This window comes from Salmo salar, chromosome ssa13, assembly GCF_905237065.1.
Source record: "Salmo salar chromosome ssa13, Ssal_v3.1, whole genome shotgun sequence".
NCBI lineage: Eukaryota > Metazoa > Chordata > Actinopteri > Salmoniformes > Salmonidae > Salmo > Salmo salar.
In genome coordinates this window covers 39,986,938-40,131,116 of record NC_059454.1, presented here as the reverse complement: position 1 = coordinate 40,131,116, position 144,179 = coordinate 39,986,938, and the positions used below count along the sequence as shown (strand labels likewise).

Here is a 144,179-nt window from a genome sequence, read left to right as displayed (position 1 = left end):
CCGATAAGCATAGAAAAGGTACTATTGATGGCCATTGACAATCATATAAATGTCTGTTTCACATTAGTTATCTTAATTACTTAAATTTAAACTAGATTTACTTTACACCACAAAAAATGAAGGTTCTTAAATGGTTGTTTCTTAGCTCTTAAGGTTACTTGGAAAACTCATACCCGATAAAGAACCTTTGAGTTTACTGTGGGGTTCATGGTGTGGCATTTATGGTTCTTCAGAATACTAAAAGGTTCTTGAAATGTATGAAAGTCTCCAGATGTGTCCCTTTCATAGCACACAGCAAATCGGCCAGTGTTAACTAGTGTTGATTTTTCAGTTTAACATTTCTAGTGTTGATTCAAGAGTTAAATTAACACTGTAAAGAGTGGTGTAAAATAACCAAAGTGTTGGTGTTAATATTCAGAGTTTAACCAAAACCATGCCCATTATTATCAGATTTCCTAGCATGCTCTCTATTGCAGGTCGATTTTTTAAATTGTTTCAATATGGGGTGACAGGTAGCCTAGTGGTTTGAGCATTGGGCTGGTAACAGAAGTTGCTAGATCGAGTCCCAGAGCTGACAAGGTAAAAATCTGTCATTCTGCCCCTGAACAAGGCAGTTAACCCACTGTTCCTAGGCCGTCATTATAAATAAGAATTTTTTCTTAACTGACTTGCCTGGTTAAATCAAAATATCTATGTTTTTGCATGTACATTGATTGATTAATTCATCTTATGCTACTCTAATATAAATTACATACATTTTTCTAAACTATTCCAATCTGTTACTTGGACTTATGGCATCCATTACTGAAATGGTTGTTCGAGTTTAGATGTTTAATGTAGTCTCATTGTCACACCCTGACCTTAGAGAGCCTTTTTAATTCTCTATTTTGGTTAGGTCAGGGTGTGACTAGGGTGGGTACTCTAGTTTTTTGTATTTCTATGTTGGCCTGGTATGGTTCCCAATCAGAGGCAACAACAGGTGGGAAAAGGCTGCCTAAATATGATCCCCAATCAGAGACATAGCCCGGTATGTCCTGTGCCAGCTCCACGCACCAGGCCTCCAGCGACGGTCTGCAGTCCAGAGCCTCCAGCGACGGTCTGCGGTCCAGAGCCTCCAGTGACAGTCTGCAGTCCAGAGCCTCCAGCGACAGTCTGCAGTCCAGAGCCTCCTGCGAGGGTTCCCAGTCCAGAGCATCCTGCGAGGGTTTCTAGTCCAGAGCCTCCTGCGAGGCTTCCCAGTCCAGAGCCTTCAGCGAGGGTTCCCTGTCCAGAGCCTCCAGCGACGGTCTGCAGTCCAGAGCCTCCAGCGACAGTCTGCGGTCCAGAGCCTCCATTGATGATCCATGGCCCGAAGCCTTCAGTGATGATCCATGGCCCGAAGCCTCCAGTGATGATCCATGGCCCGGAGCCTCCAGTGACGATCCATGGCCTGGAGCCTCCAGTGACGATCCATAGCCCGGAGCCTCCAGTGACGATCCATGGCCCGGAGCCTCCAGTGATGATCCATGGCCCGGAGCCTGCAGTGATGATCCATGGCCCGAAGCCTCCAGTGATGATCCATTGGCCGGAGCCTCCAGTGATGATCCATGGCCCGGAGCCTCCAGTGAGGATCCATGGCCCGGAGCCTCCAGTGATGATCCATGGCCCGGAGCCTCCAGTGATGATCCATGGCCCGGAGCCTCTAGAGACGATCCGGAGCCTCCGGCGATGGTCCATGGTCCGGTTCCACGGAAGCGGAGGGATCCGCAAGCGGAGCGGGGTCTACGTCCCGAACCGGAGCCGCCACCGAGGCTAGATGCCCACCCGGACCCTCCCCCATAGAGTCAGGTTTTGCGGCCGGAGTCCGCACCTTTGGGTACTGTCACGCCCTGACCTTAGAGCCTTTTTATTCTCTATTTTGTTTCGGTCAGGGTTTGACTAGGGTGGGTACTCTAGTTTTTTGTATTTCTATGTTGGCCTGGTATGGTTCCCAATCAGAGGCAGCTATCTATCGTTGTCTCTGATTGGGGATCATATTTAGGCAGCCTTTTCCCACCTGTTGTTGGTGGGATCTTGTGATTTTGAATTGTAGCTTTTAGCCCTACAAAGCTGTACGTTTCGTTGGTTACTCTATATTTTTTTGTTGCCGGTTATCATAAATAAAAAATGATTAACCTACCCCACGCTGTATCTTGGTCCGACCATCATTACAACGACGTTCGTTACACTCATAACTTAGTCTTCTCAACCCTAGCAGTCACTCTGAATGCAGGTTGCAGGTCAATAAAAATTCAATATGTTAGATATCCTGACTCTGGCTAGATTCCAATAGGAATTACACATCACCTTGCAAACCAGCATAATGTGACTTACAGGGCTGATGTGGCCTGTAAACTATGAGTTTCAGGCCACTGTATTAGAGTAAAACTAGGCCCTGCAAAGGACTGGAAATGAATGAATGTAACAACCATGTCTCTGTCACAAGTAAACACAGACACGGGTGGTGCTGGTAACTCTAAAATTAACTTGAAAGGCACCCTGGAAAATATGCAAATAAGGCTTGAAACACTACAGCAGGGCTATTCAATTACGCTCCTGGAGGGCTGAAACATTTCTGGTTTTGGATTTTTGTACGGTTCTTCAAAGAACCATCCCATGTTTGGTTCTTCAGAGAACCTTAAATGGTTCCCCTATGGCATCACTCTCAAGAACCTTTGGTTCCAATCAGGGACAGATTTTTCTATTTGATTTGAACTGTTTGTGTATTATCAATTTGGCATAACTAAGGCTAACTCAATACAGTCTACTGAGTCTAGTAATGACATCAGAGTGTAATGAATGAAATTCCATTCGCATTAAGGCTTGTTTTTTTGTTCTGGGTCAATCTCACACAGTCAATCAGTACTACAGCAGACTGACCTCATTAGTACCTCATTTGGAGAGAAAGGGCACATGAGTCATGGGCCACAGCATATCTCTAAGAGTGGGGTGAAAAACGCTTGTCTAGCGTTCCATCTAGCCCACGTGCTGTGTTTTTTCACCCATGCTATGAGGTCATAGGCAGAGACTTCCTGAACACAGGGTTCATTCACAGAGTCCTTCAGTGCTCCAGCCACCAGAATTAGGCTCCAAACATGCTGTCTCCTGGCAACATGGCTAGTCAACTCCCTTGTTGTTATTTGTTTGAAGGAGTGGTGGGGTTGTGGGGTTGTAAGTGGGAGTGTGTGTATGTGTGTGTGTGTGTGGTGTCACTGAGTATGTATATAATAGATGAAGCTGTGGTAAAAATGAACATGAGGAGAGGATAACAGAAACGGTCACCCCATTGATGTGCCAGGCAGGGGGAGAAGTATGGGGTTATGTAGCATGAGTCAGTGACAGGTTCTCCCTCACAAAAAACACAAACAGTCTAAAGACAGACATCAGTGACAGTATTACCTTGCCAACAACCAATGGAGGTAGCAAAAATAAGGAAAATCATCAATAAACTTTAGGATAAGGATAACTTGGAAGTACTAAAACGTACATGTCAAATTAACTGCAGAAAAGCCTTACACAAAAATGACAAGAACAGTAGTTTTATTTGTTTATGTTTTATTGATATTTTAAAAATACAACATTTTGCTTCTGGAAAAATAGATATGAAAATGACAGGGTTTTAAGGAACATACATACATCAGATATAGAACAGAAAATGTAAAATATTGATTATTAAGCAAAATTAAGACTATGGGGGAAATGATTGCCTGCACTCACCAGATGCAGAGATTTGTTAAAAACTGTGTAAAACATCTGAAACATAAATATAACCTGTTTCTCAAATGCAAACTTAATTTCAACATCACTTATATTAATATAGACAGACTATAATACCACATTAAGACAACTATACAGTGGCTTGCGAAAGTATTCACCCCCTTGGCATTTCTCCTATTTTGTTTCCTTACAAACTGGAATTAAAATAGATTTTTTGGGGTTTGAATCATTTGATTTACACAACATGCCTACCACTTTGAAGATGCAAAATATTTTTTATTGTGAAACAAACAAAGAAATAAGACAAAAAAACAGAAAACTTCAGCGTGCATAACTATTTTATTTGTAGAGCCACCTTTGCAGCAATTACAGCTGCAAGTCTCTTGGGGTATGTCTCTATAAACTTGGCACATCTAGCCACTGGTATTTTTGCCCATTCTTCAAGGCAAAACTGCTTCAGCTCCTTCAAGTTGGATGGGTTCCATTGATGTACAACAATCTTTAGGTCATACCACATATTCTCAATTGGATTGAAGTCTGGGCTTTGACTAGGCCCTTCCAAGACATTTAAATGTTTCCCCTTAAACCACTCGAATGTTGCTTTAGCAGTATGCTTAAGGTCATTGTCCTGCTGGAAGGTGAACCTCCGTCCCAGGCTCAAATCTCTGGAAGACTGAAACAGATTTCTCTGTATTTAGCTCCATCCATCATTCCTTCAATTCTCACCCGTTTCCCAGTCCCTGCAGATGGAAATCATCCCGACAGCATGATGCTGCCACCACCACGCTTCACTGTGGGGATGGTTATCTTAGGGTGATGAGAGGTGTTGGGTTTGTGCCAGACATAGCGTTTTCCTTGATAGCCAAAAAGCTGAATTTTAGTCTCATCTGACCAGAGTATCTTCTCCCATATTTTTGGGGAGTCTCCCACATGCCTTTTGGCGAACACCAAACATGTTTGCTTATTTTTTTCTTTAAGCAATGGCTTTTTTCTGGCCACTTTTCCGTAAAGCCCAGCTCTGTGGAGTGTACGGCTTAAAGTGGTCCTATGGATAGATACTCCAATCTCCTCTGTGGAGCTTTGCAGCTCCTTCAGGGTTATCTTTGGTCTGTTTGTTGCCTCTCTGATTAATGCCCTCCTTGCCTGGTCCGTGAGTTTTGGTGGGCGGTCCTCTCTTGGCACGTTTGTTGTGGTGCCATATTCTTTCCATTTTTTAATAATGGATATAATGGTGCTCCGTGGAATGTTCAAAGTTTCAGATATTTTTTTATAACCCAACCCTGATCTGTACTTCTCCACAACTTTGTCCCTGACCTGTTTGGAGAGCTCCTTGGTCTTCATGGTGCTGCTTGCTTGGTGGTGCCCCTTGCTTAATGGTGTTGCAGACTCTGGGGCCTTTCAGAACAGGTGTATATATACTGAGATCATGTGACAGATCATGTGACACAGATTGCACACAGGTGGACTTTATTTAACTAATTATGTGACTTCTGAAGGTAATTGGTTGCACCATATCTTATTTAGGGGCTTCATAGCAAAGGGGGGAATACATATGCACACACCACTCATCCGTTTGGAATTTTTTGGAATTTTTTGAAACAAGTTATTTTTTTCATTTCCCTTCACCAATTTGGACTATTTTGTGTATGTCTATTACACGAAATCCAAATAAACATCAATTTAAATTACAGGTTGTAATGCAACAAAATAGGAAAAACGCCAAGGAGGATGAATACTTTTGCAAGGCACTGTATATGGCTTTTTGTATATTACTAAGACACTGGATTAACAAAACAAAAGAAGAAGCAAGAAAACAACTGATGCAGTTCATAAAACATATTTTCTACCATACTCTATAACTTTGAAATTAAAAAACAGGCTTAACAGAAGCATTTATACAGTTGTAAGCAATTAAATATTTACATATAAAGGGGAAAACTATTTCATAAAGTATACATTCAGGATATTTCAAACATACTGTATGCTGTACATTGAGAGAATGGCTCGTACAGGCAGATTCAGTCTCTGGATCATTAACTTTTAAATCTCAGTACAAACAGCAATGGCATGAATGACTGGACACTGTTCAGGTTTATACTTTTTAAACTATATAATCTAAGTAAAGTATATTTTCTTTGGAATCTTCTTAAAAATGTTAACATATTGTATTGGATACGTAACAAAAGTCCCTTTCTGCACCAATGTAAGCAATCCCCTTTACACAATATAAAAGCACTTTGAGCACTTGGGAAAATGCTAGTATATACAGTCAGGTCCATAATTATTGGCACCCTTGATAAAGATGTGCAAAAAAGACTGTATAAAATAAATCATATAAATATTGAGCTATATTGTATGCCAAAAAAATGGGAAATTATATTATTTTATAACCAAAAGAATTTCTCAGAGAAATATATTTTATTAAATATTAAATAAAATGTGCAATAAGATTGGAGTCAAAATGATTGGCACCTCTGTTTTCAATACTCTAGCACCCTCCCCTTGTGAAGATAAACAACACTGAGCGTTTTTCTGAAAGAAATGATGATTGGAGAACACGTTTGGAGGGATCTTAGACCATTCTTCAATACAGAATATATATTTAATCTGGACTGGCCTCTTCAATTAAAACAATAGGTTTTCAATTGGGTTCATGTCCGTAGATTTTGTGGTCAATTAACCATTTCTTTGTGGATTTTGTTAGTGCTTGGCATTAAAGTCTTGCTGGAGGATCTACTTGTGGTCAAGTTTCAGCCTCCAATCAGAGGCAACCAGGTTTTTTTTGGCTAAAATGTCCTGGTACTTGGTAAAGTTCATGATGCTGTTGAACTTAAACAAGGTCCCCAGGACCAGTGGAAGCAAAACATCCCTATAACATCGAAGATCCACCACCTGATTTTACAGTAGATATGAGGTACTTTTCTGCATATGTTGCTGTTTTTCAACGCTAAACCCACCACTGATGTCTGTGTCCAAATAGCTCTATTTCCTGTCTTCTGACCATAGCACCAGTTCCAATCCAAGTGCCAATGTCGTTTATCAAACTTCAGTCCAGACTTGAACCCAATTGAAAATCTGTGGTTTGAATTGAAGAGGGCAGTCCATAAGAGCAAACAAAGCATGTCAAAGATCTGAAAAGATTATATATGGAGGAATGGTCTAAGATCCCTCCCAACATGTTCTCCAATCTCTTAAAACATTTTTGAAAAATACTCTGTCATTATGCTACCAAGGGGAGTGTGCTAGAGTATTGAAAACAATAATTTTGACCCGTCTTTTTACTATTTTTTATTATTACTTGTTAAACAAAATCTCTTTCTCTGAGCAATTGTCTTATTATAAAATAATATAATTTCCAAATTTTGTTTGCATACAATATAGCTCAGTATTTGTATTATTTATTTTATAACGTCTTTTTGGTCAGCTTTATCATCAAGGTCAATAATTATGGACCTGACTGTACATGCAGGAAATCCTATTGATTTCATGTTTGATTGTACATCAAAATACATGTATAATGACAATGACACTGAACAAAGAAATCACAGCTCATCTTGGAAATGTGGGATTATCTTGGAAATGTAAGGCACAGTATGTACAGTACAGGTATGAATACTTGGGATGTTATTGTATATGCAGACAATAATAAGCACTACATATATCGTATTGTCATTGCGGGAAGAAAAAAAATGACACAAAAAAACTATAGAAACAGAAATAGGTAGGCTATAATATATGTTTTACACATATTATGTGCATTTTTCTCTCTGTATGAACTAAAAATGCCAAATATTTTGCCTAATAAGTTGGGCACTCATGAGGCTGTATCACAACCATCCGTGACTGGGAGTTCCATAGGGCGGCGCACAATTGGCCCAGAGTCGTCCGGGTTCGGCTGGGGTAGGCCGTCATTGTAAATAAGAATTTGTTCTTAACTGACTTGCCTAGATAAATAAAAGTTAAATTAAAAAATAAAAATGTAAAAAATGAGCAAGCATATAGTGTCTTCAGAAAGTATTCACACCCCTTTTCCACATTTTGTTGTGTTAAAGCCCAAATTTAAAATGTATTAAATTTAGATTTTGTGTTACTGGCCTACACACAATAACCCATTATGTCAAAGTGGAATTATGTTTTTAGATATTTTTTTTTACAAATTAATAAAATATGAAAAGCTGAAATGTCTTGAGTCAATAAGTATTAAACCCCTTTGTATTGGCAAGCCTAAATACGTTCAAAAGTAAAAATGTGCTTAACAAGTCACATAATAAGTTGCATGGACTCACTCTGTGTGCAATAATAATGTTTAACATGATTTTTGAATGGCTACCTCACACACACAATTATCTGTAAGGTCCCTCAGTCAAGCAGTTTTTTCAACACAGATTCAACCACAAGGGCCTGGGAGGTTTTCGCAAAGAAGGGCAGCTATTGGTAGAGGGGTAAACATTTGAAAAGCAGACATTACATAACCCTTTGAGAATGGTGAAGTTATTAATTACACTTTGGATGGTGTATCAATACACCCAGTCACCACAAAGATAGGAGTCCTTCCTGACTCAGTTGCTCGGAGAGGAAGGAAACCACTCAGGGATTTCACCATGAGGCCAATGGTGACTTTAAAACAGCTGTGATAGGAGAAAACTGAGGAGAAATCAACAACATTGTAGTTACTCCACAATACTAACCTAATTGACAGAGTGAAAAGAAGGAAGCCTGTGCAGAATAAAAAATATTCCAAAACATGCATCCTGTTTGCAACACGGCACTAAAGTAATACTGCAACAAATGTGGCAAAGCAATTCACTTTTTGTCCTGAATACAAAGTGTTATGTTTGGTGCAAATCCAATACAACACATTACTGAGCACCATTCTCCATATTTTCAAGCATAGTGGTGGCTGCATTATGTTATGGGTATGCTTGTAATCGTTAAGGACTGGGGAGTTTTTCAGGATAAAAAATGAAGGGAATGGAGCTAAGCACATGCAAAATCCTAGAGGAAAACCTGGTTCAGACTGCTTTCCACCAGACAGTGGAAGATGAATTCACCTTTCAGCAGGCAAATGTTGCACAATCCAGGTGTGAAAGACTTACCCAGAAAGATTCACAGCTGTAATCGCTGCCAAAGGTGCCTCTACAAAGTATTGACTTGGGGGTGTGAATACTTGTCAATCAAGTATTTCTGCATTTAATTTTCAATACATTTGCAAATATTTCTAATAACATGTTTTCACTTTGTCATTATGGAGTATTGTGTGTAGATGGGTGAGATCTTTTTTTTATCCATTTTGAATTCCGGCTGTAACGTAACAACATATTATGGAATAAGTCAAGGGTTATGAATTCTTTCTGAAGGCACTGAAAGACTATTGTAGTCAAATGTATTGTAGGCATACACTCAAAAACTATCCTGCTTAGACATCTTTATAACCTGCTAATTTTGTAACTGGGAACAATACGCTATTACATTTCCCACTAATTCTTTCCTGTGTAAGGATTCGCATGTAACTATTTGAATATAAGCCTTTTGAGGCTAATTCAATATTCAATAATTCATAGAGAAATGTACAATACTTTTTCTCTAAGCAGTTCAAAATAATAACCTGTATTAAAAACACTGGCCCAGATAAGGCCTCTTTCGCAAATCAACTGCTTATACTGTAATATACATTTTAGTTACATTAAGTTCATCACATGACTCAAACATAATGAGGAAAAAAACATTAAACATTGAAATAAAGACAACACACCATGTAAGAATACACACACACAACGATTTCCCTACTAAACAGTGCATATAACTTTGAAAAGCAAGTATATGGGGAGATGAACCTTCTATCAAATGTTTTGGGGTTATTAGGATGGCAGTGTGTGTCTCCTTTAGAGTAGAAAGATGAGATGATCAAAGTAAGCTCAAGAAGAATTTCGGTCATTACATTTCATAACACAATACACATATCACAGTGCAATGCTGACATGTTGGCATATTTTATGCATGGTGTCTTTAGTAGAAGTGTCAACAAGATGGGTTAGAGGGTGAAAGTTCCTTGAAAGGTTTGAATAAGGTTTTAACACCGAGTATTGCCACAGCTACTGCCATGATTGTGACTTGCTCATGAATTTTCACCCTCTCTTCTACAATATACAAAAAAAAACAAGGCACAATCTAGTTTACGATGACCCTAAAAATTAAGATTTTCTTTGGTAGAACGTTCTTTGGCATTGGGTAAAAGGCACTGAATTTTTAGCTGAGAAACAGTTATTTGAAGGAAAAGGACTGAACAACCAAAATGCTGGTAGCTGATAGTTGTTATGGAGATGGACAGTTGGGCACACAGGGAAGAAGAATAAGTTCCCGTGGCGACGCAGAGCGAGCTGCAGCTGTCCACTTCCTGTTTGCTGTCGTCTATGTCTGACCTCTGGCCTGCACTCCGGTCAGATCCTTCCTTATGATCTCGTTTACTACAGGGAGGAGAAGAGAAACAAGTACGGGGCGTTAGTTAGTCAGAACATAAAATGTGTTTGATGTAATACTGTACTGTCATCTGTTCTTCCCAGGCAGCATTTCACAGCTCCAGAGAGGGCAATTTTCACTTCTGGCCTTTTCATATTTTCCTTTCTCTTACAACAAATGCTCATAAAAGGTACATTACATCGTAGAAAAGGGCATAACATCTTGACAAAAACATACTGATCCAACAGTAAAACATCAAGGGACACAACACCAAGAACTGCTGATTACTCTGTGTCCAGGTTGGCTGTAGTAGCGATAACAGAAGATGCCGCAACAGTTCATGAGCTGCATTGGCACAGAGTGTCCACTAGGAGGAGGGCCTCAGTATTCGATTCTACCACTCTTTCAATTCCCCATTACTTCCTGTTGTTCTGCTGACAGCCAGGTGACACACAGCACAGGGGGAATAAATGGAAACTTTTACAGCTTTAGCATTCTAAAAATAGACTCAGTCAAGGTGTGTAGAGTTCTTACACACACACCATGTCGTGTGTAAGGTGGGTGAAACACATTTTACACACATTGTGATGTGATGAAACCAGTCTAAAATTCATGTCTGGTAGCTCTGTGATGAGGGTAAATAAAGATGTATTAAAAACAGATCACCATCACTAAAGGCCCAGTGCAGTTAAAAACGTGATTTTGTGCAATTGTGAAAATAATGATAATGCCCTTTTAGTGTAGGAGCTGTTTGAAAAGACCACCTGAAATGTCAACCTGTTTTGGTTTGATGGAGATTTGTCACTAGGTGGTAAATTAGTTAATTGACCAATAAGTAGGAGCTCCAAACCTCTCTGCCAATAACAGCTACTGTAGTTTTCAGTTTTCCCCTCCCCACACAGACCACTCCCAGACAATTCTAGAACAATTCTTGCTCAAAAATTGCTCTTTGCTAAGAAGCTATTTTTGTTTATTTTTGACCATTTTAATTGAAAACACTCACAGTTAGGTACTTAATTGTTACCCATAAATGATCTGATATTCAGATGAAAACATCTGCGTTGGACCTTTAAGTAATTCCGATATATTACCATTTGAAAAAGTCTAAAAACAATGATTGTAAGCTTTCTCATTTAGTTTTATATGATCAGTTTGTATGGGGCCCATTACAACATATTTATAGGCCTATCGTGAAATATAAAAAATTATACCTATACTGCAAGGTGTCAAACTGAATACTGTATTGTATTCATAAACCACAGCCAGATGATTATATGAAAATGAAGAGTGATTGTATGACATCATGAAACCAATAAGATTGCTACTGTAGCCGTAGCTTACACTACAACAGTATGTAATCACACTTTGATTCACATTGACAATAGGGAAAACCTGTAGTAAGCTCAGAGGAATGTCCAGTATGATGAACATGTAGTGTGTCCAGATAGGCCACATCCTCTGTACTGCAGTCCATCTGTCTTTATCAGTAACTAACAACTCCAACAGCTCTGGAAGCACACTGTGTATACTGGCACTATGACATAAGAGCCTGACGCCATGGCTTCTTGTTGTGACCTTTAGGGAACAATTTAAGGCATGCCCAAAATGGAGGAATAATAGTGTGAAATTGGTTGACAATGACATTAATTGAGCGAAAATGCCTTTAATTCTAGTACGTCAGTGATTTTAAAAGCTAACCACATTCATGTTTATGCGTGGTATACTATAACAACATGTTTTGAACATTCACAGGGAGGTTGGGTCTCAGTTAATATAGCCTGGTTCCTCTCTAGGTTTCTTCCTAGGTTTTTGGCCTTTCTAGGGAGTTTTTCCTAGGGAGTTTTTCCTAGCCACCGTGCTTCTTTCACATGCATTGCTTGCTGTTTGGGGTTTTAGGCTGGGTTTCTGTACAGCACTTTGAGATATCAGCTGATGTACGAAGGGCTATATAAATCAATTTGATTTGATTTGATTTGATTTAGTTTCACTGATATGAAGCATCCTAAAATATATGAAAATATGATCAATCTTTTTAAGAGGAAACCTTTTCACTTAAAAGGGATGAATGTGGTAAGTTAGTAAGCAATACCACTCAGGGTTTAGGGGAACTCAATATCCAACAGGCTTTTAGGAGGCCTTTTTAAAGCATTGACCTATATAGTGGGACAAGGGAAAGGGTGCTGCTATTAAACAGCAAGTTAAGCGAAAACAGACACCGTCAACCAACCCACACAAACACACTCATCCCTGGCTGAGCAGTGGTGTTTACCAATGTAACTCCCTCAGAGACACACAACAGCCCTTACATGCTGACCACACAAATTTACACATACATGTTATTCAATCATTGCACCCACACTTCTCGCGTGCGCAAACGAGCGGTTGATGAAAGTTAGATGCCGATCTCCATATAAGGTCCAAAGAAGAAAAAGGCTGGAAGGATGAGAGATGACTAGAAACGATTCGGTTGACCGTTTTACGTGTGGATTAATTGTCGGAGTAGAGGACCTTGTGCATTTCAGGTAAAACAACAACTCAACATTTATATCCCATTACAAATTAACTAGCAACAGCAAGCTAGATAAATAGGACAAATTAGCTAGCAACAGCAAGCTAGATAAATAGGACAAATTAGCTAGCAACTGTAAGCTAGATAAATAGGACAAATTAGCTAGCAACTGCAAGCTAGCTAGCTAAATTGCCATAAATGTTTAATGCTTGTCGACCTGTCCCCAAATTAATATAATTGGTTCAGAGTTTGTTTTGATATTTCAACCTGCATGTTGTGATCGCGTTTGGTGTGGGGGGACAAAATCAATTTGCGCACGATGGTGCACGCGCACGTCCGGTCTGGGCATGGTGTTCCCCTAACTAATACTCAGTGAAACTGGTCGCAAAGTATGCACTAATACTGGAACCCTGTTTGTGTAGTTACAATTGAGATAAAACAGGTACAGTTAAGATAAAACATGATTCTGTAGTTTTCAATAACCTTCTCTTGTTATTGCAAGTCACTGAGTTATCTATCAGATATGCATTTTTTGCCTGACAAACAATTCAGAAGCTGATCTAAAACAGCCTGCCAGCAGAGCAAACTGTAGGCCCACTTCTATCATTAAGAGTAGCTGCTAGACTATCCTCCTCCCAGTCCTCTCGACTCCTTCTGTCTCTGATCATCTGAAAGAGAAAATAAATAAACCATGGCTGTTTACAGCAGCTCAACACTAAGCACACTTTATGGAGCAGAGCAGAGCTGCATCTGAAACAGGGAGGGCAAACCAACTAGAGCGGCCAAACAGGCCCGGTTGCTCCAGCTCTCGTCAGAACCTCAACGTCCATGTTTATTTTATCCTCTAGTGGAATTCCCTTTGACACCTAATGCCTTAAAGAAACGTTCAACTACTCAACGGTGCCACAGGATTCTCCTGAGTATAAAAAAGAGGGCTTAGAGAGGCGAGTGGTGCTCCAGAGCAAGGCAGGCTGGGAAGTTATACAGTAGAGAGCTTTAACTGAGCCTCATGAAGGGTTGGCATGGCCTGGCCATTTGAGACTGGCCCAGGGAACACTCAGACTTGACCATACAATAGATGAGTGTCTGGCTTTAGAGTCCTGCACCAATAAACATGTTTGTTTACCAACCAGGGGTGGGAGAGAGACACACACAGTACAGTAGCTGACTCAGTCAGTTCACACTGCCTCCTATGAGGTGGTGGTGGAGTGTGAGTGAGTGAGTGAGTGAGTGAGTGAGTGAGTGAGTGAGTGAGTGAGTGAGTGAGTGAGTGAGTGAGTGAGTGAGTGAGTGAGTGAGTGAGTGAGTGAGTGAGTGAGTAAACTTCTCAGAATACAGTACTCTTTAACCCAGTTTAGTTTCTTAACTCTGGTTCTCTGTGGGACGTAAGGGACGTAAGGTACCTGAAACTAATCTGTGCTCGGCATGCTGTTATTGTGTGCTTTTTCTCTGAATAGTAGCTCTCTCTCCTTTCACCTGCTGGAATATTTTCACCTGCGCCACTGACTCTGGGGTTAATTCCAGTCAGTTTCACTAAAACTATAGAATGAGTGGGCATGGAAAGATAGCGGTACAAGAGTGTATCCTGACTCATTTTCTAAGTTGTAGACAGCACCTTCACAGTACAAGACAGTGTAAGCCTATATATGAGCAAAGACACTAGCTTCTAGAAGAGGTCTTTAGAGTACAGTATGTGAAGCCCATTCCATGTTTTAGTTTTACTCATAGTGAAATACATTGCTTTCTTCTATTGCCCTTTATCTCGGTCACACCACAGAGAGCAGCACTACCAAGATGATACAGTTCTATAATCGAAACCACAGAATCATGACGCTCCAGAGTTAAAACCTTTTCGAAATGAGCAAGGTGTGAAAGAGACATCTGAGTGACTAATTTGAGAATCTTATTTCTCTGAAAACGACTTTGTGAAGATCAAATAAATGAATGTTTAGGGCATAAACCACACCTTGACATCTAAGTAGTGAAAGACAATGGGACTTTCTGCATTCCCCATCTTCCTGTGCTTTGTTTGAAGAAAGGGTTTGAAGGTGGAGCGGGGGTGCGTAACTAAAAGTGGCACGGGGGGGGTGGGTGGATTCACACCCTACAACTGAAGGCTGTGTTTAAGAAAAAGTATTCTACTGATGCTCTCTCAAACTGCACCTATAGCCAACACACTATCACAGGTTATCGTGAAATACAGTAGACACAAATTACTTTGTCAAAATTCTTGACAGGCACACACCAAAAAAAATGGTGTCCACCACACAATTTTCTAAATATTATGTTTTTGTGTCCACCACATGATTTTCTTCTTCATAACGCATTCGTGTCCAGTACATGATTTTCTTCATAACGAACTACATTTTTTTGGTGGCTAAAGTTAGCTAGGTTAGCGAAGTGGCTAACCTTACCTAGGCTAGGGGTTAAGGGTTAGGAGTCAAGGTTAGGGGTTAAGGTTAGAGTTAGGCGTTAAGGTTAAGGTTAGGTAAAATGTTAGCTAAGTAGTTAAAAAGAAGAAATAAGATAAACCTGAGATATAGCTTCATCCACCTGGCAAACCTCATCTTGACCATCCAGAATACAACACACACGTTTTCTACTGCCAAGGAGGCTCAAGACTTCTTCGATAAGCACACAAAATGTCCAACACACAAGAGGAAGAGCTGACAGATCTAGGCTTTTGGCTGACTCAATATTCAAGTATGCTATCCACGCACAATCACGCAGCCTAGCCTATGGCTGTGGTGCTGCCCTCAGCATAAGACAATGATGAGAAACCCCTCTCAATTGGGTAAAAGGAACACTATTATTATTCTTTCTGAACATTGGACTTTGTTATTATTAGATTGAATATGTTCCAGGATATTTCGACATTGATGACTCTATGCCAATTAATGAAAAATGTACAATATATTGAAGTACCATACATTGAAGAGCCATACAGACTAGGGTTGCTTCCTTACGGGGCTACAGCACATTACACCCCTATGGGCTAAACTGTTCAAGATAGATTGTCAGTCCCATATGGGCTTCCACACAATTCCTTTTTGCTTGTTTTTTATTCTTCCTATGTTTAAGGTAATTTAGAGTATATTGCTAATAATAGTGAGGATATGTGACTGTTTAGGCTTGTATTTCATTTGCAATATTTCAATTTATTTTAAATCTGCAAACTTAAATGTAAAGGTCTGAAGGGGTTAATTATTAGTTATTTTATGTTTTACTTTACTTATGTTTCGCAATACCTCAAGACCCGCCAACATATATGCTGTTTAAGACATGTTATAGATAAGGGGAGGGAATACAAATCAGGTCAAGTTTAGACGCTGTCAGCTACAGTTGAAGTCAGAAGTTTACATACACTGGTGTTGGAGTCATTAAAACTTGTTTTTCAACCACTCCACAAATTTCTTATTAACAAACTATAGCTTTGGCAAGTCGGTTAGGACATCTACTTTGTGCATGACACAAGTAATTTTTCCAACAATTGTTTACAGACAGATTATTTCACTTATAATTCACTGCATCACAATTCCAGCGGTTCAGAAGTTTACATACACTAAGTTGACTGTGCCTTTAAACAGCTTGGAAAATTCCAGAAAATGATGTCATGGCTTTAGAAGCTTCTGATAGGCTAATTGACATCATTTGAGTCAATTGGAGGTGTACCTGTGGATGCATTTCAAGGCCTACCTTCAAACTCAGTGCCTCTTTGCTTGACATCATGGGGAAATCAAAAGAAATCAGCCAAGACCTCAGAAAAATAATTGTAGACCTCCACAAGTCTGGTTCATCCTTGGGAGTAATTTCTAAACGCCTGAAGGTACCACGTTCATCTGTACAAACAATAGTACACAAGTATAAACACCATGGGACCACTCAGCCGTCATACCGCTCAGGAAGGAGACTCGTTCTGTCTCCTAGAGATGAACGTACTTTGGTGCGAAAAGTGCAAATCAATCCCAGAACAACAGCAACTGCTCCAAAACCGGCATAAAAAAGCCAAACTACGGTTTGCAACTACACATGGGGACAAATATTGTACTTTTTGGATAAACATCCTCTGGTCTGATGAAACAAAAATAGAACTGTTTGGCCATAATGACCATCGTTATGTTTGGAGGAAAAAGAGGGAAGCTTGCAAGCCAAAGAACACCATCCCAACCGTGAAGCACGGGGGTGGCAGCATCATGTTGTGTGGGTGCTTTGCTGCAGGAGGGACTGGTGCACTTCACAAAATAGATGGCATCATGAGGCAGGAAAATGGTGTGGATATATTGACGCAACATCTCAAGACATCAGTCAGGAAGTTAAAGCATGGTCGCAAATGGGTCTTCCAAATGGACAATGACACCAAGCATAGTTCCAAAGTTGTGGCAAAATGGCTTAAGGACAACAAAGTCAAGGTATTGGAGTGGCCATCACAAAGCCCTGACCTCAAATCCTATAGAAGATTTGTGGGCAGAACTGAAAAAGCGTGTGCGAGCAAGGAGGCCTATAAAACCTGACTATATTACACCAGCTCTGTCAGGAGGAATGGGTCAAAATTCACCCAACTTATTGTGGGAAGCTTGTGAAAGGCTATCCAAAACGTTTGACCCAAGTTAAACAATTTAAAGGCAATGCTACCAAATACTAATTGAGAGTATGTAAACTTCTGATCCACTGAGAATGTGATGAAAGAAATAAAAGCTGAAATAAATCATTCTCTCTACTATTATTCTGACATTTCACGTTCTTAAAATAAAGTGGTGATCCTAACTGACCTAAAACAGGTAATTTTTACTAGGATTAAATGTCAGGAATTATGAAAAACTGAGTTTAAATGTATTTGGCTAAGGTGTATATAAACTTCCGACTTCAACTGTATATGATATGGTCATTATTAGTTAGAATATTACAAGCTAGAAACAAACCAAAACATTGTTTAGAAAGATGCTTTTAGTTGCCTGGTTTGCTAGATTGACATTTACTAAATTCATTTTTAAAAGGATGGGTTTATTGGTGTTAAAATACACCAGTTATGCTATTTTGGAACACCAGGCTGCTGATGTCATGCAGCCTGTCGTTTTTGTGTTTAGATTTTTTCATAACGACAATGACAAGTTTGATGTCGGACGACAATAGAATGTGCATGATGTCACTGCGACAACTGTAAACAGACATGTCAATAGACATAGTATAAACTAGCCTTTAGTCTTGGTTGTACACTATCGTACTCACTGTTTAGCCCATAGCCTCACATGTGAATCCTTAAAGAGATGGGTGGGGATAAGGCTTAACTTTTTGGGGATAGGGGACAGTATTCAGAAATTCAGATGAATACATGCCCAAATTAAACTGCCAGCTTCTCGGGCCCAGAAGGTAGGATATGGATATTATTAGTAGATAGTAGATAGTAGATAGAAAACACTCTGAAGTTTCTAAAACTGTTTGAATGATGTCTGTGAGTATAACAGAACTCATATGGCAGGCAAAAACCTGAGAACAAATCCAACCAGGAAGTGACTTGTAGTTTTTCGATCTAATCCCTATTCAAACTACAGTGTCTGTGGGGTCATTTTGCACTTCCTAAGGCTTCCATTGGCTGTCAACAGCCTTTAGAAACGTGTTTAATGCGTCCACTGTTACTGAGCAGAGAATAGGAGCTCAGTCAATCAGTGGACTGCCTGGGACCAGTGAGTTGTTTACTGCGCAGGCACATTGGCGCGCCACTCCTTCTTTTTCCTCTGTAATGAATACGCTATTGTCCGGTTGGAATATTATCGACGTTTTATGTTAAAAAGACCCTAAGGATGGATTGTAAACATCATTTGACATGTTTCAACGAACGGTAATGGAACATTTTGACTTTTTGTCTCTGGTTTTACGCTTGCGAACAAAATGAGGTATTTGGACATAAATATGGAGTATTTTGAACAAAAATAACATTTCTTGTGGAAGTGGGAGTCCTGGGAGTGCATTCCGACGAAAATCAGCAAAGGTAAGGGAAGATTTATAATACTAATTCTGAGTTTAGTTGACTCCAGAACTTGGTGGGTAACTGTATAGCTTGCTTTGATGGCTGAGCTCTGTACTCAGAATATTGAAAAATGTGCTTTCGCCGTAAAGCTATTTTCAAATCTGACACAGTGGTTGCATTAAGGAGAAGTGTATCTATAATTCTTTCAATAACTGTTGTAAATTTTAACATTTATGATGAGTATTTTTGTAAATTGATGTGCTCATTCACCGGCGTTTTGGTGGGAATACATTTTCTAAACATCACGTGCCAATGTAAAATGGGGTTTATGGATAAAAATATTAACTTTATCGAACAAAACATACATGTATTTTGTAACATTGAGTCCTGGAAGTGTCATCTGATTAAGATCATCAAAGGTTAGTGATTAATTTGCTGTATTTCTGTTTTTTGTGACGCCTCTCCTTGCTTGGAAAATGGCTGTGTAGTTTTTCATGTTTAGGCGCTGTCCTAACATAATCTAATGTTATGCTTTCGCCGTAAAGCCTTTTTGAAATCGGACACTGTGGTTGGATTAAGGAGCATCTTATCTTTAAAATGCTGTATAATACTTGTGTGTTTGAGAAATTTGAATTATGAGATTTTTGTTGTTTTGAATTTGCCGCCATGCTATTTCACTGTCTGTACCGCTAGCGTCCCACATGTCCCAGTTAAGAGGGTGTGAACGATGCAGAATGAGTGTAGGCAGAGAAAAGCTCTCCAGTAGGTGTACCAAAACATTCTAGGGTCATTTTCTGAAAACAAAAGTTGATCAACTTTCAAAGCAGAATTACTTTCCCATTGTAACTCAACTGTAGTGTTTGATATACCATTTTATAGCTCCGAGTCTCTACTTTTATCCAATGTAAAAAAAAAAAATGCTACATAGGACTGAATCGAGCCGGTCCATATGTACAAACTGGCTGCTTTTTCATCAACCCCAAACGTGTAAAGGTGTAATCATAACGATACATAATAAATTTAACATTTCAAAAAGTTCAAGGCAGAATCCCTGTTAAGTGTGCCTTGAATTCTAAATAAATCACAGACAGTGTCACCAGCAAAGCACCCCCACACCATAACTCCTCCTCCTCCATGCTTTACGATGGGAAATACACATGCGGAGATCATCCAATCACCCACACCGCATCTCACAAAGACACGGCGGTTGGAACCAAAACTCTCCAATTTGGACTCCAGACCAAAGGACACATTTCCACGGGCCAATGTCCATTGCTCGTGTTTCTTGGCCCAAGCAAATCTCTTATTCTTATTGGTGTCTTTTAGTAGTGGTTTCTTTGCAGCAATTTGACCATGAAGGGCTGATTCACAAAGGTGCATCTCCTTCAAATTATGATATTTGGTTGAGTTGACAACCAAACACATTTCAATATCCAATTAGTCTACAAATTAATAATTTACATGTTGGATTCACATCTCCATCTCAACCAAACATCTAAATGAAAGAATATGTCTAAATCAAATCAAACTTTAAAGCTGCAATATATAACTTTTTGTGCAACCTGGCCAAATTTACATAGAAATGTGAGTTTTAGATCTGTCATTCTCATTGAAAGCAAGTCTAAGAAGTGGTAGATCTGTTTTATGGGTGCTATTTCTATGCTTCCCGGTCTTAATTTTGTTTTTGTGTCTTTTACTTTCAGATTGGTACACTAGCTTCAAACAGCTGAAAATAAAATATTTTTGGTTATGGAAAATATATCTCACAGCGGTTTAGATGGTATAATAATTCTCTACACAATGACTGCTTGTTTTGTCACAAACTGAAATTAAGCCAACTATTAGCAACCAGGAAAATGCCGGAGCGATGTACTTTAAATAAAGTTTGATTTGATTTAGTCCTATTCTTCAAATTACATTTGAAATCATCCTAGCTTGAAACCCTAGGCCTATATGTATTTTTTGTTCAAACCTGGATTGAATTGAAACAATAGCTGTTGACTTTGCAAATGATATATAGGCCTAAAAAGTATAATTTATCATATGACTTATAAAGTATGGTTACATTTAATTTGTTCTGTTAAACCTACCCTTTGGAAAGACTTTGATAGCAACAATGAATCTATTTCGTTAAGAGATCTCTCAATAATCATTTTCCCGATAGCACAATGGTAGCAGTCAGTGACAAATATCAAAGCTGGGCTTGGTTAAAACTCTGGATGCAAGACCAAATGGATACCTGTAGGTAGATCAACTCTCCAGTAGGAGGTGCTGTCCAGCCTATTGTTTTTTTTCTGATAGTGGATAAAATATTGAAGATCTAATGTTGTTTCAAAGGTATAAATTCAATATATTTGTCTATTTTGAAAATTCATAACCATGATGACATAATCCTGTGGTTCAAATACCACACTCAAAACAACAGTTTACGTAGACTTTTTCAAATCCATTGTATTTTCCACATAGATTCCACATCCCAATACATTGACAAATTACGTTGAAACAATGTTGATTTAACCAGTTTGTATGTTTAATGAGATTTGTAGGGAGATGGTGAATTGTTCTAATAGCTACCAGAATAAAAGTCCAGAACAGAGGGAAGACATTAAGAGAGAGAGAGAGATATTGGTAGGGAGCTCTCAGATCAACACCTTGTAATAAGGAGGAGCAAACACAGTCCACCCAGTATGACTCTCCCAGTTACTCTGTCTTAAATCAGAAACAGTAAACGCTGTTGCTGTTTACTGAGGGAAACCCTGTTAGGCCATCTAAAACAAAATTCCACTCGTCCACTGCTGGACCCTTTTCTCAGTTTCATTTTTTCCATCCGAACTCAGCCCTTTCCTTTTTCCTGCTGCTGTTGCCTCCCGACTCCCACCCTTAGTGCTATCTTATGGAGATCAGACCGGATTTTCTGGAGGAGAGCAGCTGCAAATAGGATTTTCTTGTGCCAGATTGGCAGAATCTTGGGCCAGGGATGGAAAAAAGCAAATCCTCCAGTGTGTTCCCCACAGAATTGAGGGGAGTGGGGCCAAGGGAAACCCCAGCCAAGTATAACAAACAGAGGCTTTCCCGGGCTCTCTGAAGCAGCCCATTCCACTGTTTGACAATGGTTACCATGGAACTTGTTTTTCAGATCATAACAGTGTCAACACATCCAGGCAGTCGGTCAGGAGAACTGGCTGCTTAATTTTTTCCTTTTTTTCTGTTGTTTTATTTTTTTTGAAAGAAAGAGAAAAAAGAGAAGTCTCATTTCCTGGTCTGTAGTGATGCCAGAGAAATCCCTCTCTCTCTCTCTCTTTCTTTCTGGGTTGTGCTGAACTGAACAACATGGTGATCCTTCAAATCACAGATCACCAGGGTTACAACACTTCCACATGGTCTAGGACATGACCTGTCACTGACTAGGACTAGCTACCTCCCCAACCAAAGAGAGGTTTAAAGGGACAACATCATTATCAGGTCTGGCGATCACACTGCAACAACATGTAGTTTGGATGTGTTCTGTTACTCTGATCTCACAGGGTGATAATGGGGCTGACATGGGTAAGTATAAATATATGATTCATAATCCATGTTATTTCCACATTGAGTGGAAAACTTAAATTGAACATATGTAACTACATCTCCTGGCCTGGCAACTTGGGAAGGATTGTTGTTAAAGTGCACATGTGATTAGGGAATCATTTATGTTTGTCCATCATTTGAACAGGATTGATCAGTTACGTGAACCAATCTATCGTTTTGGTTGAAACTATGTTTTAAAGAAACACTGACATCTAATAGTCAAATCATAATGTAAATGCAGGTCAGCTGCTTCTAATATTTTTGGTCATTTTCTGTTGTTTTGTGGTAGAAAACTGAGCTCGTCAAGCATAACACGTCAACCCTGCTACCAATAGATAGATACAGTACCAGTCAAAAGTTTGGACACATCTACTCATTCAAGGGTTTTTCTTTATTTTTACTCTTTTCTACATTGTAGAAAAATACTGAAGACATCAAAACTATGAAATAACACATACGAAATCATGTAGTAACCAAAAAAGTGTTAAAAAAATCAAAATATATTTTATAATCTTCAAAGTAGCCACCCTTGACAACAGCTTTGCACACTCTTGGCATTCTCTCAACCAGCTTCACCTGGAATGCTTTTCCAACAGTTTAGGAGTTCCCACATATGTTGAGCACTTGTTGGCTGCTTTTCCTTCACTCTGCACAACTCATCCCAAACCATTTCTACTGGGTTGAGGTCAAGTGATTGTGGAGGCCAGGTCATCTGATGCAGCACTCCATCACTCTCCTTCTTGGTCAAATAGGCCTTATACAGGCTGGAGGTGGGTTGTGTCATTGTCCTGATGAAAAACAAATGATAGTCCCACTAAGCAAAAACCAGATGGGATGGCATATCACTGCAAAATGCTGTGGTAGCCATGCTGGTTAAGTGTGCCTTGAATTCTAAATAACAGTGTCACCAGCAAAGCACCGCCACAACATCACACCTCCTCCTCCATGCTTCACAGTGGGAACCACACATGCAGAGATCATCAGTTCATCTATACTCTGCGTCTCACAAAGACACGGCGGTTGGAACCAGAAATCTCAAATTTAGACTCATCAGACCAAAGGACAGATTTCCACCGGTCTAATGTCCATTGTTCATGTTTCTTGGCACAAGCAAGTCTCTTCTTATTATTGGTGTCCTTTAGTAGTGGTTTCTTTGCAGCAATTCTACCATGAAGGTCTGATTCACGGAGTCTCCTCTGAACAGTTGATGTTGAGATGCTTCTGTTACTTTATCTCTGTGAAGCATTTATTTGGGCTGCAATTTCTGAGGCTGGTAACTCTAATGAACTTATCCTCTGCAGTAGAGGTAACTCTGGGTCTTCCTTTCATGTGGTGGTCCACATGAGAGCCAGTTTCATCATAGCGCTTGATGGTTTTTGCGACTGCACTTGAAGAACCTTTCAAAGTTCTTGAAATGTTCCGGATTGACTGACCTTTATGTCTTAAAGTAATGATGGACTGTCATTTCTCTTCACTTATTTGAGCTGTTCTTGCCATAACATGGACATGGTCTTTTACCAAATAGGGCTATCTTCTGAATATCACCCTTACCTTGTCACAACACAATTGATTGGCTCAAACACATTAAGAAGGAAATAAATTCCACAAATGAACTTTTAACAAGGCACAACTGTTAATTGAAATGCATTCCAGGTGACTACCGCATAAAGCTGGTTGAGGGAATGACAAGAGTGTGCAAAGCTGTCATCAAGGCAAAGGGTGGCTACTTTGAAGAATCTTTGTTTAACACTTTTTTGGTTACTACATGATTCCATATGTGACTTGTTTCAGGAAACTAGGCGTATGTCACGGGTCACTACGTCACAGGAGAGCCATTTTAAGGTAAACTTTTTTTTAATCAAAATGTGTTATTTGGCAGAAATGCCTTCTGGAATATGTGAACTTTCATGTGCCTTAATAACAGACGTGTATGCCATCTGTAAATACGAATATAATTGTTAAATTACGAGCCTATTTGGTTTAGCCACAGAAAAAGTGAGCAACCTCCCCGCTAGCCATGATTGGCTGAGATAATGAGTGGGATGGACATGCCGAGACATGAGTTCGGATTGGTCTGCCATATAGCACGCTTCTGTCTATTTGAGCTGGTCATTATGTGTAGGTAATCCTGTCTAACGCGGCTTAAAAAAAAATGTATCGTGTAGTACGTGTAATAAGTGTTGCTCTCCACATTCTTGAGGACCGAGTTTTGAAATCAGTGGAATTAGAGTTTAATAGCTAAGGAGAAGGAGAAAACACTTGTCTCCAGATTACATCTTCAAACTAAGGGCAACCAAGGCAGTCGGTCACATATGTGTTATTTCATAGTTTTGATGTCTTCACTATTATTTTAATGTAGAAACTAGTAAAAATAAAGAAAAACCCTGGAATGAGTAGTTGTGTCCAAACTTTTGACTGGTACTGTAGACTAGAAATGTTTTAACACATTTGTTTTGTGAACCTCCCTGTTGCACACAACAAGCTTCCATTCAACCCTGTTACGGTCAACCCTGTTACGGTCAACCCTGTTTCTTTAATTGGCCCATTCTATAGTCTTTTTTTATTTAATTATTTTTTACGCTACAGAGGTTTTGTATAATTTCAGCCAGTAGTTTTAAAAGTAGCGTCAGAACCAAAGCGCGTCTCAGAAAAGTGTGCATAATTGTGTATCAAATCAAATCAAATGTATTTATATAGCCCTTCTTACATCAGCTGATATATCAAAGTGCTGTACAGAAACCCAGCCTAAAACCCCAAACAGCAAGCAATGCAGGTGTAGAAGCACGTACAACGCGTACAACGTCATCCACTTCCTATCATATGGTACAGCCTGCAAAACATACATTACCGTTCAAAAGTTTGGGGTCACTTAGAAATGTCCTTGTTTTTGAAAGAAAAGCACATTTTTGTCTATTAAAATAACATCAAATTGATCAGAAATACAGTGTGGACATTGTTAATGTTGTAAATGACTATTGTAGCTAGAAACGGCAGATCTTTTATGGAATATCTACATAGGCGTACAGAGACCCATTATCAGCAACCATCACTCCTGTGTTCCAATGGCACGTTGTGTTAGCTAATCCAAGTTTATCATTTTAAAAGGCTAATTGATTCTTAGAAAACCTTTTTGCAAATATGCTAGCATAGCTGAAAACTGTTGTTCTGATTAAATAAGCAATAAAACTGTCCTTCTTTAGACTAGTTCAATCTGGAGCATCAGCATTTGTGGGATCGATTACAGGCTCAAAATGGCCAGAAACAAAGAACTTTCTTCTGAATCTCGTCAGTCTATACTTGTTCTGAGAAATGAAGGCTATTCCATGCGAGAAATTGCCAAGAAACTGAAGATCTCGTACAACGCTGTGTACACTCCATTCACAGAACAGCGCAGACTGGCTCTAACCAGAATAGAAAGAGGAGTGGAAGGCCCCGGTGCACAACTGAGCAAGAGGACAAGTACATTAGAGTGTCTAGTTTGAGAAACAGACGCCTCACAAGTCCTCAACTGGCAGCTTCATTAAATAGTACCCACAAAATACTAGTCTCAACGTCAACAGTGAAGAGGCGACTCTGGGATGCTGGCCTTCTAGGCAAAGTTGCAAAGAAAAAGCCATATCTCAGACTGGTCAATAAAAATAAAAGATTAAGAGGGGGAAAGAACACAGACACTGGACAGAGGAACTCTGCCTAGAAGGCAAATAACAAAATTGCATGGATGTTACACCACCATGCATCATTCAAGAGCATTAATTATATTGATGTATAAAAGCCTGGCACTAACTTACACTCACCGTCATCAAGGTACATTTGATCCAGGTTCTCCTCCTTGACTGTGACCCGTCCTCCAGGGAGGCTGGCTCGCTGCTCCTCTCCAGGGGGGCATCTCTGGGCCTCCATTCCACCAGGGGAAGACCTGCCCTTGGGCACTGCCTTGGGCACATAGGGCTGCTGCTGGATCACTGTGGTGGGGTAATGTTGGGGGGAGTGGGCCGAGATAGGGGAGTGAGCTTGGGCTCCAGACTGCTGAGGGTAGCCATCACAGTAGATTATGTGCTGCTGGTTGTCAGGCTGGAGAGGTGGAGGGTCGCTCCCCCGGAGCAGGTGTTGGTTGTTGGGGGAGAACTGGATGATGGAGGGGTGCTGGCCCTGGCCCCCTCCATGCTGCTGCTGCTGGGCCCCCAGCGGGGACGACTGGGCTGGGGAGCCCGTGTGGACCAGGACGGAGCGGTGTGGGTCGGGCATCACCCGCATCCCCCCAGTTTGCTGGTAGAGCCCCCCGGGACTGCCGCTCAGACTCTTGCCCCCACGGGAGTACACAATGGCTGGGCTCTGCTGCTGGAAGCAGGTGTCTGGGATGGGGGTGGGGAGGCTGGAGCGGACCTGCTGGCAGGAGGCCATGCTGGAGACCAGGCCATTGTCTGGGTGGATGATCCCACGGGACCCAGGGCTGTGGTGGTAGTAGGACTGGGGGGACACACCCATAATCTGGGTCATGGAGAAAGGATAGTCATCCACAGGCTCTGTTTTAATGGACGGAACTGTGGGAGAGACAGAAGACAACAGAGATATGAGTGGGGGTTAAGTCATACTGCTTAAAGTAACTATAATCTACTACACTAATCATATATCTTAGTGACATATTAATGACATGGAATAACGTGACTTGATATCATTCCTACATAATTGTATTGCTCTTTCACAGAAGCACCTAAAATAGCACACAGTTCTCTCAGACCATCACAGTCACATGATGGGTATTGCATCCTTATTGTTGATGCTTACGGTTCCATACCTGCCAGTGGAGTGAATGTGAAGTGCTGAGGCTGGCTGCGCTTCCTCTTTCCGTTGATGACATAGAAGTTAACTTTGGCGGAATGGCAGATCGACAGGTCGCGATAGGAGGGGATCTCAACAAACAGCAGACTCTGTAAAATGACATAATTTTCATTTCATATTAATCTGTCACATTATTATTATAAATTGTATTCAGAGTATAACCACTGTAGATGTGCAAACAATGAATATGGTGACAAAGTATGACATTGTTATTTGTTTTTTAATTATTTAAAAAAACGAACAAACAATCCACACATTATAATCAGTGAACTGTTTTGACCACTTTTTCAGACTTTGAGAAGTGGGCCATCTGTAAAAGTACTGATACTTACAGGCTGACATTTATCTTTGTCTACAGTTGCCTCCATCTCCCAAATCTGCTGTCCATCTGCAGAGACAGAGAAGGGAAGGGTTGTTTCAGGTCATATACATATTTCAGGGTGAATTACAACACCCTGTTGGACACAGCAAAAACAGGAACACAGTACAGGGAGAGGTTATGTAAAACCAATGGTGAGAAAATGTGTGCAATTGCTACTCTGCTTTTGATTAATTGCAAACATGCTAAGTTGCAAACCAATTAAAAATGAATTCTAACCAGTAAAAATGTATATCTCAGATGTTTCCGTGTGTTTATAGTGAATTCATGAGCTCTATTGTCTCTTTGGCAGGTTGAGCCAGCGTGGGAGAGGATTCTCCGCTTTGTCACAGAACACAATGCCTGGTTTCAACCTTCACATCATTGTCTGCCTGCCACTAACCCATAGGCCATATGATTAACACGCAATAGGTTTTAGGAGACTCTTTGTGTCACATATATTATATATCTACTCTCACAACTTCCTCTTTCACCACTGCTCACCTACAGCCAGAGACAGCTACAGATTTATCATGAAGTAAAACCATTACCTGAACCTATATTTCCCATAATGTATTGTATTGAAATCATACATAAAATCACATATTTACTGCGTGTCAAGCAATATTGGAATTATTTTAGAGGTAAAGAAAAGTCTATTCTAAAAAGGCACACTGCCGGAGAGCTTTGGTCCAATGGTTGATACGCACTGGTGATCATAAATAGGCCAAACCTGTCTGGGTATGAAGGGATTTAGAGTAGATACTACCCCACTTGTTTTACACCATGTGATGCGTACAGTATACCAATACTCTCACTGTATACCAAAACTCTCATAGTATACTATAGGACATTGCTTTTTTGTACAATATTTTTCAAACAATATAAACCATACATAGACAAAAGAAAATAGACCGACACACAAAATCGATGACATGTATAGAATTTGTGAAATTTGTCTCTTGTACAATAAATTGTGTACATTCGTTTATACTGGATTAAATGTACATTTTCGTTAACTGTTAGTCATGTTTCTGACACTCCCTCCATCTTGTGCCAATATCAGTTATTTTCAGGTCTTGGTTCCCAAAGTTTATAAGAAATTGTCAGTTGGATAGGCCTTCTGCAACATTGAGTATATCTTACCTGTCATACGAGTACCCTTTTCTGACTCAAATAAAATTCCCTCAAAATTGTTCTGATGTCCAAAAGATTCCAGATCAAAATGTTGTGATATAAAACTTTTAAGTTGCATGTATTTGAAAATGTCTACATTGGTCAGTCCAACATTGCTTTTTAATTATGTCATAGATTTACTGTTTATATGCCTTTTGTCTCTATGTGGGCCAATTTATCTGTGAATTCTGAAAAACTATCCAGGGATTGTTCCATAGGGGTGTGTTATTAGGAAGTGATATTGGTTCTTGCAGAATCTGTTTCATTTTCTTCCACATGTTATAGTAATTCTTAACTATGAAGTTGTTAATGTTCTTAACTCCATCCTTTCAAAAACAGACACATGAAAAGATTCTGGGGAGGAGCATGCACATCTCCAATAGGTCCCCATTGTTCCTCTATAGTGCATTTAACAATAACATTCAAGTAAAAGTTTTGGGTGGTGAGTTGATAAAATTCCAAGTCGGGAAGGTTTAAACCACCCTCAGACTTAGGAACATGTAAAACATTCCTATCTCAGCCTCCAGTATTTATGCTGCAGTAGTTTATGTGTCGGGGGGCTAGGGTCAGTCTGTTACATCTGGAGTATTTCTCTTGTCTTATCCGGTGTCCTGTGTGAATTTAAATATGCTCTCGCTAATTCTCTCTTTCTCTCTTTCTTTCTTTCTCTCGGAGGACCTGAGCCCTAGGACCATGCCTCAGGACTACCTGGCATGATGACTCCTTGCTGTCCCCAGTCCACCTGGCCGTGCTGCTGCTCCAGTTTCAACTGTTCTGCCTGCGGCTATGGAACCCTGACCTGTTCACCGGACGTGCTTGTTGCACCCTCGACAACTACTATGATTATTATTATTTGACCATGCTGGTCATTTATGAACATTTTAACATCTTGACCATGTTCTGTTATAATATTACCCGGCACAGCCAGAAGAGGACTGGCCACCCCTCATAGCCTGGTTCCTCTATAGGTTTCTTCCTAGGTTTTTGGCCTTTCTAGGGAGTTTTTCCTAGGGAGTTTTTCCTAGCCACCGTGCTTCTTTCACATGCATTGCTTGCTGTTTGGGGTTTTAGGCTGGGTTTCTGTACAGCACTTTGAGATATCAGCTGATGTACGAAGGGCTATATAAATACATTTGATTTGATTTGATTTGATGTATTCTATTTGCCCATATAAAGTCTTATGGCCGAGTATACTTTTTGTACCGAATGTATTCGGTGGGGTAATTGGTATTACCAAATATAGAACCTTTGTTAAGCATGCCATTCTAAAGAGTTTTATTCAGATTTCTGGGAAGATTGCTCCATTTAATTATCTTTATATATTTGTTGTCACATATTAAGCATCCTAAGTATTTAAGATTTTTTGTGGTCAACTTAAAGGATTGCTGTAGATCATATTTTTCCTATTGCCATTATTTCAGTTTTTCCACATTCATTTTATATCCTGATATTTGAGTATTCTGAAAATATTTTTAACAAGGGGGGCGTTGAGTTTTCAAAATTAGTCATTGTATATCAACAGATCGGTGGCAAATAACTTTAGTTGATATTAATGTTTACCGATACTGATACCTGTTACGTTTGGGTCCTGTACAAACAGGAGGGGGGAGAATGGACATCCCTGTCTCGTGCCCCTTTCTAAAGCAATTTCAGCAGATGATGTATTATTTTTTATATATTTTTGCTTTAGGATATTTATATAATATTTTTTATGAAATGTATTATTTCAGTTGGAAAGTTGAAGGCTTCCAAAGTTTGGAATAGAAAAGGCCATACAAGACGGTCTAAAGCCTTTTAGGCATCAACAGCCATAAGTGATAAATCTACATCTTGTTTTTTTGCGTATTGTATTATAGTGAATACATTTTTAATAAACCCTGTTTGTCTGGTAAGACTTTTGCCATTCTGTTACTTATGAGTTTTGTTATTATGTAATTGTCAAAATGTATTATTAAACATATGGGTCTTGTAATCTACAGGGGACTCCACAGATTTTCCTGGTTTTAATACAACTGAAATAACCATTTGATACATGGAACTCGGAAGCACTTAATTGAGTGACGTGTGTTGTCATTTGAGTAAATAGGGGTGCTTCTTTGTCCCAGAATGTCAAATAAAATTCTATGGGAAAGCCATCCGTATCTGGAGATTTTCTCTGCGCAAAGGTTTTAACAATGTTTAATATTTCATTTTGGGGGATTTCTATTTTTTGTGATTATTTTTTGTCTGCTGATAGTTGCTTCAGGGTTATTGAGTCTAAGAAGGTTATTTCATTCAGATTTCTATAGATTTTCATGGAAGCTTTTAAAATTGTAATTAATAGCATTGTTGTTTCTAATTAAAGCATTTGTATCCTTATCTTTAAAAATTATAAATGGTGTGGCATGTATTCGTTTTGTGAGGGCTGTTTAACAGCTTTATTATCCATTAAATAGTATGCTTAATTTGAGTTTAACCTACAGTTGTTGGCTCTCTTCAACTGTAAAAGATCATATTTTTGCTTAAAGGAAAATTCCACCCAATAGCTATGTTTTAGTATTTGTTTCATTAGTCCATTGTTGACATAGTCCCAAAACGTTTTGCTTGTCAGCTATCAAGTTTTCAAGATACGTAACTTTCAAAATACAGAAAGCATCCCCGTATGATAAATGTTGCATTATATGATGTAAAACGCAGAATCATATGATGCAAAATGCATCATACAGGGATGATTTCTGTGTTTTGGAAGTTACATATCTTTTGAGACTATGTTAACAATGGAATAATGAAACAAATACCAAAATATACTTTTTGGGTGAAGTTTTCCTTTAAGTTCAGAGATGTTATTTTCTTCTTTACCTTGTAAAGTTTTTTTTATGGTCTTTCCCAAGATAGAAATAAAAATAATAAGAAAAATAAATCATGAACTCAGATTGAATTTTTGCAGAGTATAAGATTATAATTCTGGGTCATGAAGATGCGCTGTAGGGTATTACTTGATACCTCAAGGTTAGGTCTTGCTCAATAACGTAACATTAATGTGTTGAACATTTGGGTAAATCACAACACAGGTATTGTTGCTGCTATCTGCATTTAGCTGTGTCATTTAATGTTATTACATCATATTGCAGTCATTTACAGTTAACTGGAAAAAGAGTATAGGTCAACAACTCAGGTGTTAGAAATTACGCTGATGATGACTTCTTGTCATTGATGATCATAAACTTTCAAAAGATAACAAAATGACAACATGTCAACCGAAACACACAAATAACCCCAAATGTTTTTTTGTTATCATCAACATTTTAGACATTTCAACTAGATTTGCTCTCTATTAAAAATAAACAGCTTAAGCATTTTCTCAAAAGAAAATAAATCCAGTATTTAGCAGCCGGATATCTGTTTAATGCTATGTGGGAAACCTTTATGTCAGACTGCAAATTAAACGCATATGGCTGAAATGAGTCAGAAGGAGAAAGGGGGATTCCATACGTCTTGCCAAGTTATCTTTATTTTATTTTTCTCTCGTTTTATGATCAACTCGCTCCGTTTCAGTACAGAGTAACGACAGGTGATGACTGTTGCTTTCTTGGCGTTTTACATTTGTTTGCGTTTTGTTCCAAAACTACTCTACAGGATACCCCTTGTCTTTTCGTTTTTCTCTGGTAATTAGGAATGGAGGCAGCCAGAAAGAGTTGAAGAGGCCCAGCTTGGCTTGACTGTGGGAATCCTCGGTAACACTTTATGTTAAGGGTCCATAATAAACCATATATAAGGCATTTACAAACCATTTGCCCACCATTTATTAATCATTACACCCTCATTTTTGTGAGAATTGACACTGGTCACTCAAAAACATTTACAGTATAAATAGCACTCACTTTAGATTAGGGACTGCAAAAATACTTTACGAATGATTAGTAAATGGTTCATGTGGGAGTAACGATTTATTAATGCCTTATAAATGGTTGATTACGGACCTTCAAATAATGTCTTATGGAACCCTCCTCCCCTCCCCTCGTGGAGCCAAGTCCATGAGATGGAGCCAGAGGAGCCCCAGCCGAAGCCAGCTGTGTGTGTGTGTGTGTGTGTGTGTGTGTGTGTGTGTGTGTGTGTGTGTGTGTGTGTGTGTGTGTGTGTGTGTGTGTGTGTGTGTGTGTGTGTGTGCACGTGTGTCTCCTAGAGCCAGAGAAGGCCAGAGCCAGTTGTGTCCCATTCAAAGGGATTTCACAGTCTTACTGTTCCAGAACTCTGGGTCACATGGAGAACCTCTCCAAAACAATGGCAATCCCTCTTCTACGTAGATCTACTTTTTTTTATTTCCGTCTCCAATACTAGCCATTAGAGCAGTGTGTCGTAGCCCGGCAGCAGGAAAGCCTTGATAAAAAAAATTTAAAAACCTGGACAGATACAAGGTCCAAGTTCTAGCTAAAGCAGCCCTCTAGAGAGCCCACGTATCATAGCTCCCCACACTCAGCCCCCGGAAAGCCCATGTCTCAAAGCTCCCCATACTCAGCCCTCAGACAGGCCATGGATGTAATGAGTCACAACCATTATGCTAACAGACTAGTAACAGATAGAGCATCTAAACACTAGGCTACTCTTCTGCCGTCCCATGCAGTCCAGAGACTTCTGAGGGCTATTAACAACAACAACTAAAGGACCATAAATAAAAACCTAGATCTGATTTATGGAAGGTTATAAACAAAACCTGGATGGCCAAACTATATATAACAAAAACATAACATAACAGCTAACCAGGAATAAATAGTTACATTAGAATAGTCCCTAGGTTGTGCATCTGGCTTTATAAGAGCTGGTGTTATGGTTAGTGTTTGGGTGACGACTGCCAAGGTAAACCAAGTAGCTGCCGTAAGTGCTGTAGATGGATCAATGAGGACCACTCTTCTCTCTGGACTCAGTATTGAGGATATTGAGGTGCAATGAGGTGACATAAATTATATTTCCCTCACTACACAGACAGTCTGTATTGAGGAGTGGCGACAGAGAGCAGGACAACAAAGACTGTACTGAAAACTGTGACTGACAACTATAACAAAGCACATCTCCTCAGCATACAATCCTGTAAGCTGTCAATGAAGCACAATATACTAATAATTTAGTAAGCTTGTTAAATAATTGTGTGAAGTTCTAAAATAAACCTACAATAAAACCTATCTTGCTGTGATAAGCTTCTTATCCTAAAAGGGGTGGCATTGTTCGGTATCAGAAGGAATTGGAATGTCATGCAAATATCTGAGCGGTGGGTGAGGAGGAAAGGTCAGGATTCAAATGACAGACAGAAAGTATGGTGGCCTTTGTCACTATTACTCAATCACATTGATTAATACAGCAATATCTGAGACTATCTCGTAATGGTGATTCTGCCATTCCAATGTACAAGTTAAATAATTGTGTCACAAGGCCTAACTAATAATGGATTGAGCAAACCAATAAGAATGCAGTAGTACACACACTAGTAAATGCGCACTTTAGGTAGAATTCTGGTACTGTGATATCACAAGTAAGCCTAGTATCACGTTTTTCCCCCCTAACGTACTGAGGTATTTGAAGCTCGTCTACAGTTTTGTGTAGGGAAAGGTGACACCTAGTCAGTTGCACAACTGAATGCATTGAACCGAAATGTGTCTTCCGCATTTAACCCAACCCCTCTGAATCAGAGAGGTGCGGGGGGGGGCTGCCTTAATCGACGTCCACGTCATCGGCGCCCAGGGAGAAGTTGTTGTTGGGGGTTAACTGCCTTGCTCACCTTGCCGGCTCGGGGATTTGAACCAGCGATCTTTCGGTTACTGGCCTAACGCTCTTAACCGTTAGGTCATATTCCGCTAGGTCCTATTCCTTAACAGAGGTCCTATTCCTTAACAGCGGTCCTATTCCTTAACAGAGGTCCTATTCCATGCACAACAAAAAAAACAGCATAATGATAACATAACACATGGATAACAGGCGAGGAAGGAGAGGGCACTGGAGAGTGAGGCTGCTGCCTTATCTGATGGATCATGCAAATTATTCATAGGTAAAACGCAGCATGGCAGAGCTATACATTAAATTCAATGTGGTGCTGTGGCACTAGTGAGCGAAATTTGTGGAGACATGATCAACCAGAGTAATAATAATAATATAGGGCTGTAAAGTAAATGGCCTCTAAATGGGCATGGGTAATAACTGTCTACATCTGATTATCATGGCTGGTTTATAAGGGTAAATACTTGCAAAAAGCTAAAAAGTGAATAAATACCCATATATTCCTATGTAAAGTTTTCCACATTCCCACAGTTTTCCAATGGAAAATTCCCAAAACGTTTTCAACGCTACTGGTGTATGAGTGAGTGTTTTTTTTCTCAACAGAATCTAACAACGGTCAGAAGAATACCGGCAAACATTTCACTCTAGCAAAATAACCGTAACATTTTTAATAGATGAGGTGGGACATCATATAGAATATGGTCCATGCCACCATCATCCACTTCCACCCCCAGAGGTGTTGACTCATATTGAGTAATACTCACCATGGGTTTTCTCCATAAAGATGACCTTGGAGTCGGAGCTGAAGTTCTGTCCCGTCAGAATCATCTGCTGACCTCCCAGGACAGAACAGCTGTCCATGTCTTGTTTATCCACCATGGGCAACTCATGGGCGGAACGCTGGGCTGTGAGATGGAAGAGAGAACATGACATTATGACATGATGTTACACACTGTGGTACTGACAGGTCATGTTGGCGTAGTGGGTAGAGGACTGGCTGTAGGACAGGAGACAGAGCATGGCATTATTATGACATGATGTTACACACTATGTGGTAGGTCATTTTGGGGTAGTCTGTTTGATCTCTGGTTGATGTTTGCTCTGAAGTCACAAGGTAATTGTTGACTGATTACAATGAGACTAGTACCGGCTAATAAAAAAAAAACATATTTCCTCATTGTGCACTTTAAATATTTGTCTGAATATTAGATTTGTGTCGACATTAATATGGGGCAATTACTTGGTACATATGAATGAAGAGATTTTGTTTGAATTTGAGGTTGTAGTGTCAATTGTGGCTACACACTACAGGCCTGGACAAACAGAGCACATCATGGAAGTGGGACTCTGTCCAGTGGAAACATATGACAGCGTGCGGTAGCCTACAGTACAGAAAGGGGTTGAGGGAGGAGGGGGAAGGAACATGGAGGATGGACCTCTCCAACACTATCATCATTACGCAATGGAGCGTATGTTGGAGTATGTTCAACAAACCCTGTGACCTGTCCATGATGTAGACACTGATTGGCTGCTGTACTGTATTCTCTCCCGGTACTGTAGATTTCCAGGACTGATAGCTTAATCAAGCAGTGGCACTGAAGTTGCAGCCACAGAGACAGAGGCAGCCATAGAAATATAATTTGCTAGAACAGGAAAAGCTCATCAGACCATGGCAATTCAACTGGAACACCTATGGGTCCACTCAATATGGCCACCAGTTCACCCATTACAGACCCAGTGACTTGAAAGGGAATTTCCGTTCTAGTAATTCTATTTCTATGGAGGCAGCCATGTTTAGGGAACCAATACCCGACTACAGCAAATCAAGGCTTGACTCTTTGCTCTTATCTTTTAGTGACTAACCTTATTATTGGGGATCGACTGTCAGCAATGCCAGCATAAGGGGTTACATGAAGGCCAAATGAATCACTTGGGGAATGGACGGCAGTTGCCTTCCTTTTAGCCGGATCATGTTTACTACTAGAGAGTGTGTGGCAATTAAATCTAAAAACATTTTGTACACATGATGAGATTGAGACCAAATGAATGGAAGTTACTTCCTCAAGCTTATTATCATCCCGCCTGAAAGACTGAAAACCTATCTCCAGTCAGGCGTGTGAAGTGTAGACAAACAGTTGTGACCTTCGGACAGCCTACTATACTGTGAGTCAACACAGAGGATAAAAGCTGGAAGCTAGTCTCTTCAAACACACACACCACTGACACAGTTTAGTTTGCTTATTGGCCATTTTAACAGATGTGTTGGGGGTGTTCTAGTACGACTGTGCAAACAATTTTTTACTTGACTGGTTTTCAGTGATGCCAGGTTTTCCGGGGAGCGTGACTGCATATTTTTCTTTCGCTCATCAGACAACAATGTTCTGACACTCCGGAGTGAGATTGCATCCGAGTGTTGGACAGCACCCACTACATAATTTTGCATAGCACAGTGACGTGCAATCAGGGTAGGCAGGGTAGGCAGTGCTTACCCTGTGATAATCTAATTTAGAAAACAAAAACTGTTATGAAAAGCCAAATAAAAGATACAATTATATAAAATAAAAAAATGTTATTTAATGTTTTTTCTTAATGATTATGGTGGTTTTTATGCTCAAAATCGAAAAATGTGCTGAAACTGCATCAAAACCTGAGGAATTGCGCCAGGGTGTTCATGCTTTCCTTTCTAGCCATTCACATCCATTCAAATAGATGACGCTGCGGACATTCCTGACTCCAGTCAATGTTAATGGACAGGGTCAGTATATGCGTCGCTGCTTTGCCTAGCTTGAAGTAGTTTCATTTATTGCATTGAGCCGATTTCATATTTTGCTCATGAGTATTGCCTAAACATGTTGTGTGGTATTGCCTGGGGTAAGCTACATAATTTGGCGCTCACGTCCCTTGAACTGATCAAACTCGGAGCTAGCTAGCAAAAACAACCTGACAAATGGACTATACTGCACCTCAAATAAAATTCCAAGTTGGAATAATGTAAGGCTCTGTTTGGAGGGTTCGAAGAGCGGAACGCCAACCATAATGAACGTTCAGACCAGACAGAGGCAGCATACCTCTACAAGACATGACAGGCAACCACCATATCCCTTACTGACAACTGTCGGGCAGGCTAACAGTGAGTACAGGACTGTCCACTTGTCTGAAACGTCATTACCAATTAATACTTTTTACCAGACTTTTACACATCTTGGACATTTACTTTTGCTTTGTCGATGTAATGGGAATGACATTTTGTGTCAGTGTGAAAGTGGAACCAAGGGATGCGTCTCCCACATGTCTGTTGGCCTGCTGTGTACATGCAGAATAAACTAAATGACATGGGGTTCTGCTGTGTCTTCTACATCACTGTCACTGCGGGTTGTACTGTTGAATCATGAGAAGAGACAGCATTCCTTTGAATGCATTTGATTTATCAAGCTAGAATTTCATTATGACAAGACACATTTTCAGTCATTTCGATTGTTGATATGGAAATTTCGTTAGACCCTTCCCAGCAAACCAGGAACATTCCCAGAACATTATGTAAGATTCCTATTAAGTTCTAGTTAGGGTTTTATCTAACAAAGGACATGTTTTAAGTAAAATATCCTTTGAATGTTCTCCTAACGTTCACTAAAATGTTGTGCACAACATCTGTAACAACCACCACAGAACATTCCCCAAATGTTCTCATTGGCTTTCCAAGTAATGTAATGACAAAATGTTCCGGTAATGTTCTTAGAACATACTGGCACAACTAAATGTTCTGCTAATGTTGATGGATATGTTATTCAAAACACCCATAACAACAAGCAGGGAATATTCCTACATTGTTCTCATAAAGATATTCTGTAAGGTTATGACATGATGATCCATCATTTTTCTAAAAACATACAGTGGATTTAAAAAGTCTACACACCCCTGTTAAAATGCCAGGTTTTTGTGATGTAAAATAATGAGACAAAGATAAATCATGTCAGAACTTTTTCCACCTTTAATGTGACCTATAACGTGAACAATTCAATTGAAAAACAAACTGAAATCTTTGAGGGGGAAAAATTTAAAAAACAAAACTCACAATAACCTGGTTGCATAAGTGTGCACACCCTTAAACTAATACTTTGTTGAAGCACCTTTTGATTTTATTACAGCACTCAGTCTTTTTTGCGTAGGAGTCTACTAGCATGGCACATCTTGATGTGGCAATATTTGCCCACTCTTCTTTGCAAAAGCGCTCCAAATCTGTCAGATTGCAAGGACATCTCCTGTGCACAGCCCTCTTCAGATCACCCCAGAGATGTTCAATTGGATTCAGGTCTTGGCTCTCCAAAACGTTAATCTTCTTCTGGTGAAGCCATGCTTTCGTGGATTTGGATGTGTGCTTTGGGTCGTTGTCGTGCTGAAAGGTGAACTTCCTCTTCATCTTCAGCTTTCTAACGGACGCCTGAAGGTTTTGTGCCAAAATTGCCTGGTATTTGGAACTGTTCATAATTCCCTCCACCCTGACTAAGGCCCCAGTTCCAGCTGAAGAAAAACAGCCCCAAAGCATGACGCTGCCACCACCATGCTTCACTGTGGGTATGGTGTTCTTTGGTTGATGTGCAGTGTTGTTTTTGCACCAAACATACCTTTTGGAATTATGGCCAAAAAGTTCAACCTTGGTTTCATCAGACCATAACAAATTTTCCCACGTGCTTTTGGGGGACTTGTTGTTTGTTTTTGCAAACTTCAGCCGGGCTTGGATGTTTTTCATTGTAAGAAAAGGCTTCCGTCTTGCCACTCTACCCCATAGCCCATTCATATCAAGAATACGGGAGATTGTTGTCACATGTAGCACACAGCCAGTACTTGCCAGAAATTCCTGCAGTTCCTTTAATGTTGCTGTAAGCCTCTTGGAAGCCTCCCTGACCAGTTTTCTTCTCGTCTTTTCATAAATTTTGGAGGGACATCCAGTTCTTGGTAATGTCTCTGTGGTGCCATATTTTCTCCACTTGATGATGACTGTCTTCACTGTGTTCCATGGTATATGTAATGCTTTGGAAATTCTTTTGTACCCTTCTCCTGACTGATATCTTTCAACAATGAGATCCCTCTGATGCTTTGGAAGCTCTCTGCGGACCATGGCTTTTGCTCTGAGATGCAACTAAGAAAATGTCAGGAAAATCCTACTAGAACAGCTGAACTTTATTTGTGATTAATCAGAGTCACTTTAAATGATGGCAGGTGTGTATTGACTTCTATTTAACATGAGTTTGAATGTGATGGGTTAATTATGAACACAGCCACATCCCCAGTTATAAGAGGGTGTGAACACTTATGCAACCAGGTTATTGCAAGGTTTCTATTTTTCATTTTTCCCCCTCGAAGATTTCCGTTTGTTTTTCAATTGAATTGTTCACATTATATGTCACATTAACAGTAGAAAAAGTTCTGACGTGATTTATTTTTGTCTCATTCATTTACATCACAAAAACCTGGCATTTTAACAGGGGTGTGTATACTTTTTATATCCACTGTACTTCCATGATAATGCATAATAATGTTCTGCTAATATTGATGTGTAATGTAACATTATTATATGAAATTGCCAAACTTTTAAACAAACGGCATTTCAATCTTCTTACATCATTATATTTTATTAGGGTATTGTCCTAACATAACTATAGCTATTTTAAAGAACGGTAATTAAGTAGATTTGAATGTACAAACTGCCATCTTCAAGCCTTGTAGGCTACTTAGTCTGCTGCGCCAACAGGATCCTAATATTTCTAGTAGATTTCCCTTTGTACTAAAATCCTTAAATTATGATCCAAAGTACGGTTCGTAAAAATCCAAATAACTTCACAGATCTTCATTGTAAAGGGTTTAAACACTGTTTCCCATGCTTGTTCAATGAACCATAAACAATTAATGAACATGCACCTGTGGAACGGTCGTTAAGACACTAACAGCTTAGAGACGGTAGGCAATTAAGGTCACAGTTATGAAAACTTAGGACACTAAAGAGGCCTTTCTACTGACTCTGAAAAACACCAAAAGAAAGATGCCCAAGGTCCCTGCTCATCTCCGTGAATGTGCCTTAGGCATGCTGCAAAGAGGCATGAGGACTGCAGATGTGGCCAGGGCAATAAATTGCAATGTCCGTACTGTGAGATGCCTAAGAAAGCGCTACAGGGAGACAGGACGGACAACTGATCGTTCTCGCAGTGGCAGACCATGTGTAACAACACCTGCACAGGATCGGTACATCCAAACCTCACACATGCGTGAGTTACACCAGGAACGCACCATCCCTCCATCAGTGCTCAGACTGTCCGCAATAGACTGAGAGAGGCTGGACTGAGGGCTTGTAGGCCTGTTGTAAGGCAGGTCCTCACCAGACATCACTGGCAACAACGTCGCCTATGGGCACAAACCCACCGTCGCTGGACCAGACAGGACTGGCAAAAAGTGCTCTTCACTGACGAGTCGAAGATTTGTCTCACCAGGGGTGATGGTCAGATTTGCGTTTATCGTCGAAGGAATGAGTGTTACACCGAGGCCTGCACTCTGGAGCGGGATCAATTTGGAGGTGGAGGGTCCATCATGGTCTGGGGCGGTGTGGACTGAGCTTGTTGTCATTGCAGGCAATCTCAACGCTTTGCGTTACAGGGAAGACATCCTGCTCCCTCATGTGGTACCCTTCCTGCATACTCATCCTGACATGACCCTCCAGCATGACAATGCCACCAGCCATACTGTTCGTTCTGTGCCTGATTTCCTGCAAGACAGGAATGTCAGTGTTCTGCCATGGCCAGCGAAGAGCCCGGATTTCAATCCCATTGTGCACGTCTGGGACCTGTTGGATCGGAGGGTGATGGCTAGGGCCATTCCCCCCAGAAATGTCAGGGAATTTGCAGGTGCCTTGGTGGAAGAGTGGGGTGACATCTCACAGCAAGAACTGGCAAATCTGGTGTAGTCCATGAGGAGGAGATGCACTGCAGTACTTAATGCAGCTGGTGGACACACCAGATACTGACTGTTACCCCCCCCCCCCTTTGTTCAGGGACACATTATTCAATTTCTGTTAGTCACATGTCTGTGGAACTTGTTCAGTTTGTTCCAGTTGTTGAATCTTGTTATGTTCATTCAAATATTTACACACGTTAAGTTTGCTGAAAATGAACGCTGTTGACAGTGAGAGGACGTTTCTTTTTTTGCTGAGTTTATATACCCCTCACCGCAATCTGCCAGGCAACATTTTTACATGATTTCTGAAATCAAGTTTGTAGTGAAAATAAAAGTCAAAACATCCCAACTTTACAGTATATAAAGAAGATTGTTAGAGTAAGAAAGAATAGAGGATACTTATTTGTATCCTCTTTTGCAAAGACAAAGACCACAACTTGGAAGACAGAGTAAAGGTGTGAACAGCTTGTGTATTTGTGTTAGTCCCATCCCTGTGATGCACTGGATTCATTCCAGAAATAACACTCCAAAGTTCGTAGGTTCGATCCTCACTTACAACTATCAACAAACTACGGTAAAATCTACATTTGTACAATAAATGCCTAATAAATTGTCATGTGATTCCAAATAATTGCCATATGTGTTTCTACATTTTTGTACAACTAACTTCCTCAACAGTAAGATAACACTAACACATGAAATAAACCTCCATGGACTGTTCAAAATGTAATTGTATCATTCTGGGAACATAGGGATAACATTCTAAAAACATTGCGGGAATGTTTTGTGCACGCTGATAGAAATATTGTAAGAATGTCATAACTGGACAGATTTTGTGTTAGGGAACCTATCTGTTGTCATATCCCCACAATGTTCCCACAACCTAAATAGATATTTTAGGAACTTTTAAAGAACATACCAAATGTGTTCTGGGAATGTATTTTCAAGATCAGGTGTATGTTTTTTCAACATAGTAGAAACATTGTAATCATCAGCACAACTGGACAGTTTTGTGTTATGGGAACATATCTCTTGTCATGTCCCCACAATATTACCACAACCTATGGAAGTGTGTAAGGAACTTTTAAAGAACATTAAAAATATGTTCTGCAAACTTTCTTGTATGATCAGGTGAATGTTTTTTGTACCCTAAAAGAAACATTGTACAATCATCCGCACAACTGGACAGTTTTTGTGTTTTGGGAACATATCTTTTGTGATGTCCGCACAATATTCCCACCAGACGGTTCCCACAACCTAACGAAACATTCTGGGAACCTTTAAAGAATAGACAAAACGTGTTCTGTGAACTAGGGATGAGCACCGGTAACCGGGATTCCAGAACTGTCCCGGGACCACTCTTCACGTTTCCCGAAAAAATATGACAAGACCCGGGAAATTACAACATTTTCCCCCCAATGTCTCACTAATGTAATTCTACAAAATACACAACATGCGCATAGCGCATTATCCAAACAGGTTGTCGGATGGAACCCTTTAGCCTAGTGTATTTACTTCAAAACAACGCCATAAATTCAAAGCAAACGCAAAATTGACACTACCAGACTGCACACGAGTCATGAATGCAGTTCAGAGTTCTCATCAGAACTGAAAATTAGATTCTGGTCCGACCCAAGCCTGGTGAGCTGAAGCCTGAGCCCAGGCCTAGTCTGATATCACAGAAATGAAATGAGCTCGAATCCAAAAAAAAGCCTAATTTCTAGAAAACAGTAGGCAATATTGATTTAAACTGCTGTTGAGAACAACGCGGTGGCGGGAGGGCGGCAGCGGAGTTGAAATAGTGGTTATGCCAAGATTTTCAAAACATTTCCTCTTTTTATCTCCCCGTTATTCATGAGCTGATCTGTTATCTGTATAATCATCAACTCGATTTTGTCAAATCTGAGATATTCTGTAATTTGATAGTTATCTAGCAAGCTCAGCAACTTTGGTCATTTGACTTTTGTTTGACTGCTGTTACAAATTTGTATGATTCGACAACACTAGCCTACTCAAATCAAATCAAAGTTTATTTGTCACGTGCACCGAATACAACAGTGAAATGCTTACTTACAGGCTCTAAGTCGGGGTGAGCTCTGTGTGTCCTGAGCGCGCTCTGTGTCGAGATGAAATGCACTGAATTAATTGAGAAACATGATAACACTGAATTTATGAGCGGTCTGTTTCGCAATTCACAACAATGTCATTGGCGATCAAAGTTACTCTATTGTTACTAAATATCAGTTTCACTTGCTGTGAAATCTTTACATAGTGGCGCAGTCAAGCTGGCAATGTGGTGCAGCGAGAATCTTATTTTGGGAGAAACCTGGCATAGTGACCATATCTTGATTTTAAACGCATTAAATTGGCACTTCTGATTGAAACTTGGTACATTTTCGGGAAAATAGTCATCCCTACTGGTAACGTTCTATCAACATGAGGCAAATGTTTTATATAAACATTGTATAATCATCAGCACAACTGGACAGTGTTTGTGTTTGAAAAAATGTGTGTTTGTGAACATTTGCCGCCACCAAACGAATGTTCTGGTAACTTTGTATCCAAGATGGCGTAGCAGTCGGACATATGTTTGTCTTGTCCCATGTAAATAGTCAGTTTATCGTTTTTTCACTTTGTACCTATGACCTAAATATACTTTCCTGCAACCCGCCTCTCCCAATGTTGTAACGATCTGCTATTTTTATATGTTATAACTGGAACCTCCATCAGAAGCTAGCCAGCTAACTAGCTACTAACTAGTAGTCACTGTTAGCCACGGCAAGCTTTAGCTTGGTCAATACCTGTCAGTCTGCGCAGCCCAATATCAACCCAGAACATATCGGACTGCTTTTCTCCACCACATCTCTGGAATCCTGCCGCAAGCTCTTGGCCATTACACCGGATCATCGCAGCTAGCTAGCTACATTTGAGTGGCTACTGCTGGCTGACGCCTCTGTCCCGAAGCAAGCACCAGTTAGCCTTGAGCTAGCCTCGAGCTAGAACCATCTCCTGGCTAGCCAAAGAGGTATACCCGCTAATTCGTGGGCTACAATACCTCTTTTGACAATTGGCCTGGACCCTTTATTGCCGACACGGAGCCCCGCTGATCCATCACGACTGGTTTGCCGACGTAATCGTCCGATATGGTTTCAACAGGCTTTTCCGTTGCGATGTTGCCGAAGACCCATCTGCTAGCCACGGCCCACTAGCTTTCTGAACGCCATGCCTCCCACTCGCCTGGCATAGTAGTGACTACTGAACGGCTCCCGGACTCACCTATTGCTGCTCATTGGACCCTATGATCACTCGGCTACACATGCCTCTCTCTAATGTCAATATGCCTTGTCTTCTGCTGTTTCAGTTAGTTATTGTTTTATTTCACTGTAGAGCCCCTAGTCCTGCTCAACATGCCTTAGATAGCTCTTTTGTCACACACCCCACACATGGGGAGACCTCACCTGGCTTAGCTGGTGTCTCCAGAGATGCAAGCTCTCTCATCGTCACTCAATGCATAGGTTTTCTCCCACTGTACTCACATCCTACCATACCCTTGTCTGTACATTATGCCTTGAAATCTGCCCCTTTTATTCTCTGTTCCCAACGCACTAAACGAGCAGTTCTTATAGCCTTTAGCCGTACCCTTATCCTACTCCTCCTCTGTTCCTCTGGTGATGTAAAGGGTAATCCAGGCCCTGTAGATTCAGCATCACACCTATTCCCCAGGTGCTCTCATTTGTTGACTTCTGTAACTGTAAAAGCCTTGGTTTCATGCACGTTAACATCAGAAGCCTCCTCCCTAAATGCGTTTTATTCACTGCTTTAGCACACTCCGTCAACCCTGATGTCCTAGCTGTGTCTGAATCCTGGCTTAGGAAGGCCACCAAAAATTCTGAAATGTCCATCCCCAAATACATTTTCCGTCAAGATTGAACTGCCAAAGGGGGCGGAGTTGCAATCTACTGCAGAGATAGCCTTCTGTCATACAATCCAGGTCTGTGCCCAAACAGTTCGAGCTTCTCCTTTTAAAAATCCACCTTTCCAGAAATAAGTCTCTCACTGTTGCCGCATGTTATAGACCCCCCTCAGCCCCCAGCTGTGCCCTGGACACCATATGTGAATTGATTGTCCCCCATCTATCTTCAGAGTTCATACTGTTAGGTGACCTAAACTGGGATATGTTTAGCACCCCGGTCGTCCTACAATCTAAGCTAGATGCCCTCAATCTCACACAAACTATCAAGGAACCTACCAGGTACAACCCTAAATCCGTAAACATGGGCACCCTCATAGATATCATCCTGACCAACTTGCCCACTAAATACACCTCTGCTGTCTTCAACCACGATCTCAGCGATCACTGTCTCATTGCCTACGTCCGCAATGGGCCCGCGGTCAAACGACCACCCCTCATCACTGTCAAACGCTCCTTAAAACACTTCAGCGAGCAGGCCTTTCTAATCGACCTGGCTGGCCCGGGTATCCTGGAAAGTAATTGACCTCATCCCGTTCAGTAGAGGATGCCTGGTTGTTCTTTAAAAGTGATTTCCTCACCATCTTAAACAAGCATGCCCCATTTCAAAAATGTAGAACTAAGAACAGATATAGCCCTTGGCAGACTTGACTACCCTTGACGAGCACAAAAACATCCTGTGGCATATTGCATTAGCATCGATTAGCCCCCGCGATATTCAACTTTTCAGGGAAGTCAGGAACCAATATACACAGTCAGTTAGGAAAGCTAAGGCTAGTTTTTTCAAACAGAAATTTGCATCCTGTAGCACTAATTCCAAAAGGTTTTGGGACACCGTAAAGTCCATGGAGAATAAGAGCACCTCCTCCCAGCTGCCCACTGCACTGAGGCAAGGAAACACTGTCACCACCGATAAATCTACAATAATCTAGAATTTCAATAAGCATTTTTCTACGGCTAGCCAGGCTTTGCACCTCGCTACCGCTACCACGGCCAACAGATCTGCACCTCCCGCAGCAACTTGCCCAAGCCCCCCTACTTCTCCTTCACCCAAAACCAGATAGCTGATGTTCTGAAAGAGCTGCAAAATCTTGATCCCTACAAATCAGCTGGGCTAGACAATCTAGACCCTCCCTTTCTAAAATGATCCACCGAAATTGTTGCAACCCCTATTACCAGCCTGTTCAACCTCTCTTTCGTATCGTCTGAGATCCCTAAAGATTGGGAAAGCTGCCGCGGTCATCCCCCTCTTCAAAGGGGGAGACACTCTAGACCCAAACTGTTACAGACCTATTTCATCCGGGCCTGCCTTTCTAAAGTCTTCGAAAGCCAAGTTAACAAACAGATCACCAACCATTTCGAATCCCACTGTACCTTCTCCACTATACAATCTGGTTTCCGAGCTGGTCATGGGTGCACCTTAGCCACGCTCAAGGTTCTAAACGATATCATAACCGTCATAGATAAAAGTCCGGTCCTCTGGCAGTCTCTATGGGGGTGCCACAGGGTTCAATTCTTGGGCCGACTCTTTTCTCTGTATACATCAATGATGTCGCGCTTGCTGCTGGTGATTCTCTGATCCACCTCTACGCAGACGACACCATTCTGTATACATCTGGCCCTTCCTTGGACACTTTGTTAACAAACCTCCAAACGAGCTTCAATGCCATACAACACTCCTTCCATGGCCTCCAACTGCTCTTAAATACTAGTAAAACTAAATGCATGCTCTTCAACCGATTGCTGCCCGCACCTGCCCGCCCACCTAGCATCACTTCTCTGGACGGTTCTGATTTAGAATATGTGGACAACTACAAATACCTGGGTGTCTGGCTAGACTGTAAACTCTCCTTCCAGACTCACATTTTAAGTATCTCCAATCCAAAATTAAATATAGTATCGGCTTCCTATTTCGCAACAAAGCCTCCTTCACTCATGCTGCCAAACATACCCTTGTAAAACTGACTATCCTACCGATCCTTGACTTCGGCGATGTCATTTACAAAATAGCCTCCAACACTCTACTCAGCAAATTGGATGTAGTCTATCCGTTTTGTCACCAAAGCCCCATATACTACCCACCACTGCAACCTGTATGCTCGGGTTGGCTGGCCCTCGCTACATATTCGTCGCCAAACCCACTGGCTCCAGGTCATCTATAAGTCTTTGCTAGGTAAAGTCCCGCTTTATCTCAGCTCACTGGTCACCATAGCAACACCTACCCGTAGCACACGCTCCAGCAGGTATATCTCACTGGTCATCCCCAAAGCCAACTCCCCCTTTGGCCGCCTTTCCTTCCAGTTCTCTGCTGCCAATGACTCGAACGAATGGCAAAAACTACTGAAGCTAGAGACTTATATCTCCCTCACAAACTTTAAGCATCAGCTGTCAGAGCAGCTTACCGATCACTGTACCTGTACACAGCCCATCTGTAAATAGCACACCCAAATACCTCATCCCCATACTGTTATTTTATACTTTTTTTGCTCTTTTGCACCCCAGTATCTCTACTTGCACATCATCATCTGCACATCTATCACTCCAGTGCTTATGCTAAATTGTAATTATTTCTCCACTTTGGCCTATTTATTGCCTTACCTCCCTAACCTTACTACATCTGCACACACTGTACATAGATTTTTCTATTGTGTTATTGACTGTACGTTTGTTTATCCCATGTGTAACTCTGTGTTGTTGTTTTTGTTGCACTGCTTTGCTTTATCTTGGCCAGGTCGCAGTTGTATATGAGAACTTGTTCTCAACTGGCCTCCTTGGTTAAATAAAGGCGATTTTTAATTTATTTTTTCCATTTGTTTATTCACAGAACAAGTGTTCGTTTGCTGGGTTATTTATTATATACAGTGCATTCGGGAAAGTATTCAGACCCCATGACTTTTTCCACATTTTGTTATGTTACAGCCTTATTCTAAAATTAATTTAATTTTCACACAGTACCATATAATGACAAAACAAAAACAGGTTTTTATAGATTTTTGCAAATGTATAACAAATACAAGTCAGAAATACCTTACATACATAAGTATTCAGACCATTTGCTATGAGACTCGAAATTGAGCTCAGGTGCATCCTGTTTCCATTGAACATCCTTGGGATGTTTCTACAACTTGATTGGAGTCCACCTCAGGTAAATTCAATTGATTGGACATGATTTGGAAAGGCACACACCTGTCTGTATAAGGTTCCACAGTTGACAGTGCATGTCAGTGCAAAAACCAAGACATGAGTATGAAAGAATTGTCTGTAGAGCTCCGAGACAGGATTGTGTCGAGGCACAGATCTGGGGAATGATTGAAGATCCCCAAGAACACAGTGGCCTACATCATCCTTAAATGGAAGAACTTTATAACCACCAAGACTCTTCCTAGAGCTGGCTGCTGGGCCAAACTGAGCAATCGGGGGAGAAGGGCCTTGGTCAGGGAGATGACCAAGAACCCGATGGTCAATCTGACAGAGCTCCAGAGTTCCTCTGTGGAGATGGTAGAACCTTCCAGATGGACAGCCATCACTGCAGCACTCCACAAATCAGGCCTTTATGGTAGAGTGGCCAGACGGAAGCCACTCCTCAGTAAAAGGCACATGACAGCCTGCTTGGAGTTTGCCAAAGGGCATCTAAAGGACTCTCAGACCATGAGAAACAAGATTCTCTGGTCTGATGAAACCAAGATTGAAATCTTTGGCCTGAATGCCAAGCGTCACGTCTGGAGGAAACCAGGCACCACTCATCACCTAGCCAATACCATCCTTACGGTGAAGCATGGTGGTGGCAGCATCATGCTTTGGGGATGTTTTTCAGCGGCAGGGACTGGGAGACTAGTCAGGATTGAGGGAAAGATAAACGGAGATAAGAAGAGAGGGATCCTTGATGAAAACCCGCTCCAGAGCACTCAGGACATCAGACTGGGGAGAAGGTTCACCTTCCAACAGGACAACGACCCCAAGCACACAACCAAAACAATGCAGGAGTGGCTTCGGGACAAGTCTCTGAATGTCCTTGAGTGGTCCAGCCAGAGCCCGGACATGAATCCAATCGAACATCTCTGGAGAGACCTGAAAATAGCTGTGCAGCAATGCTCCCCATCCTACCTGACAGAGCTTGAGAGGATCTGCAGGGAAGAATGGGCGAAACTTCCCAAATACAGGTGTGACAAGCTTGTAGCATCATACCCAAGAAGACTTGAGGCTGTAATCACTGCCAAAGGTGCTTCAACAAAGTACTAAGTAAAGGGTCTGAATACTTATGTAAATGTCATATTTCAGTTATTTTGTAATATTTTCAGTTATTTTGATATAAAAATGTCTAAAAACCTGTTTTTGCTTTGTCATTATGGGGTCTAGTGTGCAGATTCATGAGGGGAAAAAAATATTTATTCCATTTTAAAATAAGAATGTAACGTAACAAAATGTGAAAAAAGTCAAGGGGTCTGAATACTTTCCGAATGCACTGTAGCTGTGTGTAATTATATTTCACATCATAATATTATTATGTACAGTATGTGTGTTTTTACACGCCGTGCATTGGAAGAATTGTAAATCCATTGTGAAAAGCTATGAAATGATTAAATGTGTCCATATATTGGTATTTTAGTGCCACCTTTTAGTTGTAACTGTGGATGCTACATTGGTATATGGCTGAGCTGAGTTGAGCAGTGTGTTATTTTGTCAGATGATATGAAATATCCTGCCATTGGAGGCTATCGCTTGGCTACATTGGTATTTACATTTGATGACATTTTTTGTCAATTTCGGTTAATAACCTATGTCACTCTGGTTGTTGGAACTATCTGTCGTATGGTGAACTTGGACTTCATTGTTTATTTGCAAGTAAATTTGGCTTTGATAGCCAGTGCCTACAAAGCCACCAACCTCTACGCACGTCACTGGCATAGCATACACTGGTACACAGACTTCATGTTCCCTGGACATGTTAGCCTACACGTAAGTAGTGTTTTGCTTTTAACTAGGATTCAGACACACCCAAGCACACAAACACACACGCTCGCATAAACACACACAAACAACAAACACACACCCTCTAAAAGAGTTGAGGTTTGAGAGCTGCCAGCCTAATCATACGTCTTTGTACGTCCGTGTGCCTGAACTATCAGCTCTACTCTGAGTTTTAGCCATGTTTATTCATTCTCTGTGCTACCTCTGGTTAACATCAGTGTAATGAAAACAGGGAAGAGGAAACATACATGGAAATGTACTGCATTGTGTAACATCAAAATACAGTATAACCACATGTTAAACCTAAACCACATTATAAATCATGTACTTTGGGTCCTGGATGCTGATTGCCTGAAACAGCATTTCAGCCATGTGTATATCAGACAATATATTACGGGTATGATGCTAAAGTACTTGTTTACTGATCTATTTAGGTTGGTATCCAGTTTATAATAGCAATAAGGCACCACATGGGTTTGTGGTATGGCCAATATACCACACCCCCTCAGGCCTTATTGAATTAATTATAGCACATCTATAGAAAGCTATAGAAGGGAAAGACCACATAGTCTGTGATTCTATGTTTATCACGCTAAAGAGCACAGGTAATATGTCTGCCTTTGAAAATAGGTATTCTGGCCTCAATGGGACCTGGTTAAATACATTTTAAATAAATAACTATTATAGTGTTGGATGTACTTACAGCACTCAATAGGATGGGAGGCGGTTTGCAGTGAGATGTGTTGCCCATTAGGTTGGGGTATATGCACACGGAACACTAGACGCACACGAGTGTTCTTTCGTCCGATGTCCGTCTCGCCCTTCCTCAGCTCAATATCAGCATTCCTGAGCTTCAGGATCCCAGCACAGTCGATTCTGTGAGATAGGAGGATTAACTACTGTAAACCCTGTACAGATACCCATGTGTTGCATTATGATCACATCTGATATGGTTAATGAGATCAGACCTGGGTTCAATTAGTATGAGTTTTATTTCAAAAACTTGATTGAGCATGCCTGGCACAGCCTCCCAAGTGGCACAGTGGTCTAAGGCACTGCATCACAGTGCTAGCTGTGCAACTAGAGTCCAGGCTCTGTCGCAGCCGGCCGCGACCGGGAGACCCATGGTGCGGCGCACAATTGGCCTAGCGTCGTCCGGGTTAGGGGAGGATTTGGCCGGCAGGGATGTCCTTGTCCCATCGTGCACTAGCGACTCCGGTGGCAGACTGGGAGCAGTGCACGCTTACAAAGTGTGAGCCAGGTGTACGGTGTTTCCTCCGAAACATTGGTGCTGCTGGCTTCCGGGTTAAGTGGGCATTGTGTCAAAAAGCAGTGCAGCTTGGTTGTGTTTCGGAGGACGCACGGCTCTCGACCTTCGCCTCTCCTGAGTCTGTACGGGAGTTGCAGCGATGAGACAAGACTTTAACTACCAATTGGATACCACGAAATTGGGGAGAAAAAAAGAGCATGCCTGGAACCAATGGAATATTCCCATCAGTTTAAATTCTTCCCACTTATCTGGTGGCATTGGAGACAGGCTCAGTAAACAGGCTCAACGAGTTTGAAAGAAAACAAATACCGTTTGAACCGAAGTCTGCAAAGGACACTGCTTTGTATGGGTGGTGTTTGGCATAAATCACTACTCTAATTTCTCTCACATTGCTTTCATGTCGTTCTTGGGCTCCAGAGGGATCTCCAGGACTTTGGTGGAGTTGATGATCTTCTCGTAGCTGGTGGTGGTAACCGTTTTGCCCGTGATGCGGTGAACCTGGTAGAAAGCGTGGGGCTTCAGGATCCTCTCATCTGCGGTCCCGATGAAGATCTGCAGGCCCAGTGGCTCCTTTTCCCTGTAGCCATGCAACTGGAAGAAACTCTAATAAATATTTTTTTTTACATGAAGTCAAGATGTTCACACTTTTCATAATGTGTAATTTTTCAAGTTCCTATTCTGCCTGTTCTGCCCCCCCCCCTTATAATATATGCCCACCCATTGGTAGGTAACCAGTGTTTTATTGCATAGTTGAATTTATATAATGATTGGTATTTCTCATTATTTTCAACATTTGATTTGAACCAAACCTCTTCTTAACAATGATTAAGACCTGAGGAATCCAAATAAATGGTCAGGTCACCCACTCAACCTTGAATATCAGCTAGCAGCTGTTTGTTCTAAAGTAGCTCTCTTTCAAATTAAAAGAGGCTCCATAGGAATCACTATCATTCATTGGCATGCTTATTAGAATATGACTGCCTTAGTTTAGCCACATGTGCCACGGATACTTTCAAAACAAAAGAAAGACTAGGTCTACATTAATTCCAGTACTTCTACAGTGGAATGGTTTGGAGAATTGGAGGTGGCCACATAGTAAATACATGTTTATAACATGATGAAAAACTCCTAATCACAAATATTTATCAAAATCATTACATACAATTGCAAAGTAGCTGTAGGCCTAGTTGTCGCCAATATTCAAATAAATAATCAAAATATGCTTTCAACCTTGTCAGACGTCTACACTTTACATAGTTCTCTTAACTCACCACTAAAACCCCCTGTCTGTCTCTCTCTCTCTCTCTCTCTCACACACACACACACATACATTTTCAAGCTCATGATTTTGCAGACAGATAATTTTAGTTGCAAGTTCACGCATTGTGGTTTTTGCATGCTTCCTTCCGAGGTAGTTTCTGGTCTCTCCACTAATCTGTGTGTGTGTGGGGGGGGTGGTGTATGTGTATTTTACGACAGGTGAGAAGAGTATAGTGAGGGGGCAGAGTTTGGCTGAATGAAGCATGGCAGAGATCACATCTCATCTAATTTACCTTGTTGCTCAGACAGACAGACAGACAGACAGACAGACAGACAGACAGACAGCAGAGAAACAGGCATGGGGGGACTGACCGAGAGAAAGAGGCACATCCTTGGAAGCTGAGTAGCCTACAGCATAGTGTCCTCTTTAAAGTCAAGTGAGAATTACAATATTCACATTCACTGTTGTAGAACTGAGCTTTTTCACTGGTGAAACTCCTTACAACTGTTCAATGTAAGCAAAAACTATAGTGACATGAGTGGTCTTGAACACAGGTAGTTGAGTCTGACACAATGAGTAAAATAGAGGAATTCTATCTGAGAACAGGCCATCTGAGAAGCTGGTTGCTATGGTTGCAGTGAGTGAGTCAGAGCGAGTGGGACTAGGAAAATTAAAGTGGAGGGAGTTCAGAGTCTGGGACTGAGAGGGAGTAGTTTGGCCGCGCCTAGCCAGCCACGTGACCGGACGACACCAGGCACAGCTCACTGACCTCAAAGAGAGCCAGAAAATGGAAAGTGAGAAATGCTTAATTTCCACCTGGCCAGGTTCTGACAATCAACAACAACAAGTAAGCTTTCAAGATGTTGCCTTGGAAACATTAAAATATGAACTGAAAGTTCTATTTCCTACTTGTTTCCTAAATATATGGACGACGTGGAAATGCCTTCTATTATGTTCAGCTAAGATTGAACATGTAAAAAAGTGATACTAGCTCTATACAGCAAAACTTAACATTACTTTTTTTTTTTTTCAGATGAGTATGCCTGAACTAAAGTTCACCACTTCTGTCTCCAGAGTACACTGGGGTAATGCGTGTAAATGGGCCAAAAATGGGCAAAAAAAATGCTTGTGGTTAAAACATTGGGCTGTGAGAGGCAAAGCAGCAGTGTGTTTTTTTGCAAGAAGACAAGTGTTCTCATGACACTTGATTTGAAACAATTAACACAAAAGCTGTTGCTCATAGTAAATGAAGACAAAAACAATAAATCTGCAAGGGGTTTAGTGTAATAATGGCTGGAATTCAAGTCTGGGAGTTGACTTGATGAAACAGTAGCTGACATGCGTAAGATATCAGTGCACATTATAACTTATTTCAGTGAGTGTGGCAGGCTGCTAGGAAGAAGAGAAAGTTAGAGGGAGAGAAATAGGGAGAGATAGACAGAGAAAGGGAAAGATAGAGAAAGGGAGATATATAGAGAGAAAGGGAGAGATCGAGAAAGGATGAGGTAAATAACATATACTGTAGAACGTACACAGTAACACACAGTAGAAATTTTCCTAAGCCAGGCCCTGGGACAGTAGTAGCGTAGCTGTGTACTGACTAGAAAATACCATTACACACAACAGGCCTTCCTATTAGGGCTGTCCTACACTAAAAGGGGCTACCTAGAACCATAAAGGGTTCTTCACCTGTAGGAGAACTCTTTCGATTCCAGGAAATGTATTATCCTTTTTGGTTCAAGGTAGATTCCTTTCACCAAAGGGTTCTTAAAAGGTTATTTGAGGGTTCTTCATTGGGTGAAAAGATTCTACCAAGAACCAAAAAAGACTTCCATAAATCAACTTATTTTCTAACAGTGATACAGAGCCATTCCACTGGGGACACACTGATTAAATCAACGTTGTTTGCATGTCATTTCAATGAAATGACATTGAACCAAAGTGGAACAGACGTTGAATTGAAGTCTGCGCCCAGTGGGATGCAGCGTACCTGGACAACAGGATGACCACCAGTGGGGGCTTTGACCGCGCCCCTGCTCCCCTCTGTCTCATAGTGGGCTCGGTGGTGGGGCTTGGGCTGCACGTCAACGTGGAGCTTGTACTGGTCTGTACGGCTGGGGACAGGCCATTCCAGAGGGGGCAGAGAAGACACTGGGATGCTAAAGGAAATAAGAGATGGGGGAAAAGTATTAATTTGTCTTGTGCAACGATTAGGCTAGCTAAATTGTGGTTCCTAATGGGCTATGAAAGCTTGGTCATACAAACATACAAATTAACAACTAAATCAGATTCATAATAAAACTGCACGATGCACCTATACAGTACAGGCTTCCTACACCATTCACCTGCAGAGGTTGGGGACCATCTGCTTGGTCCAGATGGGAGGGATCACAAAGAAGGATTCGGACCCATTTTTATTCTTAACATCCTGCTCACAGGACACCAGGTAGTTGACCTCCCTGTGGTTCTCTGGGTAGAAGGCATACGCCTGGTTGGCCGTCTTCACTATCTTGGTGGGGACTAGACCAGGTTGGACTATGCCGTAGCCGTTCATGGCCTCAGCAAGACTGTTGGAGGTTCCGTAGTGGGCCCCTGCATTTTGTTGGGGATGCTCCTCGTGGCCCCTATGGGGGGAGGGACTGCGGGAACGGATCCCGGTGATCAGGCTGGGGTTCCTGTACATGTCGTAGGTGCGTTTGCCCTGTGGGGAAGCGGAGCGGGATCCTGGCCTGAGGGATGGGGAGGGCGAGCGGGGGCCGAGGCAGCCCTCCTCGGTGCGGGGGGAGGTGCCCGGGGAGGTGCGGGGGGAGCCGGTGTGGATGTTCTGGAAGCGGGGGCAGAGGTCCCCGGCCCCGGTCTGGCCACTACTAGGGGACACGCAGGGAGAGGCCCAGGGGGAGTAGCTCTCCGAGTGCCAGCTGGTGGAGGAGTTGCTGGAGGCTGGGCTCAAGCACTGGGGCTCGCGGTAGGCCAGGCTTTCGTGGCCCGGGACGGTCAAGGTGGGACGGGGGCTGATGTTCAGAGTGTGGTTCTGCAGGGAATCTCGTCCATCGCTGTAGTGCTCACGTGAGGGTGTGATCTCGATCCTGGGGCTCAGGGCAATGCCCCCAAGCCTGGAGTGGTCCAGGTAGTTTTTGGCTTCCAGGTGCTCATAGCCAGAGAGGCTCTCTGGGTTGTGCTCACTACACTTAATGCTGTAGGGGGAAGCCTCCTCCTGGATGTAGGCCAGACCAGATGGAGGGCTGACTCTCTGTGAGGAGAGATTTTGCTCATCTACAGAAGGAGATAGGAAACAAGGAAGAGAAATCATTAGGAAAACACATGAAAGTACAACAAAATATATTATTTATAAAAGGGATTGCCCATAGTGTGTAAAATCATTTCTCACGAAAGATATTCACTTTCCCCCGAAATCGCATTTCTTACAAAACGTACATGTTTCAATACACATGTTGAGAGCCACATTGAATTGAAATTCTGTGTTTATTGAATTAATCAAATAACCATTTCATATAACCATATTGTTAATACTTTTTATTCAATCCCTTTGATCAGTTTGATTAACAATCATATAAAACAAAAGGCTTAGATTTGGAAAGTATTCACAGATCACATCAAAAGGGTCCTCCTTTTGTAACCATTAACCCATTATGTACATAAAACAAATGTCATGATGTTTTGTGGTTGGAAAGTATGTTCCAACAAGCTCTACCAATGCACTGTAATCAACTTAACCAACTGCTTTATTCTTTGAGTTGAGTGGACTTCAGAAGGACAAGAATTTGAGCTAACGTGTTAAAGTTTGTTTAGTCAGCAAACTGCTCGAAGTGAGCTGAATTTGAACCAGCTTGTTGAGTAAAATTACAACTTTATGTTTGATCAAAACCACACCCGTCATTATCATATTTCCCAGCATGCTCTATTGCAGGTTGATTTTCAGAAATGTTTGTTTCAATACCTGTGTTTTTGCATATACATTGATTGGTTGATTAATCTTATGCTACACAAATATAAATAACATACATTTTTCTAAACCAATCCAATCTGTTAATGGTTTGACTTATTGCACCCGTTGCCGAGATGGCCGTTCCAGTTAATATGATTTATGTAGCCTCAAACTAATCATTTCTACCTGGCCAGTTATTCTCAATGCATGTTGTGAGTGATTGATAGTTCTAAACATATGGTGGCTATGTAATTGGGGAGGATGGGTTCAAAGTGATGGCTTGAATGGAATGGTATCAAACCCACTGGGCAGAAACTGGTTGAATCAATGTTGTTTCCATGTCATTTCAGCCAAAAAAATTGATGTGATGTTGAATCAACATTGAAAACTGATACTATTCCATTCCAGCCATTTTTGTGAGCCGTCCTCCCCTCACCAGGCACCTGTGGGACGAATTGTTGGATATCCTCACTCTGGCTGGATTCCATTACAAAATATACATCACTTTGCAAGCCAGCATAATGTGACTTGCAAAGTGATGTGGCCTGTAAAGTAGTGATGGGAAGTTTGGCTCTTTTTATTGACTCTGATCTTTTGAACTCGTTTAGTCAAAATAACATTTAGTTCATTGGATTCAGTAATTCCCAGATCACGCAGGACCCACTACCGGTGGGTCCTGAGTGATTCTACAAGCCTCTCGCTCACCATGATTGTCTTATTGGAGCTGTCATTCGTGGCTGAGACTGTGTACCTCAAACAATGTATATTTGTGATTGCTACCCACTGGGCACACCACGTAATTTCAATGTGGTGAATTGGGTCATATTTGGTTGATACGTTGATCAATGAGATTCCAACCTCAAAAAGACAGTAAAAAGTCTGTTGAATTCCCAATGTGTTATCACTATGCTTTCAACCATCTAAAAGCACAACCAAATTCCAATGGAAAATCAATGTCTGATTTTTGGTTTAGTTGTTACCTAATTGTGATATCACTGTGCTTTCAATCATTTTTTTAATGGGAATGTCAGATATTTTGTTTATTTTACAACAACTTAATGTGTTATCACTGTGCTTCATCTACTAGCCCAACCAAATTACCTGGATTGATTATTTAAGTACATGGTGCAAGTTGTCAATGCCATTTGAGATTCTGCTCAGATTGTTCTATCAATTGTGAAGATCTCCACAGACCTGTGACATTTCCATGCTATCTTTAACATGCACACTTTCTATTATTACATAAGAAGACATTTATTGTTACAGTAACCTCAAAATGTGTCCAGGGATGTGTTACTAATTTTAAAGATTAATAAATACTGTAAGATCGCCTTAACTTTAGGCTATTTACTGTATTACAAAAGTAATATTGAATTGTGTTTGGTTGACACCGCAACCAAATATCAACATTTAAAGAAGATGTATCTATTGCTTGGATAGTTTCATCTGAGCCACTGGCTTAATCCTATTCTTTAACTTTTATTTTAGGTTGAGATGGAGATCTGAATCCAAACGTATCATTTGTTGAATCATGAATCTAGAGTCAGTAAAAGGATTTGTTAAAAAAAATGAAAAGTTCAACCTGCACATCAGTACTGTAAACCAGTAGGGAAACTTGAACCAGGAGTTTCAGACCACTGTGTTAGGATGTATCTAGGCCCTCAATGAAAGGCCATATGCAATGTATTGTCACAGAGTTTAATTGTAAAGATAACATATTCACTTAGACACTCACTTGGTGAAGGCTAAAGGACTGAAAGCCATTGTCTCTGTTGCTGACAAATACAGTCATGAGTGGTAAGTACAATTCACTCAAAAGGCAAGGCACACTGGGAAATATGCAAATAATGTCAAAAAAATTATGAAGTTGAATTGTATGGTCACTCAACCTAAAATTGTAAGTAGAATGACCATACAATTCAACTTGAGAATGTATGTTAGTTCAGCTATATGCCCAACTGTTGAGCCAACTCACAATCCTGTTGCAGCTGGTTGCCTTACAAATGAATCAACATCTTATTTTACAGTGTGATTATACAATGTATACAAACATGCATAAGAAATACAGGATCAATCGTATCATTTTTGTCAACGTTTTTATTTATGTTTAGTAATGACTACTAGAACTAGAAGTGGAAGGAAAATAACATTGTCAAAATTACTTCCTGTATATTTGTTTTCAATGACGCCAATGAATTAAACGTTTTTGAGAGCGTTTTTGAGAGTGTAAGAAGTCATTTGTCGTTAAAGTACTATAACGCATATACAAGTTGAAAAGCGCGTGGGAGACTTGACAAACCATTGGACAAACCTTGATCTCCCCCGGGAAAGTTGTCGCAAGGTGGTTCGTATTCAAACAGGTAGTCAAACTCCAACTCATCTTGGCAGTTCACTTGACTCAGTTCCTCTTCCAACCCTAACTCACTAGGGTTTTTTCCGTCGTAAAACGAGTTCATCTGTCTTATTTATTCAGTTTAGTTATGAGAAAAACGAAAGGAAATATAGATCGTTTGTAGAATCAATGATGTTACACTGGCTGTTGTCTTTATCCACTAAGGCCATGCGATGTCAGAGGCGTTGGAGGTGGAGAGACCATGGGAGACTATTTTACTTGCTCGATTGAAGCGATGATGCGACCCTGATGCATCAGTAAAACGCTTTGAAAAGAACGATCAGAATCGTAATAGTAGCTAAAGCTTCCTGTTTCAAACTTAACCGCATGGTGAGACAAGGCGGTGTCTATTTCACAAAGTAAATAAATACGATGCAAGGTGTCAAAAGCGGAGTGATCACGCCTCCCTATGATCACTGACAGAACAGTTGCAGGTGCACAACTTCATAGTGACGAGTTGCATCAGTGGTACAGTTGAAGTGCTGCTGCCCCCGGGTGTTTGGCACCAAACAATTACGCATGACATATATAGGCCAGGTATCTTACTATAACTTTTAATTCAAACTGTAAAGATTGTGTGTCCAAGTAGGCTATAGTATAATGTAGGCTATAGTATAATGTATTGTGCACAATATCTTTACAGTTTGAATTAAAAGTTACAGTAATTGTAGCATTTTCACCCACCCATGCTGTATCAATGAGTCAATTCATAAAATGAATAATGAATTACTTTTTTTCTGTATTTTTGGGGAGTTTACTGTTATGGTCTATGTTCTAATAAATACATTAATTAATTAATTACTTTTAAACCCTTTATATACTACACTGAACAAAAATATAAACACAACATGCAACAATTTCAAAGATTTTACAGAGTTGCAGTTCATATAAGGAAATCAGTCAATTGAAATAAATTCATTAGGCCCTAATCATGGATTTCAAATGACTGTGAATACAGATATGCATCTGTTGGTCACAGATACCTTAAAAAAAGGTAGGGACATGGATCAGAAAACCAGTCAGTATCTGGTGTGACCACCATTTGCCTCATGCAGCATGACACATCTCCTTCTCATAGAGTAGATCAGGCTGTTGATTGTGGCCTGTGGAATGTTGTCCCATTCCTCTTTAATGGCTTTGTGAAGTTGCTGGATATTGGCGGGAACTGGAAAACACACGTTGATCCAGAGCATCCCAAACATGCTCAATGGGTTACATGTCTGGTGAGTATGCAGGCCATGGAAGAACTGGGACATTTTCAGCTTCCAGGAATTGTGTACAGATCCTTGCAACATGGGGCCATGCATTATCATGCTGAAACATGAGGTGATGGCGGCGGATGAATGGCACAACAATGTACCTCAGGATCTCCTCACGGTACCTCTGTTTATTCAAATTGCCATTGATAAAATGCAATTGTGTTCATTGTCAGTAGCTTATGCCTGCCCATACCATAACCCCACCGCCACCATGGGGCACTCTGTTCACAACGTTCACATCTGCAAACCGCTCGCCCACAGGTCGCCATACACGCTTACAAGGACAAGGGGAACTGAAATTGTATTTTATTTGATCCTTGATTAGCACATCAATTCTTCTCTGAGATGCTTTATGAATACGGCCCTGTTCTACATTGAATTGAGAGAGCTAGCCTGCTGGTCCCAGGTCAGTTTGAGCTTTGGCATGACAATGAACATATGAGATTGTAAAACAGCACAGACAGATCTAGCTAGGATCAGGCTAGAGAAAAGTTGACAGATTACCGTAATTTAAACCTCAATCTGTGCTCCTTCGTGTCTAAACAAGTGGAACAAGCTTAAGACCATGTGTAGTTATTACATTTATAAACCCTACTGTATCAGCTATAACAACCATTGTAAAGTTATAGCGTTGTAATAACATCTTGGCATAACACCATACCACAATAGCTACATTGTGAAAGTTTAGGCCTACAGCAAAAGTAGGAAATATGTCTGGGAGGGGTCCTAATTGTTCCTAGCAGGAATACCGGAACAAGAGTAGCAGGCAAAAATGAGGTGCACCCTAATAATGCCATGATAGCAGAAACGTGTCAAAAGTTTTTTTTTAAAGTAAATTAAGGGCCTGATTCAATCAGATCTGCTTTAGCCGAAATCTGTTTAGCTGATGTTTTGACGGTGTGGGAGGAGGAATTGCGTAGAGCTGTCAAATCCACAAGCTGCTCCGGCATTATATTGCCATGTCTGCACGGAGTAGCATTGAGATAAATCCCATGCAGCCTTGTTTACAAGTTCGAAAACTGAGCTGTGATGTGAGATGTAAATCTACACGTCGTTTTATTTAATTATTTCCCAGTTGAGCGTCTTTATTCTATACAGCCTACACTTCTATACAGCCTACACTTTCTCGTCGTGAACTTCTAACGCGAGTGGGATGGGTATGGCTTCGAGACAGCTTTTACACGAGCAGCTGCTCACCGATTTGACAGCTCCGTCCAAAGCAGTTCCACCTCTCGACACCGCCATAACATCAGCTACGCAGGTTTAATCAAATCCTTAATCATCCCAAACCAAACTGTTCAATAGCCATACACATCTTGCCTTGGTATTGTCAACATAGAAGATTAACTCCCCAGGACGCACTGAGCGCGTGCACATATCAGTCACAATTCATAATGCTAATGTTTTATCATGTCCGATCCCATAGGCTTTAGGTAACGGATAACAATGCCTATTATACATCTTATATTGTTAGTATGAATTTTGATACCTTACTGGTCATTATAGCTTACAGTCATGTATGTTTTATTTTAATAGTTATACATGTCAATGTAAATGTGATCTACTACAACCTGAAGGCTAATTTTCATGTGACTACAATGACGTAAAGTCTACCACTACAGTAGCGTAGCCTACCTTACATAGCGCTAGCGTTCCCCTCGCCGCTGTCCAGGGCATGCAGGCAAATAGCGGAATCCCCATGGTATAAACTGATCAACTCATGTGCATCAGTTAGATACCCAAACCACTAACTGACTGTCCAGATATACCACACACGATATACAACTACACAGCCAATATACCATATTTTGTAGATTATACAATGTAAAAATATATATCAACACATGTCTAGGACTAGGCTACTCGAAAATCAATAGGGTTGATAAATTACCAGATTATCACAATTCAGCACGCGGCATCCATACCTTGATCCATCGACCTCATGGTGTGGTACTGTGCCAGTCTCCAAGATTCTCTAAACATTTGAAAATAAAGTAAAAAATATATATAAAAATGAAAAACTATTCTCCTATCATAGCAGTAGAAACCCACTTGCATAAAACAAAGGCAAAATAAAAATGAAATATTAGACTTCCAATACTCCTTTATAAATTCAAAAACATGGAGCTAAAATAGACTCCAGCAAGCTATGGTTATGGTTTGAACTTCTTTTCCTTGCTCTAAGGATTACTTGAGTATCAAGAGCGGCTTCCTTCCCCGCTCTGGGTGTTTATAATGGTCCAATGCTGTAAAATAACGGGATTCCCTCAGTGTTTCCTCCTGTTTATGCGCTTTGCCATGGAAACCTGGAGCGGCTCCATCTCGAAGACTCAGGGCTTTCCTGCAAAGCCCACACTCAGGAATCCATGACGTCTCCGGCTCCTGCGCCAAGGCATTTCTGTGGCTTCTCGCAGACAGTGGCACACAAGAACTTCATTGTAGGGATGTGAAAAAATTACTGCAGGACAGGGGCTAAAAAAATTAAAACAGTAGGCCTATGTATACTATATACAGTAGTACATAACTTTTTTAGGCTACAAAGTTTTAATGTGTGCTGGTCACATTACTGTAACTTGTGCCTTAACTGAGTTTTAAAAATCAGCAGTAGTTCTAGGTAGAGGTCTTCGCAGGTCAAAATAGTTGGACCTGGACCCGAACAGACTCGAGGGCAATCAGACCCGGACCCGAACGTCCCTACAACAACCAGACCTAGACCCGATCTAGACCAGACCTGATTGGACCCAGTGACAAAAAAAAATGTATCAGCCAAGTTGTAGGTCGAAAAGGTCTTTATGTGTTGGCTAAGCCTTCTATAAGTCAATCAATTCCTTGTATTAGCATAAAATAAATATTCTATATTCTAAGCAGTGCTGTGGTCAGCTGTAGTTACATAGACCCCATTGCCACGGCAAGTAGCAGTGTAGAGGGTGCTGCAGCACCCCCTGAAAAATCAGAATAAAAAATATATAATTAAAATTTGAAAACGTTGTTCACTGGGCCTTTACTAATTCTGTATTAGCAGACCGATTTAGCCATCTGTAGCGCCCCATCTTCCCGCCCCCATCATAGACCCGAGACCTGATGACAGTCAAACAGAAGCCGACACAGACCCGAGGGGAAAGTTTGAATTTTGGACCTGGTCCCAGATCGGGTCTCGGGTATTCGGGTTCGGTTGGACCCGTAAAGACCTCTAGTCCGAGGCTTCCCAAAAACTGGATGAATCGACGTTGTTTCCACATCATTTCAACCAAATGAATCAATGTGATGACGTTGAATCAACGTGGAAAACTGATTGCATTTGAAAAAAACTTAATCAACGTCGGGGTATTTTGTCTTTTTTTCATCCAACTTAAATCCAATGACATGGTGAAATGTTTTGTTGATTTCACATTAGTTGACAACTCAACCAAATGTAAATCCAAACAAGACATTAAACTGATGTCTGTGCCCAGTGGGTTATGCCTTCAATTCAGTCTGGTTGAATGGCCTGCTTGTCCTGTTGAACATGCAATGTGTTCTATTGGAAACTTGCTGTTAATAAGTTGTATAAGTTGTAGTCTTGCATCTTGACATTACAAATGAGGCAATATAAGGCAGAAAAAGTATGAAATCATAGACAGCTAAATTGACTCCAGCAAAAATTTCCATTGCAAATAAATGTGGCATAAGTTCCCAATGGAAAGCATCTTACAAAAAACTGAATATTATTTATAACAGCTATATAAAAAGAAAGATTGAACTTTTACAAAACATATACAATTCACTGGCACTTGACAGATTTATTACATACATTTCCTCTATGATAGCATATTTCATTTAAGAACAAGGCCCTATACTGGCTTCTATGCCAATGGTCAACAATGGCATGTCATTGTTTGGATTGGATGGGAGTTTGGCAACACAGTCAGCTCCAGGGGCATTGTCCTTTTATGGACTTTTATTCTGTACATTTGCTACTGTAAGTCTATTCACACTCAATACACAGTTACACACACTGCCAATTAATCACATAATAAAGGTCTAACTGATGCATTTATCTTGGAAAGGTCTGTTTAAGTCATGGAGACCAGGTAACTCAAACCAAGAAATGTTTCAACCTAATTCAGCGCATTAACAAGTTCACTGTGGTGCCCAGTGGAGGAAGCTGAGGAATGGGACATACAGAGAAGCCAAGGTAAGCTTAGTGGACATAAGTTACAACAACATGCAGGTCTGTATCAGCCCTTACTCTCTTGCACACGTCTGTAGCTTGATTCCTACAAAGATAGCTGACTAGACGTAATAGTACCTTGTAGCAGGATGCAGCCAGAGTATATGGAACTTGTGGATGGATTACTATTCACTCATATGGTTCATATATAGGCTAATGTAGGAGTGTATAGCTCTGGGAGGACTCACTTGACACCATGTTCCTGTACATGAACTCCACCAATACATTTATGGTCTCTCGGGCACACTTTCAACTGCCAAATGTTACTATTTTTCCACACTCTATAATGACTTTGTGAGGACCAATGGAGGCGTTCAGAAAGCTTTTAAAGTTCTTGTTCATTTAAAGTGGGACTTCCAAGTATCTTTATACCCAATGGTGGTATGCGTTGTACATTGTCGAGAATTAAGCTACTGATTCAGTGCTGACATCAGTGACGTGAGCAGCAGAGCTGTCCATAGGAAAATCTGTGTACTATAAGGGGCATAATCAGGGATCTGGTTCCAGTTCTGACATGGGTTTAGATGGGTGACTGAAAGGATTTGGGTGGTAGACCCAGACTATCGGGTGAACTAAGTGCCTGCAGTCAGTGACTGTGCTGTAAACCACACAATTCAGAGCATACATTTTGGGGGTAGCCTAACTCTTCGACCGTCCGAGTTAAATCCCTTGTCTACCAGATGTAAATTCCTCCACTGTTACGTGACTCTTATGTAACTGAAGTTATGAATGAGTAAATGAATAAGGCATACGTTTGAGAAGGGAAAACTGACTAAGCCTGTCCAGACGGCCGATTTTGCACTTCCGTTTTTTGCCATTAGAACCCACTTTTTCCAAGTTCATGCAGGATTTTCCATCACTGTAAACCAGCTAATTTAGGGAGCGTTGTCTGGGTTATAGCATTACCCCATTTAGTTTTCCTAGTGCAACATGTGTGTTTTAGTTTTTAAACTAGTGGAGCAGTGGAACTTTGATATGGAAATGGATGGCACATTATAATCATGTCTCATGGAAAGCTTTCGAAGGAAATTCAGACGGCTAAAGGGATGTGTAGACGTTTGACTCCATTTTAGTTTCTCCTTAAGAAATCCATAATGAAATTGTCTTATTAAAGGTAGACTCAGCAATATGACATCATCATCGACAAGACTTCTGGCTTACGGACATCAACAACAACAAAATTCCAATCTTCCAAGACTGCCAGCACCCCTTCCCCTCCAATATTGGCAGATTAGAATTGTGTTATTGATTTCTGTAAGCAGCGAGTCGCCCCAAATATGATGATTTCCTATTGCTGAGTCTACCTTTAATGTGTTACTTATAGAATTAGAATACTAATAATTACTACTTATTTAATAATATCTCTACTGCTGTCTTGTCTTGGGCTTCATTATTTACATAGTTATAGTGTGTAGCACATTACAATTTACACTATATAGATGTTGTACTAACCAGTAGAGAAGGCTATTGTCAAAAATCCACATTCCTAATTCATTTAGATTTCTGTTTGGACTTCCTGTTCCCTGTTTCAGCCAGTGTTTAGATCTTCATTCCTTAAACATTCTAAGGTTCTATAAAAAAAAACATTCCAAGTTATTCATGTCGCTGCTTTGACAGAACAGTAGGTAATGGAACTGAATTAAAATGCTTGGATAGTAGAACCGGGCAGTATATTATGTCATGTGTAATAAGGAATCCTGTTTCTGTTCTGCCACAGCTTGTCAACTCTGGAAAATATTTCCTTTCTTCTTTTTCCAACTCAATGAACTAATACATTCTGTATCCGTATGGAAACTACATGTCCACATCAGATGAAACAATCCACTTATGTAATGGGAGTTTGATCGATACTCTGTTTGTTTAACACATTTCTCTGCTTTAGTCCACTGGAAAATAAAGTTGCATAGCTCAGGGATTTTTCCCCTCTTGAGCACAGGCAGCGTTATGAAATCCCATGAAACAATATCCCCCCAGAAGACACTACTCACTGTCGTAGTACCAAGTTTCCAATCCTAACTCATACTGTAATTCTGACATCCTTCTATCACCCATTCATTAGAAGTGCAGAGAGATGCAGAGGGATGACATGTTTCTCTGTTTGTTTCCATGGTAGCCAGGTGTGGAGTTCTTTGGATCAATGGTGAGACGTCTTTATTCAGTGGTACATGATAGAGAATAAGCAGCCAGAAACCAACCATTCAGTCACCTCTGTGCTGTGCTCTGTGCCACTCCTCCACTCAGGCCCACGGACAACACCTGGGACCTGGAACTGTCTATCCACCCAGCACCTCAATAACAATAACCTCTGACCCCTATAGGAATAGCTGCATCTCCTACTTGTAGTACAGTACTACTTCTACCAAAGATGGTGGATAAATTAAGATAGTTCCCTCAGGCTGTCTACCATTGTCTGCTTAAGGGGGTGGCTCTTCCATAGACACCAATGCGATAGCAGTCTGCTAAGTTCATTGACTTCCATTGAAACAGGTGTTATAGAAGATTACAAAAGGAGGGAAAAATACAACAGCCCATCCTTCGGGTAGTAGTAGGTGCTTAGACCAATCAAAGCATTCCAGTCCTCCCAGGCTATAAATAGCTGTTGAAATGGTGTGTGCATGCTCAGCACACTTTCCTATGGTGTGTCATCACCAAAATCCTTTGTTTACACTAAGCGAAGTAGAACGTGTAGTAGATTGAAGTGCATTGACTGGTTTGTCAGGATCTGCCACTTTTGATTTATCCCCACAGTACAGCAAATAGGGTTTGACATATTTCAAACGAGCTTGGTCGTCCTAATAAAAATGTTTATTTATTAAAATTGTTATTATGCAACCAGCTTCACATCATTGTTTACGTGTATTGACTTAAGCCAAAAGGAGTTCCTTAGCTTAATATAGTAATTAAAAAGACATTGAAATACAACTGACCCTAACAAACTGTCTTTCTCTGTAGATGACTCCCTGACACCAGGAGTCATATTGGGGACTCGCTATCTCTCCTCTTTTGATTAAATTGGAGGTTTGGCAATGCTCCAACAAGGGGCTCTGTTGAATGCTTGAAGCTCAGATGAAATAGTTCTAACGGGCATTGCAATTGATTCTGGGGTGGAATTTCAGTTTTCATGTAGCTGATTAACTTAAATTGTTTATTTTAAATGGTATAACCTACGCATGTGGGCCATGGAACAAGAAAAAGTTGGACGGAGAAGCAAGATTTTATTATGAACATAGTGTGGGGCTTGAATCCACGTTTTACTGGTTGAACTGAGGCTTAGTTCCAATAAACAATTTCTTGAAATCTTGGGAGATTCAATACATTTTAGCTTGTGCATGTTCTAATTTGGTGTGAGATTCAAGTAATATTTGCTAAGATCGATTCTTCGTAAAAGATAAACTGAAAAATGTATTTCATACTAACTGTACTTTATCAGATTTAATAAATCCCATAACTCCCTATCATGATACAATCCCTTTCTGACATTAGATGGTCAAAGAGACAGGGCATAGACTTACCCTTCCACACTGATGGCTACAGGATATGATTGTCAGAAAGTGTGGCTGACTGTATGAGGAGAGCAGCTTTTATTGAGTGTCAGGGACTCCCTCCTCTGGTGAAAATGAGACACAAACACTGATTTACATAAGGAAGATTTCCTCTACAATAACGGAAAGCCAAGGGAAAGGGGGATACCTAGTCAGCTGTACAACTGAATGCCTTCAACTGAAATGTGTCTTCTGCATTTAACCCAACCCCTCTGAATCAGAGGTGCTGGGTGCTGCCATAATCAACATCCACATCTTCGGCGCCTGGGGAACAGTGGCTTAACTGCCTTGCTCAGGGGCAGAACGACAGATTTTTACCTTGTCAGCTCGGGGATTCGATCCAGCAACCTTTCAGTTACTGGCCCAACGCTCTAACACAGTACAGCCTCAGTCCAGTCTGAGTATACTATAGGCCTAGTTTTACTGGAGGAATTGTTGTTCTTCTGTACCAAAACCAAGCACTTAAATTAACTCTCACAAAGCTAAACATATCAGAAAAAATTACAACAAAAAAGAATGAGAGAAATGACAATGGTTCTGTAACTAGAAAGGAAAACATGAGATTTATTTTATCACCACCAATATTCACAATTCAACACGATCCTCCCTTTTTGTTCTGCTAACTAGAGTGCAATTATACCAACACAAAATCATCAAGGTTAATAAATTAAACAGGTTATTTACAATTATGCAAGACAATACTTAAAAAAACAAAACTTCAAAACAGTCAAATAATGTAGTGTCATTCTACCACAATTGATGGTATGAAACTGCCAAAGTCCACATAAGAAAAAAAGTACAGCTGTCAGTTTTAACAAAATTCCTTGCAAGAAAAAGCATGTCAAATTCAAAGGGTTTGAATAATGTTTGAAACATCAACTAAAATAAGGAAAGATGAAGAGTAGGTCACAAAATACAAAATGCCTGTAATTCCAACTGAACAAGAAAAACTGTGAATTAGTAGTTATGACACCCTGTATGTACTCTGACACAAATTATTCACTAATCCTAACAGTAACCCCGTCATGGTATTAGTCTACATCTTTATAGTACATTAGCGAAAATAATAAAAAAAATGGGGACATTAGCCTACAACACAATGTAATTATTTACACTTTTTTGTACCAGTCGTCTCTCTTTCCTCTCTCCTCCTCTTCCCTCTCTCCTCCTCTTCCCTCTCTCCTCCTCTTCCTGAGGAATAGTATGTGAGGAATTCATTACATATTTTTCTTTAAAATGTGCACTAATATCTATTGAAAATCAACACATTCTACTGGGCCATTCACTCTGTGCAGGTGAAAATTGTTATCTTCTATTCCAGACATGTCTGTGAGAAGAGAAGAACTGGGAATTGTGGGGGCTCAGCTCTGGGTGAGGGGAGAGGGCAGACGGAGTGGTCAGAGTATTTTCAGCTATGGCTTGAATTGGCTTCATGTCATAACTAAAGTGAATCATGCAATGATACAGTGTGGCAAGAACTGGCGTCAGGAGTGGGCAGTGACCACGTGACAGGGTAGCCTACAGACTCCCTGGCCTAGCGGACACACGGCTAGTCTGACGGCCAAAGTGGAACATATGGCTTGGCTACAAATAGCATCCAGTTAGTGGCTGAATAGTGACCATGCTCTTCAGTTTAGACACAATCTATTTTACCAAACGTACAAAATGACAAAGACACAGCTTTTGACATCTGAGACAGTGGGTCATCATGCTATATTAAAGAACCAAGCCACCTCCACTTGGCTGGGTTGTAGTCGTTGGGTGACGCACAAACACATACACAAACAGAATTTGATCAGAGGTTAATCTCTAAGCCCCAGAACTGTTAACATAAAATTGCAACAAGTCCTTGAGAAACACTACTTCAGTACCAGTGTTCTCCATTAACAGAATGTGCCATAAAAAACACTTGAATTTGTAATACAACTATTATGTTGTAAAAAAAAAGTGGATATTAAAAACATTTAATTCCAGTGTATTTCACACTATATTTCCAATGGAACTACAATGATTACTCTGATAATGTACAATTTCAACATAATTACCATTTCAATGCATTTCAGACTGACATGCTTGTGTTGTTTTTTTATGCAAGTACTGTATGTTAGTCAAATCCAATCAAGTGATCCTTGTTAGTTCTCTAGGCCCGATGATTAGATACCAAACCTGATCTATATTGTTAATGAGTCCATGATTAAGAAGTGCACAGCCCTCTGTTAATTCATTATGGCACATACTTCCTGATGGTATTCACACATTTTAGACCTGTGACCATGATAAAACACAGAATTCCGGTTACGGTAACCACCAATCCAATCAGTCTGGAAACATACTCAGTCATACTTGTCAGTCTTTACATCTAAACAGGGGAAATATTGTAGACTTACACAACAACTTTCTTCTCAAAAAAACTTTTTTTTCTTCTCACACCATCTCTTCCAATTGCACATGAACATTTAAGAATAAATTAAAGGGGAAGGGAACCCTTTAGGTTCTTATAAAGCGCAGGCTCTGTTAGATGAGAGGTACGGAGGTGTGCGAGCAGAGATCTCTCTCCTCCCTATGCACAGAAGCAGGGCTCTCTAGGAGGTGAGCTTTGAGTAGTTGGGCGGTGAGAAGCGTCTGCGCAGATACTTGAGGATGTAGAGGGGCAGACAGCTCACCAGGGTGATGACCGTCACCTTCCACAGGAACGACAGCGTGGCGATAAAATATACATCTAGATACAGCCAAGGAAACAGAGGGCAGGATGGTGGGTCATTTAAACAAATATGTTTTATATATGAGGAATTGAGTAAGTACGACTTAATATAATCAGGTTAGTATGACTACTGTTTGTATTTCAGTTGCCACTACTCAGTTCATTTAGTGACTAGGGGGGAGACCTAGCAGGGAGACCTAGCATCTAAATATATGGCAGAAGAGGGAAATGGCTTGCCATGTAATTGACTTATATTCAAGCTGTTCCATTCAGGGAAATTATGTACCTTTGGTGTCACTTGTGACTTTAAAAAGTTTAAATGGCCTCTCTTTTACAAAAGAGGAAGACGAGAAGGGCACTTTTGACCACGTTCAAGTCATAATGCTCAGTGGTCTGAAACTGACCTTCACACCCCACATAAAGGCTTAAAGTAGCGTTTGGAAAAAGCAAATAGATACTGTGGAGTAAATGATCAGAATCTATACAACTACTGAATTTGTACACAACCAGCCTAGAAACCAAATCTGATTTTGTTTCTACAGTTGAAGTTGGAAGTTTACATACGCTTAGGTTGGAGTCATTAAAAATCTTTTTTCAACCACTCCACAAATTTCTTGTTAACAAAATATAGTTTTGGCAAGTCGGTTAGGACATCTACTTTGTGCATGACAAGTAATATTTCCAATAATTTTTTATTTCACTTATAATTCACTGCATCACAATTCCAATGGGTCAGAAGTTTACATACACTAAATTGACTGTGCCTTTAAACAGCATGGAAAATTCCAGAAAATGATGTCATGGCTTTAGAAGCTTCTTATAGTCTAATTGACATCATTTGAGTCAATTGGAGGTTTACCTGTGGATGCATTTCAAGGCCTACCTTCAAACTTTGCTTGACATCATGGGAAAATCAAAAGAAATCAGCCAAGACCTCAGAAAAAAAAATGGTAGACTTCCACAAGTCTGGTTCATCCTTGGGAGCAGTTTCCAAACGCCTGAAGGTATCATGTTCATCTGTACAAACAATAGTACGCAAGTATAATCACCATGGGACTACGCAGCCATCATACCGCTCAGGAAGGAGACACGTTCTGTTTCCTAAAGATGAACGTACTTTGGTGCGAAAAGTGCAAATCAATCCCAGAACAGCAAAGGATCTTGTGAAGATGCTGGAGGAAACAGGTACAAAAGTATCTATATCCACAGTAAAATGAGTCCTATATCAACATAACCTTAAAGGCCGCTCAGCAAGGAAGAAGCCACTGCTCCAAAACCGCCATAAAAAAGCCAGACTACAGTTTGCAACTGCACATGGGGACAAAGATTGTACTTTTTGGAGAAATGTCCTCTGGTCTCATAAAACAAAAATACAACTGTTTGGCCATAATGACCATCGTTATGTTTGGAGGAAAAAGGGGGAGGCTTGCAAGCAGAAGAACACCATCCCAACCGTGAAGCACAGGGGTGGCAGCATCATGATGTGGGAGTGCTTTGCTGCAGGAGGGACTGGTGCACTTCACCAAGTAGATGGCATCATGAGGAAGAAAAATTATAAAGATATATTGAAGCAACATCTCAAGACTTCAGTCAGGAAGTTAAAGCTTGGTTGCAAATGGGTCTTCCAAATGGACAATAACCCCAAGCATACTTCCAAAGTTGTGGCAAAATGGCTTAAGGACAACAAAGTCAAGGTATTGGAGTGGCCATCACAAAGCCCTGACCTCAAGCCTATAGAAAATTTGTGGGCAGAACTGAAAAAGCATGTGCGATCAAGGAGGCCTATAAACCTGACTCAGTTACACCAGCTCTGTCAGGAGGAATGGGCCAAAATTCACCCAACTTATTGTGGGAATCTTGTGGAAGGCTACCCGAAACGTTTGACCCAAGTTAAACAATTTAAAGACAATGCTACCAAATACTAATTGAGTGTATGTAAACTTCTGACCCACTGGGAATGTGATGAAATAATTAAAAGCTGAAATAAATAATTCTCTATACTATTATTCTGACATTTCACATTCTTAAAATAAAGTGTTGATCCTAACTGACCTAAGACAGGGAATTTTAACAAGGATTAAATGTCAGGAATTGTGAAAAACCGAGTTTAAAATGTATTTGGCTAAGGTGTACAGTGGGGGAAAAAAAGTATTTGATCCCCTACTGATTTTGTACATTTGCCCACTTACAAAGAAATGATCAGTCCAGAATTTTAATAGTAGGTTTATTTGAACAGTGAGAGACAGAATAACAAAAGAATCCTGAAAAACATGTCAAAAATGTTATAAAATGATTTGCATTTTAATGAGGGAAATAAGTATTTGACCCCTCTGCAAAACATGACTTGGTACTTGGTGGCAAAACCCTTGTTGGCAATCACAGAGGTCAGACGTTTCTTGTAGTTGGCCACCAGGTTTGCGCACATCTCAGGAGGGATTTTGTCCCACTCCTCTTTGCAGATCTTCTCCAAGTCATTAAGGTTTCGAGGCTGACGTTTGGCAACTCGAACATTCAGCTCCCTCCACAGATTTTCTATGGGATTAAGGTCTGGAGACTGGCTAGGCCACTCCAGGACATTAATGTGCTTCTTCTTGAGCCACTCCTTTGTTGCCTTGGCTGTGTGTTTTGGGTCATTGTCATGCTGGAATACCCATCCACGACCCATTTTCAATGCCCTGGCTGAGGGAAGGAAGTTCTCACCCAAGATTTGACGGTACATGGCCCCGTCCATCGTCCCTTTGATGCGGTGAAGTTGTCCTGTCTCCAGAAAAACACCCCCAAAGCATAATGTTTCCACCTCCATGTTTGACGGTGGAGATGGTGTTCTTGGGGTCATAGGCAGCATTCCTCCTCCTCCAAACACGGCGAGTTTAGTTTATGTCAAAGAGCTCCATTTTGGTCTCATCTGACCACAACACTTTCACCAGTTGTCCTCTGAGTCATTCAGATGTTCATTGGCAAACTTCAGACGGGCATGTATATGTATTCTTGAGCAGGGGAACCTTGCGGGCGCTGCAGGATTTCAGGCCTTCACGGCGTAGTGTGTTACCAATTGTTTTCTTGGTGATTATGGTCCCAGCTGCCTTGAGATCATTGACAAGATCCTCCCGTGTAGTTCTGGGCTGATTCCTCACCGTTCTCATGATCATTGCAACTCCACGAGGTGAGATCTTGCATGGAGCCCCAGGCCGAGGGATATTGACAGTTCTTTTGTGTTCCTTCCATTTGCGAATAATCGCACCAAATGTTGTCACCTTCTCACCAAGCTGCTTGGTGATGGTCTTGTAGCCCATTCCAGCCTTGTGTAGGTCTAAAATCTTGTCCCTAACATCCTTGGAGAGCTCTTTGGTCTTGGCCATGGTGGAGAGTTTGGAATCTGATTGATTGATTGCTTCTGTGGACAGGTGTCTTTTTTACAGGTAACAAGCTGCGGTTAGGAGGACTCCCTTTAAGAGTGTGCTCCTAATCTCAGCTCGTTACCTGTATAAAAGACACCTGGGAGACAGAAATCTTTCTGATTGAGAGGGGGTCAAATACTTATTTCCCTCTTTAAAATGCAAATCAATTTATAACATTTCTGACATGCGTTTTTCTGGATATTTTTGTTTTTCTGTCTCTCACTGTTCAAATAAACCTACCATTAAAATTGTAGACTGATCCTTTCTTTGTCAGTGGGCAAACGTTTTCCCCCCACTGTATGTAAACATCCGACTTCAACTGTATATAGAAATATTTTTTTCCTGACTTTACATGTGACCCATATCAGATCTGCTCATTCACACAGATGTAGCCTCTGAAGTAGCACACAAATGCAATGCTCATTTCCTGTCACTGTTCCTTTACATTTTGGGGGGGTTGTCATGGTAAAGGTCATGTCCAAAAAACAACATTTGAGCAAAAAAATCTTATCTGAGGGTTCCATCAGAGGTCACATATGGAGGATCGAGTTTGTATCAGGATTCAGATCCACATATGGAGGTGGTGTAAATAGGAAGTCAAAATATCAGATTCCATGTGTTTTTTCGCTGTTCACACATTAGGGAAAAGATCAGAAAGGTATCAAATAATAATAATAATGAATTAAGCTGCCTGTGTAAACGAAGCCTTATGCTTTTTAAGTGACAAACAAGTTTCTCTAAAAAATGTTTTAAAAAAATGTGATGTTCGACATGTGGTACAGTAGTTTCTGAGTTACAGCCTCTGTTTGGTCATAAACACAAAGACCTTGGCCAGTGTGTGTGTGTGTGTGTGTGTGTGTGTGTGTGTGTGGTAGTTGGAGCAGGAAACTAACATGAGGCTAGCATGCCGGTGGCTGGCTGCACTCCTCTGGTACTATTTGTTACTTTATTCACCTTTAGCAGGACTTCCTACAGGCAGTACATTCCAGGTCTCAGCCAGCCCAGGGCTAACTGGACACCAGAGGCTGTATGAATGGATAAGAGCCTGTCATCACTGAATACTGACGTACAAATCCAACGGCAGTAAAACTGGGAAAGTCCATTACAATCAAATCTATCACTGTGTACTTGTAAATAAAATTGTAGCTGCATTATTTTGCTTCATCAGTATCAAAATTCCTGACATAGGAATTATTTGGCCATTAAAAGTGTGGGGGTGTACGTATGTGTGTTTACGCACCTATGAACTTGTGCAGGAAGACGGGCAAGGCAATGTTACTGGCTAGGCTGAGAAATCTGTGTGTGAGCACGTGTCTGTGTGCGTGTTTGAGTACAGTATGCATGTTTACGCACCTATGAACTCATGCAGGAAGACGAGCGAGGCGATGTAGCAGGCCAGACTGAGCAGCTCGGCTACGATCATGAGCCAGTGCCATGTCTGGATGGTGAGCGCCACCATCAGCAGCTCAGTGAGGATCAGTGAGGTGAAGGAGATGGCCACGATGTGGACAAACTCTGACTCAAACAGCAGCAACGCCCCATACATAATGATACTGCCTAAGGAGCACAGAAAACAGGCAGCACAACGTCAAGAGCACTGCCACTGCATTGGTGTGTAGCTGTGCATGTTTTTTTTTGTTAATTGTCAAAATAATGAAATCAATCAATTAATCAGTAAATGAATCAAACAACCGGCAGACACTTTGGTGCCATTAAAAAGCATTATTGAGTGGCTACATACAGTGCCTTCGGAAAGTATTCAGACCCCTTGACTTTTTCCACATTTTCTTACGTTACAACCTTATTCTAAAATGGATAAAATAAATAAAAAATCCTCACCAATCTACTACACACAATACCCCATAATGACAAAGTGAAACAGGATTTTTGAATTTTTTGCAACCAAGCCATGAGGTCGAAGGAATTATCTGCAGAGCTCCGAGACAGATCTGAGGCACAGATCTGGGGAAAGGTACAAAAACATTTCTGCAGCATTGAAGGTCCCCAAGAACACAGTGGCCTCCATCATTCTTAAATGTTAGAAATTTGGAACCACCAATCAGGCGTTTATGGTAGAGTGGCCAGAAGGAAGCCACTCCTCTGTAAAAGGCACGACAGCTCGCTTGAAGATTGCCAAAAGGCACCTAAAGGACTCTGACCATGAGAAACAAGATTCTCTGGTCTGATGAAACCAAGATTGAACTCTTTGCCCTGAATGCCAAGCGTCACGTCTGGAGGAAACCTGGCACCATCCCTACTGTGAAGCATGGTGGCGGCAGCATCATGCCGTGGGGATGTTTTTCAGCGGCAGGGACTGGGAGACTAGTCAGGATCGAGAGAAAGATGAATGATGCAAAGTACAGAGAGATCCTTGATGAAAACCTGCTCCAGAGCATTCAGGACCTCAGACTGGGGAGAAGGTTCACCTTCCAAGAGGACAATCACCCTAAGCACACAGCAAAACGATGCAGGACTGGCTTCGGGACAAGTCTCTGAATGTCCTTGAGGGGCCCCGCAAGAGCCCAGACTTGAGCCCGATCGAACATCTCTAGAGACACCTGAAAATAGCTGTGCAGCGACACTCCCCATCCAACCTGACAGTGCTTGAGAGGATCTGCAAAGAAGAATGGGAGAAGCTCCTCAAATATAGGTGTGCCAAGCTTGTAGCGTCCTACCCAAGAAGACTCAAGGCTGTAATCACTGCCGAAGGTGCTTAAATAAAGTACTGAGTAAATGGTCTGAATACTTACGTAAATGTGATATTTCAATTTTTTTATACATTTTGCTTTGTCATTATGGGGTATTGTGTGTAGATTGAGGAGGGGAAAAAACTATTGAATACATTTTAGAATAAGGCATTAACGTAACAAAATGTGGAAAAAGTCAAGGGGTCTGAATACTTTGCTAATTAATTGTATGTACAGAACCAGCCAAAAGTTTGGACACATCTACTCATTCCAGGGTTTTTCTTTATTTCTCCTATTTTCTACATTGTAGAATAATAGTGAAGACATCAAAACTATGAAATAACACATATGGAATCATGTAGTAACCAAATAAAGTGTTAAACAAATCAAAATATATTTGAGATTCTCCAAAGTAACCACACTTCGCCTTAACAGCTTTGCACACTCTTGGCATTCTCTCAACCAGCTTCATGTGGTAGTCACTTGGAATGCATTTCAATTAACAGGTGTGCCTTGGTAAAAGTTAATTTCCTTCTTACTGCATTTGACACATCAGTTGTGTTGTGACAAGGTAGGGGTGGTATACAGAAGATAGCACTATTTGTTAAAAGTCCATATTATGGCAAGAACAGCTCAAATAAGCAAAGAGAAACGACAGTCCATCATTACTTTAAGACATGAAGGTCAGTCATTTCAGAAAATGTCAAGAACTTTGAAAGTTTCTTCAAGTGCAGTCGCAAAAACCATCAAGTGCTATGATGAAACTGGCTCTCATGAGAACCGCCACAGGAAAGGAAGACCCAGAGTTACCTCTGCTGCAGAGGATAAGTTCATTAGAGTTAACTGCACCTCAGACTGCAGCCCAAATAAAAGCTTCAGAGTTCAAGTAACAGACATCTCAACATCAACTGTTCAGGGACTGCGTGAAACAGGCCTTCATGGTCGAATTGCTGCAAAGAAACCACTACTAAAGGACACCAATAATAAGAAGAGACTTGCTTGGGCCGAGAAACACAAGCAATAGACATTAGATAGGTGGAAATCTGTACTTTGCGATTTTTGGTTCCAACCACCGTGTCTTTGTGAGACGTAGAGTAGGTGAGCGGATGATCTCCGCATGTGTGGTTCCCACCGTGAAGCATGGAGGTGTGATGGTGCTTTGCTGGTGACACTGTCTGTGATTTATTTAGAATTCAAGGCACACTTTGGGCTCCCGAGTGGCGCAGCGGTCTAAGGCACTGCATCTCAGTGCTAGAGGCGTCACTACAGACCCTGGTTCGATTCCAGGCTGTACCACAACCAGCCGTGATTGGGAATCTCATAGGGCAGCGTACAATTGGCCCAGCATCGTCCGGGTTAGGGTTTGGCTGGGGTAGGCCGTCATTGTAAATAAACATTTGTTCTTAACTGACTTGCCTAGTTATAGAAAAGGTTAAAAAAAAATATATATATATATATATATATTAAACAGCATGGCTACCACAGCATTCTGCAGCGATATCCCATCTGGTTTGTGCTTAATGGGACTATCATTCGTTTTTCCACAGGACAATTACCCAAAACACACCTCCAGGCTGTGTAAGGGTTATTTGACGAAGGAGAGTGATGAGTGCTGCATCAGATGACCTGGCCTCCACAATCACCCGTTTGGGATGAGTTGGCCTGAAGAGCGAAGGAAAAGCAGCCAAGTGCTCAGCATATGTGGGAACTCCATCAAGACTGTTGGAAAAGCATGCCTCATGAAGCTGGTTGAGAGAATGCCAAGAGTGTGCAAAGCTGTTATCAAGGCAAAGGGTGGCTACTTTGAAGAATCTAAAATGTTTATAACTTGCTTATAATTCGTTTAACACCTTTTTGGTTACTACATGATTCCATATGTGTTATTTCATAGTTTTGATGTCTTCACTATTATTCTACAATGTAGAAAAACGTATATAACAACAACAAAAAACCTTGAATGAGCAGGTGTGTCCAAACTTTTGACTGGTTCTGTAAATCACAAGGGTAATTTCAATTCATGTGGCAAAGGGAAAGTCTCTGCGACTATAGAGTGCCAAAATTAAGACAACACCTGTAACTGTAATGCTCAACCTGAACCTTGGCTCTGCTTTTTCTGTTATGCAACACTTTGCTATTATGAAGAAAAATGGACAACTGAAATACAACTAAGAAAGTTTTCAACACAGTACAACCAGACCTATAAATTTTGCATAAGAAAAAAAGGAGGGAATCGATGTCGCGATTTCTCACAGTTTCCCATGTCAGGAAGAGGAAAAGGAACTTTTTCACTTTCCATCTTTTTTTTTTAACGCTTCCATAACCTTTCTGATTGTTAATGTGACCTCTAAAAAGGGACGTAAAAACACACTTCCTGCGATTGAAAATGTAATTAATACCAACAGATCTAACATGGGATGTATCATAGTTCTGTATCGAATACAGCAGCATTCTCATCACATTGAGTAAAAATTGTGGAAGGGTCAGGGTCAGACAGAAGTCATTTTCCTGTTAGACATTCGTATACATTTGACAATAAAGTAACCTTCATCTCCTTATTATTCTTCTTTTTTTTTAAGCATACAAAACATTGCCTTCGTGGAAAACTGTAACGGAATAAATACCAAACAACCCACCAACGGCCTTAAACACAGAAACCAGGCCCACTCAATAGCAAAGAAGAAGGAAAAAGGATCATGGCTAAGGATCTTCCATCAACTGGAATATTCTGCTAAACAAACTATTTGGAGAGGGAAAGGTGGGAGGTAAGGCTTGAGCACTAAGCGGTAGACAAAAGGTTTAGGGGTGTAGTTTGGATGCTTCTGGCAACGCCTTTGCAACACAAATGGGCCGTGTGGTAAAACCACCTTAGGTTATTTAACATTTACAAAGCACAGACATAAATAAACTCTACTACTAGCAATTAAGAAGAAAGTGTGTGGGCTGGTGGGGAGCATCATGGATCCTACACCACAGGGCAGGGCAGTTTCTAAAGTAGTACCTGTGTGAGAGAGGCCTAAGGGATTAGTTGTTTTCCAACAACAAAACATAACATTCCTATCTATGGGAATGCATATCAATAGATACTCAAGCTACCGAATGTGTCATTATTTCCACAACCGACTTACCTTGATAAATACTTATTAGGACCCATATCAGAAACGTCTTAAAGGACAGAGGTCGACCCTGAAAAAGAGGAATATTCAGAACGATTTTAACAATGAATCCACACACAATAAGTACTAAACGTTTAATGAAAACTGAGATATGTGCAAATATGTGTGTGTAAAGTATTATCGAGGGTGAAGAGAAGTTTATGCAGTATGTATTAAAACAATGTTCCCTGTCATAACACAATGCAAATTACACAGCCAATAAAGACATGTATTACCTTCAGGAGATCCTTATATAACTCAGGATAGAGCATGGCTACTTCTGACTTCACATCTTTATCCAACACAAGGGAGAACACAGGGAACATGGTGTAGATGGTGGAGTAGCTAAAACAAAGAACATTCACAAAAATAATTAGCAGATTGCAGACGATAGTAGAGAATACTATTATTTTATTTTCAAAAAAACCCAAGTCATTTCTCAAGCACGTCATTACCAGACATTAACTGCCAGAGAACATTAACGGTAGGATGTAAAATACTTTACTTTCGGATTGAAGCATCACGTATGGTTATGTGCCTACTAATATTAATTCTCACAGATTTCAGTACAGTTCTCTGACCTCCATTCTAAGGCTGGACAGAGGGGGTTTTGATGAATCAGTAGGGTTCAAGTCATCTCATAGTAGTGTCTTAGCAACACTACGTCAACACAATCTAAATATCAACAAAACATGGAGCTAACACATAGCTGAAATGCCATTGTGATAAGCCACCGCTATTCAGAAAAGATCAGCTCACCCAATAATGAGGAACCCTTGGTAGAGGGGGACAGAGGCAAAGTAGAAGACAGAGGAGAACACAGCCTGGGGGAGGAAGAAGAGATCACGGATGAGTCATCATTACCGTATGTAGAACTCGTGTGCTTAACTTTGCATTGACAACTGTAATACACAACTACAAAACACCATTGACACAATTTGCCAAAACTATCTACACGTTACTTTCATCTAAAAATGAGTCAATTGATTGAAGTAATAGCTCTAAGAATAGTTTATAAAATAAATAATAAACCTATTATTATCATCACTCTGGGGAGGTACGACTTCTACTACGTAGTTTAGAACACTGACTAACACTGACTACTAGTATGATTCTACATGGTTTGAGCAGCAGCCAGACATTGAGCTGGGCCAGCTCATGCCCTATACCAAACAGTTAACAGCTGTGGCTGTGGGCAGCGTTAATTCGAGACACATGGGGGCCTCCCTATCGAATGAGTCTATGGCCTGGTGACTCACATGGCTTTCCCTTTTTCCTTGGTCTGGGAGACTAGCAGGCTGAAGAGCTGGATGCATGGGCTGTGGTACTCACAAGGGCTGAGGCTTGGGGTTGACACTGAAAGCTGTGGCCTCCCAGAAGAGCTCCTGGGGTCCCTTTCTCTGACTAACTCCCCACCCTGCTCCAACTCACTATGCCTGGCCCTAGGTACCCTCACTACCCACTGGAACTGGGGCTCTGGGGCTGGTTCTGCAGGGTCCCAAAGAATCTTCTGGCACTCCCTGTCCTGACTCACTCCACACCCCGCTCCACTCTTTGGTACCCTGGTCCTGCCTACCTGCATGGTGCTGATGCACAGGCTCCGGTGGATGACGAACTGGGAGAGGCCGGCAGACCTCTTGTAGCTGTTCCGCCCGTGGACCATGAGGAGTCGGCCCAAGTGCTTGAACTGAGTCACAGAGAAGTCTGCAGCCAGCGAAGCCTGCTTCCCTTCCTGTCAACAAACAACGTGGTGGTGGAAAATAAGAGAAATTTACAAAAAGTTTAGCAAAGGTCTTCTTTAACCAGAAAAACACTTTTTACGAGTGTATATAAAGAATAGTAGGTCCAAAAGTTTAGAGGAAAAGTTGAAACTAAGTGATCAACTGAAAATTGGAAAGGCCAAACTGCCACTTTGACTAAATACTATATAGTTCCCCATTTCTGCCAATAATTACTAACTATTGTGTTTATGTAGAGCTCTTGTCCTTATTTGCTGAATGGGTCAGAAAGAGCAATCTGTCAATGAGGTAGGAACTCTGCATGGTTGACCCGTCAGCACTACAGTTCAAGCAGTCCCAACCAGAAGAGAAAGACAATACCACTCTGTCACATTCATTTCCTCTACACCCATGACATGCTTTCACACAGTCAAAAAGGAATCATCTGTGCATGATATGACATAAACAAGTGACAAATGTATGTTAAAAAGACGCTCTGGCCAGATGGAAGCCAACTCTCAGGAAACACACAACACATACCGATGGCAGAGAGTGTGTGTGTTTGTGTGAAAGCAGTGTCAAGGCGACAGGGACAGAGAGATTCTTACTTTGCCCTCCACTCCCACGCCACAGTCAGCTTCCTGGATCATGCTGACATCGTTTCCTCCGTCCCCTAAGAGAAAACAAACATATCAGTGGAAGTGTCAGGAGAAATACGTCTGTTAATGTGACTCACAAGAGAGAGGGCTGTGTGTGTGTGTGTGTGTGCACGACACCCTTGATCTGACCTCTGCAAACTGTTTATCAAGACCACATCATGAAAACAATACCATTCAACATCCTTAACATACAGATCAGTAACCCTGCAGTGAAATGCCACTGGAGAGTTTCAGTGAGCTGAATTGTTAACACTGTAATGTCCCAATAGAGAAAAGCTTGGGGGCTGACACTGGGGAGACTCACCTACAGCGCAGGTGAGTTTGCCTGTGCGCTCCTGCAGCAGCCGGACTATCTGGGCCTTCTGGGTCGGAGCGCAGCGGCAACACACCACGGCAGGACACTGACACGCCAGCTCCATAAACTCATACTCATAGAACTTCAGACACACCTGCAAGAGACGCACAGTATGACAGACGAGGCTTGAACAACAAGCCAGGGGCCAACGACTGACTGTGGATTACGTCTGTATTTTTATCAATGATGTAGACTCCTTCCTCAACGTCTGTTACATTTATCTAGGAAGTTGTCAATTGAGACCCAAAACAATGCAGCAGTGTGATAGGATAAAACTCAAAACAAGCTGAGGGTTCTCAAGTGTCTCAGTTAGTCTAACATGGGAAAAAGTCTGACTCTTACCAATACCACAGCCACCACTAAAGGCCTCTTCAGTAACAGTGCTTTGGTTCGTCGTACACAGATAAGGTAAAGTGTTCAGAGTGAGGACGGTGCTCAGCTTACCTCCAGTGAGTCCCCTGATATGACCAGGGCACAGTCGTGTTTCCTCCGGAAAGCATTGAGCTCCAGGTGGGCCTCTCCTCGCGTCGTCACCTAGGACCACAGACAGTACATGGCTTACCATCACGGTCACAGACATACAGATAGCTATCTAACCCGCAGGAGTAGCTGCTCTCCTTACTGCAACTGTCATCCATACTCTAGATTAGCATCAGGGTGAACTGATCAACTGTCAACTGAGCATCCAAACCATAACCATAACTGAACATGTGATTTGAAATGCCAAAGTAAGTTATAAAACCATAAGGAGGACCAGCTCAACCATGGCTCATTTTGTGGGTTTCTATAGACTACTATTTATTACCAAATATGGAGGTTGATTGAAAACATCCCATAGTTTCTGCAACTCTATCAAACTCATATGTGGACTCAAAATTGAAAGAAATGTGGAACTGGAAATGACCACAAGACATCAATCTGTCAACTAATGTTCTGCACTGGTATGGCTATAGTCCTCTCCTATTGCCTGTTCATACGTCAAGTCATCAACCCAGGTGCCATTTGTGTCGAACCAGGAAGCCAATAGCAGATGCCCTGGCTATTGGTCAAATCAAAAGTCACAGCCCCTGCCCTGCTCCGCTGGGAGAAGCAAGGGGACTGTTTTCATGCTGTGCCAGCCATTGTTATCCTCTTCCAGTAACAACTGTTGTACACAACTCCTAACATTCCTATGGCAGGCAAGCTCTCCCTTTCTGCAACTGGAGATCGGCCAAAAGGGAACTCAAAGGACTATCAAAGCAGTAGTGCAGTTTGAGAGCTAAGCCTGCAAAACAAATTAGGAAGTTAGGTTCTCTGTCACAGTGTTCCCAAGGGAGTGGTTCAGCTGGTCCTTACCAGCCTGTTTCCAGACCTGGGTTCAAAAACTATTTGAAATCTTTCAAATACTTTGAGCGTTTGCTTTAGCCTGCCTGGAGCGTCGGGTTGGCAGGGTTTGTACTTTTGGGACTTATCTATTGGTTATATTGCAACAGGGAAGATCATTCAACCACATCTAAAGTATTTCAAATTATTTCAAATAGTATTTGAAAGCAGATTTTGAGAGCTCAGGTCTGTTTTACACTGGCCTGGATGCTCATTCCTGTGTGAGGTATTTATTGTTGGGCTTGCCAGCTATCCAGAGGATCTTGGCTGGGCTGGGGGACTACATAACCCCCACTATGGGCCTTCACCACACAGAGGATGGATGTCCCAATAAGGTCAGGGCAGACAGGAAACTGTGGATGCCCCTGTGAACTAGGAATGACTCCTTATGCTAAAGCTATTTATTCTAATCCACAATAAATATGGTATTGAAATAGCAGTGGTAAAACAGAAAAATGCCCTCTACTGCTTCTCCACTCACCGATCTAAAGATGTGGATGTCCTGGTTGCGGGTCACCAGATGGGCGTTCTTAGCCGTGCACGTGGCTGTTTCCAGCTTATCTCCAGTTAACATCCACACCTACACATGTAATAACAGTTTAAAAATGACATTTCTGTATGATTAACATTTTTGACTTTTCTTATCCACATTCAAACAATGACATAACAACAGTTAGAGGGCACAAATCCCAGGGATAAATAAAGTGTATTGAAGTTAACTGCTAAGTGTTGTTGCTATGCGGCAGTCTCCCTCTGTCCCGGTGACCTCCCCTGACCTTGATGCCTGCATTGCGTAGGATCTCCAGGGTGGGCCGTACATCAGCCTGAAGCTGGTCTTCTACCCCCGTCAGACACAGCAGCTCCATCTCCATCTCCAGGCTCTCGATCACCGTGGCAACCTTCAGAGACCGATCGTGCACACTCAGCTTGGCCTGGATGTATCGGGCCTGTGGGTGGAGAAAGTAGCAGGGGAGAAAATATGGAGAAAAGATTTCGATTGGATGCCTACAATATTGGAATATAGCATGTTGGAGTTGAACTAGATTGATTTATCAACTGTCAGACATACAAATTCGTCAAATGTAACATGTTCTGGATGGCCAGAGGAATAACAACATCGATCAGCAAGTAAACACCCAGTAGTCTCCAGCTCAGAGGGCAATTTTCAGTGTGAGATAAAGCAAAAACTATCTGAGTGACTCACTCAGGAACACAAACTCTGTGTGTGAGTCACTAAGCTAGTGAGTCACCACCGCCCACCAGCCAGCTCACAAAATTATACACTCCAGCAATGGGGCTGGGGCTGCAGGGGAGACACTGCCTGCCTCGCTCGCCCTGAGAATGGGTGTGTGTGTGATCTGAGCATCAAACAACAGGCTTTGACATTTAAAGAACAATGGTGAAAGTATCTGTGGAAACTATTTAGTTTTTGTATTTGTTGTTGTTGGCAGGTACTAGGTTGATATTCAGGACATACCAAAACCTGTACAGTGCGTGCTATGTTGAGGAATATAAACAAATTTGTTATACATTGAGTGTACAAAACATTAGGAACACCATAATATTGAGTTGCACCCCCTTTTGCCCTCAGAACAGCCTGAATGTGTTGGTGCATGGACTCTTCAAGGTGTTGAAGCGTTTCACAGGGATGCTGGCCCATGTTGATGCCAATGCTTCCCACAGTTGTGTCAAGCTGGCTGGATGTCCTTTGGATGGTGGACCATTCTTGACACACACGGGAAACTGTTAAGCATGAAAAACCCAACAGCGTTGCAGTTCTTGACACACTCAAACCAGTGCGCCGGGCACCTACTGCCATACCCCGTTCAAAGGCACTTAAATATTTTGTCTTGCCCCTTCACCCTCTGAATGGCACACATACACAAGCCATGTCTCAACTGTCTCAAGGCTTAAAAATCCTCCCCTTCATTTACACTGATTGAAGTGGATTTAACAAGTGACATCAATAAGGGATCATAGTTTCATCTGGATTCACCTGGCCAGTCTAATGTTTTGTATACTCGGTGTATATTGTCATCCTACAAAAAAAATATTTTACTGAAATCTCCTTGGGATTGTGAGGAGTGGTAACCAACACAATGACTAACTGGGGCACAACAACACAAGAAGAGGGATGTGCATCAACTAGTAAAAGTTAACAATTCATGTTGTTATAACTGATATAACACACTCGGTATCATCTTTCATTCTCAGACATCAAAATGAATTCGCATTCTCTTTACGACACCGTCATAATAAAACCAACACCATATAGGAATTAACCTACTGAGTCTTTATGACCTGCTATGTGGATGTGCTCGCAGAAGCCAACTGAAACCAAGATGGATACCCTGGGCTTCAGTCTCACTAATGAGTTTGCCAAATGGATATGAAACACTGAAATGTCAAGGTCACCGACGGCGGGCTTGGTTACTCAGGACAGTCAATTCATTCTCCATTAAACAACATCCTCCTCCTGTTGGCTTTGGTTATGGCACAGTCTACCCTACCGCTAAGTCCCGTACCCTATGGATCAACGTGATGACAGTTACATTTAAGCTCGTTCAAAGACAGAGAGGGAATGCTACTAACCTCAAAGTCTTGGTACTGTTCCTCTGTTAGAGACTTCTTGGAAACGACCAAGACCCTCAGACCTTCCCTAGCCATATTTCCACACTGGAAGAAAGAGCAAAAGTAACACTAAAATATTAATTTCAGAACAGAATGTTCAAACATACACAACGACTCCGAACCCCCCGCCAAAAAGGGTAAATTGACAGCAACCTCTAAAGATGACCTCAACACGATATATTCAAATCAGGGTGGTCTTTTATTCAAACTAAAATGACTTGTTCTAGACTAGAGGAAGGAAAACCTACCTCTTCTTCCAGCCAGTCGTTATACTGGACAATGCCAGCCATCACCACATCTGCACCCTTCATGTAGAAGCTAATCTCTCCTGTAGACTCATCCTGTAAAACAGACACTGTCACTACCTAAATTCCATGCTTGACAAACAAACTAGAAGAAAAACATTCACATCAATCAATAAGGTACATTCCGGGGTTTCCCCCTGACTCTCAGCATTTGTGTAGGGATGCACATAAAAATATGAGTTTATTATTCTCAGTTGGTTGCGTAGAAAGGGAAACTTAGTTTGGTCTCAAACATGTTTGAAAATATTTTCTTGAGGAACCCAAGTCCAACCCCAGGCTTCCTGAAGTTGAGTTATACCAGGTCTATCCAAGCCAACAACAATAGTTAGTCATGCAGACAGCACAGAGACTTAGTCATAGGGTTCATAGTCGGGTAAAGTCTTTTTCAGATCAGTCTTCGTCTTGATGGATCATTGGACCAATGCCCAGGTTCAAAAGTCAGAAAACGTATCTTTCAAAAGAGTAGTTGGCCCCACTGGTGTCAGCTATAGATTGTATCTTTCAAAAGAGCAGTTACATCCAAACACTAACAGTTGGCTGGCTGGCAATCAAGTAAAATACAAATCATCTTCCACAATACATTAGTTCAGCTCCGGAAGGCAAACACCGCTGGCAATTGTAAATGGATGACTCGAATTTGCATTTTCAAACCAGATTCATATCCCAGTCAGCAGCACTTACTCGAACTATGATTCCCATTCGCTTGCTCTCATAGGTGAAGGGGAATATCTGCAGGATGGTGAAGTTCAGGATCTGTCCACTAGGAGTCCTCAGCTGCATGGAGTTGTGGTCCCGTCCGACCAGGGTCAGTCCAACACTCTCAGTCCACTGCACCAGCGACACCTAGCAAGGCAGAGGAGACAGTTTGGTGAATGGTGGTTATCAAAATAGATCAGTTTGGCGACGTAAATGGAGAATGGACCATTTTAACATGATGTACCTTTTCACAGGAAATAGCAATAAGCAGGAAAAATCTAACTGAGCAAAGAGCACAGTTCTACTTCAGCGCAAATCAATAATAAAAGCATTTCTGCACTCAAAGAAAATTGATTGACAAATTGATTGAACAAACTAGGAAGATAATCCTTTTAAAAGACGTATGCTGAATGTTCTTTCTGGTTTCTTTTGAAGGGCACATGAGGATAAGGCCAGATTAGTTAAATAAAAAAAATTAAAAATATTTTTAACAGTCAGTTAAGAACAAATTCTTATTTACAATGACGGCCTACCAAAAGGCAAAAGGCCTCCTGCGGGGACGGGGGCCTGAGATAAAAAATTAATAAATAATTAAAACATATAAATATAGGACAAAACACACATCACAACAGGAGAGACACAACACTACATAAAGAGAGACCTAAGACAACAACATAACAAGGCAGCAACACATGACAACACAGCATGGTAGCAACACAACATGATAGCAGTACAAAAACATGGTACAAATGACATTTGGAATCATTGAAGGAATCATTTCCGGGGGGTCAGAAGTTATTAATGTCCCTAAACTTCCAGATATTAGCACAAGATCAAAAACACAATTCATCCCTCATGCCTACACTGACCACTCTCTAATAGACACTGAGTGTACAAAACATTAAGAACACCTGCTCCTTCTAAATGACATAGACTGATCTAGTGAATCCAGGTGAAAGCTATGATCCCTTATTGATGTCACTTACTAAATCAATGTAGATGAAGGGGAGGATTTTTAAGCCTTGAGACAATTGAGACATGGATTGGTAGTAGATGCCAGGCACACCGGTTTATGTCAAGAACTGCAACGCAGCTGGGTTTTTCACGCTCAACTGTTTCCTGTGTGTATCAAGAATGGTCTACCACCCAGAAGACACCTAGCCAAGCATCGGAGTCATAGGCCAGCATCGCTGTGGAACGCTTTCGACACCTTGTAGAGCTGTTCTGAAGGCAAAAGGGGGGGTTGAACTCAATATTAGGAAGGTGTTCCTAATGGCTTCATGTGGCTCAGTTGGTAGAGCATGGTGTTTGCAACGCCAGGGTTGTGGGTTCGATTCCCACGGGGGACCAGTACGGGAAGAAAAAATAATGTATGAAATGAAATGTATGCATTCACTACTGTAAGTCACTCTGGATAAGAGCGTCTGCTAAATGACTAAACTGTAAATGTAAGAATGTTTGGTAGACTCAGTGTAGATCTCAGATGGACAGAACGAGGCATCCATTGGACCCTAAACACCCAAAGTCCAGTCCCAAACCATGCCTCCTCTCCTCCAGCTAACAAATAATACTTATTACATGCTAATATTTGGTCTGAGGCTATGCTTGGCTAAGGGTAGCCCTGAGCTGAACTCCATGAAGGTCAACACAGCTCTGACTAGCTTGTGCGTTGGTCATACAAGTTGGGGAGAATGAAGAACTTGACTTAGTCATGGTAACATTAGTAAGGCTACATTCACTGTGAAGGCATGCAGTGAATCGGCCTCCACCACAACAGCGGCACTTGGTAATGGCAATGTCTAGAGTTTAATTGAGCTGGGTCTGCTACTGGCAAATGGTTGGAGTCAAAACCACAGCTTGGCATAAGCGAAAGTTCTTATTGGTCCTGCTTGGAAGTGTAACCGTCAAGAAATACTTGATACTCTTCTGGCTTTTTATTATAGGAACACACTTCTCTTGAGTAGATATCACAATCAATATTTTAGACATAATATATAAGATATACTAAATAAGCATATGTAAAAGCATAAGCTGTGGAAAAATTACTCCACACTACAACGAGTTATGTCTGCCAAACAAGTATCACAACCAACAGAACAAAACAAGTTAGATAAATGGCTTGTGAATGGATTCCTACCAAAAACCACACATCCAACTGTCACTGGCATTGTGACCACGACAACCGTCAGCCAAAACTATATCTATCTATGGACTTCCTGAGAAGCCATTGGAAAGCAAACTGAATTTGAGCCCAGATCATATCAAGCAGATCAAATATACCTATAGTAACAACAGCAAAAAACATTCAATCAAGAGAGGAAATATCTACACATTGACTGATATTGTAATCTGTGAGAAATGTTGTTATCCCACAATTCATTTTCTGGAAAACAATGCTCATATTGCATGAAGTTCAGCATACACTGGGCCACAACTCACGACAAAGCAACTTCTGTGGGCCATATCAAAGTATCTACTATGAAGGTAGGAGACTCAAAGGGTGGATAGGCTAAGCCCAATGGACTGGGGAGCACATTAAGGAAATCCGTATTTACACCGCAGGAAATGGATCAAGCTGAATTCCTCAGCCTTCTTCCTGGAGTTCAAACAATTCATAGTGATCAAGGTCACAGCTAGGTACATGTGGAATGTAATTTGTCTCCTCAAGGTTTCCTTCAAGGGCAGCAGGTAGTCCACTGCAGGGACTGATAAGGGTTCAAACTGCAAAACCATTTGAATTGACTCTCTCCATATTTTAATCTGGATTCCATTCTTCTACCGTCACCATACCTAGTGTAATTGGCGTAGTGACAATTCCCTTTAACCTTTGAGGCTGTTGAGTAGACAACTCACATTTCCCACAGGCTATTTTGGTATATGTTGGTCTATCGTTAACGAAGGAGTATATTATATCTGCACAGAGGCAAATACTAACATCCTCCGGTTGCTGTGTTTATGGACAGCTATGTCTAGTATTGAGAATGAGCCATTATGTACCTCGTCTGGGCTGGCGGCCTGGTAAACCCTACAGGTGTCCTCATAGTGCTGCTCCGCCTCGGCCTGGTCCGTCACACCGTTGGCCTCGTACACGGGCGTCACACAGTGCACCAGGGCGATGGCCTTCACCGCCTCATGCACACGGCTGCTGATGGTCTTACGAACCTTAGTGGCCGCCGGAGCTCTGGATGCTGGGACGTCGTGAGAGGGCTGTGGGGAGGAAGGTGTACAAAAGAAAAGTTAGCCCACTGAGCTGGATTATAAGCATCGGTCTACCTGCAAGGTTTTCAATGATTGGTAGAGCGTTTCTTTAAACCTAACTTTTTTCTCAGCTATTCATTGATTGACAAACATTCAGTGGTGGAAAAAGTACCCAATTGAGTAAATGGTACCTTAAAAGAAAACGACTCAAGTAAAAGTGAAAGTCACCCAGTAAATTACAAAAGTATAAGTCTCAAAGTATTTGGTTTTAAATATACTTAAGTATCAAAAGTAAAAAATAATTTCACATTCCTTATTTTAAGCATACCAGATGGTAAGATTTTCATGTTTTTATTGACGGACAGCTAGCGGCATACTCCAATACTCAGACATAACTTACAAACAATGCATGTGTTTAGTAAGTGCGCCAGATCAGCAGCAGGAGAGATCAAATCAAATTGTATTTGTCACATCCACCGAATATAACAGGTATAGATAGACCTTACAGTGAAATGCTTACTTACAAGCCCTTAACCAACAATGTAGTTTTAAGAAAATAGAATTAAGAAAATATTTACTAAGTAAAAAAAAAACTAAAAAAACAATACAATACCAACAATGAGGTTATATACAGGGGGTACCGGTACCGAGTCAGTGTGCGGGGTTAAAGGTTAGTCGAGGTAATTTGTACATGTAGGTAGGGGTAAAGTGACTATGCATGGATAATAAACAGTGAGTAGCAGCAGTGTAAAAACAAAAAGGGAGGGGGTCAATGCAAATAGCCCGGATGTCCATCTGATTAATTGTTCAGCAGTCTAATGGCTTGGGGGTAGAAGCTGTTAAGGAGCCTTTTGGTCCTAGACTTGGCGCTCCAGTACCACTTGACGTACGTTAGCAGAGAGAACAGTCTATGACTTGGGTGACTGTCTCCTGAATGGGAATTGTCATGCCCTGTCGTGCCCTGTTCCCAACTTTCTTGGTGTGTTTGGAACATGATAGTTTGTTGGTGATGTGGACACCAAGAAACTTTCAACTCTCTACCCGCTCCACTACAGCCTCGTCGATGTGAATGGGGGCGTGTTTTGCCCTCCTTTTCCTGTAATCCACAATTATCTCCTTTGTCTTGCTCACGTTGAGCACGATGACCAGGGATGTTCTCTTGATAAGAGTGTGAATTGGACAATTTTTCTATCCTGCAAAGCATAAGAAAAGTAACGCGTACTTTTGGGTGTCAGGGAAAATGTGTGGAGTAAAAAGTACATTCTTTTCTTTAGGAATGTAGTGGAATGAAGTAGTGCTACAAAAATATAAATAATAAAGTACAGAAACCCCAAAAAACGACTTTAACGTATGTTTACTTAAGTACTTTACACCACTGCATACAGTCATCAGATAAATACATTATTTGTGGGAAAAACATGGATCTACTTGTACCTGTGAGCTGCCTTATCACTACAGTAACCTAGTCAAAGTATACGAAATATGTGTTTTGTAGTGCTAAAAAAAATAACACTTCTCTGAACTGACTCAGTTCTAAAATGACTACCATACAAAGCCATTTGACTATTTAACCTTTATTTAACTAGGCAAGTCAGTTAAGAACATATTCTTATTTACAATGACGGCCTACCCCCCCGGCCAAACCCTCCCCTAACCCGGACGACGATGGCCCAATTGTGCACCGCCCATTGGGAGTCCCGATCACGGCCGGTTGTGACACAGCCTGGGAACGAACCAGGGTCTGTAGTGACGCCTCTAAAATTGCAATGCAGTGCCTTAGACCGCTGCGTCACTCGGGAGGCCTAACCCATCCTTACCATCCACAGAGAGACCCACTGCAAGTAAACACAACCAGATGTGTGAAGAAAGAAGAAAAATTAACAATCAGCTTTACTATCTTGCTGCGGTTATTTTTAGGCCAGGAGTTGCGTTTCCACAGGGGTCAATGATGGCGCCATTAAACTAGGGCCGGCCAGTGTGAGTGGGCTCTGGGGCTAGTGGCTAACCCGGTTTCCTACTCCACTAACCTCTGGTGTCAAAGGGACAAAAAGTGTCATTATGGGTCGGGAAGCCAAACAATAATCACATAGCTGACATGTTGCTAAAACAATATGCCCCAAAGACAAGGTTTTTGTTACTTGTTTTAACACAGAATTTCAAACATTGACTGTCTCACCGATTAGTGATACATTTGTTGAACACAGCCCATATGGACTGATGCAGAGCCATAGGTCTACATAGAGAGTTTGGCCATTGCCGTTTCTGTCAATGACGTTCTATGTGCGCCACAGCTATCTCTATATTAGGGCTGACCCCAATTATTCGACTGGTCGATTGGTTGGTAGATAGGCTGTTGGTAGACCAATATTTCTTTAGTAGAGCAGTAGCAAATATAAATATATATACAGTACCAGTCAAATGTTTGGACACACCTACTCATTCAAGGGTTTTCCTTTACTTTTACTATTTTCTACATTGTAGAATAATAGTGAAGACATCAAAACTGTGAAATAACACATATGGAATCATGTAGTAACCAAAAAAAGAGCTAAACAAATGAAAATATATTTTATATTTGAGATTCTTCAAAATAGCCACCCTTTGCCTTGATGACAGCTTTGCGCACTCTTCGCATTCTCTCAACCAGCTTCACCTGGAATGCTTTTCCAACAGTCTTGAAGGAGTTCCCACATGTGCTGTGCACTTGTTGGCTGCTTTTTCTTCACTCTGCGGTCCAACTCATCCCAAACCGTCTCAATTGGGTTGAGGTCGGGTGATTGTAGAGGCCAGTTCATCTGATGCAGCTGGCCTGTGTTCTTTCCCCCATCTTAATCTTTTCTTTTTATTGACCAGTCTGAGATAAGGCTTTTTCTTTGCAACTCTGCCTAGAAGGCCAGCATCCCAGAGTAGCCTCTTCACTGTTGACGTTGAGACTGGTATTTTGCGGGAACTATTTAATGAAGCTGCCAGTGAGGACTTGTGAGGTGTCTGTTTCTCAAACTAGACACTCTAAGGTACTTGTTCTCTTGCTCAGTTGTGCACCGGGGCCTCCCACTCCTCTTTCTATTCTGGTTAGAGCCAGTTTGCGCTGTTCTGTGAAGGGAGTGTACACAGCTTTGTACGAGATCTTCCGTTTCTTGGCAATTTCTCGCATGGAATAGCCTTCATTTCTCAGAACAAGAATAAGCTGACGAGTTTCAGAAGAAAGTTATTTGTTTCTGGCCATTTTGAGCCTGTAATCGAACCCACAAATGCTGATGCTCCAGATACTCAATTAGTCTAAAGAAGGACAGTTTTATTGCTTCTTTAAATCAGCACAACAGATTGCAGCTGTGCTAACATAATTGTAAAAGGGTTTTCTAATGATCAATTAGTGTTTTAAAATGATAAACCTGGATTAGCTAACACAATGTGCCATTGGAACACAGGAGTGATGTTTGCTGATAATGGGCCTCTGTACACCTATGTAAATATTCCATAAAAATAAAAAGAATCTGCCGTTTCCAGCTACAATAGTCATTTACAACATGAACAATGTCTAAACTGTATTTCTGATCAATTTGACGTTATTTTAAATGGACAATAAATCTGCTTTTCTTTCAAAAACAAGGACATTTCTAAGTGACCCCAAACTTTTGAACGGTAGTGTATATATTTGCGTCCATCTCAGTGAACTAATCCATTGGATAGGCCTAGACTAAAAGCGAATGCTTGATCTGAAAATGTGGTCTGAGGCTCCATATAGATGGTGTGACACAATTCCGGAGCCTCCGGAGGCATGCAGAGGCCATATCGAGCTCCGTACCAAATCGCCATGCGTCTCCAAAATGTTGTAACAATGCAGAGGGCTCTCTATAGCTCCGTATTGACATGATTGGTTGATGGTAGGTGGGGGCCGTACATCCTGTATAAACACAAACTCGCTTCCTTGACAACTTCCTTCACAACAGCTCTGCACTGCAAAGCACAAAAAGTATGAATGCCCTGACTTCTGCCACCACTAATGATCTGTGGAGCTTCTCAAAGTAGTGTTTTTTCACCTCAAACAGCAAGCAAATGAAGTCTGTTTTTACATCCATTGAGAATGACAATAGTTCCTCAATGTAGGCTATTTGAAAAATCTTTCCAGCTGTCTCCCTTTCGATAACCACTCAGCATGAAAGGGAAAAATGTCATACTCGGATCTTGTGGAAACGTCCTGAAATAGGGCTACCTTATTGCTTCTTATCAGTGCTTGACTGAAATAGGTCAACATTCCTTAAAATAAACAGGTGCCGGTACTCAGCTCCAATGAGCACCTGCTCAAGTCAAGCACTGCTTCTTATCCCTTGCGCAAATAGCCTACAGCTGTGTCCCGAGCTCACTGGCCCAGAATACTTTATATGTCGCTAGGGCAAGATTTGGGCTGGACCCAAGTTAATAGTTGATACTGTGTTTGAAGTTTGTTGCAGACAGGCCATGCATAGCCAATGTCATTTATAGTTTGTTTTTTTTTTTAAAATCAGGATATTTTCTACCTGCATGCTGCAATGTTTTATTTGTTTTCTTTATTTAGGCTATTTTTACATAGTTGGCAATGGCAATAGAAGTTACTTTTTTAGCTTTGTATCATTTTAATTTAGATTTGAATAGAATTTTGATTAACAACATGACAATGATTTTCAGATACGAAGACGTTATTAGAAATTAAATAAAACAGTTCCAGGAAAATGTGCATATGAAAACCATAACTGGAAAGCAGATCTGTAGAAACGTCAAGATAAATTGGCATTATACATGAGAAAGGTTGTCGACTCCTCATGTAGCCTATTACTGGCAACTTCAGTAGAGTAATGGCAGAATCTGTGAAAGCCAGAAGGAGAATGGTCGGTCAAGTTTTTTTTCTTCCTCTAGACCTCTGGCTCCCTCGAGTCATTTGTGTGTTATTTCATCAAACAGTGAGCTTAAAGCGTCAGACAAGCTCAATGCATATACTTGATTTTATTAAAACACATAGGCTGTGTCTATATATTGAAAAATCCACGGTAAAAAAAATTCCACAAATCGATTGGTCGAAAGAACAGATGACTTTCGGTCGCCCAAGTTTTTCTGTTGTCAGGGATAGCCCTATTCTATATGGTTGATGATGATGATTATTGTTTTTACCTGTGTGTAGGCACTGAACACGTGGCTCTGCACCTCGTCCATGGAGTCCATTCCATAGGCCACCGTTCCAAGATGGAGGCGACGGAACACCATCTCATTCTGGGTGAGAGTTCCTGCATCAAACACACAAGCACAATGTATACTATTTGTAACATTTCTCCTGAAAGTGGGGTTACACTCGTGGCTTCCAGCACTTCTGACACCAACATGGTAATGTTAAAATTATGATCATCATTTAAAGAGTGATTTTAAAACAGTCTACAGAACTCACTATGATCAAGTAGCTGTTCCTGAAACCATTTCCATGATTTCAGTGTCCTGGTTGTCCTCACACTCACTTTAAAAGCCCCTCTCTCTGTATGTAGTATTTCAGGATGACCTGAGAGCCCCCTACAGCACATACATTAGACTGACCTTTGACCCCTATCGCCCTTATCACTATGTGGGAAAATCCAGTATAATTTTATTGGCCGTCAGGGTCGTAAATTTAAGAGGGGTACAGGCCAGTTCCTGGGGGTGTGTGTGTGCAGAGACAGGAGACTTCAGGCCCGTTTTGATTTAAAGCTCCAATAAGTAGCATGTCTCAGAGTCGCACACAGCCCAAAGCCCTAGGGATGGGTCAGCCCTAGCAATGTCATACTAAACACAACCTTAGCACATCTTCAACACTATCATCTCACATCCAACATGTCAGTCCGTTGTGTCAATTTCCTCTCATGACCACTAAAGCAAGATAAATGCATTCTTATTATGTAGCCACTCTACTCTTCCTGTGCACTACAACGTTAAGCTGTTTTATGCCAACATTAAATACTACACGTTTTATACCACAGTTACGTCCGATGTGATATTGAGCACAGTTACATGCACAAAACAATAATTATTGTGGATAGTCAGATTAATATGATAGTTTGTTTAAAATATTTACGTGCTTTGCAACGACTTCCCTAATAAGCCTGTTTTCATGGACACATCTGAAATCAGGCAACTGATGGGCCTTTTGTTAAATGCAGAAAATCGGCAACCAAAATACATGTTCTACCACAGTGACCATGTTATTTTTGCGAAGACCAGGGTTGGGTAAGTTTAGATTCTAAATGTAATTCCTTACAGTTACTAGTTGCCCGTCCAAAATTGTTATCAGTAATATAACATTTGCATTTCCCAAACTCAGTAATGTAATCTGATTACTTTGTTACTTTTAGGTTAGTAGCTGGCACAGCCACAAAGTCATAAAATCTGATTTTAAACCTAACCTTAACCACACTGCTCACCCTAATGCTTACATTAAATTAAGACATTTTTGTTTTCATACATTTTTACAATATAGCGCATTTTGACTTTGAAGATGGCCCATCTAGCGGAAATCACTCTGTTCTGCCTCAAGGACCAATAAACATCAACCTTGCTTTGAGTTGAAAATTAAATGCTGCTCTCGGAATGGCATGCTTTGAACACTACCGAAAAGTACTATTTGCATGTGAAAAAAAGTTTTTCGTATGCTGCATTTGTTATAGGCCTATTGTCAAAGTTTTTGTTGGTGACACTTTGATATCTGGATAATTTGCAGCTGTTTAAGTCTATCAAAAATGCATGTGTCCGTTAGGCCTATGGTAAAAAAAATGATTATCAGTTTCTATTGAATAAATTCTATTCACTACACCGATTCTGTTGAAAAACGTTTCTTAAACGGAAGCAAATGGGACAAAACAGGGAGGGACCTACCAGAATTTGTCAAATAGAAACTCTTGTTTTGCTGTTTGCTTCCGTTTGGTTCTTAAACGGTAAACGGTTTCCATAATGAATACACCTCTGGTCTCAAAAACAATGATTGATAGGCAGCTTAAACTTCTTCAATTCAACCATTATTGGGTTAAAATACACATATACATTTGTGAACAGCCATCCACAACAACCACAATCCATAAGGCACAAATAGCTAAATGAGAAAGCAGCAGTGTAATTCACATCAATGCGCTATGTAGCCTATAATAGGCCTAAGTGATATCCGTGTTGCCCGTAGGCTACACCACTGCTGTCGTCCTTACCTCCAAGCGTTTAATCAAGTGTGACGACCCTCCCACTCTGTCTGCCGAATTCTTTCTCTTTGCTCTTGTTTTCCTTAATAGGATGTTGGTGGGAGGAGCCGGGAGGGTCGTCAGCAAAATGGGACACACCTGCGGTCATCTCCGCGTTGCCTTCCTCTTTGTTATGGGCTACGAGCTGGTTCGTAACACAAGTTAGATAATCTTTGGATGCCAACAGCAGTCGCACCATTGGAAGACATAGGTTGGACTGTAGCCTGCAAAAGCCTATTCCTGTTCTTTTCCCACGATCCATCAAACACATTTGGTGTGCCTGCATAGTGTTCTCTGACTTGTGGTCAGACTCGCTCAGGCACAACAAACTTAAAATTGGGCCTTTTTTTAATGCTTATTTGAACATCATTGAGAAAACAGAAAGGTTTCCCCCCCAAAATTGTGCAAACATCCTTTCTGAATGTCAAAAAATCTAGTTTTTCAAAAGTATTTGTAATCTGATTACAATATTTTTGCATGTAACGTAACGGATTACAGTTACAGGTTTATATAATCTGTTACTCCACAACCCTGGCGAAGACTTTTTGATTCTGAGTTTGAACATATAAAGTTTCTAAGATGCATACTTTCGGTTTTTCCAAACTCACTTCACTCGCGAATAAGTGGCAGGCTTGCGCTATCAGCGCTGGCACACACGCAGATCAAATACACCGCTGGAATGCCGATTAAGCCGCTTACATGTCCTAATAATTTGAAAGATTTCTCAGAAAACCAGTAGGTTAACCGGAATATGCTTACTTTGATTATGATCTTATTAAGATAAGCAGGGTAAGATGTTTACATGACTAATGCCATACTCTGCCTTCTGCCATAATCAGTTTTATATCAAACTATTAGTGTGCATGTAATCGTACACATTGACTAAGCTGATGGAAGTTTATGGAAGCACTCACTTCAGATCAATACAGAGTCCACAGCCACATAGCCGTGATAGTCCGGCAAACCGTAATGACATATTTATGTCTATAAACCACAAAAGGAGCAGACTCACCTGTTTTGTCAGTGAGCAGATAGGAGATGCGTCCCAGTTGTTCAGGTATAGTGCTGGCCCGGACCACAGTACCTGGGATCTTAGAGTCTCTTCTGATCATCCAGCTGAACACCATCTTGCCCATGTCCAGGTTCACACGCAAGCTGGACACAAGGTTCGCATTTTATTTATTTAAAAACAAGACTCCCAGATACACATTTTGGATATCAATGGTTTTAGATTGTCCATCAAACATGTTCATAAGCATATGTACAAACAATTAAGCAAGGATAGATGTTGATGTACATGAAGCTCCAACTGAAAATATCACCTTTTGGTAACACTTACTTTGCTCTCAAACCTGTGTAATAACACAGTTATTACAAGCGTAACTACATTGTTACATATTACTTTTAATTGCTTTAAAAGTATCTAATTGAAATGGAGATAGAAAGTGTGTTAAAACTTCTACCTGATGGGGACGATGTTGGAGAAAAGCAGTAGGAAGCGGAAGATCTGCAGATACCAACGGCCGGCAAAGTGTTGGAGGGCCACCATGACCAGAGACACCACCACCAGAGCCCCAAACAGAATCTTGGTCAAACAGTTCACTTCCAGGTCAAAGAGGCCAACCTAGAAGAACCACAAGGAGAATATCATCAGGCAGTACAAATCATTTGAAACACTCTCAGAACAGTCTCAATACAATATTACAGAAAACAAAATTGGCAGAAATGATACTAATACTAGTAGCACTTTATTTTATGGTAACAGCGTTTACTAGGGTATTTTCTAAGAAATGACATGATAACATGATAACCTAATAAACGTACAGATAATATACATGTCTTTGTCTACTAAAGGAAAGTGTCATGTGCAGGGTGTTTTACTGTGACTAACACGAATATACCTTGTGCCTTGGGTTTGAGGTGTTCATCACACTACGGAGCTCCTTGCCTGTGTAGATAACTACTCCCACCACAGTGCCTACAGAGAAAGAACATTATAGTAATTGGCTGAGACTTTAAGTCTGGAATCATGAACCATAACATGTAATACAGCATATAGCAGCAATTTCAGTGACTTCCCTGGATGTGAAAGGATGTTTTGAAATGTATAACGACAGTAGGAATACGTGAGACAGACTGCCAATTTGCCAAATGACTACCATATGTTATATAGGTTAGACTCTGGAATCTTTATGTAGGATTTTTTCCCTTTTAGGAAAATGTTGTCTCATAGTTAACTACCCCTGAACTGTTTCTAAATGACCAAATGTCTGATTGCGCCAGGTGTGTGTGTGTGTGTGTGTGTGTGTAGGAGGACAAATCATCAGCACATCAATCGTGAAGGAAGTAACGTCTCATCACAGCTCTAGGGATGGAGAGATAGAGAGATGGAGGGTGGGCGGGCTGGTACTAGTTACTTCCGTGTTATTGGCTGCTTCAGTGGAGAGAGAGAGAGCACACCACTGGAGTAGTTGGTATTTACCAGAGGCGATGACAGTGCTGGCCCACAGGGTATTCTCAATACTGAGACTCTCGTTGACTGGAGGGTCTCCATCCTCCTAAAGCACAGCACATAGGACACAAAACACAGAGTGAGGGGCATTACTCTACGATAACAGAAGGCAGTCTTTCTTCCAAGTTGACTAGATATGGTGACGATTATCTTTATGTGAGTCTTTAGCAGGTCTTATTCAAGAAAAGTCAAATAGAATTGTCCAGGTAAACACTCACCCTGGTGAAAGTGCCAATAAAGTTGTGGATGTCAATGTTTGGTTCCTCTGCATACACATAGGATCTGATCTGGAGAAGGTCCTGGAGAGGCAATCAAAACATGGTCACTTAATAACCGACAACAATTCTAAGAACATCCCCAAAAAACATGAGATGTGGCATTACTTTACTAAAGATGTAAAGCAGTCAGTGAAGTACCAACATTGCACTCTACTAGAGATATAGCAGAGCAGCCATTTGGTGTGGTGACTCACAGCAGCAGTGGGCAGTCTCTGAGTACAGGCCACTGGGAGGCGTAGTTTCCAGTCCGTCTCTCCATCCAGCTGGTCAGTACGCAAGAAGCAGGAGCCTGGGATAAGGGAGGAGAAGAACTGATGATTTAGAATGGAGTCACAAACATCTCTAGGGGGCTCTACGGTATAAGGATTTAGGGTCTCTGTGGTACCAATAACTTATTTCTGTATTTCTAAAACACAAAAATATGTCTTACCCTATCAATTTTGTCACTTGCTTCAACTTCTGCCGTTATTTTATTTGGTGCATCCTTTGTTCCCTCTATCTTTCAGCATAAACATATCTTACCGAATGACAAAGGTCATCTTATTACAAAATACTGTTCAAATATGAATGTTGCCCAACTGCACATTAATCTGGGGATCAACAAGTAGAGGCATCCATGCCTACCCAGCCCTCATCCCCCCACAGCCCCCAGTAACCCAGCCCCCAAACCCTAGCCCGCATCATCCTGCCTGGCTGTAGCGGAGAACACGGAGCATAGTTAGGCTCTTCATAATTGACCTAATGGCCTCCATGTGTTATAGAGATAACCAACCAAACACTCTTTCCAGTAAAAGGAGCATGTGCTTTTTTCATCCCCCTATAGCAAAGCACAACCGCAACCAAGCATGCTTCATATAGTTTGTGTTACTCCAAATCAAGATGATAAAAGTGTAAGGTTATGGTGTTTTATTGCACATTTTCAATGGATCCCAACCGTTGCAAGTTATCGAGGGGGCAGTGGTGTTTTTGTTGTGTACAAGACAATAAGCCTGTCGGAGAGAGCATTGTTTTGCATGGGAGTAATTCATTGTGTTTCTGTCATCACTCTTCCAAATCTCATCCAATTCCACATTTGTTTATTCAGATTAGGCTCCATCTTTGTACCTTGGTTCCCCCATCTTCTCTTTGCATTTGATATGTTCTTTCTATTCTACACTTTGCATATCTTGGTGATTTTCCTTAGGATGCAACTTGTAATTTGAAAGACAAAAATGGTCAGTCGAGATCTTAGGGAAAAGAAATGGCCCATGCTTCGTCTACCACAACCCATCATCAACACTCAACTTAAATTGACCTAATTACAATTTAGACATTGTTACACTTCCTGTCCTGGATCTAGAGTAATCCCTTCACCTCACCACCCTTTTTAAACATGCCATTTCCCCAACTATCTTGTTTTGGAGATTTGGATGAATGACCAGCAGATGTTTACCGTTTCTTTCAGAGGTCCTTAAGAAGATCATGTCAGCAGGAACTCGCTGGTTCTACAAAGACAGAAAAGAAAAACATGACTTCAACTTGCATCCTGTTCCAACCCCCCTCCTTCTAACTGTAGACATTCAGACTTTTGCCTTTAATGTACATTACCTGCATTCAGCTAGTCATAATAATAAGCCCTGCAGCAAATCATCCAGCCTTGCTTACCCTAACTGGGAGCCTGACCGGGCTTTACACTCTGTTTGACCCAGACTCCACTGTGACCGAGTCCTGGTCAGAGTTATTGGAAGATTAATTCTCAACGCTATTTAAGTTGACAGACTTCAAAACATTGAGCTGGGCATGGACTATTTTAAGTGGTCGATGGTTTAAATAAAGATTTACAGTGGCACTTCAGATCCATGTGGCAGTACAAATTTGGAATGTTGTATATTTAGATATTTTAACAAATTTCATATCTGAAGCTCGTAACAATTCAGAGTTTGATTTACTTTGAATGTCTCTCAGTCATGGTTAAAATAGATCAAATGTATAGAGAGAACAACATGTGTGACCTATCCTTCAGCAGTGTTTAATAACTGAACCTTTCTGAAAGAATTGACCATTTGGTAACTGAGGACTCCCTTCTCATATTTCACGTACAAAGACTCCCAGAATCTACTCTTTCTACAATAGCCAGCAAAAAAGATGACACGAGGCAACAGATTGGAAAGTCTGTTAGAATTACTTAAGATACTTTTAACAGCATGCTACCAGTGTTGTGGCATTCAAATTAGCCTCACAAATGACAACAATAGTAACCCCAATTGATTGCCTTGTATTAACTTTCCTACATGGATATGACAAATTAACTTAAAGTATTTTTAAGTGCAACTATTTGGTAAGACTATATCCTACAAGTTTAGCCTCCAATTTTTTGGTGCAGTTGAGGCGAAATCTATGAAGTGATACAAACCTTTTCCACGATTATAAGGTCTCCAACTTGAATGCCACTGCTTTTTACCTTCACAGTGCCTGAAACAAAAACACATGTCAAATTAATATTCAATAAGCATTTTTAGATTGCAGAATGTTGAGTTGAGGTGACCAAATTAATTTTGATAATCATAATCGTATTGTGGTTAGACCAAACAAAGGATGAACAGATATGAGCGTATGTTGTTTTATGGACATTCCATTCCTCTTAAGAGGGGAAGACTAGAGAAAAATGACCCAAACAAGTAAAAATCTAAAACGACCATGTAAACGTTCACATAGCTCAAACAGGATTTATGGTAGTGAGACATCCTGGTATCATTAACGTCATTCAAAGACACAGTTAAAACCCTGCTCTTCATACTTCTCTTCCCATGGCCTTATATACAGAAACACTTTTAAATTTGACTGTCTATATCCAACTGTCTCCTCCCGGTTGCCTAGCAAATGTAGACAACTGTTGTTATAGATTTCCTTTCACTAAATTTGGGGAAAGTAATTTTCCATGTAGGCCTAGACCTGAAAGAATGTTGGAAGGTCAGGGGGAGTTGAGCCTTTTCTTCCATTCCATTTGGAATGAACAGGCAAAAATTGTTAGAGGGGGTCACTGACCCATGACCTTTGCTGTGTGACCTCAGGCTTTTGCATATGTAAGACATTAAAGGATATTAATATTGTTACGCATTTAGGTTTATGGGACTCTAAAAACTGTTCTGTTTCACAAAGATAATTAAAATGTAGTCTATCTTGCTTTTTACAAACATCTGATGGAGGGCAGCTTATCAATAAACAAAAACGTCCTAATACATTTCAGTAATAATCAGTCTGAAATCAAAATCCTTCAAGGAAATAAACATAAATTAAGAATGTTCTACTTTAAAATGATGAATCCTGCAATTATACAGGATTAGACAAAAATCCTAGGTAAACAACTGTTTGTTTTTGCTTTTGACAAAGTACATGCTCAGTTTGAGCAGAACAACAATCTACAGGGATCTTATGCAATTGGCTCTCATACCCCAGACCCCATGCAGCAAGTCACTATCATGGAAGCAACCATTCATTTTGTTTATGAGTAAAACAAGCTGCCAGATCAAAGTGGAAAAGTGATGGAAACCACAAGAGGTCTCTAGGATTTTATTGCTGGTAGCATTTTATTCTAAGCCCTCTTATGTGTACACTTTTACATCTCTGCTTTGAATTAGGCATCACTCCCTTCCCAGTTTAAACAGGACACGACCAACCTCCATACAGTTAACTGGAGACACCCACTATTCAAATTCAACTAGGCATTTATATTCATCTGAATGGTTGCGTCAGGAAATTTGGTGGTTTTTGATTTGTATGAGTGGTTACGTTTTGTTGATGGTATTTATGTTATTGTTCAGTCGGCATATTGTGTGCAATGACTGAAAATAAATCCTTACCTCTTGTTGAGAGTTTGCTGTATATCTGTGAATTCACTTCTTTGTCTCGACAATAACATCGGATCTCCTCAACTGCTTCTCTCACGATGGTTATGATCAAAACAAATCCCTGAAAATCAAAAATAAGACAAACCCAAACCCAGTTAAACATTATTGTATTATTAGCAAGTGAGTAGTGGATCACATATACACTTAATACTACATTACTTGAAAAAAATAAAAATAAAAATAAATGCTGCTTACCAAAGGAACCCAGTAGGTGTACAGAGCACCTAGCCTGAGCTCATTGACAAACTGAGAGCACGCCAGGAGCAGAAAGTACAAGTTGAAGAAGTACTTGAACTGATTAAACAGTACCTGAAAACACACAACAGAACAATATGATTTCACATGAACCAATCATCGATGTGTCTTTACACTATAGGAGTATAGTTATATATGCCTGTGATGTTAATCAGGGTCATGTTCAGTAGGCACAAAAACAGAAAACATTTTGAAACTGAAGACGAAAATAAGCTTATAGATTGCAATTGTGTGATTGTTATTTTGTTGCTTGCCATATGGTTCCACAGACATCCACACACAAATACATTCTATATGATACACTACATGACCACAAGTATGTGGACACACGCTTGTCGAACATCTCATTACAAAATAATGGGCATTAATATGGAGTTGGTCCCCCTTTGCCGCTATAACAGCCTCTACTCTTCTGTGAAGGCTTTCCACTAGATGTTGGAACATTGCTGTGGGGACTTGCTTCCATTCAGCCACAAGAGCATTAGTGAGGTCAGGCACTGATGTTGGATGATTAGGCCTGGCTCGCAGTCGGCGTTCCAATTCATCCCAATGGTGTTTGATGGGGTTGAGGTCAGGGCTCTGTGCAGGACAGTCTAGTTCTTCCACACTGATCTCGACAAACCATTTCTGTATGGACCTCGATTTGTGCACGGGACATTGTCATACTGAAACAGGAAAGTGCCTTCCCCAAACTGTTGCCACAAAGTTGGAAGCACAGAATCGTCTAGAATGTTATTGTATGCTGTAGCGTTAAGATTTCCCTTCACTGGAAGTAAGGAGCCTAGCTGAACCATAAAAAACAGCCCCAGACCACTTTACATTCGGGCAGGTAGCGTTCTCATGGCAACCGCCAAACTCTGATTGGTCCGTCAAGACTGCCAGATGGTGAAGCGTGATTCAGCACTCCAGAGAACGAGTTTCCACTGATTGGGCCAATGGTGGCGAGCATTACACCACTCCAGCCGACACTTGGCATTGCGCATGATGATCTTAGGCTTGTGCGTGGCTGCTTGGTCATGGAAATCCATTTCATGAAGCTCCCGACAAACAGTTATTGTGCTGACGTTGCTTCCAGAGGCAGTTTGGAACTCAGTAGTGAGTGTTGCAACCGAGGACAGACGATTTTCCTGCGCTTCACACTTCAGCACTCAGTGGTCCCATTCTGTGAGCTTGTGTGGCATACCACTTAGTGGCTGAGCCATTGTTGCTCCTAGATGTTTCCACTTCACAATAACAACACTTACAGTTGACCGGGGAAGCTCTAGCAGGGCAGAAATTTGACAAAATGACTTATTGGAAAGGTGGCCTCCTATGACGGTGCCACGTTGAAAGTCACTGAGCTCTTCAGTACGGGCCATTCTACTACCAATGTTTGTCTATGGAGATTGCATGGCTGTGTGCTCCATTTTATACACCTGTCAGCAACGGGTGTGGCTGAAATAGCCGAATCCACTAATTTGAAGGGGTGTCCACGTACTTTTGTATATATAGTGTATGTCTCAACAATAGTGTAAGTCTCATTCCAGTGCCACCCACAGTCAAGTATAGATTTAACAGTCACACTACACCTTGGCTGAATTTTATTACCACCAATGTGCAAGATTAGTACAAAGGGAAGTCTTGTGTTCTCTCATTGCTACTGTGACAGCATACAACAACAATAATGTGTTTGAGACTTTGACCCGAAAATAATTCCTTGACATTATCTAAAGTAAATAAAAATCATCATAATTTGCAATGCAAAAAAGGACTGGACTTTGCTTTTGTTTTTCCAAACAAATCTGGACTACTTTTAATGTCTGACCTCATATCCAAAAAAGGCATTGTTTTAAGACTAGCAAATATCTGAAAACCTAAATCAAAGTAAAATTAGGCTTGAAAAATCTGAAAGGGAACCAAAAACACTCCTTAGTATTTTTGCCGTGGTTTCGCTTCACTTGTAATGACAAAACAATAAAGAGACTAAGCAACTAGAGCAGTGGAGGCTGCTGAGGGGAGGACGGCTCATAATAATGTCTGGAACTAAGTGAATGGAAAGGCATCAAACGCATAGAAATCAAGTGCTCGATACCATTACATTTATTCCGCTCCAGCCATTACCACGAGCCCGTCCTCCCAAATTAAGGTACCACCAACCTCCTGTGAACTTGAGGCACATAGGCTAAACAACACAGGCTAACAAGACTGCTCATTTGATTAGAATATTTGTTATATCTGAATCTATGGGGTCAGCCCTACTGCTCACTAAATACTTACTCCACTTTGCCAATAAACTCTTTCAGGCTTGTTGTGTTGTGAATGAGGAGCAAATTACAGTTGCTTGGTTGACCATGAGTCCCTGACACTCACCCCTGGGAGGAAGGTGAAGAAGTTGTACTTCTGGTTGTTAATGACATTCCGGGGGTACCTCTGCTCCCTCTTCTCTGGGTGGCCCAGCCACACTGTCCGCGGCCGGAAGTCCCCCATGCCGCAGCACCTCGACCACTGGCAGCACCTGAGGAACACCAGCGTAGTACATCATTAGGGCTGGTTTCCTTGACCCAGGTTAAAGGGATACTTCAGGATTTTGCCAATAAAGCCCTTTATCTACTTCCCCAAAGTCAGACAAACTCGTGGTTACCATTTATAGGTCTCTGCATGCAGTTTGAAAGAAGTTAACTAGCGTAAGCTCAATTGCTAACTAGCATTAGCACAATGATTGGAAGTCTTTGGTAACTCCTAGCATGCTAGTAGATACCATAGACTTCCGCTAATTGCACTAACGATAGTTAGCATCGGCTCACAAAAGTACCTCTAACTTCCTCCATACTGGATGCAGAAATATACAAATAGTTTCCATGAGTTCATCTGACTCTTGCGAAGCAGATAAAGGGCTTTATTGTCAAAATCCCGAAGTATCCCTTTAAAGATACACTACGCAGAAATCGCTCCACCATTTCCTGGTTGCTCAAATTCTAATAGTCCCCTAATTTCTGTTTATGTGACAAAACAAGCAAGTATAGTGTAGAGAATCATTGTACAATCTAAACCGCTGTAAAATATATTTTCCATAACATACACATATATATATATATATACACACACACACACACACACACACACACACACACATACATATATTTTTTTTATTTTTTTTTCCCAGCTGGTGTACAAAACCGAAAGTAAAAGATGCAAAAACGAAACGTAAGAATGGAAAGCATAGAAATAGTGCACATAGAACATACAATACACATGAACTTTTTTGGGCCCGTAATTGGGATATTGTCTTCCAACATGAACATTTAAATAGCTGGTGTGTGTCTAATGGCACCCTATTCCAGCCCCCTGTATCAGCTTTAAGCCTGCTCCTGGACCTCTATTCACAAAAAGTCTCAGAATAGCGCTGATATAGGATCAGTTTTGCATTTAAAATCATAATGATTATATGGACGGGGGAGGGATCTGATCCTGAATCAACATCCTACTCAGAGATGCTTTTGAACACAGACCCTGAACTAAAAAGCATGCTCAATGAAGAAATGCCATAACAGTATTTTTTAGTCCAGAACTAGACCTAATCTGTGTCTGGGAAACTGGCCCTTTTAGAGTTTCCTTCCCTCTCACTGAAATGCCACTAAAAAAAACATGCAAATAATATGTTTCTTTCCTATGGTGGTGAGCAAGGCTTCAGTCAGTCAATAAACCACAGAGGTGGGCCCCGACTCAGTAAATATTGGCTTCATGTGTTAGGCAGCAAGGTCTTAGTTTCATACACCTTTCTCAAACAAAGCATTCCACTTCATCCAGGCAAGCAGTCAGCACATGACCTAATCTTATGGCTGCCATGTGTCATAATGTTCTATGATTTTTACAGATCACATATTCTACACATATCGTTGGGACTGAATACCTGGATAATGAATCCTTGACTGTGGACATAGCTGCGGGAAGTAGTTTGGGCAATGCTGATTTCTTCTGCCCGCGCTATGGATGGCTATATTGGTCCACTAATAAAGGACTAGTAAAGGCCCAGTGCACTACAAATATTTTGCAAAATAAAAAAATAAAAATGTATATATTTGTTTTATTCCGGTTTTTCGGTATAAGGATGCATGAGCAGAAAATAACCCCATACCTACTGTAAAATATGGTGGTGGATCTTTGAAGATATGGGGCTATTTTGCTTCCACAGGTCCTGGGGTGATTGTTAAGGTCAACGGCACAAGGAACTTTACCAGTATAAGGACATTTTAGCCAAAAACCTGGATGCCTCTGCTAGGATGCTGAAACTTCTTCCAGCGAGACAATAACCCCATGCACACATCAAAATCCACATAGAAATGGTTAATTGACCACAAAAATCAACATTTTGCAATGGCCATCTCAATCTCCGGACTTGAACCCCGTTGAAAACCTGTGGTTTGAATTGAAGAGGCCAGTCTATAAGCGCAGACGAAGGATATCAAGCATTTGTACGGAGGAACGGTCTAAGATCCCTCCCAATGTGTTCTCCAATCTCATAAAACATTTCTGACAAAGGCTCAGTGCCGTTATCCTCGCAAGGTGAGGTATTGAAAGGTTTTGAAAACGGGGTGCCAATCACTTTGACCCCGATCTTGAGAAAAAATGTTTAACAAAATCTCTTTCTCTGAGCAATTCTATTAGTATAAAATAGAATTTTCCAATTTTTTGGAACATACAATATAGCTCAGTATTTGAATTATTTTATACCGTATTTTTGCTCATCTTTAAGGGTGCCAATAATTTGGGACCTGACTGTATATATTTTGTTGCACATTTTAAACCTACTCATTTGCAATTTATTTCAAACCTAAAATTGAAATGCTCTGACAAGCGCCATCTCTGAGATTGCCTTTTCCTGTCTGATCGGATGATGGGGACATGAGGTGCAAAGGGGATGCCCGGACAGGTGTGCAGGCTAGTCTTGTGTGGCCTGTATTTTCCCAGATGTCCACCAGATGCATACGCGTTTTGTTTTGCTGGGTGTCTACCCCGCATTTTCAGTACTTGCAGCACATGTGCTTCGCTTTTCAAGTAGCTAAAAGCAACCTAGTTGGATTCTGTGTGTACTTCCGTTTGTACCATCGCACGGTAAAGCAACGCACGAGTTAAAAATATTGAACGCATGCGGTACACAGAACGCACCACAGCCTGGCACCCCCAACGTAGCATTGCAGACTGCTCCATTGACAATGAATAACTTCCGGAACACAAAGAGTTTGATGCAACTGGTGGACATGAGACGTTAGGCTTTACTTTACAATTGGTGCAATTCTATGACGCAATATTAGCATTGCATATAATCAGGAAATATCCTAAACTTCATAGAAGTCGCATCATCATCCGTATTGTGTCCATAGTCAATCATGGTGGTTTGCTGTGCCCAGTGCTTTACTTGGACTGAAATATGTGCAGGTACACTGTTTATATTTAGGTGGAGCTCCACAATACTTAACTAATATTCTGAGGTGCCGGTAATCCACTCCGGTGAGCTCCTGCCCAAGTAAATCACTGGCTGTCTCCAAATTCTCATACGGCCTGCCTTGTCTGGGGATGGTTCAACGCAATGACAAAGAATGCCAGTCAGCCACACTACCTTACCCCACCTTGTGTTTTAGGCATAATGATAAGGGTGTTGTTTTGCCGTCCTATAGGCATATCTAGTCAAGATAAACAAACAATAGACGATTAATAGTGTAGGCCTACTAGCACCGACAAAACATATAGCAACCGGAACAAGGTTGTGTCATCCCTTTCGCTACAATGAAAGACTCATTTCGATTACACATTTCCCCAACCAAGGCAAATCCCGTCAGTGTTAGTTTTTATGAAAAAGGACATTTATCTTGAACGTTTAGAACGGTTACAATGTAGCGAATATATTCGTCCGCGGTTTTGTAAACAATTCATTGTTATTAGCCAACGAGCTAAATAACAGCCTAACATCCTCCTAATATCGTTGTTCTCATTTCTTATAGTGTAAATGTCTTTTTTTTTTTGTTCTTACCCATTCCTGTTTTTATTGTCGTGTCTTTTTTTGTGTCTTACTGGTTGTAAAGGAATATTGTCCGTCATTCCTGCAGCCCCAGTTGACGGTGACGCCAGGCAAACTCCACCTAGCAGTCTCTGCGGGTTGTGACTAGATGGAGTACAGCTATGGACGGAAGTGACTGTCATTCCAAGGTCCACAATATTGGCCTAGGCTTGTCGAGAGACTGCACTGAATCAGATAACTTGAACCCAGTAGCCAATGCTTGAGTCTTGACCCTGCACATGTCAAGAGACCCAAATTGGAATAAGTCTACACCTACAGATGGCCATTTTATCTTTTTTTTTTTTTTTTTTTTTTTTTAAATGGTTGGATAAACTAATTAGGCTACTTATACATTTGAAGACTGCTCTAGGCCTTGATCAGAGGTCACAAAACAGATAGTTAGCTTTGATTGTGGGAAGAAAATGAGAACAGACAACATACGGCTAGTTGGAGATGCAAATGAATTTAGTTGATGCAAAATCTGGGACCAAACATTTATTTCTGGGACACATGCGAGATCAACAACCAAACCAACAACTCCAAGAAAGTCATTTGAAGGAGACAAGATGTAAATCAGGGATGTGCACAATGCAAATTAAAAGAAAAGTAGCAAGAACAAACCCATGAGGTAATTAATCCAAAATCCATGCTCTGAGGAGACAGAGCAGAATTAATCCTGTAACTGAAACGCTTACTCTTCCAGACTTAACTAAATAAATCAAATTCATACAAACAATTAAATAAAACACACGATTTTTAGAGTAATTCATGGCATGCTGGGAACTGACAAAGGAATGCAAACCAAAGGTGGAAAGGTCACCCTGATTTCTATTTTCAGAAAGACCAGAAAGTTACATTTAGGTGATAAGGAAAAGGACATTTACATTGTAAACAAGCCTACACAGGCTCAATTTCTTGAATTGTATAGACAACCTCAAAGCAGTTCTGATGCATGGTTTTACTTTTAAAACAAGGCACAATTTGGTAAATGCATTTCAATGGGGGGGGGAATTTACAGCAGGATTATAGAGTTAATCTGTGCATTCTGAGTTGAGCAAAGAGTCCAGTGATACATTCATTACTTACACAACTCAGTAGGTTGTGCGAAGAATGAAAGCATATCATTGCTTACTCAGAATGTATCAGAGAGTGAATGTACCCATTGCGTTAACTTTGAGGGTAGGTGGAGGATAAACTAATATCTGAATGAGGTAGAGTGTAGCCCCCAAAGCTCTGGCATCGTACACAATATAAATAACAAAACAAAAAGTTTAAGATTCCACAATTGATAAAATAATGTAGAGTCCCAGTCAATGGAGAGAATTATTGAAGTATATCAAACTTAATAGGGCTGGGAATTGAGTTAAATAGAGTAAAATTCTGAAGTCAATGTTTCCAAGTCCTCAAACAAACTTAGAAAAGATGACAATCGCTGATGTGCACTCTTATATGAAGATTAAGGTAAATGTAAATGAGGGTTTTGACACGTAACCATTAAAATGACAAGCTTACCAAAAGTCTGAAGAAATATAAAGTGCAGGCATGATTGAGAGCATTCAGCATTTTATGGGTTGTGTCCCAAATGGTATCCTATTCCCTGTACGGTGCACTACTTTTGACCAGGGCCCGTGTATGTAGAGAATATGGTACCATTTGGGACGCAAACCATAGCCTTCAGAACACAACCCACCAAAAGATGCAGAAGCTCTACAAAAAGGAATATTGGGAGCAAAAATATGGAAACAGTCATCTTTGTAAATTAGTGAAAAGAAAACATTTCCGGAAACAATGCAATATGGAAAAATATAGTACCAGTCAAAACACAGACAAATATAACCGTCATTACAATTGTGGTGCTTAAAAAAAGAAAAAGAAAATACGCAATATAGCAACAATTCAAATTCAAGGTAGGCACTTGGCATGAGGTTTTTCAGTTTTAGAGAGAAAGGCAAAGAAACTATTGTCTCAGCATGTGTAAACTACCTGGAAACATAATCAACATCCAAAACAGATGACTGAGCAAATCAGTAGGCCTGTCTGGATCAAACAAAAGTATATGACACCTGACGGATAACTCTCAGCAGACCACCTCAGAGCATCTCCAGACAACTTGAAATATCAAACACTTTCCTATGAAATATCGTTGCAAGACGGTTGGCCATTTTGAAACTACACAAATTTCATAAAATGTATGGCACACAATAGGTCGAGAGCCAAGTAGTTATGTACTGTAGAGGAATCAGGAGAACCACTTGTTTATCGGCACTAAAACAATGGTGTCCACAATCGGTCATACACTGAAGCTTTCATAATGCTAGACAAAATCCTACAGGTTCTTCCATCAAGGAGAGAGACATTCTGAATCAAAGCGGTTTCAAGTAAGCCATACATTCAACTTCAGGATACAAGACTAAAAAGTGTCACAGAAATACCCGCATACATTATGGAGAAAAATATAACCGTAAATACACCTACAGTAGTTTTAGCAACTTCAACTAAAAATAACACTTAAGGGGTGAATTGTTCAAATGAAAAAAGGGAAGAGCTGCATCATTTAAGTTACTGAGAGTTCCAACTAGGCTTTGCAAAAACCAGCAATATGTTCAGCAAGGGTTATCCCTTGAAAGTGTTGGAATAGCACCAGTCAAGGACCAAGTGGCAATGTTAGCTAACATTGCTACTATGAACATTCAAAATCCGTACACAATCGACAAAGAAACTATAAGCAAAACAAAAACAGATAAAACTGCCTTGTTCTTCCATTTTACAACTAGTTCACTGCAATTTTCCCTTCCTCCATGAAATGTTGGAACTGAGATCTAGCCACACACTCTGAGCCATTCCTTTCCATCTCTGCCATGGTGGCAGGCAGGCCAGAGTGGGACCCATCCATTTCCATCAGGCCTCCAGTAGAGCAGACCATAGGACCACCGGCTAGGCTACCAGGCATTCCGCCATTTTGGATCACAGAGATCTCGTTAGTCTTCATGGACAGGCCGTTGGTGAAAGCAGCAGTGTACTGGTTCCACAGAGACTGGTCGAAGTTCATCGGCTGAGGAGGACCCAGTTCCTTGGGAGGTGGCATCATCTCTGGCATCATGTTGCCAGACTCTGAGCTCATCGCCATCAGGGCCATGGGGTTGTCCAGAGAGAGGCGCTGGCCGCGCCTCGCAGAGCTGTTCCACATGTGAGTTCCGACGTGCACCTAAAACAAGCATGGAATAGATATTACTACAGAAAATGAGGTCACACTTATTTGGATAGTCCCATATCGGTGGTCATACTATTAAACTATCTGTTGATAAGCAAATGCTTGCTAAGGTTAGGGTAATGTTTTAGGTTAGGGCCAGGATTGAGGTAAGGGTTAAGTTTAGGGTTAGGAGAAGGGTTAAGGTTAGGACTAGTTAATCAAAATGTTGACAATTACTTAACATCTACTTGGGACAATCCAGCCACGTAGGCACGTGTGGGCCCAGACCCAGCCCCTGGCGAGCCAGGCCAACCCAATCAGATAAAGCAACAACAAAAATTATGCTTTCTACTCATGTTCCAAACAGGACATTTGTCTTTTTACCTAAACATGCAAACACCATCAGATAGGATTCATACCAAGCAGTGCACTGGAATGACATTCAATCTGATGGGATGGTGGACAAAAATAACTGAAAGCCACAGCCGGAATAATCCATGAATATGACGGCATATGTCACTGTGCTTCTATGGCTATATGCACCATGCCAACGCCTACTTAATTTGTTCATTTAGCAAAGACAGCTCATCAGGCCTCCAGCTCATAATCCAGTGCATTTATTACAGTCAACACAGCAAAATAATTCTCAGCCTCATGGCAAAATAGCATGAGATTAGCTATAAAACTGCACGTTTTACTCTTTGCCCCATGGCAAAATGTTTCGAATTGCAGGAAGTTAGCTGTTTCATACCAGGCCAGAGTCCATGAAAGACAAAAGCTTTAATAGCATTTCATTTCCTTAAAAAAGCCTTACCTTGAGGTTGCCTTTAGTGGTGAAGGCCCTGCCACAGATGGTGCAGCCAAAGGGCTTCTCGCCAGTGTGGGTCCTCTCATGGATCTGCAGGGCACTGGCAGAGGAGAAGTTTTTGCCACAGGAGTTACACAGATGCTGCTTGCTGGATCTACGGTGAGCACTGGAGCCGTCCCGTGGCTGCCCTCCCACTCCCTGAGGCATCTGGGAGACAAATAGAGGGCCAATGCCCATGGAGCTCTCTGGGGGAATCTGCCTCTCCAGTTTGACCAGACTGGGAGGCACCCTCATAAAAGGAGGCAAATGGCTGGGAGCTGTTGAGAGAAGAAAAATATATCCAGTTAATAAACAATACTCAAGATTACTCCCAGTCAACCTATTTTTAAAACCCTACAGGGAATGTGATTGATTTACAATAAAGAACATTCTAATCAAAGGGGCTTATACACTTACCATACTCTCTATTAGTGAAGGGTAGGCCAGGCTCTTCTTTGATGTTTTTTGGGGTAAAGCTGGGTGCTGTTAGGTCCAGAGCTCCATTGGCATCCTGAGAGCTGCTGTCAGAGTCTGTTCTAGGCCCATTCTGGGTGTAATCCTCAGGGATGGCTGACTCGGGGGACTTAGCCATGTAGGCAGCAGCCAGTCCGTTGACTGGTGATGAGGAGTGGAAGGAGACAGAGTCTGAGATGTCAGGGCTGCGGCCGTTCCGGTACTCATGCTCCCGGATGCACTCGGCGGCTGATGGGGACTCTTTGGGGGGCACTCCATCACACTCTGAGGCGGTGCCGCTTTGGCGTTGCAGGTTGAGAGCCAAGGTGAGGTTCTTCATGTGGTTCTCCTGAGTAGCTATGCTGGAGAACATAGAGGATGGAGGGGCCTGATTAGGTTGGTGCGGTTCCTCAGATGAAGATGGTGCGAGAGAATCTGAGGTGTCGCTTGGTTTTTCTTGAGAGTCAAGCTCTGCGTCTTGGTCTACCATGCACTCAAAGCCGTTGGTGTCCATGGACTTCTCGTCAGGCAGAGAGGAGTCAATTTCTTCCAAGGCCTCGAGCTGGGTCTCTGGCATGGGGGTGTTAGGGATCTGGCCTCCCATGTGCATGCGGATGTGCTGCTGAAGAACCACCGCATTGGTGAACTTCTTCTGGCAGATGGGGCAAGAGTGCTGCATCTTGAGGGGCGTGTTAGCCCGATGAACACCATAATGAGCTTTGAGGTTGCCATTGGTGGAGAAGGCACGGCCGCAGATCTTACACTTGTAGGGCCGCTCGCCCGTATGCGTACGGTAATGCATCTTCAAGGAGCTCTGGCAGCTGAGCACCCGGTGGCAGATGTAGCACTCGTTTGGGTCATTGGTCCTCTTTTCCAGTCCATCCACCATCTGCTGCAGTTTGGCAGTTTCAGAGCTGTTGTGGTCGCCAGGAAGGCCTTTGACATTGATGTGATGCAGCGCTCCCATTAGCTCTTTAGATACCTGGTGGTCCTGATCAGAGCCCATTTCGTGATTGAACATGTTTGAGGAAATTGACGCGCAGTCACTTCCTGATGACGCTCTTTGGGAGAACGGGTCACTCCTGAAACAATCAAACGAAGGCTTGAACCCCTGCAGTGCTGATGGGTGGAAACCTGGAGATGGGACGCCGAGCATTGGCTTCATGTCCACCATGTTGGATTCTTCAATGGGCATTGACATGCCGTAGGGGATGCCGCTGCTGGTGGGAATGTTGTCAAGGTGTTCCGGCACAGGATGTGGGTTCATCCTGATGTAAGGGTACTTCTCCTTGTGTCTTTGGAAATGCACTTTGAGGTTTCCTTTGGTTGTGAAGCGGTTTCCACATATGTTACATTTAAATGGTCTTTCTCCAGTGTGCGAGCGCAAATGGATCTGGAGTGCGCTGTCATTCCCAAACGTTTTCCCACAGTACTTACACTTGTGCTTGTACATGCTGTCGCCACCAGACCCATTTTTAGACTCAGGCATATTTGGGATCTTGCTCTTTACTTTCTTAGAGGGATCCATCCCTGATGAGAGGCTAGTGAAGGGACTTTGGTAGACCATGGAGCCTGGTGAATGAGGCAGTATCGCTGGTAGGTGGTTGGCCATGTCTGGGAGCCCCTTCAACATATCGGCTTTGGAGGGCATCGGCCCCATGCCTCGAGCCAGTGAGGTGGGAATGCCATTGGACAGAGGTAGTTTACCCTGTTTGAGGGACTCTAGCGAGAGGCTCTGGTTGCCAGTCCTCTTGCCGATCAGGGCTGCTGCAGCAGAGAGCTGCTGGGAGAGATGAACTCCTAGGGCTTTGAGAGGGTCGACTGCTGCCCCTAGGGCCGAGTGGAGGCTCTGTGGAGCCATCATTGACACTTGGATACGGATCTGCTCAGTCAGTTGGATCTGCTGGAGCTGCTGCTGCTGGAGGGCCACTAGCTGTTCCAGGATCACAGGGATGGCTTGCAAGGCCTCCTGGGAGGCCTGTGGAGACTTGCAGTTGTTCAAACCACTGTTCGATGAGTGCTGGGTGACAGCCACTTTGGTGCCAGGCATGGACTCCAAGGTGACATTTGAATCTTGGGGTTTGGATGAGTCTTGGTGCTGATGGCAACTCATCTCAGGCCTGGGACTGTCAGACATCTCCACCTGGTCTTGTTTGGATGGTTGTTCCTCACTGTTTGATTTTGGTTCTTCCTCCATCCTTTCCATAGACACTGCATTGGACTTTGATAGAGTATTACTGCTGGACTGGCAGTCACTGCGGTCTTTCTGAAAGTCACTCTGAGAGCCTCCTTGTGAGAAGTCATCTGGTACTTCTCTCCCCTCTCCATCTTTCATGATGACCATCGCATGACTTTTAGTGCAGTTATTCTGATGTTTGAAAAACTCAGCCTCATCGATGAATTCAGCACAGCATTTGTTGCAGACCTTCGTCTCGTCCATTCTAAACCTCTTCACCTCATTCCCTTCAGTTTGACCGTCTTGTAGAACGCCTGTAATGATAATAGGGAAATCTCAGGTTAAAAACAATAAACCAACAAGTATAAATTAATTACAGCCTGGATATAATTAAAATAGCCAGTATAAGTACATCTCTGTTGAATTTAAATTCTATCATTTAGAGTTATTTTTTCAATTTCAGTCAAACAATATACTGGTAGTGTGTGTGTGTATATATTTTTTTACAAACACACACAAAAGTTTGGAAACAACTACAAGGGTTTTTCTTTATTTTACTATTTTCTACATTGTAGAATAATAGTGAAGACATCAAAACTATGAAATATGGAATCATGTAGTAACATTTTCACCTAAATGACATACCCAAATCTAACTGCTTGTAGCTCAGGACCTGAAGCAAGGATATGCATATTCTTGATACCATTTGAAAGGAAACACTCTGAAGTTTGTGGAAATGTAAAATGAATGTAGGAGAATATAACATAGATCTCGTAAAAGATAATACAAAGAAGAAAGAAATGTGTTTTTGTAGTACCATCATCTTTGAAATATAAGAGAAAGGCCAAAATGTATTATTCCAGCCCAGGCACAATTTAGATTTTGGCCACTAAATGGCAGCAGTGTATGTGCAAAGTTTTAGACTGATCCAATGCGTATCTGTTCAAAATGTTGTATCAAGACTGTGCCTAATAGGTTTAATACTATCAAGTTCACAATTGTGCAGACTCAAACAATAGCATAGTATTGTTTCACTGTAAATTGGACAGTGCAGTTATATTAACAATAATTTAAGCTTTCTGCCCATATAAAACATGTCTATGTCCTGGGAAATTCTCGTTACTTACAACCTCATGCTAATCCCATCAGCCTACGTTAAACGTCCCGTGGGGGGAAATCGATCCCGTAGAAGTTAAATAAAACCAAATATATTTTATATTTGAGATTCTCCAAATTCTCCACCCTTTGCCTTGACAGCTTTGCACACTCTTGGCGTTCTCTCAACCAGCTTCACCTGGAATGCTTCTCCAACAGTCTTGAAGCAGTTCCCATATATGCTGAGTACTTGTTGGCTGCTTTTCCTTCACTTTGCGGTCCAACTCATCCCAAACCATCTAAATTGGGTTGCGGTCAGGTGATTGTAAAGGCCAGGTCATCTGATGCAGCACTCCGTCGCTCTCCTTCTTGGTCAAATAGCCCTTACACAGCCTGGATGTGTGTTGGGTCATTGTCCTGTTGAAAAACAAATGATATTGGGACTAAGCGCAAACCAGATGGGATGGCATATCACTGCAGAATGCTGATTAAGTGTGCCTTGAATTCTAAATAAAATCACTGACAGTGTCACCAGCAAAGCACCCCCACACCTCCATGCTTCACGGTGGGAACCACACATGCGGAGATCATCCATTCACCTACTCTGCGTCTCACAAATACGTGGTAGTTAGAACCAAAAATCTCAAATTTAGACTCAGATCAAAGGACAGATTTCCACCACTCTAATGCCCATTGCTCATGGTTCTTGGCCCAAGCAAGTCTTCTTATTGGTGTCCTTTAGTAGTGGTTTATTTACAGCAATTCGACCATGAAGGCCTGATTCACGCAGTCTCCTCTGAACAGTTGATGTTGAGATGTGTCTGTTACTTGAATTCTGTGAAGCATTTATTTGTGCTGCAATTTCTGAGTCTGGTAACTAATGAATGTATTCTCTGCAGCAGAGCTAACTCTGGGTCTTCCTTTCCTGCGGCAGTCCTCATGAGAGCCAGTTTCATCTTAGTGTTTGATGGTTTTTGCAACTGCACTTGAAGAACCTTTCAAAGTTCTTGACATTTTTCAGATTGACTGACCTTCATGTCTTCAAGTAATAATGGACTGTCTTTTCCCTTTGCTTACTTGAGCTGTTCTTGCCATAATATGGACTTGTTCTTTTACCAAATAAGGCTATTTTCTGCATACCACCCCTACCTTGTCATAACACAACTGATTGGCTCAAATGCATTACGGAAAGAAATGCCACAATTAACATGTAACAAGGCACACCTTTTGAAATGCATTCCAGGTGACTACCTTATGAAGCTGGTTCAGAGAATGACAAGCTGTCATCAAGGCAAAGTGAGGCTTCTTTGAAGAATCATAACACTTTTGGTTAACACATGATTCCATATGTGTTCTTTCATAGTTTTGATGTCTTCACTATTATTCGACAATGTAGAAAATAGTGAAAATAAAGGAAAACCCTGGATTGAGGTGGTGTGTCCAAACTTTTGACTGGTACTATATACACACATATACACACTCAAGGTGGTATTCAAATACTTCAAGAATTAATGAGGTTAATCTATATTAGAAATTAATATTGCTTCGTGGGCAAAACTTGAATGAGTCATTTACATTCATGAAAAACCTTTCTCAATCACATTTCCAGTCAATACATTGGTTTCGTGCAATTTGGGCTCAGTGCACAACTGCCAGCAGAGGGCAACATCTGACAAAAACATCAGGGGCAAGCAACCAATTTCTATTTATTTATTTGAGTCATTTAACCTTTATTTAAAAAGGCAAGTCAGTTAAGAACAAATTCTTATTTACAATGACGCCCTGGGAACAGTGGGTTAACTGCCTTGTTCAGGGCCAGAACGACATATTTTTTTTACCTTGTCAGCTCGGGGATTCGATCTTGCAACTTCTATTACTAGCCCAACGCTCTAACCACTAGGCTACCTGCCGCCCCTGTCTCATGTAGGATAACAAATTAAGACCAGCCCGTCTTTCCTGACACCCATTCCATTTTAGTAACTTAAATGACTCCCGAAATCAAGCATACTTTATTATAAGGACACATGTAAACCAATATTCATTGTGTGGGCCTGTAATATGCCTGAATTTGCTACAATAATTCAAGTATGCGAAGTATGGTGTGAACTATAAACAAAGATTTACATGACCTGTACTTGAATTTAACACCGATTTCAATATAAAACGATTGTGTGCCTATGCTCACAATAATCAGTCAGAACAGTGGATTTATAAAGACATCCATCGATTTGCCTTTAAAACCCAGAAAAGATCAGGGGCAATCGTCTCGCATATCAACTTCTCATTTACATGAAAAGTAAATTCTAGCAAAATGGAACTAGAATAAATAAGTGATGATTTGTATTTGTCTGCCGACCGAGAGTCCATTTCACAACCAGTCTCATTGTCAAAAGCTAATGTACTCTCTCTCTGTGGGGTAGACCACCTGTCTGCATTCTTCCAACGAAACTGTTGCTGCCCTTGTTAATCGCTCACCAGGCAACTGGAATCGGGTGGAAAAAAATGGCAAATGGTATTGTATTCCGAATCCGTTCATTGTCAAACAAATTGGCAATGCTGTTGCAGTGCATAACGCAGTAGGCAGAGGGAGGAGAACGTTACCTTATGACTCACTATGCAAAAAAGTGGGCGATTTTCAGAGGCGAAACTAATCAAGAACCCGCAAAATTATGGGAAAGCAAGTAGAAAATAAATCATGTCTAAATAACAAGACTGACTTAAGCACTTGTGTCAAGTAAAAAACATATGACCACTTGGTGGCGCATAAATTCTATCAGATCACCTAAAATTCAATATGGCACGAGGTGAAACTACACAAGGATGCCACTTAATGAGAGTACATTGATAGCCTGTATTAAATGGAACGTAACTATTCTCAGATCAAAGAAACACCGACAAGAAGTTATCGAACATATGCACGCTCCCAATCAAGCAGCGTAGCCTACATGTAAGTAGAATCAATAGAATAATTCATAAAGTTAATTACTATGGCATGGCAACAAGCCGCACCGCCAACCCTACAACCACCACTGCCCCCGCTCTTCCCCCTTTAAAATCAGCTTACTGAGTCACATTTCATACCACACTGTTTGAAAGCTTTTATAAAATTGCCCCCAAAATACACTACATCAAACACTGGCAAAAAAATCTAACGTTATGCCATGTATTTGAGCACAAATAACTTATACAGTCCAAAGCAGGAGAAACACCACATGCAATGAAATTCTAATGCGCAACATGGATAGTTCTTTAATTAGGCCTATGTGAAAATATCAAAAGACGTGCAACTGATTTGTCTACAATTATTTTTTTAATCATCTTCTAAAAAGACAGCCAAACATTAACATTCTAAAATAGCCTACAGCAATAACAATAGTAGTCACCCAGCTATTCCAGTTTCGTATTCCATTGGTAACATGTTCGAAAAACTTGGCCAAAAGTTAAGGCATCATGTCGTTTACAGTGGGCTTTCTGGCTCTATCAAACAAAACGCAATCGATTGATCAATTGATGTTCAACCAGATTAAACCGTATTTTATTCATACGAATAAACGCAAAATGTTTTCAAACAAAACTCGCTTACACAATTTCAAAAATCAACTGTATTTTGGAAAAAAATTGTAAAACTTCAAACTCGCAGGTTTATAAAAAAAAAGAGAAAAAAAAGGCATGGTCAGTTCCAAGGGTCATGATCCAGCCAGGTCAAAGTGCGAGGAGAAACAATGTATAACTTTCCAAATAAAAATGATGCTTCTTTCAACATTGTATAAATGTAACCCTGCGCGACTCTTTCCAAAAGTAGTTTATCAGTCCAAAAACTCACCATTTTCTGACGAACCGGGCTCATCGGAATTGATTTGCTGTGGCTTAGCTTGCTTACGCCTCGACATGGTGCAACCATCGGGAGCAAATAGTAACGCAATTTTCGTCCCTTCTTTACAAATTCTTCGGGTTGTAAAATTAGCCCCCGAAGTAGAAATGCGCATGTCAAAGGAATTATTATTATCAATAATGCATTGCGATGTATCATGGTCCTCTGACAGCTGATTGGCTCCACTCCAAGTGCTTACACTTTATTCAAATAGCGCCCATTGATGAGAAAAGCAGAATGCCAAGGGGGCGGGAGATGCGATACTAGTGGATGGGCAACGATGGGGAGGGAGGTAAAGGAGTTACAGAACTACAAAAGCTGCTATACTGTATATATGGAAATATTGTAACTTCGATAATCATTTCATTCAACTTAGTTTGTTTAGGGTACACATTAGAAGTGTATTTCATCATGTAGAACATCATGTAGAACATACAACAACACAACAACAAAAAATTATGAAATGTATGCATTCACTACTGTAAGTATTCACACCCATTGACTTTTCCCACATTTTGTTGTGTTACAGCCTGAATTTAAAATGGATTATATTGAGAGTCACTGGCCTACACAAAACACCACATCATGTGGAAGTATGTTTAGACATTTTTACAAATGTAATTAAAAATTAAAAGCTGAAATGTCTCAAGTCAAAAAGTATTCAACCCCTTTGTTATGGCAAGCCTGTGTGCAATAATAGTGTTTAACATGATTTTTGAATGACTACCATCTCTGTACCCCACATACAATTATCTGTAAAATCCCTCAGTCGAGCAGTGAATTTCAAACAGATTCAACCACAAATTGAAATTTTCAATGCCTCGCAAAGAAGGGCACCTATAGATGGGTTAGCTGACAATGTCACGAAAAAGTTGTGATTCTGGATGGCCAGATAGCTACCAGCAATGACAAGAAAGTGCCATATGGGGAATCGTATGTGACTCGCTTCAGCTAATTTAATCTTGTTCTTGATACCATGTCTTGCTTTGAGGTGTTTTGACTGATTTCATGCCAATATGGCATTTTTTTTTATTTGAGACGTGTTCATTGTGCAAATGTATTTATGTTTTCTATAATCATTGGAGACTAAATAGTTAACATGTCGTCAACAATCTAAGTCAACCCTGTCTGTTTTGCACCATAGTTGCTAAACAACCAACCCGTCTATTGGTAGATGAGTAAAATTTTTAAAAGCAGACATTGAATATCCCTTTGAGCATGGTGACATTATCAATTACACTTTGGAGGCTGCATCAATACACCCAGTCACTACAAAGATACAGGCGTCCTTCCTAACTCAGTTGCCGGAGAGGAAGGAAACCGCTCAGGGATTTCACCATGAGACCAATGGTAACTTTAAAACAGTAAGTTTAATAGCTGTGGTGAGGATAAAACTGAGGATGGATCAACAACATTGTAGTTACTCCACAATACTAACATATTGACAGAGAGAAAAGGAAGCCTGTACAGTAATACTGCTTTTCAAGCATAGTGGTGGCTGCATCGTGTTATGGCTATGCTTGTAATCATTAAGGACTGGGGAGTTTTTCAGGATAAAAAAGAAACGGAATGGAGCTAATCACAGGCAAAATCCTAGAAGAAAACCTGTTTCGATCTCCTTTCCAACAGCCACTGGGAGACAAATTCACCTTTCAGCAGGACAATAACATAAAACACAAGGCCAAATATACACTGGAATTTCTTACCAAGACGACATTGAATGTTGCTTAGTCACAGTTTTGACTTAAATTGGCTTGAACATCTATGGCAAAACTTGAAAATAGCTATCTAGCAAGGATCAACAACAAACTTGACAGAGCATGAAGAATTTAATGGATAATGGACAAATATTGTACAATCCAGGTGTGCAAAGCTCTTAGAGACTTACCCAGACAGACTCACAGCTGTAATTGCTACCAAAGGTTATTCTAACATGTATTGACTTACGGGTGTGAATACCTTTGTAAATTAGATATGTTTCCACTTTGTCATGATTGGGTATTGTGTGTATGTATTTTGTTTTTACTTAATCCATTTTGAATTCAAGCTGTAACACAACAAAATGTGGAATAAGTCAAGGGGTATGAATACTTCTGAAGGCACTGTACATGATCAGTTTTGTCACTGATTTAGTTACCAATAACTTCTGTGGAGGTGTTTCTGGTAACTGAAAATATAATTATTCTTTTTAAAATTTAAAAAAGATATGACATATTACATGTATATTTCAAGGTTGGTTTAAATCGCAGTCAAGAGAAGTAGACAGACAGACAAGACTCTTCAAGAGAGACAACTTTGGCCCAGATGTCCAATCACTCTGACTTACCAGCAAAATAGTCAGGGTCAAGAGCCCTACTGTCCCGAAACTGTAGAAACTTTGTGGTGAACCATACTGTAATAATCATTTAAATGCTATAATATACTGTATTTGTGGGGGATGTCTTTAAGCTGTATAGTCTTTATGTATAACATACAGATCCGCTATACAATAAGAGGACCTCCAGATTGTAAAAAAAATAATAATTCAAGAACGATTCAATTTTATCTAGTTTTCCCTCTCAAGAACTCAAACATATTGTCAGAGCAATATGTTTGAAGCTTCTCCCATATTTGTCATTAGACCATGTGAGTTTTGGTAAATGCGTTAGGTGAGGAAGAATTTATTTCCCACTGCACTAAGAAGAAGATAGGCCAATCTATTTTGCCTACTCAACCCACTGTCCGCCATCTTCACAAAAAGGGATGGGGGGGGGGGTAGTCATTCAAAGAAAAAATAGAAAACTAAGTAAGGACATGGCTAACTCCAGATTACATTGGCCTCTCTGTTGTTGTGTGCATGTGGTGGAAGGTGTTCAACTTTTCCATGCAGTGAGGACATGGAATTCATTCCATTCTGTATAGAGATGACAATCACATGAAGCAGCTAAAAGGCTACACATATTTTAGCCAAGGTAAGCTTAAGCCACAGGAGAAAGAAAAGGGTTAGTTTCACATTCAAAGCTGCATTTCCCCTTGAAAGTAAAGTTTAATTACAGTAAATAAAATGTAAATCATATGGAATTTGAGGGACATCGAAATTCAGTACATCCAGTATATGATTATGTGTTGTTGCAGCTCTAACAGCAACTGTCTAATAAACGGGAGTTGAAAAAAATGGTTGATAGCTCTGAGACAAAGAAAAGTCCATATATCCAGAAAAGCAAATGCCTTTTACTTAGAGACTGACTGAAGGTGAAAAAGAGGGGAGGGTTGTCTAGACGCTTTATAGCCCCAATAAGAAACTATAATTGAACACAGTGTTTCTGCTGTGTTCAAACTAACAATTCGAACTGCAGGCTGTTGTGTCATAAAGCTGAAATGGTGGGAACCAAAAGGATGCCCCTTCTTTTGGAAAATGGACAGATGTCATGACTTATGAGGTGACTCAAATGGTAGCATTGAAATCGCTTAATAGTCTACTGTACACCCTAGAAAGTACATGAAACTGGGACAAATGTTTCAAGAGTAATTATCAATTTCCATCATTAAATGTGGTATTTGTATTTCTTATGGATCCCCATTACCTGCTGCCAAGGCAGCGGCTACTCTTCCTGGGGTCTGGCAAAATTAAGGCAGTTATACCTTTAAAAGCATTACAATATGTTAATTACAGAATTCACAACACACTGTGTGCCCTCAGGCCCATACTCCACTACCACATATCTACAACGCAAAATCCATGTGTACGTGTGTGTATAGTGTGAATGTTATCGTGTGTGTGTATGCATGTGTTACTTCACAGTCCCCGCTGTTCCATAAGGTGTTTTCTTACCTGCTTTTTAGATCTGATTCTACTGCTTGCATCAGTTACCTGATGTGGAATAGTCTGTTCTGGACTTGGGGACTGTGAAGAGACCTCTGGTGGCATGTCTTGTGGGGTATACATGGGTGTCTGAGCTGTGTGCTAGTATTTTAAACAAACAGCTCGGTACCTTCAGCTTATCAACACCTCTGACTTCCTCATTACTTGTTTTTGTAAATCTCTCTTCTACTTTGAGCCATGAGAGATTGACATGCATGTCATTAACGTTAGCTCTCTGTGTACTTTTAATGGCCAGACATGCTGCCCTGTTCTGAGCCAACTGCAATTTTCCCAAGTCCCTCTTTGTGGCACCTGACCACACAGTAGGAACAGTAGGAAACTGAATATAATAATTACGTTTGAATATTACAATATACGCCTATTCGCACAAGCTTTTAACTGAATGCAAAAATGATCCCACATGAAGAGCTATGACACTATGTTTATGAAAAGAAAGTACATCTAGGTTTGGCATGTGTTAAAAAGGCAGTATTGCATGCACAAATTAGCCCTTGGCCGTTTCCTGCATTTTGCGAGAAGAAGATTGTTGCTTGCTGTTGTATTGTTAAATTTGAATTGGCCAATGTCAGCAGTGTTATTTCTTAAAAGAATGTGTAGAAGGTAGCATGATGACAGTGACATAGAAAACCTTAACCTGGTCAAATATCTATCAATTGTACATGTTTGTACATAGGGCAACTCTGAAAGATAGTGTCAAGAGATGGCACTGTATAACATCTGTGAAGTGGCAAAAGTAGCCATTCCATCACATTTCTAAATTCTGATCATTGTAATATTTAAACATATTGCTAAGGGTCATATAAAACATATAAAATTGACTTCAGGTAGCATTATCTAAATGTTTAAAAAAAATCATACATTAGTCAAAAGCTATGAATGCTACTCTGCTTACATGTGAGCGATGGAGAGATATTTGCGAGGTTTCTCAAATATCCTTGTACTTCTAACCAGGCATTCAGCAACTAAGCAACCATTGACAATGGCAACAGCTATACTGGCTCATAGTGGACAAACAATAATAGTCTAACACTTGGAAAGGAATTGTAAATTGAACATTTGTTTTTTAGTTTTAGGACTCAGTAAAACAAGAAAGGTGGTGGAGCAGTCTGGAAAGGTTGAGATATTTCACATCAGCATGATACTCCCACAACCAGGATGATGGGTAGGCTTTCATTTTAATGAAGGCAACCTTAAACTCTCATATAGACTGATGAAGAGACATAAACAGGAAAAGACCAAAAGCAGTTCTGGTTAAAACAGATGGTAGATGGTTAGCAATTGAATGCAAGCTTCCCAGATGGGTAGACCTATAGGAAAAGTAAGGAAAGACAGGATGCATAACTTCACATTTTAATTTCTATATTTTTGTTATGGTGGATTTTTTTTATTCAAAGCCTAGTGGTAATCATACTGTAGGTGTAAAAAGCTCTGTTGAACCCTGGTTAATGTGCCAAGCAGAAATAATACATATTCTGCAGGGAACAAAGAAACAAACATTTCATCAGTGCCAGCACGAGCTTGTCAATATCAAATCATCACTGAGGAATGACATTTACATTTCTCTGTAATGATAGTGTTGAATTGTTTATCAATCAACTGTAAGCACCAGAAGAATCAACACCATGAGAGAAAAGTAATGATCTCTTTAGCTCAATATTTGATGTACTTATTTGATTAGGAGAGAATTTCCCAAACTTGGTCGTGGGGACCCCAAGGGGTGTTTTTTTTTGCCCTAGCACTACACAGCTGATTCAAATAATCAAAGCTTGATGATGAGTTCATTATTTGAATCAGCTGTTTAGTGCAATGGGCTGAACCAGAACACGCCCTAGGGGTCTCCACCATTTCGGAAACACTGGATTAGGATATACAAAATAATGAGTAAAAAATAAATACATCTACTGAAATGACTTTCCCGATCATTCTAAGACCATATTATGGTTGTGTCACTGTAAACTGTTTCATTAAGAGGTGAACCAAGCAAATAATGTGTCCTCTTAAGTTCCCTTATGTTAAATTCCAAGCCATGCATTGTTACCTATCTTCATTCTGTTTTGCAATGAAACGTGTTTACTTGAAGCACAATACTTTTTAAACTACATGGAATTCTAACAAAGTCACAATTGTCGTGGTATCTGTGGTATTTCAGAAATCCCACTTTATAATCAAAATGTCCATCTAGGAGCCTGCCTTATGAGTTGCTTTAAATTAGTTGTCTCTTTGTGACCATAGTTCCTGCACTCCAATCACATACTTTGATGAGTGATTGATTGCAGAAAGTTACCAGCCAAATGGCAAGATATTATTGTGCAGAAACATGAAGAAAATGGCATCCTCTTGAGGACTGACCTTGTGTGAAATACTAAGACATCCATAGTTACCAGGGTCCTCTGACCATTTCACAAGAGTTATTATTTTATTCCTTGAGCTGAGCCGGAAACTACACAGGCAGTCTTCGTTGGGAGCTTTTAACGGTTACTCAGGTACTCAATCACCGACTTCAGATTTTCTGTGTCCCCAGATCTAATTTGTATTATTTTCTCCTCTCTTTTTGTCTTTTCTTTGGTTGTGTCTGAAATGCTTCATCCCCACTAGATACCATAAATAACACCATTAAGTCCACACAAAGGAGAGCAACAGTTTACATGCAATAATTGATTTCCAATAAAACTGATGAGGTAGCCTAGTGGTTAGAGTGTTGGGCCAGTAACCGAAAAGTTGCTAGATCGAATCCCCGAGCTGACAAGGTAAAAATCTGTCGTTCTGCCCCTGAACAAGGCAGTTAACCCACTGTTCCTAGGCCGTCATTTTAAATAAGAATTTGTTCTTAACTGACTTGCCTAGTTAAATAAAGGTTAAATAAAAATAAATGAGCAATGTTGAAGAATGAATGAGAGCAAAAAAGAAAACAGTTTGGTGGCACTTCTTTTATGATAGTCTTCTAAATTATGTTTTATTTTATATACAGTGGTCAGATGAAGATTTCACCATGACAGGAAGTGTGGAACTTTGAGTAGTGGAGGCCATAACATCAACGTTGTTATTTTCTAAAGCCCCATAGCTTTAATTTTCGTTTGGTTATTTGCTTTTGTTCTCTATGATTGTGCAACCATCTACACACGCAGTGCCAACCAGCCAATCCAAAGGCGTTCATCGACCGATCTATAGTGTTAGGTGGTTTTCAATATCGATCGGAAAACACTCTTTGATACATTTTCCCTTTTCATGAACACATGTATTAACTTCTTTTGTTGGGAAAGACTAGAATAGAGGTTGAGAGCATTGAGGCGTAAAGGCGTTTGAGAGGGTTTCACAAGTTGAAGCTCAGAGTTGATCTATTGTTTGAACAACCAGCGCTTTGTCACAATGGTGACCATTATTTCCAAATTGTTTCAAGTATGAATTTGTTGTATAGAACCACAATATTTCTCAGTGGAAGAGTATTTTTCTTGAAGACTAATCGCTAAGTTCTACATTTACATGAAGTGAATTCCATCTCTCAGGAAGGATAGTTTCAGAGAGCTAAGTGCTTAATGGATGCAGAAATGGTTGTAACACCTGGGTGAAACATGACGTGAACTGAGTCCCACACAGGAAGTGGAATTTACACAGGCCTTCAGATAGAGATGTGAGTCTTCAAAGATAACAAGATGACTTCTTATTTGTCTCACACCACTGAATGGGAGGTGGGGGTTGGGCTGCAGGAGGAAATTATGTGCCACGGAATTCCACAAACAACTCAGCAGTAACCTCTTGGGCTTCTGTCTTTTGAGTTGTCTGTCTGAGTATTGTAAGTAGGTGTGGACAGTGCAAAACTACAAACTTTATGACATAATTGACTGTAGGGTTGCTCCACCAATTCAGTGCCTTTTGTGAAGTGTAACTTCGATTTCACATATTTTTTTACATTCTTTCATAAAGAGCACATGTTCAACTTCAAAGGGCCTGCCACTTCATAAAAACATGTTTTCATCTCAAGAGGTTAAATAAAAAGAGGAATATAGTAAGTACCTATTAAGTGCCAAATAAAGTAACAGGTTTGACTGTAACAGGGTTGACGATTTCATTTTAAATTAGCCATGAATCCCCATGTGACATGGGGAATGGAAGCTTGTTGTGTGCAATAGGGAGTGGCAGTTGAATGCCAGAGTCACAAAAACATTTGTTTAAATATTTCTAGCCTGTCTGTCTATGGGTAACAGGGTTGACGTGTTAGGCTTGACCTGCTCAGTTTTCCACCACACAACACCAGAAAGTGGCCAAAGAGTAGAACCAGCTCACCTGCTTTTACACTGTTTTCACTAATAGATGTTAAATGTTTATTTTAGATTTTTTTTTAAGGAATTACTTTCACCATATTAAAACGAGAGTTCAGTTCGCGTAACAGAGTTGACCTTAAAATGAGGGACAGACGTAAAATGAATCACTAATCACATGAAATAAATAATAATATTAAGAAATGACTTTGTCAAAGCAACAAAATAACTAGGGCTTTACAATGATGGTGAAAACTTATCTTGATTTTGGGTTAAGTGGGGAAAAATCTTCCTAGAAGTCACAAAGGATGCACGGAGGAACATTATAAAGTCTTTATTTATATAAAAAAAATCAGATTTATTTAATTCTCCATGTGGTCTATATTAAAAGGCAATTCATTTAATAAAACTGGCTTTTAAAATTTGAAAGGGCAAAAGGCACTCTTTTAGTGGAACGACCCAATACATATTCATTTTCTTAGTGGTTGATCAGCTCAGGATCCCACACATGGCTGTAATTTAATAGAGAATTGCCCACCGGGTTCCTGTGCAGAGGTAAACACACTAATAGTCAGGCTTTTGTTATTGCACGACTATGACAACTGCTTCTATCAACAAACAATAAAGCGTTGAGGGAACAAGGAGTCACTGTATGTATGGAGGGACCCTGCTGTGCCCACTTCTCACCACCAGTCGATCATTGACCAGAGATTATTTATGAGTCTATATTATTTACAAGCCAATAGTAAAACATGAATGGACTGGCTGCATGGGATCCATTTTCCATTTTTCCATTCAGAAATTGAAAACAGCATACTGATTTAATTCGGCTTGAAAACAGAATAGAGTACATATTAATTGCTCTTGGAAATGTATCACTGATTTAGTGATCACTGAAATGCAGCCAGTGTCCTTTGCTGTGTCACTAAGTAGCTACCTTGGCATTGGTTGATGTGGTGTCGGATACTGAGAGAAAAAAAGTGCTAGAGAAATTGAGACACAGCAAACACACAGGGCCAGGCAGTCACCATCAAGCTGTGAGTCAACAGGGGGCCAATCCTTCAAATCTGAGATGCAATCTGGGGCCTCAGAGCTATAAACGTTTACTGGGTGGGAGGTGCTGCCGGGTAGGGAGAGGGGCTGCAGGAGAAGAGTCCCTTCTTTAGTTAGGCTATGGTGTTCAAATAGTATTGGTTTTCCTTCAAATACTTGAGCTGTGCTAGATTGAGATTGCCTGGCACGTTGGAATAGTCCCAAACGTGCAAACCCCGTCCATATGTAACTCCCAGGTAGGCTCAATCTAAAGCTCAATGCATTTGAGAGGAAACAAATACTACTTGAACCCAGGTCTGATGGTCATGATAGTCTATCAGTAAAGTAGCATATCAAGCATCTCCTAGTTAGTTCTCAGAGAGGATGGATTTGTATGCCTTTCCTGGTAGGTGCAGAAGAGGTGAATCATATGAGCACAAGTGCTCCCACATGGTATATGCACTCACATTGATTGATTAGCTAATATGTAGAAATTGCAGCCAGATGGTAAAGTGACTAGTTTCTGGTAAAGTGTTATGCTGACTAAACATTGAATGATTGTAAGGCACGCACACACAATGTTTTGGAAAGTGTGTTGATGAAATATGGATGCACTGTTTGGTACCACAGATATTGTTTACAGCACAGGCAAACCTCTCCTTCATCTGTTGCTACAGAACCAACCCCTGAAATGTACATACTTATTTACATGGTGTCTGTCAACTTTGGTGGTTTCCTTACATCAGGCAAATAAAAAATAGGACTTTTAAAGTGTTATTTAAATGTCAGCTGTTCATACAAGAACTAGATTACTTGTGGACCACATTTATAGCAGGATTCAATGATTTACATGCACAATCCCCAAAAAATACAATCAAACTGTCAACATTATTCAGTAGAGTCCCTCCAAACAAATTGGGAATATTCCTTTTTAGCGGCTAAAATGTATAATGAGGTAAACAGGCAAAAAATTACAAATCTATCGTCTCTTTCATCTGTTTTCCAGCCATGCAGCAAATTTCTTATTTTAAAAATAGATGATGTAAATAAATATGGTTATTACATTATACCTCCATGTATTTTACTTCACTTTTGAGCACGCAACATGCGGTAACTCCGTTTGGGAAACATTATTGTTTTGTCTTTCAGTTGCAAGGTTACTGATAGATGGGAAATATCATGTTTGTTTGCTTTGAAATTACCGTTTTAGTAGGTTAGTAGACATAGTGCCTTTGGAAAGTATTCAGATCCCTTGACAGCCTTATTCCAAAATGTATTAAATTGAATTTTTTTCCCTCAATCAACTCACAATACCCCATAATGACAAAGCCTAAATGTTTGCTCATTTATAAAAAAAAGTACAAAATTGAAATATCACAGTACTTTGTTGAAGCACGTTTGGCAGTGATTACAGCCTTGAGTCTTCTTGGGTATGACGCTACAAGCTTGGCACAACTGTATTTGGGGAGTTTCTCCCATTCTTCTCTGCAGATCCTCTCAAACTCTGTCGGGTTAGATGGGGAGCTTTGCTGCACAGCTATTTTCAGGTCTCTCCAGAGATGTTCGATCGGGTTCAAGTCCGGGCTCTGGCTGGGCCACTCAAAGACATTCAGAGACTTGTCCCAAAGCCACTCCTGCGTTGTCTTGGCTGTGTGCTTAGGGTCATATTCCTGTTGTAATGTGAACTTTTGTCCCAGTCTGAGGTCCTGAGCGCTCTGGAGCAGGTTTTCATCAAGGATCTCTCTGTACTTTGCACCGTTCATCTTTGCCTCGATCCTGACTAGTCTCCCAGTCCCTGCCACTGAAAAACATCCCCACAGCATGATACTGCCCCCACCATGCTTCACCGTAGGGATGGTGCCAGGATTCCTCTAGATGTGATGCTTGGCATTCAGGCCAAAGAGTTCAATCTTGGTTTCATCAGACTAGAGAATCTTGTTTCTCATGGTCTGAAAGAATTTAAGTGCCTTTTGGCAAACTTCAAGTGGGCTGTTATGTGCATTTTACTGAGGAGTGGCTTCCGTTTGGCCACTCTACCATAAAGGCCTAATTGGTGGAGTGCTGCAGAGATGGTTGTCATTCTGGAAGGTTCTCCCATCTCCACAGAGGAACTCTAGAGCTCTCTCAGAGTGACCATCAAGTTCTTGGTCACCTCCCTGACCAAGGCCCTTCTCCCCTGATTTGCTCAGTTTGGCTGGGCGGCCAAACCTCCCCTTGCCAAGATAACAGCTTGGAGTCTTCTCCTATAATGCGTAATGAGGTTGGAGAACACATAGCAAGGGAGCTGAGACCATTCCTCCATACAGAATATCTCCAGATCCTTCAGCTCATCCCACAGGTTTTCTAATGGGTTTAGGTCGGGACTGGGATGGCCATGACAAAACCTTGATTCTGTGGTTAGTGAACCATTTTTGTGTTGATTTTGAGGTGTGCTTTGGATCATTGTCTTGCTGGAAGATCCAACCACGGCCCAATTTAAGCTTCCTAGCAGAGGCAGTCAGGTTTTGATTTAATATCTGCTGGTACTTGATGGAGTCCATGATACCATGTACCCTAACAAGTTGTCCAGGGCCTTTGGGAGGAAAAACAGCCCCACAACATCAAAGATCCACCACCATACTTCACAGTGGGGATGAGGTACTTTTCTGCATGGCTATCTTTCTGTCTACGCCAAACCCACCTCTAGTGTTTATTTCCAAAAAGCTCTATTTTGGTCTCATCTGACCATAGAACCCGGTCCCATTGAAAGTTCCAGTAAAGTTTGGCAAACTGTAGGCGCTTGAGTTTGTTGTTTGATGACAGCGAAGGCTTTTTTATGGCAACCTTCCCAAACAACTTGTGGTTATGTATGTGGCGTCTGGTCATAGTTGGAGACTTTCTGACCCCAAGATCCAACTATCGTCTGTAATTCTCCAGCTGTAAACCTTGGAGATTTGTTGGGCCACTCAAACCATCCTCCTCACTGTGCGTAGGGTCAATATAGACACACGTCCTCTTCTAGGCCGATTGTTAACATCGCCAGTTGCTTTAAACCTCTTAATTATTCCCCTGATAGTGGAAATTGCCATTTTCAACTATTGAGCTATTTTCTTATAGACATTTCCTATAAGAAAAGCTCAACAACCGTTTGTCGCACATCATTACTGTATTATCAGGTCTTTACCATAGTGATGGATGACTATGGGAACTTGGCCTGTATGTCACCTCTTATTTATACCCCAGTGAAACAAGAAGTCATGGTTCTTAATCACTCAGGTGAACTTAATGTAAAATATGATGGGAATTTACTCATAATTTGTAGGAGTGCCAATAATTGTGGCACACAGTTCAGAGAAAAATATTTATTTCACAAACTCAGCAAAAAAAGAAACGTCCCTTTCTCAGGACCCTGTCTTTCAAAGACAATTCATAAAAATCCAAATAACTTCACAGATCTTCATTGTAAAGGGTTTATTTAAACACTGTTTCCCGTGCTTGTTCAATGAACCTTAAACAATTAATGAACATGCACCTGTGGAACGGTCGTTAAGACACTAACAGCTTACAGACGGTAGGCAATTAAGGTCACAGTTATGAAAACTTAGGACACTAAGAAGCCTTTCTACTGACTCTGAAAAACACCAAAAGAAAGATGCCCAGGGTACCTGCTCATCTACGTGAACGTGAAGGACGCATGAGGCCTGCAGATGTGGCCAGGGCAATAAATTGCAATGTCCGTACTGTGAGACACCTACGACAGCGCTACAGGGAGAAAGGACGGTCAGCTGATCGTCCTCGCAGTGGCAGACCACGTGTAACAACACGTGCGCAGGCTCGGTACATCCAAACATCACACCTGCGGGACAGGTACAGGGTGGCAACAACTGCCCGAGTTACACCAGGAACGCACAATCCCTCCATCAGTGCTCAGACTGTCCGCAATAGGCTGAGAGGCTGGACTGAGGGCTTGTAGGCCTGTTGTAAGGCAGGTCCTCACCAGACATCAATGGCAACAACGTCGCCTATGGGCACAAACCCACCGTTGCTGGACGAGACAGGACTGGCAAAAAGTGCTCTTCACTGACGAGTCGCGGTTTTGTCTCACCAGGGGTGATGGTTGGATTCGTGTTTATCGTCGAAGGAATGAGCGTTACACTTGAGGCCTGTACTCTGGAGCGGGATCGATTTGGAGGTGGAGGATCCGTCATGGTCTGGGGCGGTGTGTCACAGCATCATCGGACTGAGCTTGTTGTCATTGCAGGCAATCTCAACTCTGTGTGTTACAGGGAAGACATCCTCATCCCTCATGTGGTACCCTTCCTGCAGGCTCATCCTGACATGACCCTCCAGTATGACAATGCCACCAGCTATACTGCTTGTTCTGTGCGTGATTTCCTGCAAGACAGGAATATCAGTGTTCTGCCATGGCCAGCGAAGAGCCCGGATCTCAATCCCATTGAGCACGTCTGGGACCTGTTGAATCGGAGGGTGAGGGCTAGGGCCATTCACCCCAGAAATGTCCGGGATCTTGCAGGTGCCGTGGTGGAAGAGTGGGGTAACATCTCACAGCAAGAACTGGCAAATCTGGTGCAGTCCATGAGGAGGAGATGCACTGCAGTATTTAATGCAGCTGGTGGCCACACCAGATTATATTTAAAAAATATATATTTCACCTTTATTTAAACAGGTAGGCAAGTTGAGAACAAGTTCTCATTTACAATTGCGACCTGGCCAAGATAAAGCAAAGCAGTTTGACACATACAACAACAAAGAGTTACACATGGAGTAAAACAAACATACAGTCAATAATACAGTAGAAAAATAAGTCTATATACAATGTGAGCAAATGAGGTGAGATAAGGGAGGTAAAGGCAAAAAAGGCCATGGTGGCAAAGTAAATACAATATAGCAAGTGAAACACTGGAATGGTAGATTCGTAGTGGAAGAAAGTGCAAAGTAGAAATATAAATAATGGGGTGCAAAGGAGCAAAATAAATAAATAAATAAATACAGTAGGGGAAGAGAGAGTTGTTTGGGCTAAATTATAGATGGGCTATGTACAGGTGCAGTGATCTGTGAGCTGCTCTGACAGTTGGTGCTTAAAGCTAGTGAGGGAGATGAGTGTTTCCAGTTTCAGAGATTTTTGTAGTTCGTTCCAGTCATTGGCAGCAGAGAACTGGAAGGAGAGACGGCCAAAGGAGGAATTGGCTTTGGGGGGTGACCAGAGAGATATACCTGCTGGAGCACGTGCTACAGGTGGGTGCTGCTACGGTGACCAGTGAGCTGAGATAAGGGGGGACTTTACCTAGCAGGGTCTTGTAGATGACCTGGAGGCAGTGGGTTTGGCGACGAGTATGAAGCGAGGGCCAGTCAATGAGAACGTATAGGTCGCAGTGGTAGGTAGTATATGGGGCTTTGGTGACAAAACGGATGCCACTGTGATAGACTGCATCCAGTTTATTGAGTAGGGTATTGGAGGCTATTTTGTAAATGACATCGCCGAAGTCGAGGATCAGTAGGATGGTCAGTTTTACGAGGGTATGTTTGGCAGCATGAGTGAAGGATGCTTTGTTGCGAAATAGGAAGCCAATTCTAGATTTAACTTTGGATTGGAGATGTTTGATGTGAGTCTGGAAGGAGAGCTTACAGTCTAACCAGACACCTAGGTATTTGTAGTTGTCCACATATTCTAAGTAAGAACCGTGTTGCTGTGATGCTGGACAGGCGGGCAGCTGCGGGCAGCGATCGGTTGAAGAGCATGCATTTAGTTTTACTTGTATTTAAGAGCAGTTGGAGGCCACGGAAGGAGAGTTGTATGGCATTGAAGCTCGTCTGGAGGGTTGTTAACCTGTTATGGCTAGCGGGCAGTATTTTCACGGCTGGATAAAAAACGTACCCGATTTAATCTGGTTACCACTCCTACCCAGTAACTAGAATATACATATACTTATTACATATGGATAGAAAACACCCTAAAGTTTCTAAAACTGTTTGAATGGTGTCTGTGAGTATAACAGAACTCATATGGCAGGCCAAAATCTGAGAAGGTTTCATTCAGGAAGTGGCCTGTCTGACAAGGTGTCGTTCTTCTTGTCTCTGTTTATTGAAGAGTGAGGATCTTAGCTGTCCCGTGACACTTCCTACGGCTGCCATAGGGTCTCAGAAGGCGGCAAAAAGCTGAATCGTGGCTTTGCAGGCTCTGGCTGAAAAAAAGTAGCGCGTTTGGGTAGTGGCTGGTTACAGTACTGTGAGACTCAGGCTCGTGCCCGCGTCGACCGAAAGCTTTGTTTACTTTCCTCTGTTTAGCTAAATGGACATTCCCGGTCAGAATATTATCGCTTTTTTACGAGAAAAATGGCATAAAAATTGATTTTAAACAGCGGTTGACATGCTAAGAAGTACGGTAATGGAATATTTAGATTTTTTTTGTCACGAATTGCGCCATGCGCACGACCCTTATTTACCCTTTCAGATAGTGTCTGGAACGCACGAACAAAACGCCGCAATTTGGATATAACGATGGATTATTTTGGACCAAACCAACATTTGTTATTGAAGTAGCAGTCTTGGGAGTGCATTCTGACGAAGACAACAAAAGGTAATCAAACTTTTATAATAGTAAATCAGATTTTGGTGAAGGCTAAACCTGCCGGGTGTCTAAATAGCTAGCCCGTGATGCCTGGGCTATGTACTTAGAATATTGCAAAATGTGCTTTCACCAAAAAGCTATTTTAAAATCGGACATATCGAGTGCATAGAGGAGTTCTGTATCTATAATTCTTAAAATAATTGTTATGCTTTTTGTGAACGTTTATCGTGAGTAATTTAGTAAAATGTTAGCAAATTCCTCCGGAAGTTTGCGGGGGGTATGCTAGTTCTGAACGTCACATGCTAATGTAAAAAGCTGTTTTTTGATATAAATATGAACTTGATTGAACAAAACATGCATGTATTGTATAACATAATGTCCTAGGTTTGTCATCTGATGAAGATCATCAAAGGTTAGTGCTGCATTTAGCTGTCTTCTGGGTTTTTGTGACATTATATGCTAGCTTGAAAAATGGGTGTCTGATTATTTCTGGCTTGGTACTCTGCTGACATAATCTAATGTTTTGCTTTCGCTGTAAAGCCTTTTTGAAATCGGACAGTGTGGTTAGATAAAGGAGAGTCTTGTCTTTAAAATGCTGTGAAATAGTCATATGTTTGAAAAATTGAAGTTTTTGTATTTTTGAGGAATTTGAAATTCGCGCCACGCCTATCATTGGATATTGGAGCAGGTGTTCCGCTAGCGGAACGTCTAGATGTAAGAGGTTAACACAGTGTCCAAAGAAGGGCCAGAAGTATACAAAATGGTGTCGTCTGCGTAGAGGTGGATCAGTGACTCACCAGCAACAAGAGCGTCATCATTGATGTATACAGAGAAAAGAGTTGGCCCAAGAATTGAACCCTGTGGCACCCCCATAGAGAATACCAGAGGCCCGGACAACAGGCCATCCAATTTGACACATTGAACTCTATCAGAGAAGTAGTTGGTGAACCAGGCGAGGCAATCATTTGAGAAACCAAGGCTATTGAGTCTGCCGATGAGGATGTGGTCATTGACTGAGTTGAAAGCCTTGGCCAGGTCAATGAATACGGCAGCACAGTATTGTTTCTTATCGATGGCGGTTACGATATCGTTTAGGACCTTGAGCGTGGCTGAGGTGCACCCATGACCAGCTCTGAAACCAGATTGCATAGCGGAGAAGGTGCGGTGGGATGCGAAATGGTCGGTAACTTGTTTGTTGACTTGGCTTACGAAGACCTTAGAAAGGCAGGGTAGGATAGATATAGGTCTGTAGCAGTTTGGGTCAAGAGTGTCCCCTCCTTTGAAGAGGGGGATGACAGCAGCTGCTTTCCAATCTTTTGGAATCTCAGACGACACGAGAGGTTGAACAGGCTAGTAATAGGGGTTGCAACAATTTCGGCAGATACTTTTAGAAAGAAAGGGTCCAGATTGTCTAGCCCGGCTGATTTGTAGGGGTCCAGATTTTGCAGCTCTTTCAGAACATCAGCTGACTGGATTTGGGAGAAGGAGAAATGGGGAAGGCTTGGGCGAGTAGCTGTGGGGGGTGCAGTGCTGTTGACCGCGGTAGGGGTAGCCAGGTGGAAAGCATGGCCAGCCGTAGAAAAATGCTTATTGAAATTCTCAATTATAGTGGATTTATCAGAGGTGACGGAGTTTCCTATCCTCAGTGCAGTGGGCAGCTGGGAGGAGGTGTTCTTATTCTCCATGGACTTTACAGTGTCCCAGAACTTTTTTGAGTTTGTGTTGCAGGAAGCAAATTTCTGCTTGAAAAAGCTAGCCTTGGCTTTTCTAACTGCCTGTGTATATTGGTTTCTAACTTCCCTGAAAAGTTGCATATCACAGGGGCTGTTCGATGCTAATGCAGAACGCCACAGGATGTTTTTGTGTTGGTTAAGGGCAGTCAGGTCTGGAGAGAACCAAGGACTATATCTGTTCCTGGTTCTACATTTCTTGAATGGGGCATGCTTATTTAAGATGGTGAGGAAGGCATTTAAAAAAAAATAGCCAGGCATCCTCTACTGATGGGATGAGGTCAATATCCTTCCAGGATACCCGGGCCAGGTCGATTAGAAGGGCTTGCTCACTGAAATGTTTCAGGGAGCGTTTGACAGTGATGAGTGGAGGTCGTTTGACCGCTGACCCATTACGGATGCATGTAATGAGGCAGTGATCGCTGAGATCTTGGTTGAAAACAGCAGAGGTGTATTTAGAGGGCAAGTTGGTTAGGATGATATCTATGAAGGTCTGGGGTGATACCTGGTAGGTTCATTGATCATTTCTGTGAGATTGAGGGCATCAAGCTTAGATTGTAGGATGGCTGGGGTGTTAATAACCTCTTACATCTAGACGTTCTGCTAGCGGAACACCTGCTCCAATATCCAATGATAGGCGTGGCGCGAAATACAAACTCCTTGAAAATCCGAAAACTTCCATTTTCCAAACATATGACTATTTTACACCATTTTAAAGACAAGAGTCTCCTTTATCTAACCACACTGTCCGATTTCAAAAAGGCTTTACAGCGAAAGCAAAACATTAGATTATGTCAGCAGAGTACCCAGCCAGAAATAATCAGACACCCGTTTTTCAAGCTAGCATATAATGTCACAAAAAACAAAACCACAGCTAAATGCAGCACTAACCTTTGATGATCTTCATCAGATGACACGCCTAGGACATTATGTTATACAATACATGCATGTTTTGTTCAATCAAGTTCATATTTATATCAAAAACCAGCTTTTTACATTAGCATGTGACGTTCAGAACTAGCATTCCCACAGAACACTTCCGGTGAATTTACTAAATTACTCACAATAAACGTTCCCAAAAAACATAACAATTATTTTAAGAATTATAGATACAGAACTCCTTTATGCAATCGCGGTGTCCGATTTTAAAATAGATTTTCGGTGAAAGCACATTTTGCAATATTCTGAGTAGATAGCCCGGCCATCATGGCTAGCTATTTTGACACCCACCAAGTTTGGTACTCACCAAACTCAGATTTACTATAACAAAAATTTGATTACCTTTGCTGTTCTTCGTCAGAATGCACTCCCAGGACTTCTACTTCAATAACAAATGTTGGTTTGGTTCCAAATAATCCATATATATATCCAAATAGCGGCGTTTTGTTGTGCGTTCAAGACACTATCCGAAGGGTAAAGAAGGGTGACGCGCCCGGCGCGTTTCGTGACAAAACATTTCAAAATATTCCATTACCGTACTTCGAAGCATGTCAAACGCTGTTTAAAATCAATTTTTATGTGATTTTTCTCGTAAAAAAGCGATAATATTCTGACCGGGAGTCGTTGTTTTCGTTCAAAGACTGAAAATAAAAACATGGAGTCGTCTCGTGCACGCGTGCGCCAGTCTCATTGTTCTCAGATCGACCACTTACCAAATGCGCTACTGTTTTTCAGCCATGGCCTGCAAAGTCATCATTCAACGTTCTGGGGCCTTCTGAGAGCCTATGGGAGCGTTAGAAAATGTCACGTTACAGCAGAGATCCCCTGTTTTGGATAGAGATGATCAAGAAGGCCAAGAAATGGTCAGAGAGGGTGCTTCCTGTTTGGAATCTTCTCAGGTTTTGGCCTGCCAAATGAGTTCTGTTATACTCACAGACACCATTCAAACAGTTTTAGAAACTTTTGAGTGTTTTCTATCCAAAGCTAATAATTATATGCATATTCTAGTTTCTGGGCAGGAGTAATAATCAGATTAAATCGGGTAAGTTTTTTTATCCGGCCGTGAAAATACTGCCCCCTATCCATAACAAGTTAAGCATGTCCCAGTTTAGGTCACCTAGCAACACGAGCTCTGAAGATAGATGGGGGGCAAGCAGTTAACATATGGTGTCCAGAGCACAGCTGGGGGCAGAGGGTGGTCTATAGCAGGCGGCAACGGTGAGAGACTTGTTTTTAGAGAGATGGATTTTTAAAAGTATAAGTTCAAATTGTTTGGGTACAGACCTGGATAGTAGGACAGAACTCTGCAGGCTATCTCTGCAGTAGATTGCAACACCGCCCCCTTTGGCCGTTCTATCTTGTCTGAAAATGTTGTAGTTAGGGATGAAGATTTCAGAGTTTTTGGTGGACTTCCTAAGCCAGGTTTCAGACACGGCTAGGACATCCGGGTTGGCAGAGTGTGCTAAAGCAGTGAATAAAACAAACTTAGGGAGAAGGCTTCTAATGTTAACATGCATGAAACCAAGGCTATTACGGTTACAGAAGTCATCAAAAGAGAGCACCTGGGGAATAGGAGTGGAGCTAGGCACTGCAGGGCCTTGATTCACCTCTACATCACCAGAGGAGGAGTAGAATAAGGGTACGGCTAAAAGCTATGAGAATTGGTCCAGAATAGAGAGTAAAAGGAGCAGGTTTCTGGGGGCGATAAAATAGCTTCAAGGTATAATGTACAGACAAAGGTATGGTAGGATGTGAATACAGTGGAGGTAAACCCAGGCATTGAGTGATGATGAGAGAGATATTGTCTCTAGAAACATCATTGAAACCAGAAGATGTCATAGCATGTGTGGGTGGTGGAACTGAAAGGTTGGATAAGGTATAATGAGCAGGGCTAGAGTCTCTACAGTGAAATAAGACAATAAACACTAACCAGAACAGCAATGGACAAGGCATATTGACATTAAGGAGAGGCATGCTTAGCCGAGTGATCATAAGGGTCCCGTGAGTTTCAGACAGCTCGCAGGGCCATAGGTAGCAAGCTGGCAGAAGATGGAGGAAGGTCTGTTTTTAGCCACCTCATGCGTTTCTGTCTGTAGATTAGTGGGGTTCCGTGTGGTAGGGGGGACCAGTCCAATTGGCAAAATAGTTATAGTTATAGTGGCCCAAGAAAATTGTCCGATAGACCTATTCAGATAGCAGCCGATAAGGCAGCTAACGATTAGCGGGCCGCAGATGGGCGTTCAGGTTACGTCGCGACGGAGGGGCCAGTTGGATAACTCCCTCGGGCAGATAACGTCGGTAGTCCAGTCGTGAAGGCCCGATGGGTCTCCGCATCGGCAGTAAAACGGGTCCGGATAGGTGACTGTAGCCCAGGAGTGGCTGATGGAACTCTTCAGCTGGCTAGCTCCGAAATAATTGATGTTAGCTCCGGGACCGACATTAGCCAATAGTCACTCGGGTAGCAGCTAGCTAGCTGCAAGATCCAGGTGTAAATGTCCAGAGCCTGCGGTATAAATCTAGGGATATGGAGAGAAAATAGGTCCGGTATGCTCTGGTCTAAGTCGCGCTGTACAAAACTGGCGATTAGCTTTTCGAGTTAAGGGATAGCTGATGACCGCCAACCGTGGCTAGCTGAACTCCAACGTTAGCCAGTGAACTGACCAACCTCTGGCTAACCTCTGGCTAGCTTCTGTTGAGGATTTCAGATTTCAGATTTGAGGTAAATAATACTTATTTTTTTTAATTGGTGAGGCGGGTTGCAGGAGAGTGTTTTGAGGTTGAGTTTTTAGAAAAGATATATAAAAAGATATGCGAAGAAAAGATGTAATATATATAATAATAATATATAATATATATATATATATATATATATATATATATATATAATAATATATATATATATATATATATATATATATATATATATATATATATATATATATATATATATACACGGGACACGACAAGACGAAGGACAAAGACGTCTGACTGCTACGCCA

The 144,179-nt window shown here is 41.1% G+C and overlaps 3 protein-coding genes and 1 long non-coding RNA gene across 8 annotated transcripts; 1 reads left to right on the top strand and 3 right to left on the bottom strand.

Annotated features, from left to right (window-relative positions):
• Positions 1-8,874: 8,874 nt before the first annotated feature.
• On the bottom strand, positions 8,875-62,570 carry LOC106567114 (nuclear factor of activated T-cells, cytoplasmic 2). Of its 3 annotated transcripts, none has more exons than XM_014136028.2 (10): positions 62,284-62,570; positions 55,107-56,034; positions 54,752-54,920; positions 51,889-52,091; positions 50,934-51,106; positions 35,115-35,255; positions 27,404-27,459; positions 27,028-27,160; positions 26,021-26,773; positions 8,875-10,199 (listed from the first exon to the last, which is right to left on the bottom strand). In XM_014136028.2, exons 1-10 carry the CDS (start codon positions 62,414-62,416, stop codon positions 10,144-10,146), a joined length of 2,745 nt encoding a protein of 914 aa, XP_013991503.1. In that variant the 5' UTR covers positions 62,417-62,570; the 3' UTR covers positions 8,875-10,143. The 3 variants fall into 3 exon arrangements, with proteins under 3 accessions (XP_013991503.1, XP_013991501.1, XP_013991502.1); XM_014136026.2 differs by lacking the exon at positions 62,284-62,570 and adding an exon at positions 59,019-59,528 and having other exon boundaries at positions 8,876-10,199; XM_014136027.2 differs by lacking the exon at positions 62,284-62,570 and adding an exon at positions 59,019-59,527 and having other exon boundaries at positions 8,877-10,199; positions 26,027-26,773.
• On the top strand, positions 21,805-28,625 carry LOC106567115 (uncharacterized). Its single transcript, XR_001319997.2, has 3 exons — positions 21,805-22,211; positions 27,430-27,584; positions 27,743-28,625. It is a non-coding gene; the product is annotated as an uncharacterized lncRNA (long non-coding RNA).
• A 6,075-nt stretch (positions 62,571-68,645) lies between the features above and the next one.
• On the bottom strand, positions 68,646-111,416 carry LOC106567116 (probable phospholipid-transporting ATPase IIA). Its single transcript, XM_014136030.2, has 28 exons — positions 111,135-111,416; positions 107,477-107,621; positions 105,068-105,181; positions 104,825-104,933; positions 103,378-103,436; positions 102,418-102,469; positions 101,180-101,274; positions 100,926-101,006; positions 100,678-100,753; positions 100,097-100,173; positions 99,659-99,819; positions 99,208-99,350; positions 96,118-96,230; positions 90,772-90,981; positions 87,760-87,921; positions 87,022-87,114; positions 86,735-86,818; positions 84,919-85,089; positions 84,624-84,722; positions 83,225-83,314; positions 82,730-82,874; positions 82,375-82,439; positions 81,625-81,780; positions 80,808-80,872; positions 80,285-80,393; positions 80,022-80,079; positions 75,563-75,766; positions 68,646-70,829 (listed from the first exon to the last, which is right to left on the bottom strand). The coding sequence occupies exons 1-28, from the start codon at positions 111,302-111,304 to the stop codon at positions 70,693-70,695; spliced, it is 3,243 nt and encodes a 1,080-aa protein (XP_013991505.1). The 5' UTR covers positions 111,305-111,416; the 3' UTR covers positions 68,646-70,692.
• Positions 111,417-111,641: 225 nt separating this feature from the next.
• On the bottom strand, positions 111,642-123,010 carry LOC106567117 (sal-like protein 4). Of its 3 annotated transcripts, XM_045693258.1 has the most exons (5): positions 122,746-123,010; positions 118,955-119,339; positions 115,616-118,141; positions 115,166-115,476; positions 111,642-114,366 (listed from the first exon to the last, which is right to left on the bottom strand). In XM_045693258.1, exons 3-5 carry the CDS (start codon positions 118,089-118,091, stop codon positions 113,932-113,934), a joined length of 3,222 nt encoding a protein of 1,073 aa, XP_045549214.1. In that variant the 5' UTR covers positions 118,092-118,141; positions 118,955-119,339; positions 122,746-123,010; the 3' UTR covers positions 111,642-113,931. The 3 variants fall into 3 exon arrangements, with proteins under 3 accessions (XP_045549214.1, XP_013991506.1, XP_013991508.1); XM_014136031.2 differs by lacking the exon at positions 118,955-119,339; XM_014136033.2 differs by lacking the exons at positions 118,955-119,339; positions 122,746-123,010 and adding an exon at positions 122,306-122,690.
• Positions 123,011-144,179: the final 21,169 nt, after the last annotated feature.

What these genes read in the sequence shown, in the direction of transcription:
- LOC106567117 (XM_014136031.2), bottom strand. Translation starts at nt 122,908, where the DNA reads ATGCGCATTTCTACTTCGGGGGCTAATTTTACAACCCGAAGAATTTGT. An exon ending in CTTCACTAATAGAGAGTATG is followed by an intron (nt 115,477 to 115,615) that starts GTAAGTGTATAA and finishes TTCTCTCAACAG; the next exon opens with CTCCCAGCCATTTGCCTCCT. An exon ending in CCACTAAAGGCAACCTCAAG is followed by an intron (nt 114,367 to 115,165) that starts GTAAGGCTTTTT and finishes TGCTTGTTTTAG; the next exon opens with GTGCACGTCGGAACTCACAT.
- LOC106567114 (XM_014136026.2), bottom strand. Translation starts at nt 59,163, where the DNA reads ATGAACTCGTTTTACGACGGAAAAAACCCTAGTGAGTTAGGGTTGGAA. An exon ending in ATGGTCCCCAACCTCTGCAG is followed by an intron (nt 54,921 to 55,106) that starts GTGAATGGTGTA and finishes TATTTCCTTTAG; the next exon opens with CATCCCAGTGTCTTCTCTGC. An exon ending in CACATTCACTCCACTGGCAG is followed by an intron (nt 26,774 to 27,027) that starts GTATGGAACCGT and finishes TCTCTCCCACAG; the next exon opens with TTCCGTCCATTAAAACAGAG.
- LOC106567116 (XM_014136030.2), bottom strand. Translation starts at nt 111,304, where the DNA reads ATGACAGTCACTTCCGTCCATAGCTGTACTCCATCTAGTCACAACCCG. An exon ending in TATATAAGGATCTCCTGAAG is followed by an intron (nt 80,080 to 80,284) that starts GTAATACATGTC and finishes CCTCTTTTTCAG; the next exon opens with GGTCGACCTCTGTCCTTTAA. An exon ending in CTTCCTGCATGAGTTCATAG is followed by an intron (nt 70,830 to 75,562) that starts GTGCGTAAACAT and finishes GGCTGTATCTAG; the next exon opens with ATGTATATTTTATCGCCACG.